This window comes from Maniola hyperantus, chromosome 12, assembly GCF_902806685.2.
Source record: "Maniola hyperantus chromosome 12, iAphHyp1.2, whole genome shotgun sequence".
NCBI lineage: Eukaryota > Metazoa > Arthropoda > Insecta > Lepidoptera > Nymphalidae > Maniola > Maniola hyperantus.
In genome coordinates, this window is record NC_048547.1 from 4,366,748 (window position 1) to 4,478,642 (window position 111,895).

Here is a 111,895-nt window from a genome sequence, read left to right on the forward strand (position 1 = left end):
CAAGAAACCTATAGGGTCTTCCCGTTGACCTAGAATCATAGGTAGGTCCAACCAGGTAGGTAGGTCTTATATGCGACTGTGGTACGGAACCCTCGTTGCGCGAGCCTGACTCGCACTTGGCCGGTTTTTTTTAAGCTGATTTGACTTGTGTCTACCGGGTCTTAAGCTCAAACTCACTGCAAGTGTTATTTTATTATAATTATTAGATTGAACCAGAGCTAACTGTTACGAACTCCTAGATATTATTTTTATTCGGCAGCAAAATCCATCTATGAACTATTTATTGTGTTAAAGTAAGAATATTTTTGGCGTTGTAGTTTTAACCATGCTTTTTTTTTTAAATTATAACGCCAATTACCTACATGGTATTGTTTTTCACAAACATTAGAAACCTAACACATTATTTATACTAAGTAAATAAGTACTTTCTTATCTAAAGTATCTGGGTACGTGTGACTCTTTCGGAAAATGTTGAAAAAGTTATAAGGAAACCTACTAAAGTAACAATAATTATGTTTGCCAAGATAATTAAGATATTGAGGTAGTAACATTTTGTAAATTAAAGCACACATTTATACAATCTATAAATTCCAAAACGTGACAAATATTTATCGTACATTTATCTGTATTAACAATTTAGCCATTTATAGACCACAAGTGACATAAATATTTACCGAACAAATAAGAGACACTGATAAAATTTCGCTCGTGCTACAATTGATAAGGTTTCACTCTGAAACATATCATCACTGAGGGACACTCTTCTGCGAAAGAGTAAAACCTGTCAAGTTCTTGAGAAAAAATAACAGTTTTTCATAGAATACAAAGAGAAAAATCTGAAAGAATTTTTTATACAGTAAAGCTGAAGGTATTTTATAAAGTAAACATTAAACTATAAAGGTGAACTATAAAGGTGCAAAACTTTAAGAAAACAAAAGGCTTTTTTTTGTATAAAGGTTTGAGAAAAGGTTTTTAAAGTGGTCCACGAAAGGACTAAATGCATCGGAGTTTGCGCAGAATATTGGAGCCGCTTATAAAGGGAGCGGGAAAGTCGGCCCATTCACACTTTGTCTGAAGCCGACGTTACAGCTCAGTGAAACCCATTTAACTTATCAGTGAGAAGTTTGTGAAAACTTTTTCAAGATGAGAGTAGTTCTTTATTTGGTCGCGGCTGTACTGGCGTGCAATGGTATTGAAGGTTTACTTCTGCCGGTAAGTTATTTGTAAATTATTTATTTAGTAGTACATAAAAATATTACATATTTATGAATACTTTTTATTTACGCTTTTAGATTTAAAAAGGGATAGAAAATTATATTATAAAAACGTAAAATAAAGTAAAATAAAACAACATTCAATTAAAATAAATTAAAATAAATCTTAAACCTCATCGAAACCACCGCAGCGAGGCATTGTACCCGTTTATGTATAACAATTAAATAGATTCTAACGGAAATCGAACCTAGTACCTTTTATTGGATGATGCCCGTCATTTCGTTCGCGCGGATATTAGTAGATTTTTTAATTTAGTGGAAACTTTTTAATTTTCCGGGATGAAAATTCTTTATGTTAGTTCAGGGTATAAGCCTCCACAACCAAATCGGTTCAGTCATTGTAGCGTAAAGGAGTAACAAACATCCAAACTTTCACATTTCATATTATTGTTATGAGTAATTAGGATAGTTCGTCTCGCAACTTCGTCCGCATGGAGTCAGGATTTTTATGATTCCGTTAAAACTCAAAATCTTTTGTGAAGGTTTACGTTAAAATGCAAAATTTCCAGTTTCTGCACAGTGCGGTTTAATATATACGTTGTTGTTAGTCAGTCAGTCAGTTTCTCTTTTGTATATAGATAAGCGGTCTTTTATAAGTTACATAAAATAATAAAAGTTTACACTACCTCATTTGCCTCGGCTTTGCACGGGTTTCATGCAAACCTTCCTTGTGAAATGTACTAAATGGTGGTGAAAATGGCATTGGAGTCCATTTAGAAACCATAAGCAAATACATAGATTAATACGAATCGCAACTTTAATTTAGAGATGAGATGATGAACTGATATTCTCTATTCTGTTCTAACTGAAAAATGTCAATCACAACTAACATTTTGGCCTGCAAAAATTTCTAGCAACCCGGCAATCACAAAAAATTATAACTGATAATGCTCATCGCAAATCTCGAGAACAGCTGAACCGATTTCACTAATTCTTTTTTTATAATATTCCTTGAAGTACGAGGCCATATGGTTATTACGGACAGAAAAATTTAATTCAACCTCGCCTCAATTTTCTAAACTCCACCCGACCGAAGCCGGGGCAGGTCAGCTAGTATCATTATAAAGTTGCTCTTTTAATGTAAGTAGGAGAAAAATAGAAAATCAGCATTTAAAAAATTTTAATAAAAATCGAGTAAGTACATACCAAGAAAATTTAACTTTTTCTAATTGTTGATTAAAACGTTTTTCCATTAAAAACTTCCGCTCTCTTGTTTCCCAACATATTTCAAAAGAATTTTCGTCCTGTCCCACTAAAACCGGGCAAGAATTTTTTTTACCGCATAACATCGCGGCTTTGACCGTTTTAATTGGAAATTATATACGGTTTTGTTAATATATTGTATGGTTTGGTAAGTAATAAGGCTCTGTATAAAAAAATTGTACACAATCGCTTTGATTTATATTAAATATAACAAATAATTATCATGTAACGCTCCCTAGTGCTAGTGCTTCTATACATAATGTATATATTATTTATGGAAGCACTATACCCAAAATCGATTAATGGACATGGATAAGCAACATACTAAACCTTAGTGGTTTTTTTGTTGTGTTAAAAGTATTTGTAAAATGTTCAATATTTGATAGTTAATTAAAAAAAAAAAAAAAATATATATATATTTTTCTGTTTCCTTTTAATTGTGTCAGCAATTAAAACAGGTAAAGGCGTATTTTTTTTCTAAAACAGAATATTACAAACGAAAACAGTTTTTTAATGAAACAAATCTGTTTTTAAAATAATATTCGTAGCAACCAAAGTTACCAGTACCCGTAGTACAAGATTTTACGTCTCACCAAACCAAACCAAATTCGAGAGTCGAAATACTTTCGCGTTACAGTAAACTGGATCTTAACCGCCTTGTTTTAAAGCTCAAGTTTGTCTACACTTCTACAGCCAGCGCTCCAAGCGGAAACATTGAAATTAAAATCAGTGGCATTGAATATTTGACTTCAATTCAAGGCTGTTTAGGTCCATTTTACTGTAACGCGGAAGTATTTCGACTCTCGAATTTGGTTTCGTTTGGTGAGACGTAAAATCTTGTACTACAGGTACAGTCCGTTATTCTAGGCTTTTGCTTAGAGAGAGATGTAGGCTTTCTTTGCGTTTTTTTTATTCAGATACAAGTTAGCCTATGACTGCAATCTCACCTGGTGGTAAGTGATGGTGCAGTTTTAGTCTAAGAAGCTGGCTATTAAAATCCATACGCCTTTGGTTTCTACACGGCATCGTACCGGAACGCTAAATCCCTATGCGGCACGACTTTGCCGGTAAGGTGGTACCTAGCCACAGCCAAAGCCTCCCACCAGACCAGACCAGAGAAATTATAAAATTACAAATTTGCCCTGCCGAAAATCCAACCCGCGACCTTCCACTAATAAGATCGCAGTGCTCACCACTGCACCAGGGAGGTCTACTACGCACTACACCACTACGTATTTTAACACAACCTTGGTAGTAAGGGAGCCTTATTCAAAGACGTAGTAAAATGTATTAATTAAAAGTGTAGGCCAATATACGCGTGAATTTTACGAGTAAGTCAATATAATGTATACTGCCGTTCAAAGAAAGAGGGGCGTATCTGCCCTGATTTTACAATACATTGAATTTTATATTATACATAATATATTATTCCGGATGAGGAAAAATATACATCTGATACTATTTCTTTAATTGGTTTCCTTCCTAAAAAAACAACTGACATAATAAATATTTTCTAAATGTCCAATCGAAAAGGCACGAAGTAACAATTATTCAACTGAGTCTAAACTTACAATTCGTTTCATCTGTATATAATAATTTACATATAAAACGAAAATATAGACTTAGGTATTTTACTAAATTGATGCGACGGTGTCATTCCTAAGTTATAAGTTTAAGAAAAATTCAACAAACAACCCAAACGATACTTTTCTAGAGAGGTGTATTCCTACAAAACTATCGTAAAGAAATATTTATTAAAACAAACACACTGAATTGAGAACCTCGAAGAAAGAAGAGTTAAAAAGAGCACAAAAGATCACAAAACTTTCTTTTCCGATTTTATGTTTTGGTTAGATACGTCCCTTTTACTTACAGCAGCAGTATAGTTGTGTAAGTATAGTCCTGACCTGCTATGTAGTAATTGATTAAATAATGATAACATTTTATGTGGGGTGGAGTCAATAAACACTGCCTACTCGCAGACATAATATGGTTATCACTTACGTAAATAACCTTACCATACCTATTGTATTGTTATGTTTTTTAGTTATTACACACAAACAAGCTTTAACTACTGTTATAAAATTGTAATTAAATAGGTATTTCTGAATATTTTTTACACGTATACAAAATACAAAATCCACTAGAGAGTCCAATCTGGATAGCAGAGACACAGTTTGCATATAATAATTATGCTCTGTATAATACAGAACTTAAATGGCCATCGATGTATATAAATGGCAAATTAGAACCGAAATCGAATATATTATAATATTACTTATTAATAGTGAAGGAATGCAAACGTCGTAGGTAGGTAGGTATGTATTTTAAGTTATGTCTGCTTATTACTATGCATCTAGTATTTAAACTGATGCAAGTATTTGATAGTACAGTTTCTCTTAAAAAAGCATTGTCGAAATCGATTAAGATTAGATGGAGTCATGGAGTAACATCGACAAAAACTGTCATTCTCCATCCCGAACGATTCAGTATTGTTTTTCGGCATAAAAACTCTTCTATTATGTTGATCCTGAGTATGTCAAGTTTCTTTCAAATACAAAATATAGTACCTAGTGAAGCGCGCACAAACAGACAGACAGACAAAAAATACTTACTGTTTTGGGCTCTATATCGCTAACAATGCTTCCAAATTTAAATTTAATGTAGGTATAGAAATTGTCGAGCCAAGCAAATTGGCCAAAGAACTAATTTTGTATAACCAAAACCTAATTAAAAGATTATTGAATACAATAGGCTTTTATAAGCTTACATTTTTGAAGGCTGAATAGGCCCCTAATCATTTTCATAATATGATTAATAATAATTACTTAATAATGAAAAAGTTTCGGACTGACCGTTTAGGGCGGGGACCTATTTTATTTTAGGAAAATCATATTTGGTTGAAACTTCAAAACTCCAAAGTTCTTGGAAATTAATTTGGTAAAACCCATGAAAAACCGCTTTCCAAAATCAAAGTTGCTAGTGCGTGGTTTTTTAAAAAAAGGTGTCTGGTTCTGAAAGTTTAAAAGTGACACCAATTAGAAAACCTGGATTTACAATATTCTTTTGCTCTGTCTCATTCCTCGTGTACCTATGGCTATTAAAACGTAAACGCATTTAAAACTTTCTTGTGGATTCTTTCTAAAGATAAGTAAAAACTAATAAAAAAGTAGTAAGTACTCATAGCAAAACATTCAATTACTTATTACTAGCATTTTTAGGGTTCCGTACCTCAAAATGAAACAAGGAACCCTTATAGGATCACTTTATTGACTATCTGTCCGTCTGTCTGTCGTGTCTGTCAAGAAAACTTTTAGGGTACTTCCCGTTGAACTAAAATCATGAAATTTGGTAGGTACGTCTTCGGCACAAGTAGGGAAAAATCCGGAAACCGTGAATTTTTGGTTACATCACAAAAAAAATGTGTTCACAAAAAAATTAATTTATGAAACCTAATGTTCTACATAAAAGAGTTGAAGGTAGGTATATCTTGTACGATGGTACGGAACCCTTCTTATGCAAGTCCAACTTGAACTTGACCGATTTTTTATCTCTATAGGAACGTTATCTATTCTTCTTTCAATTTCCACTTACCCTTTCCTATGTTTTTCATCAAACATTTTTATCGCTCAAGCATATTGACTCTGGCTCAAAACGCTTTTCTTATTGTCAATTGAAATTTATACTTCTGCGAATTCTTTTAGAACATCTAGAACATCATAGTCCTCATTTTGAGGGGCATGAACCCTTCCTTTAATCATATAGTGGAAAGTTTTTATCAGGATAATAAAGCTCCCAGGTCGGCTCCCAGATCATCACGTAGAATACGATTTTAACTGAGTTTTAACGATTATTATCAGATATAAGTGCAAACAAGCACTAAACCACTAACTAATAGATTGTTTATTATCTTCCAGAGTCTTCAGTAACACCTAGAATTTAGATAAAATATTGGTTTAAGTAGGCCTATATTGTTTATTTCTCTTGATCGTCCACAATTTTATAAATTAATATGAGTTTCTTGTATATAATATTATGAATTTCGTATATACGCAGATATTACAAGTCAAGGTTTTCTGCATAAAATGGTTTCTTATAAAAACAAATGAATGTCTAAATAAACCCAAATCTTTTATCAGTATTCAATATAGATTCCCAATTCCTAAAATGTTTTGGAGATAAAAATTACATCCACCAGTTTATTGAAATGTCATCCCCTATAAAATTTGTTACAACCCTTATATGCCAATAAGATCAAATAATATTAAATCTTTGTCCACTAAAAGGTTTTTGCTTTAGCTTTATTGAACCATTCAGTTTATGGCCTTGAAATTGTAATGACAGTGTTTTCTAAGCTTATAAAGACCAAAAACGATTTGAAATATCTCGTTAGACTCCCCAAACCTAATCAATCAAAAAATGCCCAACTTTTTTTAGAGCGTTCAATAATTATGAATGTTGGGCATGCTAATGCATGCTGAAGTTGGCGTTGGCATTTATGTCATAATCATTGGCACGTTCATGCTGAACGTTCCTATGATTATGACCTATTCCGTATTCAGTGTCATGTCACTACACAAAAATCAAAATTATCAACAAATCTCAACTGGACATCGATAATAAATGACAAGATATGGTCAAGTGAACAAAATTTTTCACGGTTTTGGAACCAAATAAATCAGCGCCTTACAACTTTAGTCGTAGTAGTAACTTTATAGGCATTGTGATATGCAATAAGCCTACTGAAACAAAATCTAAGTAAACTACATTTTTCATTGGGAGGTCACCGGCACTTCAGCGCCAGGAAGCTAACCTCCATGGGTCTTTTAAACATCATGTTAGACGGACAGGTGGACTGGACGGAACTATGAGGGTTTTGTTAGTTTTCTACGGAACGCTTAAAAGTTAATCTTAACAAACTGGGTTAAAATACGTAAGTTTAATATTTTTCATAGTTCATGCGCCCTGCGGGGCATTTTACAGGTTGTTATTAATTAACTCGCAGAACTAGGTATGTAGCCTTGTGGCCTATTGTGCCCCACGCCCTGGTTCTGTCTCTTATGCAATGTTTTATGCGGCTAAAGCGATTTTCAACATTATTGGGACACGACGAGGATTTACATGTAGTCTTTTTAGGGTTCCGTACCTCAAAAGGAAAAAGGAACCCTTATAGGGAAATACCCTGCAGGGTATTTCCCATTGACCTAGAATCGTGAAATTTGGCAGGTAGGTAGGTCTTATAGCAGGTGTAAGGGGATAAATCCAAAAACCGTGAATTTGTGGTTACATCACATAAAAAAATGTATCATGAACAAATAATTAGTATTTTCGATTTTCAAAGTAAGATAACTATACTAAGTGGGGTATTATAATTATGAAAGGGCTTTACCTGTATGTACATTCTGAAACAGATTTTTTTTATGCATAGTAGTTTTTGATTTATCGTGCAAAATTACAAAAAAATACGACTGTAGTACGGAACCCTCGGTCCGCGAGTCTGATTCGCATTTGGCTGGTTTTTTATTGCAAAATAGCCTTACTTCGCATGATGACTTTAAGAAAAGCAGTGATGAGATCTAGGTTGGAGCACGGTTGCCTATAGAGGTTACATGTGCACTCTTGCCTTGCATTCCAAACCCTAGGCGGTTCGTATCAGAAACGTTGAACAAAAAAGATTTCGTGCGAGTAGATCAGATGTCAACCACATAAGGATCCCAACGCTCACGGTTTCTCGCTGTTTTGTGGTAGAACAGTGAAGAAGGAACAAGATTGTGAAGTTCCTGAGCCCACTCTGCGAAGTTTATCTAATTAAGTAAGAAGACCAGTAGGCAGGCGATATTACGATAAATACGATTAAGTTTATGTTGTTTGAGCAATTTCGCCTGCGTTAGTGATTGATCACCAGTAACGAGTTCTATTTCGTCTACAGTTCACCTGTGTGAATTTAGAATGAGTGTATCTAATAGATACAAATAATTAAAATAATAAAATATTGTTATTCACAGTGTACATACTTATTATGAAACGTGGCGAAAATACGGACTGCGTAGGCTGACTTCATTTCAGCTTTCTGCTCAGTAGATCGAATTTCAATTCTGTATAAAATAACTTAATAAAAATAATATAATGATCATCGCAATGAAAGCGTTGGCGGAATCAAAATAACGAATGTCTGGAAAATTACCGTATCGACATGGTATAGGCACTTTCTTCTCTCTCACACTCTTTGTACAGTAGGTAGGTATAGTACGCAGCCGAAAGTAATGTCCATCGACCTTTAAAAGGAGATAGCAGATTTTGTAGAGCACTGTGTCTGTCGTCGAGACCGACAAAACGTCTTATGTATAGGTATGAGTGACAGAGACTACGCTCTACAAAGCCGAAATAGGTCGATGTTCAATACTTTCGGCATTTTTTGCGCAACGAATCAGCCTAGCTGTCTAGTACGGAAATACAACCAGTATTCTTGGCACCATTCCACGCGGGCATGATTTGTATAGTAGGTATTGTAATATTTTCAATAAAAAAAATGGCAACCCCTGCCAGACACCCTCAAAGTTTTAAAGTTTAAGGGTGTCTGGCAGGGGGTTGCCACAATATTCCTGCATTCCCGAATTTCTGAACAGCTAGCTGTCAGGCCGATCCTTTTATTACATACTAAAAACTATAATCACCATCACTTTTCACGTAGGTGTAAATTGTTGACAAAGGCGACGCTTTGTAGCCCACGTTATATTCTACGTCACAATAGGATATTCCTTCATAGCCATTAGCTATTAAGTAGATGAGAAAAAGCACATTAGCCGCTCGCTCGGAATTTTTCATTAAGTATATTATAATAAAAAGTATTGCCCGTTTCATTAAAGAGTTTTAAAGCTGTGATGCATTTACCTTGAAAGATTTTATTGTGAAACTAGCTGATGCTCGCGACTCCATCCGCGGAGATTTAAATTTTCTATTCGATCTAAGCGACTGAATACTAGTTTCTAGAGTCAAGTCACCTAAGCAGGCTTGGGTTGTAGTTCAATGCCCTGTTGGATGCTCCAGCATTTCACACCCTGGTGGAGTGCGTAGCGTGGGGGCCTCAATTTTTTTTTTTTATTCAGATACAAGTTAGCCCTTGACTGCAATCTCACCTGGTGGTAAGTGATGATGCAGTCTAAGATGATAGCGGGCTAGCCTGGAAGGGGTATGGCAGTTTTTTATTAAACCCATACCCCTTTGGTTTCTACACGGCATCGTACCGGAACGCTAAATCGCTTGGCGGCACGGCTTTGCCGGTAGGGTGGTAACTAGCCACGGCCGAAGCCTCCCACCAGAACTGCTACATCTAATCAGTCCAGTCTAAGAGGAAACCTCTCGCTGCCGAACGTAGTCGATACGCGTTGAGACGCGTTGGAGCGTAATGGCCTCCTTCTGTGAAACTGGCGTACCATTGAATGAGAGCTGGAGTCTGACGCCCACCCGCTCCGTAGAAAAAGACAAGGGAAAAGAAGGAGACGCTATGATTGATTACCTTCTCCTGCCTTAGGAAATAGGTGCAATACACCTGTGCCGGTTCAACGTCGGGACGTCTCAGTCGCATATATTCGGGATCCTGCAACGCCTCATTCCTGACGTGGACTGTGCCCCTGGGTTTTTGAATGGGTATATTGAGCAGTGCGAGTGCGAGTGCGATCAGCGCTACCACATACCCGCTTTTGTGTCCGGAATGCGTAAATGCATTTTCCAAAAAAAAAAAAAATTGATTGACTATCGTGCAAAGAGCTGTGCCTAAAGTCATATAAGATACGACTGACGTGCGGCACAGAACAGACATGAGTTGGCTCAAATCTACAGAACGTATATAGAATATAGATACATTGAGTTTGCTACATGGAAATAGGAAGATTATTCTTTGCTCAGATTCAAGACATGACAGTTAAAACGGGACAGAATTATGTATCTGCTCTGTATTTTGTCTCATTTTCATTTAATATGTCGCTATAATGGGATTGAAGTTGTACACGGGTGCTCTATAAGACGCGTTGCGTGCAGGCGACTGGGAGCGGAAGTCTGGGCCGCCCGAGCGCTTTTTTGCACGCTTTTATAAATAAATATCCCTTAGTGTATTAAACGTTGAACGTAAATCCGAAATTTCATTCATACTGGTTTTGTATCAATCGAATAAAACTGGTTTTTATCCTTATGGTCGTGTAAAAAATGCGTATTTTGGGGAAACTTCGCGATTTTTTTGTATCAAGCCATTTTGTGTTTCGGCTCTCGTAATTCACTAAATAATGTCTTTAATTTTTATAATATTAAATTGTAGTTTTTGAGGACAAAACTTGAAAATGTGTCTCGTCCAGGCGATATGCGTCCAAAAAGGGGCCTTTTTGGACGCATATCGCCTGGACGCAAGGTCAGAACAAAACTCTATAGATCTCAGCCTCAGAGGCCAAGAGGAGGAACTTGCGTTACTGAGCCAGCCAAGTAGCTGTATTAATTTGGATAATAATTATTATCTCCAATATTAACGTTCATAGAAAATTTTGCAACTTCTAGTGTTTAGAATATATTAGATAAGATAGGCTCTGTAAGCAAAAATAACAAGCAACAAGAATTTAAGTTTCGTAAAATTTAAATACGGATTATGTAAGCAAAACTTAGAACTGACTTTAGTTTTAAAGTTTGTTATGTGGATGTTGTTGTTGTTAACAACAACTTAATTATTAGCGCATAAGCTACTTTTCATTCTTTAACTCTTTGATCTCTTTTCTTTACATCTTTGATTTTCCAGACTGAAAATATCCTATGTCCATCCCAAGGATGAAAGTTATTACTGTGCCTCTCGACAAGATCGGTTCAGCGATTAAGCCGGAGAATTGCGGGCATCATCTTGTTAATCAAATAATAGGTATAGCAAAACCAGAGCTTAACAGAAAACATTTTTAGCAACCGAGAACATCGTTCAGACGGTTCATAAATTACTTAGTTTATAAGTTAAGATAAGTTGATACGGTGAATTTTTCAACGAATTCCTCTTGATTGGGCCGCATTGTCATGGAAAATTATATACAATCTCTTGATAAGTAAGTTTACAGTTCCTTACATTACAACAGCCTTTAGATGGAAGCCATGTTGAATAGGTTTTTGTACATCAAAAGGAAAAAAGGAACCCTTATAGGATCACTTTGTTGTGTCTGTCCGTCTGTTGTATCTGACAATAAAACCTATAGGGTACTTCCCGTTGACCTAGAACCATGAAATTTGGCAAGTAGGCAAGTCTTATAGCACAAGTAAAGAAAGAAAAAAAAACCGACTTCGATACACAAACACTAAAAATTGAAAAATAATTTAATTTATTACCGAGTATATTATGTATACAAGAGTTAATATAGTTCCATAATAAGACTTTTTGGTGCCGGTGCCAATTAGCTTTAGCTGCGCGAATCGTCTAGACTTCATATTTTTTATGAGACTCCACAATGGCACCTCATTGGCACCGACCCCAAAAAATATTATTATGGAACTATATTAACTCTTGTATACATAATATATTCGGTAATAAATTAAATTATTTTTCAATTTTTAGTGTTTGTGTATCGAAGTCGGTTTTTATTTTTTTTGTAAAAAAAATTTATTTCACAATTTTTAGTGGTCCCATGGAATTATGCTATGACTGGTTAAAAATCTACTGTTTACTAAGCTATTACACTGATCGCGAGCAATTTACTCTTATCCGTTGAGGAGTTCCAGTATCTATCTTCGAAGATGTTCATCAGATCTTCACCAAATTGAAATGGGACCAACTTTGAAGTATACCCTTTCAAACAAAAAAAGAATTTTCAAAATCGGTCCAGGCGTCTTCGAGTAATCGGGGAACATAAAAAAAAAAGATTCTGACGAATTGAGAACCTCCTCCTTTTTTTGAAGTCGGTTAAAAATCCGAAAACTGTGTGGTTAAATCACCAAAAAAAATATGTGTTTTTAGTATTTTTAACTTTTGAAATAAGATATAACTAAGTATTTCATTTGGGGTATCATATGAAATGACTTTACAAGTAGATTCTAAAACAGATTTTTATTTAATTTTATGCATACTTAATAGTTTTTGATTTATCGTGCAAAATGTCGAATAAATACCAAACAAAGTTAGTTTTGCGGTTCGTTAACAAAAGTTATTCTTACCGTTTTACTTCTTCTGTAGTACCTACGGAACCCTCGGTGCCTGCCGGAGTCTGACTCGCACTTGGTTGGTTTTTTTTAATACTATGACTAGTTAGCTCTTGATTGCTAACTATGCCAATTTGGATGAGGTAAATATACAGTATCAGTGTCTTCCAATAATGCGCTTTACGTAGGTATCAGGCGGATACTCGTAGAAACAGCGTGATATTTGCGTGATGTTACCTCATATCGTAAAACGCTAATCTAAATTCTGTTTTAATAAGCCTCTCTTTTAGGGTCGTCGTACATTTTAAATAGATACGGCAAAGCTTTGGATTAATATTTTATAGTAGGCCAAAGGTGATAATGAGTTTGTACGTAGGTAATCTGTCATATACAACATTAGTTTTAGTACACGCAAAAACCGGAACACGTGTCGAATATTTTTACAAAAAGAATCAATCAATCATGCTTGCGTCCACTGCTGGACATAGGCCTTCCCAAGAGCACGCCACCATATATTATAATCCCTGTAGGTTTCTTGACAGACAGACAGACAGGCAGTCAGACAGACAGACAGACAGACAGACAGACAGACAGACAGACAGACGAGACAGACAGACAGACAGACAGACAGACAGAGAAGTGATCATATAAGGGTTCCGTTTTTTCTTTTGTTAAATATCATAAATAAATTATAAAATAATGTATACAGTTGTAGGTAGGTTCTAAATATTGACTTGACAGTGTGATTTTATCTGTATTTTGTGAATATAGGAATGAATTAGTGTGAATGTAGGTACGGGAACGAAGGTTTACTACATTCACACCGTACATTTCAGTAATAGTTAGTCTTACGACACACCGATTTATTCCTATACCAACATCCAAAGTGGTAACAGTGATTAATAAAACTATGAGAAATTCATCGTTATTCTTTCTGAACATAGAATCCTACCTTAATATTCAAGAATCTCCTCGGCAATCTATTACTTTTAAGGTACGGAACCCTAAAAAAGCAACACCGCTAAGGAAGTTGTATCTCAAGAGTGTCACGATCCTAAAAGCTCAGGAACCAATGCGAGAAGAATGTGTTTTTGTGTGTTTTACAACCAGTTATTGGATATAAGTAACACGCGAACAAATTAAGATATTCCCGAGAACCGTCAAAGAAAATGCTGTGTTAGCAAAATGAGTGATTTATATGAATGACTGGTAATGTCTACATTTGAACATGGTTCGTAAACACCCAAATACAAGATCGCTGAAGCCTACCGCAGTCAACGTAGCTATGCGGTTGAAATGCGTTGAACATGGAAACCTGTCACTTTTGGAAATTCAGAATGGAAAACATTTTGACAAGCTCTATTTTGCAAAACTTAAAGTCCAATGTTTGACTACCCATGAGCGAATGTGGAAGTGCGATGTGCGATTACTCGCGCCAGTCGCTCCAGTCATTAAATAGCCCGTTGACAGACAGACGGATGGCTAGCGGACGGACGGCCAGCGGAGGCTTAGTAATAGGGTCTCACTGGCACCGTTGTGGTACATCATCATCATCAACCGATAGACATCCACTGCTGGACATAGGTCTCTCTCTTGTAGGGACTTCCACATGCCACGGTCTTGCGCCGCCTGAATCAAGCGGCTCCCTGCGACTCGTCTAATGTCGTCTGTCCACCTAGTGGAGGGTCTTCCAACGCTGCTCCTTCCGGTGCGAGGTCGCCATTCCAGCGCCTTGGGACCCCAACGTCTATCGGTTCTACGAACTATCTGCCCTGCTTATTCCAACTTCAGTTTCATAGCCGTAGTACGAAATGGCAATTGCGGTACCTACTTCTAGCAACCCTGAATAGGATTAGTACCTTTTCCTTTTGAAGAAAATAAGGTGCTGAAAATATTTTCTAAAAATAACCTACGTGATAAATGCGACGTATCTGCGGTATTTACACATTCGCCACAGAGTGACGAGCCGCACGCGAGATAGTAAATAAATAAATTAATAAATAAATATTATTTTATTTACTACCACAAACTGCGGATTGGCAAACTTCACACACCTTTGAGAACATTATGGAGAACTCTCATTCATGCAGGTTTCCTCACGATGTTTTCCTTCACCGTTAAAGCAAGTGTTTGATTACTTAAAACGCACATAACTCCGAAAAGTTTGCGTGCCCGGGATCGAACCTAAGACCTCCGATTAGGAGGCGGACATCCAACCACTACGCTTTCAACTACCTACAAATACAAACAAAAATCAGTAGGAATGTATAAATAATACAGGGTTCCAAATGTTATTACTCTATTAATAACTATGACAGGTAAATTGAACGAGGAGGCGTCAAAGCGATTCCAATAAGATAACATGCGTCTCCTCAATAGATGAATAGATGATAAATCGGCCTAATAAGGTCTTTTGAGGTTGGAAGAGTCTTTCAATGGACTTTTTCAGATCCTGAATGATCCTGATTATATTTTCCTTGTTCGTGATAATTAATGAATTGAAAACCCGTAGCGTAGGCTAAAGGAAATTCAGTTTAACATGGAAAATTTAGTTTTACTAGGCAGGTAGGTACTTAATTGCCGTTTTGTTAAAGTTCCGTAGTAAACAAGGAACCCTTATGGTTTCGCCATGTCCGTCCGTCTGTCCGTCCGTCCGTCCGTCCGTCCGTCCTCGGTTAATCTCAGAGACTATCTCCCCTACATGTAAAGTGAAAGTGAAGTGATATCGTTGAATAGGTCTGTTAAGAAGAGTCAAGGCCCCCCCTACCATTTATTAGCCAAATGGTAGTATATAGGAACGTGAAAAAATTCACAGCAGTGGTATATATACATATAATCAATTTTAAAGGAAAACTATCATGGATAAGTAGGGTTCACAGGTTAACCCCAGGTTAGCCACAGGTTTAGATTGATTTATTGCTATACTAGCAGATCCAGCAAACTTTTGACTACTAAACCCTACACTGCGCGTGGCCCGCCACGCTCTTGGCCGGTTTATTTTTGAAAGTTTACTACTTCTTGTCAAGTAGGTACCGTAGGTACCTATGTACGCGACAGATTGAGATGCTAATCGGGGTTGAGACGGGGTGTGTTTTAAATGTGTGTGTGACTTAAAGTTTTGCTTTTTAGAGATGGCGAGAGCATCGTGGTTCAGAAAAACTACTGTCATGGTTTTCAAGAGCACGCCGCTATCCCATTCCTTCACATAAGATAATCGACCCTACTGAAGGTAAATTCATTTAAAAAGCCGAGATGTTGAAATTGCACTGTTACGACTAAATTTAAATCGAATGTTTCAGTGGCAGAACATTTTATATGAAGCTATTTACACTTGTCGGAAACTAATTCTGTATAAACGTACTTAACTGCCACTGGAACACCAAGCGATAAACGACAAGTGGGAACGGGGTTTATTTAAGGTATACTGTGATCGCACAATGAAGACAGTATCTTCATTGTGCGATCACAGTATACCTTAAATACACTATACCTACTATAATAAACAAGTTTCATAGTAACTTCTGGATGCCTGGTATGGTATTCTTTTTCTTATTCCAGAATACTTCGTCCGCGCACAGATTTTTAAAAATTTCGTGAGGACTTTGATTTTCCGGGAAAAAATTCCTTCCCGGGATGCAAGCTACAAAATTTCACCAAAATTTGTAAAAGATTGTACAAAATTTCGCCAAAATCGGTTAAAAGAATGGGCCATAAAAAGCTAGCAGACAGACGGACAGAAAGACAGCCACACTTTCGTATTTATAATATTAGTGTAGATACGGATTTTTCTCGACGAAACCAGGTCAGGACAATCAAGACTACGCACGCTCCGCAACTCCAATGAAGGCCTTATACGATTTTTGTCTTCAGATTGCTTTCTGGTAACCTCAGAAGAAGGCGAACTATTCTTCAAGTCTCCGTCCGACGAGCCAACAGTATGCGGCATCTATATGATAACAGATCCTGACAAAAGGATCCAGGTTATTTTCAACTACCTGGACGTCCCGTGTGAGAATGGCGGTTTGGTTGCGGTGAGTCCTATTAATCCACTTACTAGTACCAAAAGTGAGAGTGACATATTACTTATTTTGATGAAATTCGGTACAGAGTTAACTGACATCCCGGGGACATTCATAGACTACTTTTACTTTTAAATTACTAAAGATTACATATGGGATTGTTGCTCAACACCTAACTTAATTGCAATTTATAGCTTGATCACTAGATGTTTACGAAGTTATTATTAGATTCTATATTAAGAAATCACGTTTAGCTAGCAACGTGGTTTATAAATGTTTAATGAACCTACTCAGAAGAAATTAAACTTTTGAAACTTTTTCTCTTCTTTCCTTTTGAAATCTATTCTCGGTATTTCACTTTTAAGTTTTTTAAATTACTTTTATTGATTTTTCAGGTCATAAAAATATTATTCAATTAGTCTTTACTTGTACACTTACCTAACTGCTTCGTATTCAACTTTTCTTTGAAATTGAGAAACCAGAAATTTTACGCGGACGATGTCGCGGGCAACTGCTAGTCAGATGAATAAAATTAAATCGAATCAAAATCATAGATATAAGTCCCGCTAATTTGTAATGGGCGTGGCCGCCATTTTAGTGACGTCACCACTAGACTGAAGTTTCGAGCTGATGGTATATTTTTATTTCGGCTGACGTCAAAACGACGTCATTTCGATGTTAATGAGACATTTTTCCAGCGCAATAGTAATTTGCTGGACTTATACGTGTTGTAACTTGTAATCCTTTTGATAGTCAGTTGTTGGATTTGTAGGATGATAGTTATAGTGATGATAATCTTACGTAAACTCAAAACTAAAGCTACGAGGGTTCCAAACGCGCTAGGTTTGAATAAGATAGTATTACTTAGCGGTATTAGTAAAATAATTACATTAATATCCAAAAATTACTTTATCAAATGGATCAATTATGCAAAACTCGTCGCAAAACTTGGAAAGTTTTCAGAACTTCTTCTCGCCTATCAAAATTAGATTAAAATGACTCTAATTTCTACGAAAGCTACGTCACAGCCAGGGCGAGGGCAGGACGTGATGATTTAGGTAGGCGTGCGGTGTAGGCGTGGGACAACTTCAGCAGATTTCCGCACGCAGATATATGCCTACGAAATTCGGCTACAATCAGTACCCTTATTATAAATGCGAAAGTGTGTTTGTTTGTTGGTTTGTTGGTTTATTGGTTTGTTGGTTTGTTGGTTTGTCCTTCAATCACGTCGCAACGGTGCAACGGATTGACGTGATTTTTTGCATGGGTATAGATAAAGACCTGCAGAGTGACATATTTTTTATCCCGGAAAATAAAAGAGTTCCCACGGGATTTTTAAAATACTTAATTCCACGCAGACGAAGTCGCGGGCATCAGCTAGTGTAACATATATTGTAACATTAGCTTATGCCTGCCACTTTTTCCACGTGGACTACAGAAATTTCAAACACCAATTTTAATAACTAACTATAATAAACTAACCCCTTAGGGATTAAATTTTCAACGTCATAAGTTTGAGCTAGTTTTTCACGGTCCAACAGTCCAACTGATTTTGATGAAATTTGGTACAGAGTTATCTTACATCCTGGACATACATCAAGGTCATAGGCTACTACTTTTTATCCCGGAAAATTAAAAAGTTCCCACAGGATTTTTAAGCACTTTAATCCATGCGGACGAAGTCACGGGCATTATGTCGTAAATAATAAATATGCTTGATTGTTTTCATTATTGCTAGGTAAGTATATCCCGAAAAATCAAAGAGTTCCCACGGGATTTCAAAAAACCGAAATGAACGCGGACATCATCTAGTAGTGATATATTCGTCTCTCATGTTTTTTCATTGATGCCTCTTTACCTAATTGTGTTTGTTTCTAGTGGGTCGATGGATGGGAGCTGAATGGGCAAGTGTGGCCCGCCGACTCCTGGGACGACGATAGAGTAGTCGAATACTGTGACCAACGTCCACAGCGCAAACTGGTGTCTCGACAAAACGCTGCTCTTATACAGTACAGGGTGCCGGCACGAGGGAAGGGCTTCGCGGTTACCATACGGCATTTGCGAAATGCGAGACGTGAGTATTTTTGTAAGAAAATCTTTAAAATCCTAGAATGGAGGCTGCTTATACATAAGTAAGCATAGAGTTGCTTAGTAGTTTTAAGCAGCCAGCTTGGGAAGCTGTCCAGCAGACGATAAAAGGAGGCTGGCGGGAAGTCGCTGGATGAGGAAGGCTGAGGACTGGGTGTGGTGACTCTTAAATTAAAAAAAACTTTTAGATGATATTTTCGATCTGTAATTTTTATGTTCTAGAATAAGTTTGGTATTTTTGTTTATTGTTTATTATAGCTATTGCATAATTTGAACTCCATTAATAAACAAGATAACCTACCTATACTTAAAATATTCTATACTAATAACTAAATACAATTGAAATGTATGTCTGCAATTTCGAAATAACTAGGTAACTCATATTAAGCTCATATATCATATTACGGTTATTTAAAAAAACTTGCATGAAAGTTATTTATTTAAGGGATCTCACGCAAAAGTGGGTAACTTTTGCGTATGCGTGTATGCGCCGCGTTCAGCCAATATGTACTGCCTAGTCTTTAAAAATAACAAATTTTAAAAACATGAAAATCTACTTATATACCTACTTAATGAACATACACGTCATATAACTCACTAGCAACGGCTTCACTTCCGTGGGAATTTCGAAAAATCTGTCCTGAAAAACTAATAAAACCTGAGAACCTCGGTTGCAAAATTTCAGAATTTAGGTCCGAGAGTTTGGACTGGGCGTTGTTGAGTCAGTCAGTGAGTGAATTAGGACTTTTCTTTTCATTGTATGAGATAACCGTGACAAAAGTTGCGCTTGTAGATAGATTTAATAAAAGGTCTCAGTAAAGGTAAAGAATTTGCGAAGATAATAGGACACTAGGGAAATATGCGGAGTGAGTAGTATCATGCTAAATTGTTAAACTTTGAATAGAAAAATCTAGTTTCAACAACACTCGTTATGGTCCGAAGCAAATGACTAACTATGATACCTAGTAAATACTTCTCTTGAGAGTAGTTTCAAATTTTGGAAGACGTGGGTAGGTGCAGAACGCGCGGCGAGAGTTTGGCTTTGACCGTTATTGCGCAGAAATCAGAAATTGGGTATCAACGGGCAATTAGTGGGGTGCGGGGCGGGTGTGTAGGCGCACGCGGTGCTCTGATTGGCGCTCCACTGCTCCAGTCGTTCCCTGCCTCTGTTTGTACAATCACGTTCACAAGTGAATTGCTATTTTCGTTAATTGTTTATTATATAAGAATCTGAATAGCACTGCTGCTAAGACTTTTTTTTAATGTTAACTTTTGTATTTAATAATTATTTTAAGTTTTCTTTTGTTTGTATGTACCAATTTTACATGTATCTTGGAATAAATAATTTTATTAAAAAACAATTATTTAGAATTTTCATCGCTGTCTCTGTAAACTTTAAAAGGAAATAAACATTTTATATAAGTAAAATAACTATCAATAGTTTTAATAAATGAAGAAGTTTATCTATTTCGTATTATTTTCTAGCATTATTACCACTGTACATGAATTTTGACCCACTCAAATATCCAACCTGGTACATAAAAAAGGAAAAGTATTGTGTGCGTGACAGTACCCATGCGCAGTAATCCCCTCCACCCGAAGGTCAAAGCCAAACTCTCGCCGCGCGATCTGTAACATGTGGCTATTACTATAATAGAGAGAGAGCCAGCTGGTGCCAGACCTTCGTTATTTCATAAAAGCTGAAAATTTATCTGCGTATTGTCCCCAACACATGGAGGAATGATCAGCGACTATGAAGTTTGGATCATGGTGGCTTTGGGAGATAACAGATAATAAAGGTGTAGAAAATCTTACGTCAAATTATAAAGTCTAAATTTATATATTTTCTTCGGAATAGTACCTACCGGAGCGAGACCAATAATTGATCTATGGCCTACCTATTAGAAAACACGTCGTCATGCATTGCCAGACACTCGGTGTCGTGGCAACCCCCTGCCAGATGCCCTTAAAGCACACGAGTAGATATTATATACTCATGTGCTTAAAGTTTAAAAGTTTCACGGCGACTTTATCGATATATTTTATACCGAAAACTATATTGATTACTTGACTTTATATCTCGCGATAGTTCTTAATATGCCCGCAAGAGTGTCGTCAAAATTGGTTTAGCTGTTTTGAAGATTATCCCAGAAAAACAGGCACAAACTTTAATAGGATTTTTCACATTTTATTTTGCTAAAATTAGCAAAATAAAATGTAGTTATTTAAAACCATTTTATTTTCCTTGCCAGCCTGCAACCTGATGTTATTTGGTGCTGAAGGTGTCTACACACTGCGGAATCATGGCGTGACAGGAAACTGTTCGCTGATTGCAGTGTCACCGGCCACAGTGCGTGTACTAGACCTTAACATTGGACAGTCAGTGAAAAAAGGCGCCTTACTTGACGTCGAAACGGGGACTATTCATCACGTAAATATTTATTACGTATTTTTTATTGTGGTAACATATCAGTAATCATCAGTAGATACTATCACCTTTTTTGAGCTTTTCTCAAAAACTAAATCCCTCTAGATATACTTGTATTTAATAAACACAAAACCAATATTTGTATATTCTTGGACGACTAAACCGTTTCTTTGAGGGGAAAATTTAATAACCGTAAACGTTATAAAATTTTGTACAATGATTTTATATAAAAAAATCTAATCCCTGCAAATATTTTATGACTTGCTAACTTGCAGCGACTTTGCCCAGGTGGCATCATATCTGACATCATGATCAACCCATCGCCGGCTCACTACAGAGCACGGATCTCTTCTCAGAATGAGAAGGGTTTTGGCCACCTGTCAATCTGCACTTGGCCAGTGACCTAAGCCCTCCTCACTCTTTAAGGATACCCGTGCTCAGTAGGTATAGTCCGATCCGGTTTATAAAGAATTTTGTTGATTTTTAAACGATTTTTGTCATATATTTTGTCAACCATTTTTCATTTCTGAAAAAAATCTAATGTGATCAGTTCTAAGTTTATTTTTAATATTTCAAATAGTAATCTTGATGCATCCCATATAATAACGAGTAAGATTTTTAATCATTTATGATAACAGATATTACCTTTTTTAAGGCCTATTTGTATTAATATGTTCTAGGCTGTTTTCAAATTTCAGCTCGTTGAATTCTCTCCAATTTGAATTCATCCCCATAATGGTATATTGTACAACATCGAACTTATCGTGGCGATCAAGCTTAAGCTATCCTTTGCACATTCCTTTGCCCGAGTTAATTAAGCCGCGTGTACACTTGTTTGCACAGTGTACAAAGCGGGGCCTGGCGGACTACGCGGATATTGGGGGCGCCGGCGGGCTCGACCACACCAAAATGGAGATATACGACAGCATATGCGGGCTCGACTCCAACGAAGGTAATAGCATAAGCTACTTATAATACTACTTTCCAATGCTAGCATAACGCTGTGGCCTGAAATTTAATTAACGCCTCTCTTTCTATACCACGTAACTTTTGTCTCTCTCTTTCTCTCATAAGAGAGTTACGCGAATGCTGTTGAAGGCCCACCGCACCAGGGTTACGTGCCCAAGTGAGCCCGGTCTGGTATAATGGTAAAATAGTTCGATTCACCTACCTAATAAAAATCTATAAATCGTGTGAGGTCGATGATCTTTGTCAGCCCTAGCACAGACTACGGTCTATTTGGGCTGCAAATTTCAAACACCAGTCTTAGTTTTTGTCTAATGCTTTGGTCTAAAAGGGTAAAAAAATTAAATTAAAATTTCAATCTTTATGGCGATGGCGGCTGAAAAGTGAGTTACTAGAGCGAGTCCACGCAGGTATTATATTACAGAAAGACAGTTCGAAAAATACAATATCAAATTATCCAAAATATTACGTCCATTGTAAGACGCGGCTTGTAAGTTGTGACTATAGATTGCTCCGACATCAATGATTGTGAATGTTTTTTCAGCCGCCAATAATTTGATAATTGCATCTGCTTGTTTTAAAGTGCTAATTAAGTAGGTATCTATTAAAAACTGCTGTATAGATTTTATCCAGATTTCACCTTTGCCTCGTCTTTCCTAATACGTACCTTCCAACATAGGTGTTCCCTGCAACGTATAACTTAAGTACCTTTAAGACAAGAGTCAATACACATCTTCTATGCAAGCGCGCTCCAACCTTGACCTCATCATTGCTTTTTATTTAGCACGATTGTCGTGTACGGGAGCGGTGTGCAGGCTCGACCGTACCAAAGGGGAGATCTCCCACCGAGCGGTTGGTTGTGCTCGGTAGCGCCAGCTGGGCCGACGGTTGTATCTTGAAATTTCTATATATAGTCCAGATTGCCGAACACTCTGTTAGTGCGAGTACTGTCGGCGGTACATTTGTTCGGGACTACGTCATCGATTGAACAGCGCCATCTAGTTTGTACTGTGGCAACCGCCACAGTCGCAATTGTCGTCAAACGCAAGCCTATATAGCAAAGCTTGTAGCAAAGTAATGTTTAAATTAAGTCCTCTGGCCATCGAAATTACTTAGGTATTTATAGCCTCTGACTGAAATCGTTTGAAGCCAAATGAATTATGGATAAGTCTCCTCACCTATTGCCTATGTGTTCTATGAGTGATATAGATACCCCAAAAAAAGTTTTAAATAAAATACTTTTAAAATGTTCTGAGCAATAAAGCCGCCTTTGTTTTTAGTTTCTTTGTTTTTTGTCTTGTTTATCTCATGTTTTCAAGTATTTCTAACTATCTACCATCTTTTGATAATGTTCCTTGAAGTCATTTATGTGTCCAAAATAAACAATCGAGTTAACCAAAAATAAATTAAATTTGAATCTTCCAAAGACTCTTAACCAGCTGAAAACAAAGCTCTTCCAAATGTTGACAAAATCGTATTACTAGCAATGGTATTTTTGGAACAGAAAATGGAATTATTGATTCTTTTTTAGGGTTCCGTGCCCGAAGTGTGTCTACGGAACCCTATTACTAAGACTTCGCCGTCCGCCCGTCTGTCCGTCCACCCGTCCGTGTACCTGTCAGCAGGCTGTATCTCGTGAACCGTAAGAGATAGAGAATTTAAATTTTCACAGAATGTGTATTTCTATTGCCGCTACAACAACTAATAATAACAATTTCAAAATGACCGCTATAAAAAGTAAAAAAATCAAAAACTGATATTTTTGTACGATTTTATGGAACCCTTCGTGTGCGAGTCCAACTCGCATTTTACCGTATTTTTTAAATATTATTTAATACTAGGTATATATAGAACTCGTAACCTTTGCAAGATTGGGGCAACAAGATTAGAACAAAAATAGCTCAGACCTCAGTACTCTATCTAGCATTAGGGAAATAAGATGTCAAAGTAACAAGATTGATTACCGTAAAAAGATGTAAGAAGCAAAGTGAGTCGTGAGGAACCGTAATAATATGTATTGAGAATCTATTATGTATGTAAGATCTATGAGTTGGTGGGTGTGAAACTGTACCTAGGGCATAGTCAAGGCGTATTTCTGTCTATTGAAAACAGCATTTCAATTTCATGATATATCTACCACACGACCTAAAGACCTCTAAGGTATGCAATAATAATAATAACTCTTATTAATAGCACAGTTTTACGAAATAGTAAGAGTATAGTAGCTTATTAGTAGTGTACAAATTAATCATTGAAAATACTTTTTACGCATGACGATATATTATTATAATTCTTTAAATAATATGTCGAATATTCCGAATACTTAAGTGGGCGCAGTTCGGTGCTTTCGGTGCTACACGTAGGAGGGTAATTACTACATAATTTGGTACGCTCAAAACTAAGACGTATTATATCAGTTTGTCTTGCCATTATCTACGTTCACCGATATATAAAATATTGAAAACATAATAATTTTAAAGTTACGAGCCTCGAATCATTCCTCCATATATTCCTATTACAATGATAACTTTGGGCGTAAATAAATAAAATTATAAAATAAATAAAAAAATAAAAAAAAAGCCTTTATTGTCTAATACGTTAATTCCAATTATATCTCCTATTACAATAATTTATTTATTTTTACATCATTTTTGATCATAAATTCATCGTATTCGAAACAATATCAATTCATAAAAATATATCAGTTCATTCATCGTCATAATAAAATTAGTTTCTAATGTCAAAATTTATGTTTATATGTTATATTTAAGTCCCTTATAGTAATATATTCAGTCACGCATTAGTCGCCTCAATGGCGTAGGCCTCCCCCAAATCTCTCCAAAGCTCTATATATTATTAATAAAATTAGGAGTGTGAAAATTCTGAAACAATTTAATTTTAGACATAATTTATTTATTATATTAGTTGAAATATCTTTACTTTGCAAACATTTTCTAAACCCTTTTCGCGCGCTTGATTCGGTGAAAATCATCGTGCCTCTCACCTTTCTCGTACAATGTCAGGTGAAAAGCAAACAGGTTACCCACGTGCGCCGACAATTCCGGTCGAGCGTACTGCGTCACCTTAATTAGAATACTTACATTTTTTCTTTCTACGTTTGCAGAACTTCGGGCTAATAAAGAAAGATTTTTAGAACATTAACTCATATGGACCATCTAATTTTTTATTATTACTTAGTACAGTTCTACTGGAAACCTTCCACACTTGTTAATAAATAATAATTAATTAGTTAACGGTTCAAAAACAAAATCAAAAACTGGAGCACCTAACTACTTTTATTTCGATCTTCAAAATAAACTTTTGGCATATTTACAAATTCAATTTACGAGATTGGGTGCTACAAACATTTTCAAGTTTTCCGATAAAACGGTAAAAGCCTTAATAAGTAAATTGAATAGACTGCAAAATTATGTCAAGGTGCATAAAAGGGTCGAAAAATTGAAAACTTGTCGATAAAATGCCTTTGAATGTTGAAAATATTTTTCCTTTTTAAAGTAATTTTATTAGTGTGACTGGTTCGTGTGTTGTCATCCCGTTGATATTGATAACTGAATAATATTTTATTGCAGAATAATAATATTTTTAGGGTTCCGTACCTCAAAAGGAAAAACGGAATCTAGAAACCTACAGGGTACTTCCCGTTGACATAGAACACAATCATGAAATTTGGCAGGTAGGTAGGTCTTATAGCACACGTAAGGGGAAAATCCGAAAACCGTAAATCACAAAAAACAAATTAATGTGTTCATTAACAAATAATTAGTATTTTAACTTTCAAGGTAACATTAATATATTAAGTGGGTAGGTATTATATGAAAGGGATACCTGTGCATTCAAAAACAGATTTTTATTTATTTATATGTATGTATCATAGTTTTTAAACTACCTATCGTGCAAAATGTAAAAAAATACGACTGTAGTACGAAACCCTCGTTGCGCGAGCCTGGCTCACACTTGGCCGATTTTTTTATAATTAACATAGTTTCGTTTGTGATTGGTTGGTGTCTTAAAATGGTTAACGCTCAGTGAGTTTTTCGTCTTCGTCATTTGTCCCATACAAGTCACGTAACAGAGAGAGTTCCATACTAACTCCACTCCGTGGATAGCTTATATGAATAGCTTACAAAATGTAGGTACCTATTTATATAACACTAGCTGATGCCCGCGACTTCGTCCGCGTGGAATTAGGTTTTTTAAAAATCCCGTGGGGACTCTTTGATTTTCCGAGATAAAAAATAGCCTATGTCACTCTCTAGGTCAATCTATACCCATGCAAAAAATCACGTCGATCCGTTGCTCTATTGCGACGTGATTGAAGGACAAACCAACAAACCAACAAACAAACACACTTTCGCATTTATAATAAGGGTACTGCTGAGATAAAATTAATATTTAGATAACATTAATTAGGGATAAGCCTTTGAAACAAAACAAACAATTCAGTTTCATTTACGCGGGATAGTAATTTGCATATGAATAAGCGCCTAATTTGCAATACCATAATATGCCAAATTGAGAAAATATTGCTACGGAATTGTTTACTATCCTGTGCAATTCAAATACGAGTGTATTTGCGATAAACATTAATTATTATTAACTGTGATAATAGGTATATTACTAATGCCATTTCACCTACCACCTTTACATCATTCTACTGTGCAATGGCGTCACGAGTTGTGTAGTAAGCCATTATGTTTTATATTTGTTTCAGCATATCGTCCAGCTTTCATCGCCTGTGAGGATACGGTGGTCCGACTCGTATCCAGTGGGAAGTACCTAAACTCGATCACTCTAGCATTCGCACCACTACCCCTCGAGCATTACGAGCATGCCGACCTCATCTGCGGCCTGAATGATATCTAAGATCGGCATCAACTTATCTGGACGTCGCTTAGCATCCTAATAATCCTGACTGGCTGGGCGGATTAATGGGTGTTGACTTCATGGTATTATGTTCAATAGGTATAATTTTAACAAAGTAGGTAGTTATTTATTGACAAATAGGTAATCACTTACGTGAATTCAATGGCCCTACTGGAACTTTTCACGTGAATATTTTGGAAAATCTGTCCATCAATATTATACATCATGACTCGTGATCTGATATCTCCTAGATTAATGTAACCCTGGTGTCAGTTTTTTCAATTGTGAACATACATTCTGAGAAGTTAGAATCCAGTAGTTTAGTGAAACTTGAGAGCAAATACAAGAAGATATTTTAATTTATTGATATGATTAATAATTGTATCAGAACTTATTATGATAAAATTTAATGGAAGCTAACATTTTCTTGCAACGAGTGTGAGCAATCTTGAAAAATACACTGATATTAAATAGGTCTTTATTTCTGTCGTTTTTAGTTTTGAGAAGACGGCAATCAGGTGTGAGGTGCGGGCGCCCCGCACATCCGCACGTCAACCGCGCTGTACCACGCCGGGTTAGCGTGAAGGCTGTGCGGGTGTACGGGGCGTCCCACCCTGATTGCCATCTCAACCTGTCGCGTACATAGGTACACTTAGTAGAAATATAATTTATTGTTAAGAAATATTTATATAAGTAAATAAATGTACGATTTATATCTGTGTAACAAATAACGACATTATAATGTATTCTCGTGAAACCTATTAGATTCGTTTGCTAGTACTTAGCCGGGATGATGGAAAAAATGAGTCCTAAGCACTAATTAGGTAGTTTCAATCGTTGCCATTTTATCAATTCAATCTCCAAAAGGTTTATGTCACTGCAGTAAAAACAAAAGTACGACTAATAATAATTAACATTATTTTAGTAGGTATACTAATTATGTTTTTGTTATGGCCTTTGAAAAATCTCTAATTTAGGGCAAATTTTGAGGCAACTTCGTGCGTAAATAAACTATATAAGAAACTAGAAAATTGGAAAATTAACAACTTCATATTACACTTTACTCCATAGTCATTTCAAATGTCTTTAGTTTGTGTAATAAAATGTTTTCTTTTGCCAAGGGCCTAATTCCAAAGACGATTTGAAATTTTCACTTTCCATTTTTGACTAAAAAATCTTGTATCTTAAGGTGACGCAGGACGCTCGACCGAAATTGGCAGCGCACGTGGGTAACATGTTTGCTTTTCACTTGACATTGTATGAGAAAGTTGAGAGGCACGATGATTTTCACCGAAATCAAGCGCGCGAAAAGGGTTCAGGAAAAGTATTTTTGAGAAAAAACTGCTGAATTTATGTTTGCAAAGTAAAATTATTTCAACTAATGAATAAATAAACTACGTCTAATGATAAATTGTTTAAGAATTTTCATATCCCTAATCTTATTTATTTACGCCCAAAGTTGTCATTAATTTAGTGTTAAAAATAGGAATCTTTTGAGCCTCGTAACTTTTAAATCAATACTTTTTTCAATATTTTATATATCAATAAACCTAGATAATGACGAGATAAATCGATATAATTCTTAGTTTTGTGTGTACAATATCGAATATTGTTGTAATTTCCCTCCTACGTTTGTATGAAGAAAGCACCGAACTGAGTCCCCTTAAGCAAAATCCATTCACCTCTCTCGGGGTGAGGTGTGGTTAGAGGGAAAGGGTGACATCTTCTGTCATCTATGGAAACGGCACTATTTTAGGCTCCACCCGCCAACGAGTTGTCGTTTCGATGAAGCGAGTGCTGTACCTAACTGCCATCTATCATGTCATCGAATAAGAAAATATTATTCCCTTAATACGTCGTAAAACATAAACCTACTGTTTCTGTCAGTAATGTAGCATTTCTCCTTGAAGCCAATAAATTAATGTAAATATTGTCTTTTAAATTAAATCCGTGTTTTATTATTCCCGAATGGTGTACGTACCTGTTACTTATTAAAAAAAATTTAAAATATTTATACTAGATAGACAAATAGGTAGTGTGTCTTCTACCTATCTGTCTATCTAATAAATCCAACGCCTTAGTATTTATGGAAGAGCCAGCATCACTAGACAGGCTGTAGAGACACTGGGCGTAGCTGGGCGTAACAGTATACCTACCAATACTCGTAGTATTATTATATATTAGGCTTGTTCTATTCATCCTTAATATAAATAGCCTGATTGGGTTCTCCGGAGCACTGGAGCAAGTTTTCACCACAATTCTCTGTTCCGTCTCTCTTTATCACCGTAATGTGGCTTATAAAGGTTGGGGCGGACCCTTTCAGATTTGCGTAGCCACAGCGGAATAGTGTTCAATTTCTTGAATAGAGTTTAGTAGATTTTTAAAGCATGATGAACATTTTTAATTAATGAAGTATTCGTCAAAAACAATTTCCGCCAGACCAACGTCGTGCTAGCGGCAGGTTTTTTCCCAATGGATGCACAAAAAAATGGTCCAAAAATAAGAGGTAATTTTTTATGCTAAAATTAAATTTGTGTATCATAAGACTTCGAAGGTGCGCCTTCTTTGGAGCATGTGTAAACACATCGTTAGACTGCGATGCAATAAATAATTCAGAAAAACAGTAATGGGTTTAGTTATCCAATTTAGGAATGGTTTGCAACCAAAGACATCGTGACACCTGCAAAGCATCGATGTAGCAAAGCCATTAAGAACGACCGTCATTCCCCAGTTTACCCCTATGGAATAACCACGCATACAAGACAAAATTTTTTAATTGCATCATGATTTCAAGATTCTATTAGGTCTACAAGGATTTCTAAACTATAATTTGCTAGTGAGGAGTTTGTAGACGGCGCAACTGTCTTTTTTTAAATAGAAAAAAAGATTTTTTATTCAAATAAATTTTTAAAAGTAAGTAGGTACTTCTGAATCTTAAAATGCATCTACCACTGGTGCGGAAATATTTAGGCAATAAAACAATTAGTATAGTTAAAATTTATTGAATAATTGTCTGAATAAAGATATGTATGTTATTTATGTAATATTCAAAGCAAAACTATTAAAGTCGAACATAATAATATTTAAAATAATTCATTTTCATCTACCGTGTAATATTTTGTTTTTTGCAAAGTACAGTGAACTACATGTAGATTGGTTCAAAAATATTGAAATATGTAATAAAAATATATCAACTATAATACAATGTATATAAAACAATGTGTAGGTACCTATTAGATTATCTATGTTATTGAAAAAATCTTCTAAACTTCTTAGTGGATTTCAATTTCCAATGGTTCTTACCTTGGTTTACATTTTACGAGAAAGATTTATAATATTATGTGTAAAGGGCGTTGTACGCCAAAGCAACAATATGCGACAATGCGGCATGCTAAAATGGATATAATTATTAACTTTGCGCCGAAGCACGCGGCAATCTATTTTATGCCGAGACAGCGTCGTGCTGTAGTATTCTTGCTGCATTTTTAATTATTGTACCATATCGCCCTGTAGCACTATGTTGCTCTGGTGTAAATGAAGCTTAACACATTTACAATAAACGGGAGCAAGCTCACAGGCAACTACTTAATAGTTGGACATAAACTCTAAATCCCAGTCACTTGACAGCTAGAGCCACGACTGCAGAATAGCCAACTTCAGTAGATTCAAAGGGAAGTTATTTTATTCCTTAGCGTAAATCACTGTACTTTACAAATAAAATAGAATATCTATTTCTTTGATACAATCATAATATTTAGAATTTACGAAGAACAACTAAATAGATGTGAGATAATATTTAATATTAGTTTATTATCAACTAATACAGATCTATAAGCGATACAGCTCACCATATTGAAATCCAAAATAATAAACAGATATTGTCAAAGTCATTTGCATTTCTATTGGTATTTTAATGAGTATGTAATTTTAATGAGAGCCGATATGTATACATTACATAGCACCTAATGTTTAAGCAACACCTAACTCCCGATCATTGCAGAATTATCAGTATTCTAAACATTTCGACATTTCGGTTATTAGACTAATTATTATTAAGTGTAACATTAAACTATTTTTTATTTACTACCAATATCCACAAAAAATTAAAGTTCCATTTAAAAAATGTTAATTTATGTAAGTATGCACATTTTTACGGATTTTATAGAATACATCATTTTTTTAAACTTGATAAATATTGAAAAGCATAGGTAGTTACATAAAATAAACAAAAAATATGTCAGTCTACTAAGAGTGATTTTATATATAATATCAGATATGTCCTGGATACAAAACTATTTTATAGTAGGTAGTATATTATTATTTTCTTTGTAATCTGACAAGTAGGTAGGTATATGAAAATCGAAAACAGGTAAACCACTCCATTGCATAAGTAATTTTTATAAATTAAATTGATTTTTATTAATTTAAATCATTAGGTAGATTTTTTTATAATTTATATAAATTTTATGATAGTGTTTTACCTACACTTCAAGTTTCTAAATTATTATAAAAACATATCAAAAGTGATGAAAGGCCTTCCAGGCGCGATACCCAGGGGAAATCCAGGTTCGAATCCTGCTGGCCCCGCGATTTTTGTTACTGTAAGTATTTAAGTTTATTTAGAAATTTTAATTTCTAAATATTTAGGTAGGTATCATTTTTATTTTTATTCTATTTAAATGATTTCTTATTGAATAAGTATCATTGATAACGCTGATTTATATGCAATAATAAATGCAACTGTTAAAGGTAGGTACTTAAAAAATACGTTTAAAAAATGCAACATCAATATTATTATGATTGTGTGATGACGAATGGCGGCATCAACACATAGAATCCTTAATATTTTGTATTGCCATACATATACCTACTTAATAGACCATACTGGATAGGTATACAACAATGTGCTTTTTTATCCATTACATAAATCGAATCCCAAAAAGCTCTTTCATAACTTCTAAATAATGATCCTCTCCCAACATTTATGGAAAATATTTTAATATGGCTTTAAAATTGAAAAAATAATACTAAAAAAGTCTAGGTCGCAACTGCAGTATTCGTTACTTGTAAGTTGTTCTTATATAGTAACATCAATAACAAATCGCAACGAATTATAAAAAGCTTTATTTTTACACAAATAACATTAAACATTTAATTACTAACAAACAATTAACAGCTCTTTCTAAGAAACTACACATTTATTTGCTGTGTATCGTTAATTTATTATACTTTGATCAGATTATTATAAGGAATCACAATTTTCGGGTAAATAAATAATTTCTTTATTAAAATAAAATTTTATATTTAACAATTATTTATTATTTATTTATTCATAAAGTATGTAAAAGACCCGAATAAATAATTGAATTTCATTTGGCAATAATATAATGACGTATATTATTACTGCTTAAACTATAGGATGACAATAATACTTCGATCACTACTATCTTAAATATAATATTAATTTAATATACTAAAAATAATTCTAATTTATATACAGTGATCACCACATGTGCAAATAATTTGTAATGTGAAATATAAAATAAATATAATATCTACTTTTAAAACTATTTTATTTATTTTAATATAAAAAGAATTGAAACAATGAAGTCATTATAATACCACGTATTAATCGAAATCACATTCAATCTATTAAATTATATTATTACACCTATCAAGAGCTAATACACTAGCTAAAACAGATATTAATTATTAACATTCAGTTAATTTTGCAGTTAGGCCCAGAAAAATTAATGTTATGAAAAATAATAATAATAATATAATATGACGTAAGTATCGTACATACAAATAAGAAAAATGCAAGTTAGCCTAAATATACATTTTTCTACATATTTCATAGTTCTATCTACATAATAACATAGTTAGTGTAATTTTATTCCATATAATGGCTGGTAAAAAGTTGTAATTTTAGTACTTGCTATTGCACTTTTAAATCACATGAGCTCTAAGGTGTATGTTTACAAGAAACATTGCCGTTTGTATAAATCTGTCATTTTATAAACATTCATAAATACATTTTTTTGTACTATACCTATCCACGGAAATAAGTTACTATTAAGTTATCTCCTTCGATAGAGTATAAACAATACATTTTATAAAGCCGGGTACTCATTTGATTGAGATGTCGGCGAGCGGAGTTTAAGCGGAGCCTTTCTGTTTGCGGCATCAAGTGTGGATGTACTATGAAGCTACTACAAACACGGCCATTGATCCTGCCTCAAACGTGGAGTATCCCTTTGTGTTCGTCAAAAAAACGCCTCGCCATATTGCGGAAAATCCGTGGAACTACTTTGTACTTAGTGACCATAGACTATTTACTAGTGGCGCCCCCAGAGCAAGTTTTTTATATATTTTCTTGTCAGGTTTTACAAAGAATATGAGTGAAACGCTCGAAGTGTGTTCTAGAGTGCTCGTTCGAGGCTTCTAAATTCGTCTACGCACCGTGAATTTATTGTTTATTGCATGTTCGGTTTACCAAGTGTAGGTGCAGGTTGTTAGTAGTAATAATCTATACAATGGGAGTGTAAATAAAAAAAAGGTAAAACTATCATTGTCTATAATATAGTAAGTAGGTACGTAGGTGCAAGTCTGCTGCGAGCCGCTCATCATCGGTGAGCGCGTAGCGATCCACCGGGCGACGGTGTTTCTGCGAGCGCTTGCACTGCAGTGGATTTGGAGACTATGGAGAGTTTGTAGTTGGATACGCGGTAACAATACACGAAGCGTATTTATGAACGTCTTGTAAGTTGTTAGAATATCATATAGGTACATTATAATATTATGTTACACCTCTAGCAGCCGAAATTAATAATCAAACTAAGTGTATACAATTATTCATGACAAATAAAAATGTTGCTAAGTAAATTATTTATCGACAGATAGGGTTGATTATAAGTGAGTACCCGGCCTAATGATATTAATGAAATAAGTTCAGACGATTTTGTCAGATTAACTAACTGACGAATATTACTAGAGAGGAGTAGACCCCGTTATTGTTAAACCTTCGCGTTGCCCGTCGGCGGCGCTTGCTGCGGTCCGTCTATTTTATTCTGGCCATTGATATTTATAATAAAAATAACTACACCTTGATTTACTTTACAATTTAAGAACACTTGACAGGGAATAAAGAAGCCGCAGGCGGTCGCTAGTACTTGTGCATTATTTTTCCGACCGTCAGACTACTAGCAACAGCCAAAGTTTAAATTATGGCTATTTTTGACACCTGTGAATGTGACAAGATTTCGGGTCTACCTACTGATGAGTGATGATGACAGTCTGTGTAATACACATATTATAATGTTTTCAAAATATTGCCATCTATTCCGAGATACTAATAAAGAATTGTTATATTTTAATTACATCACTTTACATCTTATTATTAACTAATTAAAGCTATCCCATACAACTTTTCATATTGTGCTTAATTCGACGAAAAAGCGAGATGGTGCATTGTTTTATAGTTTCTTATATAGTTATTTGAAGGATAAACTTCCTTGAATACCTATTCAGATATGGACAGACTCCTGGGGAAAATAACACTACAAAGTGCGTACAAAGGCTTAATTTATTTATTTGTAAATTCTACAAAACTATCTCCAGTAAATTAAAGGCCGCGATTACTCCTGTAAGTTTTACTCGAGTACCTATCTTTCGTAATTAGTTGACAACAAATTTACTATTGTAAATGTTCTTATGAGAGTGTTTACATTTGTAAATTTGTAAGTTAATCATGCAAGCTATACGTGAGTAAAACTTACAAGTGTATCCACGGCCAAAGACTGGTCAATATAAGTATGATTTGACATAAGACAAATTCCAACAAAAGATATTTGGTGAATTATGAATGATTTTTGGCTTTACTCCAGTGAACCTACACATCAATATAAAATAAGCCTACTTATCAAATCGGACTGCCAGAAGTAGTTCTTGCCGATTGCTGAAAACTCCTGTAACTTTGTTAACTTTTTGGGTAATAGATCTATTGAATTGATTTTATAAATTCCACCACTAGTAACTAGTTAAAATATACTTTTAAGATAGTTGTAGATAGATAGATAAAAAAGTCCACATCGTCGACACCATAATATAATATGTTATATTATGACTAATTACAAAAAGTAATAACCAACGAAGTACAGTTTGGAAAAACTAGTGAAACTCTAACCAAATCACGGACAAAATGTTTTACTTTTGGACATGGAAACCATAAGTTAAAAATTAAAATAATGTTACAAAATTGTGAAGTTTTGCCGATTTTCAATCTTTCAACCTGAAAACAACCCCTTTCTGCACTGATTTTGGTTAACTTTTTTGTCAATGAATACACGTCTTAGTACTAAAAACTGTTTTTATTGTTGAAATAAATGTTGGTGGTTAGATAAATTTTTCAAAATTGACTCGTCTATTTAAGACGGGTAAATTTAGCAATTCTATTTTAGATACAAAAAGTATGATGTGTGACACTCGCCACCTGAGAGAGTTCTGAAACTGTACTGTAACTGTACAACTGTACAAGATACTTCATAATGATTTTAAAATACACCTACTTATGCAACGAGGTATAACACGAAGAGGTAAACCTAAATATTTTTTGACTCTCGCTTTTCATGCTCTGAAGGTAGCAATATTTAAATATTCCTCTGTGTAGCGGTAACAGCTGCTAAATTTCATGTTTTTAAAATGTTAAATTTTATGTTTTTAAAATGTACACTATGGTGATATCAAAGCACGCAAAATAAAAGCACGAGCGAGGCGTGTGCGAAATTATTTATTATTTTTACAGATTTTTTAAAAAGTAATTTCGCATCTAGGATTTCGAGAGGGAAGATTTAACTTCCAACCCTACGGTCAAAAGGTAAGGATCCCACAAAATTAATAAAATTATGGCATCACCGAATGGTACAATACATTCTGGTGTTCTGTCTAAAGCCATTTCGGTATCCACGTTATGAATATTTTTAATCTGTTTGAAGATAGTAGGTACATAATTGACATTTATATTATTCACTATCGCTAATGTTTTCATTTCACAAATACCATGTTTTAAATTTTATTAAATTCATAAGACGATTTCCATTTAAAGCATTATTAGATATGCTATAAGTAGATTAAATCAATTCGACGGAACGATTTTACGATTACCGCCTAAGTAGACTCTACTGAGTTTTCCTACTACAAGATTTTCATAGTTTTTAATTTAAAAAAACATATTGAATATCAAATTTAAAGAATTTTTAATAGCTAGGTACAAACAGTTTTTGCGACTGCAAAAATATGAGCTCCGTTATCTTTTTTAATGTTATTTATTTAATATTTCCAACTTATTTTTTGTGAAATATAGAACTTAAAAGTAGATACGCTACCGCACCCGATTATAATAATTATTATCAGATATACTTACACCACTAATTTTTAATTCCCATTAACTAAATAAACTTTCTTCTAAATAAAAATTGAATACATAGTCAAAAAAATTAAATCGAGATTCTTAAAATAATCCATAAAAATAGCAATTATTTTGGTCAATATTGTTAGCGTACCTATAAGTAGGGATATCTACTCGTGTGCTATATAAGCCTACAAGTGCCGCGCAGCGTTGAATTGTCGTACATTTTATTCTTATTTTAAAATCAAAACATACTTTGAAACTTGAACTTTTCCTGTATTCATCCTCAAAAATTTCATGCTAAATGAAAAATAGTGCTGTAGGTATATAATCAGAGAATCTAGTGTAACTTTTAAAGTAACATGACACCGGAGTTATTTTCATATGTCAATTTGTATGAAATTATTAAATTCCTTCCATACTAACTGCCGTACTCAGAGTCACTTAATCGTTACATAAGTTTAGTTAAAACGAGACAGAGCTATATCTCTCACATAAATCTGTCCCGTTTTAACTCAATCTTCAGAAACGATTAGCGACTCTTGAGTACGGCAGTAAATGACACGCCTTGGTAGGTACGCACTATCACGTTAGTTTACTTTAAGTTACGCTAAAGCTTCCCTTATTAGGTAGGTACTTTGGCAGGTAGGTACCTACTTACCGTTTAAAGAAACACTGACTTTTCATTAGTTTTTGTGGATGGCAGTGCTATATAAACATTGATTAAGTATAAAATGCATATCTAAGTATAATATCTTTTACTAGATATATTATTTAATTTATATTATTATTTATTATCCATTAATATTGAATAGTATATCTGTCTCATACATACATAGAAAAGTACATTATATCGGGATGTCGCGCCTAATTGTAAGAAGGGATTACTTACAAAATATATCTATTTATTTGTTTGAAGTCATAAGAATTGGATTTCATAAGATCCTCAAGTGGTACAAGTCAATAGCATCCTAAATAGTAAATATATTAATAAAAATTCGTCTCACAACGTACACTCATCTATACATAATATATAATATTTAATATAAAATTCTAAAATTTCGCTCTAATTAAGATATGTATCAGTTGCTATTCAAGCAGAGGCACACACTGATATGTATAGTGATTTTCAATTTCTTGTAAAAGCTGAGCATCGCATCGCTTCAACAGTCAAAGCCGATGTGTAGACAATTTCTCTAGTTAACCTAAAGGTACGAATCAATAAGAGGCGACGAAAACAAGAGAGTTGCACATTGCACTAGTAGGTATAGGAAAGATTTCTCTTACACTTGGGTAGTCTTTTCTTCAAAAAGTCATGCGAGTTGCGAACGAAATTGATTGCCTATTTCCAAACTACCGAGAAATACTAAACCAATTAGCTGGCGTTAGGTTTGATTATTTACTAATTGCAAGTCTTAGAATTGGAAAAGTCCAATTACAATGGCAATTTTACAATAGCACTTACATTACTTCTGAAACTATGGAAAAGGGGGGTAAGGGGGTGCACTAACATCTTAACACCCCAAATGTCAACCTCACCTGCACGCGGTGCCCCCTGCGAATCAGCGAACGAGGATATGACGACCGAAGAATGGCGGGATAACCATTCCAAATGGCTTGGCTTTAAATAACACAGACCAGAGACGGGCAGCAGCGTCACTGGTGCGAAATAGCCTACAGCCCTGCGCTGACCAACCCGCCTGCCCAGCGTGGTCAGTATGGGCATCACTTCTAATGAGCAGCGTTAACAGACAAAGGCCCCCAGTTCCCGGCAGCCCTGCTATTCCCGATTACGGTAAGGTAGTGGGGAGCGGGTGGATGAGGAAGGCTGAGGCCCGTGTTTGGTGGCGTGCTCTTGGAAAGGCCTATGTCCAGCAGTGGACGCAAACAGGCTGATGGATTGGATTGGATTGGATGAAACGAAAACGAGAGTTCTACACGTTCTGTTCGCAATTTATTTTTAAATTTTCCGTCAGATACCAGCCAGCACATACACATCTCTTTGTTCTTTTATATTTTAGGGATTTCTGTAACAAATGGCAACCTAAGTTCAGAAGATCTAAGTTCTGAACATAACTCTAAAAATACTCTGTCTGCGCCGAGTCTTACCGAAGCGTACCATAAAATACACCTTAACGTAATTTCATCAAGGTTATTATATTAACCTGACCATGATCTAAATTTTGATACACAACAATACCTATTTTTTTCTACTAGGTAGAGGAACATCATGACATCTAATGTACTTAAGCGGCTACATCTTACACAACTAAATACAGAGATTATAAAATATTTTTGTCTTATAATAAACTGTATTATTAATTCCCCTAAATTCATCTGGATAACGCCCAAAATGAATAATCAGTCTATCCGTAACCTGTCGTGTTACTTAGCAGACGTTATTATTGTCCAAAATCAGTCAATTTTTGACAGATGACAACGTTGCTAATGCTTATCGACAGATCACAGATAGGATCGATTATGTTAATTTCGACCGTTAAGCCTTAATATGCAAATCGGCTATTTCCTATGTTAGATGACAGTTATTTTAAAGCGTAAGTATAATTATTATTAAAAATAATATGAAGTATGGTGGTAATTAATCAGAAGAAACAACAAGATTTGATTTTTTTTATATTATTTGCAATACTCATAATATGAAATTCATTATCCGTCTATGGTTAGCTTCGATTCGCAAATTAAGGGACCTGAATATTGTATTGAAATCTCTATAATAATTTTATTATTGTAAGGAAATATTTAATGCCTTCTGGCTTCTACCTATGTCGCTAAACTGAAAAATAAGTAGGGTTTTAAAAATTTTTGCCCCTTCATTGAAGTGTATGAGATTGAAATCGTAACCGAAGTCCCGGATCGACTAGCAAGTCTTAAGCTTGAAGCAAAAATTACGACGGTTTTACTCGTGGGCTTATAGGCTCACAAAACTGCAGTCTTGCGATGATGTACTAGCGATCTATCGGCAAGTCACAAAAACTGTCGTAAAGTTTCCACGTCGCGCCTTAACCAGGTCCATCAAACTGCCTTCAAATTAAAGCGCGTCATGAATTGTATAATTTCATATACGCGCGTTTCGATGTTGAGTTCGATTGACACAAACGCGCATCGAAAGCGCATTGGTGGCACCCACGAGACGCGTAGGTACAACGCTCTTTAAATTGAAGTCAGGTGATTTCGCGATTAGGATTTCAATTTCGTACTAAATGTAGGCTCTATGAGAGATTGCGCTCGTATTTAAAGTTTCAGTGCCATTCCCAATTAGGTACTTACGGTTTATTAATACCTAAGTGATATGTGATTTTCGATCAAAAATATTACTTTAAAACTTGTAATTAACTTTACAGTGGTGTGCTTTCAACGGCTGTATAGTAATATTGTTTATAGTGCCACAGTGATAGCTAGTGTTGTGAGTAGCACTAAAGGAAGGGTAGTGCCTGCGACGCTGCTGTAAGGCCCAGTGACCGCTCCATCACACGGGACGTGTTCTAACTCTGAAAGAATAATGAAACATATACTATAAATCATAATCCTAAGGCCGCGATTTGGTATATCTGTAAGATTGTATAGTACGCGACAGGTCGAGATAGGAATCGGGGTGGGGACGGCCTCGCCCCCCCTTATACCCTACTTTTGCGAACTATAGCTCACGTAAATTATTGACAAAAAAATTACTAAGATAAAAGTATTTATATTAGTAAAGTCGTAAGTTCATCATGTAAGCTACTTACACGAGTAAAACTTACAGGTGTTTCCACGGCCAAAAGCTTCGTATTAGAAACAATCTGGACTTAAAATATAAAAATCCTCAGAACATCTCTTATAAGATGTCAATGTTTATGACAGAAAAAGAATTAGATTCATAGTGCATTTTGCTAAACCCTATTTCACCCCACGACACGCGTGTTACATGATCACACACACTTCCACACATCTTCACACATGAGGAAATCAGGATCAAAATGTTTAATCGACACAAACTAAAAACTTGTAAGAACCATGTACATAATTATTTTATAGCAAAGTCACGACAAAGTCATCCAAAACTTAGAACAAGTCGGGCAAAATTCAAGAGGCAGTCACGCATGGTATGTTTTATTGACATCGCCGGCTCTTGAATCAAGGCAAGAAAAAATTAGACTGGTTTGCTCCAACTGCCATCTCATTAGCGGCATGTTCCATATTGATATACTTTGTCCGTAATTTGGTATCATGAACTTTTATAAAGTCGCAAATTTTATGAAGCTCTATTAACCGATACACGTCTTTAGAGACTTCCACACGTCATGGTCTTGCACCGCCTGAATGCAACGGCTCCCCTGTCCACATAGTTCGGGGTCTTCCAATGCTGTGCTTTCCTGTGCGAGTTTATTATTCTAACACCTTGGGACCCCAACATCTATCGTTTTTTCGAACTACAAGTGTGAACCCCGCCCATTGCCACTTCAGCTTCACATCCTGTTGAGCTATGTCGGTTATGCTGATTCTCCTACGGATCTCCGCAATACTGATTTGATCACGTATAGAAACTCCATACATAGCTTTCTCCATCGCGCACTGAGTGACTCTGAGCTGAGCGACAATAGCTGTTAGCGTTAGCTTATGCCACCAGAGCGGTAAAAGTACAATACAACATGTAGAAATGGGGCAATGAGCATCACAACAGAGGACAGTGCCTTCTATCGAACCGCGAAGCTTCGCCAAGAACCCTACAAAGTCGATATTCCACGAACTCCTACGAAGCGATTTGATTTTTCGTTTCTAATAAGCGCTGCTAGAATGCCCTTCCGGCTGCCGTTTATCTCGTGATCTATAATAATATACCTTTAAAAAAGAGTGAATAGCAACCTACCTGGGTAGCCACGCTCCGCCTTAGGCTGCGTCATCTACTGTTTGGTGTGATTGCAGTCAAACGTAAGCCTATATAGTTGAAAAAAACCTTTTCTTGTAAATAACTTACCATTAAGTTTGTTGAGAAAATCATTCCAGAAAGCGCAGGCCGATGCCCTGGGACCGCGTGGCCCGGCCGGCCCGCTCGGGCCATCCGCGGTATACGTGTAGTAGTGGGGCGACGACCGCGAGTACAGAGGCCACTTCTCGTCCGGTTTGTGCGGTTTCCTGGAACGTTATACGTGTTTTGTTAAGATAAATGCTGTTATTGTTTTGATGAATATTGTATTGTAATTTGTGACGCCCCGTACGTAATCCGCTCTCGCCCACACCGGGTTAGCGTGAAGGCTGTGTAGGTGTGCGGGGCGTTCCCTCTCCGATTGCCATCTTGACCCGTCGCGTACTATAGATACACTCATACAACGAATGTTTTGTTACTCAGTACTTTAAGGGCCAATTAATTTCCAGGCATCAAATACTAAACTAGTAACAGAACTAAAAATAAGCTGTGATAGCCTAGTGGTTAGGACGTCCGCCTTCTAATCGGAGGTCGGGGGTTCGATCCCGGGCACTCACCTCTAACTTTTCGGAGTTATGTGGATTTTATGTAATTAAATATCACTTGCTTTAACGGTGAAGGAAAACATCGTGAGGAAACCTGCATGCCTGAGAGTTCTCCATAATGTTCTCAAAGGTGTGTGAAGTTTACCAATCCGCACATGGCCAGCGTGGTAGACTATGGCCAAAACCCCTCTCAGAGAGGGAGACCCGAACTCTGTAGTGATCCGTAAATGGGTTGATCATGATGATGGTGAAATACTAAACTAAGATGAGATTTATAGACGAAAAAGACGATAAGATAAATATTAGACATTTTGGGGGTTTTAGTATAGTTTTCCTATTTCCTTGAAAGAAAAAAAACAAAATGAATTAATTCGATGGTAGTGTCACGAAATTTTTGATAAAATATTCACAAAAAAATTGGTAAATTGGCAAGAACTATGCAATATCTCCTTGCCTGGCTACAAACATGGTTTTCAGATAAACTAATAACTAGAAAATTTCTCTTGGGTACTTATGGACTAAGTGGATATATTTCAAAATACAACAAGCAATCGGTGTTTCGCATTAGTGAAGCAATTGTAAAGAGGTCATCATAAAACCATTATTTCATTAAAAAGTCATCGTCTACAAAACACAGACAAATTGGCCTTAAAGGACAAAATGATAAAGTGAATTATCTGCTCAGACGACAAAGGTAAAGACAGAATGTACGTCAGGACCTTCGTTATTTTATAAAAGCTGAAAGTTTCTCTGCATATTGAGGGAGACAGGGAGAAACGATCAGTGATTATGAAGTTTGAATCATGGTGGTTTTGGGAGATAGATCTAAATCTTACGTCAAAGTATAAGTCTAATTGTTAGGGTTCCGTACTTCAAAAGGAAAAACGGAACCCTTATAGGATCACTTTGTTGTCTGTCTGTCTGTCTGTCAAGAAACCTACTGACTCGCACTTGGCCGGTTTTTTTAAAGTTTTCCTAGATAATCTTGATACTTCTTTTTAAATTTTCTTCGGAATAGTAGGTATTAGAAATCACGTCATGCATTGCCAGTTGCCAGACACTTAGTGTCATGGCAACCCCCTGCCAGACACCCTTAAACTTTAAACTTTGACCTTAATATAATCGCACTCCCATTTTTGACGACCTCCCTGGCGCATTGATGTCGGTGGTCTTAAATGGGAGGTCCGCGGTTCAATTCCCGGCAGGGGAATTTAAGAATAATTTCTAAATTATCTCTGGTTTGTCCTGGTAGGAGGCTTCGGCCGTGGCTAGTTATGACCCTTCCGGCAAAGCCGTACTGCCAAACGATTAAGCGTTCCGGTACGATGCCGCGTAGAAACCGATCAGGGCCGTACTGGTGTAAAACTGACCACCCTTCCAAATTAACCCAATCCCATCTTAGACTTCATTACATACCTACCGCCAGCGGAGTTCGCACTCAAGGCCTATCTTGTATTGGAATAAATTGATAAATAAAACTCTGCAACTGGTCCTTACCCAGTTAAAGCGAATCTCGTGAAGGATTGCATGATATGCGCGGCGAGATCACGTTCCCGAGTGTGGTACTGGAGAGACATGTTCAAGGGATGTCCGAAGACGTACTCCATCTCGTCGCCATGCATCACGCCCATCCATTCACCCCACAGACTTGTGCTGGTGCGCTGGAATAAGACATAACAGAATGTAAGAATACGGTAAAATTTAACAACTAGTTAAATAAGTAACTTTTTATCAAACGTCAAAACGCGCACTATGTATGCGATATTCTATGAAATACTGGAATGTGACGTCACATCATAATGACATGCCACGTCGTAGGCGGGACATTGACCCAAGTTTTGCACGCTATACATTGCGGGGTTGAAAAATACTAAATCACTAAAACTACAAAATGAGGCAATGACACTTTTTGATTCTCAATTGTGGAATTGGTGAGATATGAAATCCGCTTGTTTTTAGGTTTCCATAACCAAAGGGTAAAACAGAACCCTATTACTAAGACTCCGCTGTCCGTCCGTCTGTCTGTACGTTTTTAGTAGTAGACAAAAGTATAGTTGAAAGCAGGTATAAACTCAAACCCATACTTAAACTCAAGTCATTAATAAATTTTGGTACCATTGTACACTTTTTGATTGTCAATAATTTTATTGTGGAATTTGTGAGATATGAAATCCGCTTATTTTTTATTAAAATGAAACAAAATAATTATTGCTCTCAAAAAATAGACGCATAGTCCGCGACAGGTTGAGACAATCGGGGTATGACGCGGGGGGATGCCCGCACCGGGTTAACGCGGGGGATGTGCGGGAGTGCGGGGAGTTATCTCCCCGATTGCTATTTTAACCTGTCGCGTACTAATAGATGTTGTACTGAAAAGGAAAACAACAAAAATACAACTATGTAAGTGTTAAAACTAAGTAGAGGTAAGTAGTAATTAAAAGGTATTAGAATTTCAAACGCCTTTTCGTTATCTGAAGTGAAATGTCCTACCTAGCCTACCTAAGTATCCCTCAGGAAATGTGAGTGGGTGATTTGTAAGTTCATCTAAATAATATTCTTCCATTTTGATTTTGTATTCAAAATAAACGCCTACGCTACTTTTCAACTGTTTTTGTTTCTTTTTAAAAATAAGGGAATGTTTCCTATAAATTAATATGGATTAGAGGTAGTTCCCTTGGAGGGCCCGTACTTTTCTCCACCCTGTATTGTATATCCGAGTAAATAATATAATGAAACTCCTCCCAGTCAGCTAGGTACGTAAAGGTACCTAGTTCGAAAATAGTCAAACCACTAGAGACGTTTTTATGAAGTAGATAAATTTTTTCATTCATTTGTCTACCATTCGAATATTTATAACTATTTAGTTACCTAAACCACTTCATACCTATATTTTATAATAATTGTCGATTTCTTTATTCTATATTTTACAAATTGTATGTTACCTTGTTATATATTTATTCAAGCATTGTTGTGTACACAATATGTTAACCGCTTAGATCTTAATCTATTGTTTTTTTATTTGGACCATTCATAGCTGAAATCTGTTTTGTGTGCCTTTATAATAAAATAAAATAAATAAAACACCCTGTGTAAGTCCATACTTATTTTAACCTTTCAAGCAGAGGTAGAATTATAAAGCCCCTCATATTATATTCACAAAGACGTACACGTCCATGGAAAGGTTTTGCATTCCCAAATTGGCAAATAAACCTTGAACTTTATCTTCACTGAGACAATATCCGGGAGGCCCAGGTTCAATTCCTAGCAGAATACATAATCTAAATATATAAAAGGAAAAAGTGACTGACTGACTGACTGACTTACCGACTGATCTATCAAAGCACAGCTCAAACTACTGGACGGATCGGACTGAAATTTGGCATGCAGATAGCTATTAGGACGTAGGCATCCGCTACGAAAGGAGGTTTACCCCCTTAGGGGTTGAAAATTCAACCCCTAAGGGGGGGAAATAGGGGTTTGAAATTTGTGTAGTCCACGCGGACGGAGTCGCGAGCATAAGCTACTTTATACATAAAATTGAAAAAAATCAGCAAAAGTAATTTCGAAATTGTGGACTAAACGTCCACAATAGTATACTTGGCATGAAACATTGTACATCGACCTTTAGAAAGAGATACCGGTTTCATAGAGCGTTGTCTCTTTTGTTGAGACCGACAAAACCTCACATAGGTATGGTATGAGTGAAAGAGACAACGCTCTACGAAGCCGAAATCTCTTTCTATAAGGTCGATGTACAATATCCTGCTGGCTACTTTATAATTCCAGTCAGGAAAATTATTACGGGCAGCAAAGAGTCATCATCACCATCATCCCAACCCATTATCGGCCCACTACCGAGCACAAGTCTTCTCTTACAATGAGAAGTGTTAAGGCCATAGTTCACCACACTGGCCAAGTTCGATAGGCAAACTTCACACTGCACACACCTTTGAGAACATTATGGAGAACTCTCATGCATACAGGTTTCTTCATGATGTTTTCCTTCACCGTTAAAGCAAGTGTTGAGACACATATAGTGCCGAAAATTTAGAGGTTTCCAGCCCGATATCGGACTCCGGGCCCCCCGACTAAGAGGCTGACTTCTTAACCACTAGGCCATCACCGCTTTATTTGCTAAATCCATACTAATATTATAAATGCGAAAGTGTGTCTGTCTGTCTGCTAGCTTTTCACGGCTCATCTGTTTAAACGACTTGGATGTTTAGTACAGAGGTAGCTTGCATCCCGGGGAAGGACATAGGCTACTTTTGATCCCGGAAAATCAACGAGTTCCCACAGAATCCACGCCGACGAAGTCGCGGGCATCATCTAGTACCTACGATATAAAACTATAACCCAGTATTAATAATAACCTATATTAGATCACCAACAAGTCCCCCATCACGGAATACCAAGTATCCTGTAGGATACACAGTAATCACCATAACATTTGTATACCTATATAATATACTGATTACTGAATACTCGTACCTACATGTATGATTGTTTGATATCTCAGCCACGCTACACAATCAGTTTTAGTGTTCAGAACACAGAATACAATATTCATAACAGTCCTATTGTAGAAACGAGAGTGAATCACTACCCATATTATAAATGCGAAAGTGTGCTTGTTTGTTGGTTTGTAGGTTTGTCCTTCAATCACGTCGCAACGGAGCAACGGATCGATGTGATTTTTTGCATGGGTATAGTTAAAGACTTCACTTTTTATCCCGGAAAATCAAAGAGTTCCCACGGGAATTTAAAAAACTAAATCCACGCGGATGAAGTCGCGGGCATCGGCTAGTTAAAACCGGCCAAGTGCGAGTCAGACTCGCGCACTGAGGGTTCCGTACTACAATCGTATTTTATCGACATTTTGCACGATAAATCAAAAACTATTATGCCTAAAAATAAATAAAAATCTGTTTTAGAATGTACACGTAAAGCCCTTTTATATGATACCCCACTTAGTATAGTAATCTTAGTTTGAAAGTTGAAAATAGCAATATTTTTTCATGAACACATTTTAATTTTTTTCTTGTAATGTAACCACAAATTCACGGTTTTTAGATTTTTTCCCTCATGTCTGCTATAAAACGTACCTTCCTGCCAAATTTCATTATTCTAGGTCAATGGGAAGTACCCTATAGGTTTCTTGACAGATAGACAACAAAGTGATCTTATAAGGGTTCCGTTTTTTCTTTTGAGGTACGGAACCCTAAAAATAAAACAATATAAGTAGGTAGGTAAAATTAACACCGGAGTCTCGATGCAGTCACAGGCGCATAAATAAAGTAGTGAGAGCACGTAAGAGGTCACCGTCCGAAATAGCCGTCGTTAATCTGTGACCTTTAGCCTACAGATACATAGCGCTCGTACAAAAATTTATTAGGGCCACTCTGCTATATTAAGCTGTTGGTAAGCTTATATCTAATTGTAACTACTTACTACTTACACTATTCTAAGAAGAGTTTTTAAATCTGTACTTTTTTTTAAAGAATATTAGCCATATTAAATGACTAATTCCCCTTTCCTCTCCAACTAAGCGTCAAGCTTGTGCTAGGAGTAGGTACGACAATAGTGCAACGGGCGGGGTTTGAACCGTCGACCTTTCAGTTTTCAGTCCACTCCTTTACCCGTTGAACTATTGAGGCTCCAATGATGAGGCTAAATACCAAAATACCTACCTAATATTATAAAGAAAGAGAGCAATTTTTTTTGTGTTTGTGTGGAAGGTGATTTCCGATACTACTCATCTATTTGAGATTTCTCTTTCTTTCACCGTTTGAAAGGTACTACATTATTCCAAATTGACATAAGATAAGATAAGATAAGAATTACTTATTTGCTTTCATGTACATTAATAGGCTATATTATGTTGGGCGAAGTCGGGGCGGGCCGCTAGTTACAAATATTTCGCCTACGCCCGAGTGGGTTCAGTCTTCAATGGACAAAATATACTTATGATGTATCTACCACCCAATATTTCCCTGTTTTTTAACTCAAAGTCTATCAGACTTTCAATTCCAATTAGTAATATGTTTTGAGTGTAGAGTAAAAGATTTCGTAATAATATGAGTTAGCAAAATTATTATACGACAAAACTTCGAAAGTAGGTATATACTTTGAGTACGTGAATATAGTTACTTACCTAGATACCTGGTTGTTATGATTTAGAATGGAAATCAAAATTCGCTATACGTATTTTATTATTTTTAACTTCTTACTAATAAAATTCTTCTAATAGAAGGCATAAAATCGACGCATTTATAAATTAATTGACCCGCCTGGGCTTCGCCCGAGTGGTCTCACAGTATTCCATAGATGAACATCATGTAGGTACCCATTGTACCTACTTATTACAATAATTCATAGACGTAAACCTTTCTCGATAATGAAATCCATAATGAACTGTACGAAGAAATGTTTCTTAATGAAGAGACGGAAAATGTACCTAAGTACCTACCTAATATAATATTTCATGTGTTATGGTTACAAAATCTTCTTTTTATCTTCTTTTTACTAAGCTATACACTGATTGCCATCGATTTTCTGTTATTCGTTAAGGCGATTCGTCCTTCAGCTCCGAAGTTATTCATCAGATATTTACTAAGCTTACATGAAATGTACCCGATAGTAAGTACAGCCTTTGTAAAAAAAGAATTGGTCAAAATTTATAATTTTCATAATGAAACAATCGCTTATGGCCATCTTCGAAAAGCCAGCAAACAGACAGATAGACTATCAGACACGCTTTCGTATTTATAATATGAGTATGGATCAATTAATCAAAGGAACTGACGCGGACGATAGGTTCTTAGTATTCTAATATTGTATAGAAAAGAATGGAAACTTTTCGGCACAAAGTTTCAAATATGAGTAAATTGGATAAATGGTTTGCTATAAATCAGCCAGTTAGGAAGGACGAAACGATTTGTTAGCAACTTTGAGAAAGGGACGCTCACTGAATTTTATAGTCTAGGTTTTTTGGTTAAAAATATAAAGGGCGCTGTTTGAAGACCGTCGCGTCGGTGCAGTGTTAGTGAATTCAATCTCCATGAGCAGGGTCAATTTGGGATTTCATAACTGGCTCAAATTCAACTCAGCGAGGCAGTGTTCGAGAACCTTTCAGATGTCTACTCGTCCAAACGTTCCTCAGAGCCACACAACACACCATCACAGTGTTCGAGCAGTGTGTGTTGCCAGCTATAACAAATATTATGTACTTAGGTGATTCGGAATGTGTTTTAATTAATTTTTACTAACAATAGGCCTCAAACGAAAGCTAAGGGCCGGTTGTTTCAACAAATTTTGACGGACACGTAACCTTTAAATATGGCGCTAACGAACGTAAGAAATGAAAAAGCGTTGATTCAGCATCTATTAGCGCTAACGTTCGTTAAAAAGTTACGTTTACGTTAACCAGTGCTGACACTATTGGTGATCGTCAAATCAGTTCGTAACTTCATACTTCCTACAAACGGAATATTTTATTTACAAATTATAATGAAATCAATTGAATTCAATGCTTTTAATGGTAGTTTTTTTGAAGATGAAAGAGAATTTTTAGAAAAAAAAAAGTGTTTAAAATGCGAAGTAGCAATATCAATAACTATATAATTTAATATAAAATGAAATAAAAAAGGATACGGAAAAGCAAGTTAATTTTTAGGGTTAGTTTCGTAACCAGAATAACAATGACGAACAGTTTTTTGTACAATGAAGCAACGCTCTTAAATTAACAAATGTTAAAATTCGTCTACGTCTGTTAAATTTTAACGAACGTATCTTACGAAGACGAATGGTTTGAAACAACCGGCCCTAAGAGTCCGTGTATAACGACTCCAAGACTGAAAAAGAATCCATATGAACTGGATAGTCTTTTATTTAGCGTTTTAAAAAGTACCAGTGACCCAAATCTTGTACCAAGTTGACAAGATTAGCATATGCGTCCTATGTAGTTGATTACCTACTCAGCTCGAAACAGTGCAGGAAGACCCAGAGGCAAAGTAAACGGAAGCAAACGCTTGAGGAAGGAAACTCTGATTGCGAACTCTTTATTGCTTGACGTGAACATCGTACCTACGTAAACTACATAGTACTTAATAGTTAGTATTCAGTGGGTATACAATGCAAGATGTTTTGCAAGAAAGCTTCGTTTTTTCGTTTCCGGGTGTGACAGTATGTTGAATGATTTCTTCGTAATTATAAGTTCAAGTCAGGCTTACGATTATTGTATGACGATTTAGTGTTACGAAATACTGAATCTTCTTATTCTTATAAAATGACAAAATAATAAGTGATTAAAAAATCCGCAGCGTCCTGCATTACTCACTAGTTAGATAGGTACCTACCCTTTATCAATTACTTTTTATTAAAAAGTAGTCTGACATTCGATCAGTTAATTAAAAATTGCGCCATCCTATACAAAAATTCCTTCTGGAAACTGCATGCAAAGCCGGTTTTCAAAAACACGTTAATTTACCTAACGAACCAAAAGCAAGGGCTCTTACAGAGAGGCTGAGAAAGAAACGAGCTAACTTTTGACCTGGCGTTACAGCTCTTACCGTGCAAACAATTTTGCCTATAAAATGGTTTTAGCATGGCCAAGTGCGAGTCAGGTTCGCGCAATGAGGGTTCCGTATTACAATCGTATTTTATCGACATTTGACACGATAAATCAGAAATTATTATGCCTAAAAATAAATAAAAGCCTGTTTTAGAATGTACAAGTAAAGCCCTTTCATATGATACCCGACTTGGTACATTAATCTTACTTTGAAAGTTGAAAATAGCAATATTTGTTCATGAACACATTTTAATTTTTTTCATATGATGTAACTTTAAATTCACGGTTTTTAGATTTTTCCCCTCATGTCTGCTATAAGACCTACCTACCTGCCAAATTTCATGATTCTAGGTCAACGGGAAGTACCCTGTAGGTTTCTTGACAGACAGATAGATAGACAGACAGACAGACAGAAAGACAAGACTCTGTCTCGTTTTAACTAAACTTAAGTAACGATTAAGCGACTCTGAGTACGGCTGTAAGTAGATAATTTTAATGTTTAGTTAGATTATAATAATACAGAACAACTTTTACTAATATAGGTACTATAGCATATGTAAATTGTTTTAATTAAACATTGTAGATAATGAAAAATAAATAGGCCTCTGCCTAAAATAAACGATTACAAATGAAAGATCTCATATAAATTTCGAGAAAATGATGATATTATAAATACGAGACAATTCTAGAGCATTCGTTCGTGTACCTTCTTACTACCTAGTGTTTAAAATTTATCTTGCATTTACATAGGTGGCAACATAACTGAATGAGATAATAAAGAAACAGTAGGTAGTTCACTAAGAAAACCAATTTATACAAACAAAATTAAGGCCAAGGAGTTCCCAAAAGAAATTTATGAGAACTTGAGCTCTCACTAATTTAATTGAAATTCCTCTTTGTTGCCGTCACGCTGTGTCAGGTAAAAGACTCCGGAAAAATGTCCTCGTAACTTTATCTGAGGAGGACTCTTATATGTAATTATATAACGAATAGGTACATTAAGTTACGAACTAGTTTTAACCCGACTTTGTGTGTGTGTGTGTGTGTGTGTGTATGCGTGTGTGGAAAGTACAGGAAATAATAATAATATAATCCAAATATATAAAAGGAAAAGGTCAAACTACTGGACGGATGGGGCTGAAATTTGGCATGCAGATAGCTATTATAATGTAGGCATCCACTAAGAAAGGATCTTTGAAATTTCAACCACTAAGAAGGGAGAAACAGGGGGTTGAAAATTGTGTGGTCCACGCGGACGAAGTCGCGAGCATAAGCTAGTTATATTAGTATAACTTTAATCGTGAATGTCAAAGAAGGTAGGTGTACTTAGGTATAAGTTTTAATTCTAGTCAGTTAAGTACTCAATTTCAGTTCCAAAATTGTTTTAAAAAATAGTGGCAGAATACTTAATAGTAAATGCAAACAACCACTCGAAACTGTGGGCAACCAGATGGTGTAAGCAAAAAGCCACTGACAATTTATAAGATTTATATGTCACTTAAAAAAAACTGGCCAAGTGCGAGCGAGTCAGGCTCGCGCAATGAGGGTTCCGTACTACAGTCGTATTCTTTCGACATTTTGCACGATAATTCAAAAACTATGATGCATAAAAATAAATTAAAATCTGTTTTAGAATGTACAGGTGAAGACCTTTCATATGATACCCCACTTGATATAGTCACTCACTTCGAAAGTTGAAAATACTAATTATTAGTTCATGACCACAATTTAACTTTTTTTGTGTGATCTAACCCTAAATTCACGGTTTTCCAATTTTTCCCCAAATGTCAGCTATAAGATCTATCTACCTGCCAAATTTCATGATTCTTAGTCAACGGGAAGTACCCTGTAGGTTTCTTGACAGCCAAACAGACAGACAGACAACAAAGTGATCCTATAAGGGTTCCGTTTTTCCTTTCGAGGTACGGAACCCTAAAAATAACCACCACGCTCACATGCTCACCTTAACAAAAGGTAAAGCCTCTAGAGTAAACGACGTTAACGCTCTTTGTAAGAATGCTTCTTTCAACTGAACAAGTAGGCCATGTGCCGTACATAACTGTAAATATTTGAACGCTGAGCATATATTGTCAACACCTTCAGTGTTCAAAAGACATAAAATTAAAAAGAATAATAATATGACAATGCTAAAAGAAGCAAAGTGTATTTACTATTTTTTGTTCTCAATATCACGAAGAAGATCGATGAAGTAAAATGACATGGATTCGTAAATACTGATTGTGATGGTTCGCCATTTTCCGGGATACACTACTATGGACTTTACAAAGTATGGGGTAGGAAACATTCTGTTTGTGATACTGATAATATATAAGTCTCGAAATCTAAATCTAGACTAAGCGATCTATGAACGCACTGAACGCACAGCTCAAATTGGATGGATCGGGCTGGGCATGCAGATAGCTGTTATGACTTATGACATCCGTTAAGATAGGATTTTTGAAAATTCAACCTCTGAGGACGTTTGTGTATAGTCCACGATGCGCACAAATAAGCGGCCATGAGCTAGTAATATATGTACCTATAAAAGGAAAAGCTGACTGACTGATATATCAACGCATAGCTCAAGAGTCAAGCCTCGAACTACTGGACGGATCGGGCTGAAATTTGGCATGCAGATACTTAGCTATTATGATGTAGGTAGACATAATAATTCTAAGACATATTTTTAATGAGGTGCTCTAAATAATAAACTGGTGGTCTGGCGGGACTGTTGATGTTCACTAAGGCCAAAAGTTGAACGTTAAAGGAGGTTTTTCTTTTACTTTTAAACACAAAGATTTTCCTCGAGGCATTTTTATAATTAACAGTTAACGCTAACAGGAGTGCAGATGAATCTACCAGCGTCAGTTTTGCCCCGGATTGCTTGTCGTCTTATTTAATGCAAGCACCGCTTCAGGCGAAGTAGCTAAGCGCGAGTCAAATACTTCATTAAGCTCTAATGGAGTTATGTTGTATTGTTACTTCTTGGAAGTGCTAACAACAAGCTTTCAACAAGGTGCCTACCAGGTGAACTGCTTTCAACTTTGTTAACTCAATACTAGTTTTTAGTTTTTGAGAAACTTATAGTTTTTTTTTTTTTTTTTTTTTTAATAGATATAGCGAGCAAGCGAGCAGGCGGGTCACCTGATGTTAAGTGATTACCGCCGCCCATGAACATTTGCAGCACCAGAGGAGCCGCCGATGCGTTGCCGGCCTTTTAGGAATTTGTTGGTCCGCCCCTTGAATAACCCCATGTTATAATCTAGTGGGAACACCGCCGATGGGAGTTGGTTCCACAGTTTGCACGTGCGTGGAAAGAAGGATCTGGCGCAGCGGACGGTCGAAGTGCACCAGACACCCAGATGGTGAGGGTGAAATTCCTTACGGTGGCGCGCGGTGCGGTTGTAGAAAAAAGAGGGTGGAATGAGGTCAAAAAGCTGTTCAGAGCACTCCCCATTATACAGGCGATAGAACACGCTTTCCAACGAGCCGGTTAGTTTGGGATCGTCCACAAGTCGAACAGCCCGCCTTTGGATCCGATCAAATGGAAGGAGTTGGTACTGGGGTGCTCCAGCCCAAAGGTGGGAGCAGTACTCCATGTGAGGGCGGACTTGTGCCTTATAGAGTAGGAGCCTATGCTCGGGCGCGAAGTACCGCTTTGCTCTGTTGAGCACCCCAAGCTTTTTGGAGGCTAATTTGGCCTTGCTTTCCAAATGATCGCGGAATTGAACCTCGCTCGAAATGTGGACTCCAAGGATCCCAATGCTGTTGGAAGGTGTGAGGGGAGTGCTCTGAAAGAGAAGAGGCAGTGTAAAAGGGGACTTCTTGGCTAGTATAACGTATAGTATTATAATTAGTAAAAATTTGCAAATCGGTCCATAAACATACATACATAAAAATATTAAAAAACGGGCCGAATTGAGGACCATCTCCTTTTTAGAAGTCGGTTAAAAATAGGACATCAGAACGATGACAAGAGATAAAATTGATGGCAATGAATATGAATACATTCCTACTCCACTGGCAGTACTCTTTGTTTGACAAATCTCTAGCTGAAACTATTGACTTGGGTATATATTACTTCATAAGGACAGGGCCATTGAACAAGCAAAATCATTGGTCCTAAAATGTTTATGTAGCACCAAAGCAACCTCAGTGACGTCTGGATTTCAAACGGGTCGTTCATTAGTATCTTAGAGGTGGCGCTGATTTATTTGGTTCCAAAACCGTGAAAAATTTTGTTCGCTTGGGCATCTTGTCATTTATATCGAAGGCTGAAACTGAAGTTTTTTTTTCGAATAACTACCTAGGGCTAATATTATTAGCCTGTGTAATATTATTAGCGCATAGTTGCATCACACTAATTATTATTCCTAAAGTGAAGTGAATATGCAGGCTGTGGAGTGCGCTTCTGTTCATATTTCGTACCTAATTTGGGAAAAAACGGAAACGGGACGAGCATTCCAAATCTGAATATATTTATATTATTAATCGTGTAACTTATTGAATTCTTACCACGTGGCACGCCACGAGGAATTCAAGTCCAGTAAACAGATCACGTGCCATTGCTATTTTCATAGACTTGTGCGTCACACAATTGCAACGATTATTGCGTACCTTCATTGTTCGCAAATCGTTACCCTCGGGTATTCCATCCTCCTTTGTACTCCAATCAAAGTATTCTTAAGATGTACTACCTATATTCGCTGGGGATCTCATTTATACCCGACTGCGGCGAAGCCCAAACGGAAGGTTATGTGTTTGACTTGTAACACAAAGTACCTACTTACCTATAGCTAACGAATTATTATTATTTTGTTCATATTTTAATTTAGAAAACGGGCTTACGACGATTAATTTGTTGGTTTTATTTGTCGATATTTCAACACAATTGTACCGTATTTTATGTTCATTTTGTAAAAGGGCTATGTATCTATAGGCTTTATAAAACGTTCAGTTAAAATGTGTGTACACATCAATTAACCAGGACCAAATTTATAATTATTCATGAGTGCGAGAAATCGTACCTACAATAAAAACCCGTGTCGTCGACTTTCCAGTTTGGACATCCGCAAGGATCGAGAGTTCAGCCATAAAGGATCATTGTAAGGATAATGTTAAAGGTTGTCATTTTTGTCTATCTACTAAACTTGTACCTAACAATGATACTGAACTGAATGATAATGAGACTGAAAAGGGACGCCAGCTTAGGCCGGTGGGTGAACATGAAATTTTGCATAGAAGACTTATTTATCATTTAACGAAAATGATAAGAAATAGATTTTGAAAAATTATGAACTTCTACTTAAGGATATTTCAAATTATTGGGCTACATCTTGTAGGTACACATCCTTAAAAAATGGAGAAAATTTCTTAATTCCAGGAAAAGTTCAAATGTATAGTTTGGTGATACAAAAATAATTTTAAATCTATAATTTCATGGACATTCAAATATTCCCTATAAGTACTTTAGCACTACTTTACTGACCATATAAAAAAAATCACAACAATTTCATAACAGACAATTTGTTATTCAGCACTTAGCAGTAGGTTCAAAGAATAAAATCATTCTCTATTTTATCCAACCCTACAAACATTTCCCAATAACGACCTTTTCGACAATTGATCCTATCGTAAAGGTGAGGAAATAAATATCACGTAGAGCAATACACAATAAACTTGGACAAATCCTTTCGAACGAAAAACAAGGGTTGGAGACAAATATCTACCAATATTATATCTACCCACCCACCTAACGGGGTGTCCAGATAACAATATGAAATCATGTACCTACTTACCTAATCAAACATTGGTTTCTATCTATACATCATCATCATCATCATCAAGCCATAGCTGGCTCACTACAGAGCACGGGTCTCCTCTCAGTATGAGAATAGTGGCCATAGTCCACCACGCTGGCCAAGTGCGGATTGGCAGATTTCACACACCTTATGTGTTCATGAACAAATAATCAGTATAACATTTCAAAGTAAGATTACTGCACCAAGTGGGTATCATATGAAAGGGCTTTACCCTTTGCATTGCAAACAGATTTTCCTTTGATTTTTATTTATTTTTATACATAATAGTTTTTTATTTATAGTGCAAAATGTCAAAAAATACGATTGTAGTACGGAACCCTCGGTGCGCGAGTGTGACTCGCACTTGGCTGGTTTTTAATTTTGTCTGTCTGTCTTTGCATGCTTCACGCTGAAACGTGCGAACGAAAGACATTTATCGGGCCTGCAGGGCTCTACTTCGCTCATTATATGCCTTGTTTTAATGTTATTAAAATTACTTAATAAATGTTATTAAACCTTACTTAATATTTCCTTAAAATTTCCATGAAAAACAAAGTCTTTTTAATTTGGATCCATTAATAAGACATGCGAATATCCGCCGCGCTTAATGGATCTATTAACTCACATTTAAAAAGATATTAATATAGGTACCTACTTAGTCATTTTTTTGGGGTTCCGTACCTCAAAAGGAAAAACGGAACCCTTATAGGATCACTTTGATGTCTGTCTGTCTGTCGGTCTGTCAAGAAACCTACAGGGTACTTCCAATTGATCTAGAATCATGAGGCAGGTAGGTAGGTCTTATAGCAGGCATTAGGGGAAAAATCTGAAAACCGTGAATTGTGGTTACTTGTGGTGCTTGGGGCCTATATGGTAGTCTGCGGCGAGACGCGACGTAACATTGCATCGCATTACGTCGCCGTCGCAAGTTAAATAGGAATTATATTATAGACAATAATGTTACTGTGTTTAGGCTGAAAGGCGGGCACATGGCAAACAGGGCGACAGAAGGGGTTTTAGCCGGTAAGAGTCCGGCTTTACCTTCGGGTGTCCATGAGGATTTTCCCCTTCTGTATTTAAAAAAAAAAACTTTACAAAAAAAATAAAAACCGACTTCGTTACACAAACACTAAAAATTGAAAAATAATTTAATTTATTACCGAATATATTATGTATGCAAGAGTTATAGTTCCATAATAATATTTTTTGGTGCCGGTGCCAATTAGCTTTAGCTGCGCGAATCGTCTAGACTTCATATTTTTATGGGACTCCACCATGGCACCTCATTGGCACCGACCCCAAAAATTTTTATTATGGAACTATATTAACTCTTGTATACATAATATATTATACATAATATATTCGGTAATCAATTAAATTATTTTTAAATTTTTAGTGTTTGTGTAACGAAGTCGGTTTTTATTTTTTTTGTAAAAAAATTTTATTTCACAATTTTTAGTGGCCCCATGGAATTATGCTATGACTGGTTAAGTCTACTGTTTACTAAGCTATTACACTGATCGCGAGCAATTTACTCTTATCCGTTGAGGAGTTCCAGTATCTATCTTCGAAGATGTTCATCAGATCTTCACCAAATTGAAATGGGACCAACTTTGAAGTATACCCTTTCAAACAAAAAAAGAATTTTCAAAATCGGTCTAGGCGTTTTCGAGTAATCGGGGAACATACATTAAAAAAAAAAATTGAAAAAAAAAAAAAAAAAAAAGATTCCGACGAATTGAGAACCTCCTCCTTTTTTTGAAGTCGGTTAAAAAAAAAAAAACGTCGCCGTCGTGTCGCGTCGTATTCGTCGCTCACGCAGGACACCGCGTAAAGGGTATAGGTATTAGGTAGGTACTTACATGAGTAAAATAGTAATAGTAGACATCGACCCCGGAGTCCGCCAAGATTTCTGCGAAGTAATTCGTTGGGCACACGAAGAAGTAGTCACCAACGACGTCAGCAATCATCTTCTGGTTCAGATACCCATCGGTGATCTCTTCCCAGTCGGTGTACTAAAACAATAAGCGATAATAATTATATCCACATTTATATTACATAGCATATACATACATACATAACATTTTAACATAGCCAGGACATTTAAACATAGCTTCAAAATAGTGTCAGAAAAATAGCTCAACGGGTAAAGGAGTGGACTGAAAACCGAAAGGCCGACGGATCAAACCCCGCCCGTTGCACTATTGTCGTACCTACTCCTAGCACAATCTTCACGCTTAGTTGGTGAGGAAAGGGGAATATTAGTCATTTAACATGGCTATAATATTCTTTATAAAAAAAATAGCAGTGTTAATAGACCCCCCTCCCCTGATATAGTGGTGATAATTAATTACGTAAACTTAAAATTAAAGCTACGAGGGTTCCGAACGCGCCCAGGTCTGAGAAGCGCCCATAACAAACTCCAATCACGATTAATAATACATATGATGATTTTGAATTATCGATATTTCAACCCAGTTGCATGAGGAAACCTGCCTAGTACCCACCTGAGAATTCTCCATAATGTTCTCAAAGGTGTGTGAAGTCTGCCAATCCACACTTGGCCAGTGTAGTAGACTATTGGACAAACTCTTCTCTTTCTGAGAGGAGACCCGTGCTTAGTAGTGAGCTGGTGATGGGTGGATGATGATGGTGATGATGATATTAATTATGGTACGTGTTCGTGTTGTTAAACCTAACGAAATTAGCCTTAAAGACACGAATTAACTTCTAATAATAATATGATCACTCGACTGGCTTTATTATCTTGAAATAATAATAAAACAAAAGTGTAAAAATATTTCGTCTGAAAACTCAGAAAATCTAGGTCACAGATCAAACATAGGTATTACGAAAGCCTAAGCGAATCGGTAGACTTCACACAAGGTGTGTGTCTCAAAGGTTGAGAACATTATGGAGAACTCTCAGGCATGCAGGTTTCCTCACGATGTTTTCCTTCACCGTTAAAGCAAGTGATATTTAATTAATTAAAACACACATAACTCCGAAAAGTTTTAGGTGCGTGCCCGGGATCAAACCCCCGCCCTCCGATTAGAAGGGGGACGTCCTAACCACTAGGCTATTACTGATTCTACTACAATCTGATTGATATTGAGTTTGTTGTGGGCTCTTCTCAGACCTGGGCGCGTTTGGAACCCTCGCAGCTTTAGTTTTAAGTTTACGTAATTAAAAACTATCACCACTACATCATTGTATTACAAATTTAGCAATTGACCATCAGAAAGTGTACCTATACAATAGTACCTACCCAACCTCACTAAATGATTTGAGTTTGACTTTGATACTATCCGACTGCTCGCATTACGCGCTCACACTCGAAGATCCTGTACGCTTAGTACAAGATTTTATGTCTCACCAAAACGTTGACAGTATTCGAGTGTCGAAACATTTCTGCGTTATAGTAAACTGGATTTTAACGGCCTTGTTGTTGTTGTTGTAAAGCTCAAGTTTGTCTACACATCTACAGCCAGCGTTCAAAGCGGAAACGTTGCGAAATTAAAATCAGTGGCATTGAATTTTTGACTTCAATTCAAGGCTCTTTAGGTCCATTTTATTTTGACGTTAGTGTGTTCCGACTCTCGAATTCTAGCAACGTCGATGAGACGTAAAATCTTATACTAAGCGTACTGCTTACAAGCGCGTTTTCCATCAAACGAGGCAATTTCGAATGGGAAATACTTATTAGTAGATTCCGGGATGCTGACGATGTTCCCGGTACATCAGTATAAAGTAGGTATACCTACTAATGTTAAACACAAATAACACGTGCAAAGGATTATAGTGCTGAAGACCATTTCTATGGAGTATTAAATTTTGTTCATCGTGTTTCTGAACAAAAGAGACTTTTACTCGATATAAACTTTTCCCTGTGTGAAATTTTCGCAAGTCACAGCTGCTGTCGTCATAATACTTTTGGTTTATTTGTTTCAATCAACAGTTTTGTTTGCAATTTATTATGTGCCTGCCTCTGGGGTTAAATAGGGGATGATATTTGTAATGAAAATCCGTAATTTTTCAAGTCAGATATGACTGTATACTGTGTATACCTATAGAGCTTTCTATTAAAAAAAGATATTCGGACTTTTGGTCTAAATTGAAAATGTACTTCATGTGTTTACTATTATTTTAATAGGTACACTTTCTACAAATGTGTGTTTCAGGATTTTTGTAAATTGACCGATTTTCAAAAATTCCCCTCGTGTGAAGTCGGCCGTCAGCAAGTTAATTAAATAAGGGGGGTTTCTAGGATTACTATCCCAGATCCCAGACAATCCCTCGAATGCGAAGGTTTGAGGATTGCTAGATCCTTCTGCGTAATTTACCCACTCCGAAATTCAATAAATACCTAATTAGTTAACATGTTTGCATTAAAACTTTCAAAGACTTATTTCTTAGAGCTAAGAGCGAGGATAAGTCTCGTAACTTGTAGCTTCACTTACCTGGAACACGATAGCTTCTCTTTTGATTTTAGAGAATTCCTTGAATATTGTATCGATAATCTCCAGGAACTTTTCTCTCTGCAGGAAACTCGGGCCGTCCTTCTCAAAGTAGTCGAGGAAGTCATAAAGCAGAAAGTAAGTTCCTGAAAATAAACTACATGTTAACATTACCTGTAGTGAAGATGGTATTATAAGTACGTTTCATTCGAAAATCCCAGTTATCCCAATCCATACCTACTAATATTATAAATGCTTAACTAAAGTGTATCTGTCTGTCTGTCTGTTTGCTAGCTTTTCACGGCCCTTCCGTTCAACAGATTTGAACGAAATTTGGAACACAGATCGCTTGCATTCCAGGGACGGATACAGAGTATGTAGCCTATGGGCTACTTTGTATCCCGGAAAACTAAAGAATTCTCCTGAGATTTTAAAACTCCGTTTGTTTCGAATAGATAATTCGAGTTTAACCTGAAAAAAATGCGTCTTAAACATCTAGCATAGCTCTACCAACGAACGAACAGTGGGCTATTGGTCAAACCGCTTTCTTTTTGGAAACTTAAATCTCGCAAACAAACATCGTGGACACACTCAGTGAACAAGGTTGATCATGACGAATTGTAAACGATAGAAGCGAATCCAACTCGAACTATCGCAAAGTCAGCATCGACTTTTGATGCTAGTTTCAAAACAATATCGGACCATTTGTGGAAAATCGGCTAAATAAAGAAGCTCGACAAACGGTACCCCACAAACTGAGCGATACCTAAAACTACATTCGCATATTTTAATCTAGAAGCCGGTGCCAGAAAATTACCTAGTAGAAAACTAATCAATATTTTTGTTGTTACTAAAATGCCGGTTCAAAAGTTAATTCATTAACAGCTAAGAAAATAAATTCGTTGATTCGGAAACTTTACTTCGTTAAATGGAGCAGATGTTTGTGAAAATTTGACCTACATTAATCACAAAAGTTTCGTCCATAAAGTTGGCCCGTGGAATAAAGTCGATAACAAGTCTTGTTAGCAAGTAATAAAATTGTAGTGGTACTAGTATTCAACAAGACTATAACAGTCAACAGGCATTTTGGAGAATTTCGTCGGATTCTTTTACTTTTATTCGACGTAAAAATAGCCCTTAACTGTGAAGTGATCAGTGGTATTATTTGGGACAATGCAATCGAAGATAGGTCTACGCGACATCGTATCGGAACGCTAACTCGCTTGACATTACGACGTCTTTGCTGATAGGTTAGGTGGTAACTAACCACGCCTGAAGTCTCCCACTAGATTCCTTCGACATCAATGCCTATGACCTATTTGATTTATAAGACTACCATCAACCATGCATACAGAACGAGTGGAGTAGTCAATCATTTATTTGTCATTTTGGTTACCTATAAACTCAGATTTATGAACCTTTAAATATAGGACAATTTGAGTTGTTCTGAAGAAATTAGCCCCGCTTTGGCTCTCCCGGTGTGTGTTGGGTCTCTATAGGTACAATAATAAATGATTATAATCTAGGTGACCAGATTTTTCGGAAATAGACATAAGTATAAACGTCACTCAGAAAAAACAGGTATTATTTAGACCATTTTAACGAATTATTGGAATGTCCTCCCAAAATTAATGACATTTTATTATTTACATTTACAACGCGTATATCAGAGAATCTAAAAGAAACTAATAACAAAATAAATAATTTAATAAGAGCGTGATTTCTATCACAACATCTAAGTATCCAGTTCACGATCTAAACACCGAAAATATGCAATAATAATCGTTCCAAATCTCAGAAGGAGGTTAAAATAAAAACCTTACGTTACTTGATTAACAGCCGTAGTTTATGCAAATTCACCCCACATACCAGCAACCGATTGTATGACATCGAATGAATTAAATATCGATTTTATTAAACTACCTTCTTTAGATAAATTAATAATTTCATACCATTTCTGACATTTCAAATTAGTTTTTAGGGTTCCGTACCTCAAAAAGAAAAACGTAACCCTTATAGGATCACTTTTTTGTCTGTCTGTCTGTCTGTCTGTCAAGAAACCTACAGGGAACTTCCCGTTGACCTTGAATCATGAAATTGGCAGGTAGGTAGATCTTATAGCTGACACTAGGGGAAAAATCTGAAAACCGCGAATTTAGGGTTAGATCAAAAAAAAAATTAAATTGTGGTCATGAACTAATAATTAGTATTTTCAATTTTCTAAGTAAGATAACTATTCAAGTGGGGTATCATATGAAAGGTCTTCACCTGTGCATTCTAAAACAGATTTTTATTTATTTTTATGTACCATAATTTTTGAATTAAATTTTTTTTTATTTAAAAATAACCTTACAGACAGTATCTATACTATTCAAATGAAAGTTTTCTTTTTTATAGTCTGGTATGTCACGTCATACGAGTACGATAAAATATTATGTGGAATGTGAAATAAAGTTCAAATATTATTTTGAACCATTTTGTGTCGTGAAGCTATCTATGCACTTTGCACCTAATTGAAAAACCATTTTTGTAGCATTATCGTAGTTCTAAAAATTAGTCTTAATTATTTACAGGTAGGTAGGTACATTTTAAACTGCTTACATTTTTGCAAATAAACCAAGTAAGTAGGTAGGTAACCTTCACTTTGATAATTACTTATTTCTTTGAATGCGATATCGCATGTCTTTACTTACTACCGACATAAATGAAATTACAGAATGGTATTTAGTTGAAAATATTTTAGGTCACATGAAAAGTTTCAATAATGTGCAAGATAAAATATAAAATAGGTAGGTAGGTATACAAAGAGCAGCCTTGCAAGTATCTTCATTAAAATGTAACTTGTATCTGACTGTATACTAGGCAAGCTTGACTAGTGTATTATGAAAAAATCTATTATGCTGGAAGTCGGTTGTTATATAATATATTAATTTCATGTTTTTATTATTCACTCTTATTTACTGCTGTAACCGTACAGAAATCAGAATGTGGTGGATTTCGGATCATCTTTCGGTATAAAGAAGAAGAAAAGCGACCGACATAGCTCAAAGGATTAGCGGGCTGAAGTGGCAATGGGCAGGCCATGTCTGTCGCAGAACCGATGACCGATGGGGCAGACGTGTTCTGGAGTGGAGACCGCGTACCGGTAAGCGCAGTGTGGGACGACCCCCCGCCCGCTGGACCGATGACCTGAAGAAGGTGGTGGGGAGCGGTTGGATGAGGAAGGCGGAGGACCGTGTTTGGTGGCGCGCTCTTGGAAAGGCCTATGTCCAGCAGTGGACGCAAACAGGCTGATGGATTGGATTGGATTGGATTTCGGTATAAAGTTCCAACCACTAGGCTATCACAGCTTATCCATCCAGTCAGCTGTGATAGCGTAGTGGTTGGGATATCCGCCTCCAAATCGGAGGTCGAGGGTTCGATCCCGGGCACGCACCTCTAACTTTTCGGAGTTATGTGCGTTTTAAGAAATTAAATATCACCCGCTTTAACAGTGAAGGAAAACATCGTGAGGGAGATTTCTCCATAATGTTCTCAAATGTGTGTGAAGTCTGCTAATCAATATAGTTAGTTAGTAACAGCAATAATTTTACTCTATCGACGGAAACCATTATTGCCTGACTGCCATAAATGGCCGAAGCTGACGTACACCGGACGTTCGTATTAGACCGTGCCGTAATAACGACCTAATCCGAAAATCGGCGTCGGAATTTCTAACACGTAATATTCTTTCATTTATTGCAATCACCTATATATAAAAACCGGCCAAGTGCGAGTCAGGCTCGAGCAATGAGGGTTCCGTACTACAGTCGTATTTTTTCGACATTTTGCACAATAATTCAAAAACTATGATGCATAAAAATAAATAAAAATCTGTTTTAGAATGTACAGGTAAAGACCTTTCATATGATATCCCACTTGATATAGTCACTCACTTCGAAAGTTGAAAATACGAATTATTAGTTCATGACCATAATTTAATTTTTTTTGTGTGATCTAACCCTAAAATAACGGTTTTCGGTTTTTTCCCCAAATGTCAGCTATAAGATCTACCTACCTGCCAAATTTCATGATTCTAGGTCAACGGGAAGTACCCTGTAGGTTTCTTGACAGACAGACAGACAGACAGTGATCCTATAAGGGTTCCGTTTTTCCTTTTGAGGTACGGAACCCTAATAAAAGGAAAAGGTGACTGACTGACTGACTGACTGACTGATCTATCAACGCACAGCTCAAACTACTGGACAGATCGCGCTGAAATTCGGCATGCAGATATCAATTATGACGTAACAATCCGCTAAGAAAGGATTTTCCAAAATTCAACCCCTCCCACCTACCAGGGACCTCCCACTAATAAGACCACAGCGCTTACTACTGCGCCAGGGAGGTTGATAAAGTTCAATTTTGCCAAAAGATTGCTCTACAAATCCAAAAGTTTCTGACGTAAAGGCCCGAAAGTTTACAATCAACTTACGATCATTTACAAGCTACAAGCGGGTCAGTTTTCCACTAATCGTTTTACCCTTCTCAGGTTAGGTAATTGAGTTTCAATCCTACCCATTATTCATAGAAATAGCTAGTAGAGCGCATGCCAACAGACTAAAGCGATAGGCGTTGAATTACCGTACAAGTTAAATCAATCGTTAATTATTTTGCCATTTAAACCATTTATCAATTAACTCGATGAAGTTTGAAGCTACGCATGCGTGGATTTAGATTTTTAAAACCGTGGGAAATTTTAATTTTCCGGGACAAAAACTGTCACTTACCACCAGGTAAGATTGCAGACAAGGGCTAACTTGTATCTGAATTTTTAAAAAAATACCATCTACGATGATATCGGGAGTATCTAAGCTATTGACGGCTAGGCTGCACAGATAAAGATGAGTGCCTATGCCGCTTTATGCTCTTTTATCCATTCTACTGTATAGATAACTCTTTGACCAGTCAAAAGAACTTAAGAGCTTTTGAAAACGGAACGCTTTGAATTGGAGTTTTTCTACTTTGCTAATGGCCAACATCACAGTTCACGACTGCTAGGGAACATCGAGGCTTCGTTCAACCGTCACTGGCAGGCGTTAAATGTTAGTACATTAATTACATACTTTTTAAATAGCCAATTGGCACAGATTCCATTGTCTTTCTCTAAACTAAATTTAGACTATCTGCATCCTTTTCTTTTCAACAATCCTAAAAAGGGACAGAACATGAACTTTACATTCAAAGACTCTAAATTTTAGTGCACGCTACAAATTTAAATAGTACCTAGGCTCGCGACTGTGCGCTAAAATCACGGGTTTTACCATATAAAAATTAAATTTAAAACTGTCAAACTGCGTCTGTCCTTTTCATATTACATTAGTAAGAAGAGGATGCGAATGCTCTAAAATTAAGTTATGCTCTGAATCAAACCATATCCGCTTAGCTCCGGGAGGCAAGTGCAAAATTGATGAAGCCCACGAATTCATCTATTTGGGTTTAGGTTTTTTGAAAATCCCGTGGAAAATGTCTCATTTTCTCGGAACAAAAAGTGGCCTATGTCCGTCCCCGGGACCTGGGATGCAAGCTCCAAATTTCGTTAAAAGCTAACAAACAAACAGACACACTTTCGTATTTTAAATCCCCAAGGATGAAATGGTTCACCGTCCACCATTTTCAGATTCCCTTAACCTAGGGGAGGTGCGTGGCAACAGGGGGTCTGGGCGAGCGCGGGGCCCGCCTGCTGCGTGGGCGAGTCTGTAGTACCTTGTAGTAGTACCTGGCCACGGCGTGGTATTGTTGTGTTTACCAGCTACTGCGCACGCGTGCCTCCCTGCTCCAGGTGTTAGCACCCAGACGACCTCGAACTCTATGCCCGATATTGATAAGTCACGCTTTTACGACAAAAACAATGTAAGGTCATATTATCATAATCTTTGACATATCATAAGTATATTTTATTGTTGACTAGCTCATGCTCGAGACTTCATCCGCGTGGACTACACAAATTTCACACCCCTATTTCACCCCCTTAGGGGTAAAATTTTCAAAAATCCTTTCATAGCGGATGCCTACGTCATAATAGCTATCTGCATGCCAAATTTCAGCCCGATCTGTCTAGCAGTTTGAGCTGTGCGTTGATAGATCAGTCAGTCAGTCAGTCAGTCGCCTTTCCTTTTATAAATTTAGACATCTCTAGGCTAGTTCTTAAAAAAATTGAGTGGGAAAAATTTCCCGATTTTTTGTTATTTTCATAAACAGTTTTCAATTTTAATATGAACTACAGTAACCTATGTATCTACGTATCTAACGTAACGCAGGTTATTTTCCATTTCTCGTATGTAAGAAACTTTTTTTTTTTCAGATACAAGTTAACCCTTGACTGCAATCTCACCTGATGGTAAGTGATGATGCAGTCTAAGATGATAGCGGGCTAACCTGGAAGGGGTATGGCAGTTTTTATTAAACCCGTACCCCTTTGGTTTCTACACGGCATCATACCGGAACGCTAAATTGCTTGGCGGCACGGCTTTGCCGGTAGGGTGGTAACTAGCCACGGCCGAGGCCTCCCACCAGACAGACAGACTACATTACACCATTGAGTTTGTATATAAAGCATTATACATCTTTTTGAAAAACGAATACGCATTTATTATGCAGTTATGATTATTAAATAAAATTACGAAAACCGACGAGGCCGTATGAGCTTGATGCACAGTTTTCTTCAAATAGGTACATAAACGTTAAGTTTATTTTAATTTATTTTTATAAATAAGTTAATGTTCTAAAGATACGTTTAATAAATCTCATATTAGTATTGTGTTAATTTTTGTTAAGTTTTAAATAAAGTAGTTTATTTAAGTTTAAGTCAGTTAGTTGTATATAGAAAAAAAATGTAATAATAGCTAGATATAAATAATTTAAGTTAACTTAGCTATCGCATTAGGTTTTAGCCTGTAATGATAGTTTTAAGTTGTCAAATAAATAAATAAATTCACAGATATGGAAATTTGTAGGTAGGTACGTCTGAACTAAATTTTTGCGGGTAGGGAATTCAAGTAGTGCAAACTTGATAGCGGTCCAAGTAGCACTCTGTATTAATGAGTTTCGCGAGTCAGGAACAACATAATGATATATTATACTATTACCTACCTACTATATCTCTACGTAGTATTAAACAAAGGCGCTTCCCGTCTGTCCTCTGTACGCTTAGATCTTTTAAACTACGCAACACATTTTAATGCGGACATCAAATAGATAGAGTGAAGAGGAAGGATTAGATATATTTACTTACGTATAGTTTATACAGTAATTAATAATATTTTATTGTGATTATCTGTATATATAAAAAAGAAGAGCTGACTGACAGACTGACTGACTTACAGATCTATCAACGCACAGCTCAAACTACTATACGGATCAGTACCCGTAGTATAAGATTTTACGTCTCACCAAACGTTACTAGAATTCGAGAGTCGAAACACTTCTGCGTTATAGTAAACTGGATCTTAAGTGCCTTGTTTTAAAGCTCAAGTTTGTCTACACATCTACAGCCAGCGCTCCAAGCGGAAACCTTGCGAAATTAAAATCAGTGGCATTGAATTTTCTCTCCGACATCTCCGCGCGCGATAATGCGAACGCCGCCGCCCGCGCGCAGAGAACAAACAAACACAGAACAAGTCCCCTAGGGCCATAAGCCAAGATTGGCAGGCCCAAGTCGGTGTAATTCCGACTTAAAAACAGTCACCAGGGCACAAAGTTGCCCTGCGCCCCACCCGGGTAAGGAGGCCATGCCTCGAGGCCCGTACCCCCGCTTGGCCGTTCCGGCCAAACGGAGAAGACCCGCAATGAATTTTTGGCTTCAATTCAAGGCTCTTTAGGTCCATTTTACTATGATGTTATTTTGTTTCGATTCTCGAATTCTAGCAACGTTTGGTGAGACGTAAAATCTTATACTACGGGTACGGGCTGAAATTTGGCATGCAGATAGCTAATTTTGACGTAGACATCCGCTAAGAAAGGATTTTTGAAAATTCAAACTCTGAAGGGGTAAAACAGGGATTTGAAATTCGTGTGATCCACGCAGACGAGTAGTCGCGGACGAGGTAGTAGGTATTCGATATAATATAATGCTCAATATGAATCACTATATTCATGATCAATTCTAACACCTGCATATTAAACTCTGAATGGAAATTGCCTCGTATTTTTCCACTGTAGTAATATTCCATTCTATCAGTTAAAAAGTTTAAGGGTGTGTGGCAATGCGTGACGTGATTTCTAATATTATTCCGAAGTAAATATAAAAACATTAGACTTTATACTTTGACGTAAGATTTTTTACACCTTTATTTCCTGTTTATCTCCCAAAGCCACCATGATCCAAATAAACATCCAAACAAACGTTGGGGACAATACACAGAGAAACGTTCAGCTTTTATAAAATAACGAGGGTCTGGCACGCACTGGCTCTCTCTCTAAATAATATTATGTGTGTACATAAAAAAGTTACAATGATTTAACTTTAATCTTATTTCAACAAAGCGGTCAAAAACTGGAAAGAAGAAAAGGAATTTTAATATAATAAAACGCCATGTTGTTAAATGCAAATATTTGCGGCAAGCCTTCTAGTATAGAGCAAACGTTGTAGCGGTGCACTTTAGATTAATGAGTTCTTACAAAGAAACAGAATTATTACCCTAGAACCATTGAAAGTTGTTGCTATTGAATAAATCTATGCAGTAGGTATGCAAAACTCTAAAAGGAAATCCGTGCTCTGTAGTGAGCCGGCGATCTGTTGATCATGATGATGATGACGCAGTATATGCAATCATTTTAGATGTTTTTTGTTCAAAATAGAAATGTGAGATTTCAATAATGAGGTTACGTAAAATCTGCTTGTTAAAATATGCATTTGAATTAAAAACAAAGAGAATTTTGCGTAAGTAAATAAGCTCCTTACTGTATTTTGATGTTCGAATCACTTACAATTATAATTTATAACTGAGAAAACAGTTGGCAGACATTTGATGTAAACCTCAAACCGCAAAAACCTGTTGATGATATTCATGACTGGAAATGTTCATAGATTTGCATTTACAACAGAACTTAAGTGCCAATATGACGATTGAATAGAACCATCGTAATATTATACAACGGTGATACCTATTTAATTCGACTTACCTACTAGATCTAACTAAGTGGGTAATTAGTACCTATTTAGTTATTTCTTAACTGTACCTACCTAATAAAAAAACCTCTCACCTTCGTCTTGGTTGCTTCCAAGGAGAACTTCAGTATTGTGGAAATGCCCTTCTTTCATCATCGTGTCAGGATCCTTAGGCAAAAATATCCCGTCCACTGTTGGTGCTGATGGGAAACCCAATATCCCAGTGTATGAATTCCATTGTTGCACCGATATAGTTTTAGCGTCCACTCCACGCATGCAATCCATGACTAAGCTGGGATCAGCAGCTAAGAGACTGCTATTACAACTACAGTCATCTATCAGCACTTTTCCGATTTCCTGTGCTCTTTCTCCAGTCATCCAACTCCAAGGTGCATTCAGTGTCCCAGATTGTAATATTCCTCTTTTAAATAATCCTTTCATTTCAGGTGACAGCATATGCAGGCTTACACTTCCACCGCCAGCTGACTCACCGAACAAAGTTATTAAATCAGGATCACCGCCAAAGGCACGCGCATTGTCCTTTATCCAGCGAATAGCCAATTGCTGATCCCACAACCCCATGTTCCCCGGAGCCTCCTCACTTCCAGGAGAAAAATATTTGTTCAAATATAAAAATCCAAATGCACCCACCCTGTACTGCATAGACGCTACTATGACATCACTCGATGAGGCCATTATGTCGGCTTTATACAGGTCAAGTGTTGCCGTTCCACTCATATACCCTCCACCGTAAATCCATACTAGTATAGGCACTTTTGGCCTTTCTGTAAGAGGCTTGTCTTGGTGGTGTCGAACCCTTAGATGCTGTGGCACCCATATGTTCAAATAGAGACAGTCTTCTGATATGTTAGTGTTCGGATTCCACATCTCTTCACCCTCGAAGCCAGGAAAATATTCATATCTTTCTTGATAACAACTATTTGGCATTGCAGTGGCCTCGAGAACTCCATGCCAAGGATCAATCGGGACAGGCTTACGAAACCTTAGTGGGCCTAAAGGTGCTTTTGCAAATGGAATTCCTGTGAAGATGTGTACTTCACGCCCCATCACGGTCTTGGCATAACCTTTGACGAGGCCACTTTTAGTTTCAACAATAAGAGGATCATTGTGAATATTCTTTGGCATGGAACTAGTTGTAGGTGTTGTTTGGGTGGTTGATGTAGTCGTATCGTGATGATTCGCCCAAGATCTGCTCCATACTCCTGACGTACAAAAACATAGAAGAAAACTCGTGATCACAATTTTCTTTATGTGACTCATCTCGAATTATTTTTCTTCTTAGTACATTTAACAAGACGTGCTTAATCGGAAGTAGTCTGCCAGATTAATTAAGTATTTACTAAAACACATTTCTATTCTGCTTGAATTCTATACCACTGTTTCACATTCCTGCAACAAAAGAAAAATTAATTAAATAATTGTCTATATTCTATATTTCTTATATAAAAGGAAAAGCTAACTGACTGACTGACTGATCTATCAAGGCACAGCGCAAACATCTTGACTAATGGGGCTGAAATTTGGCATGCAGATAGCTATTCAGACGTATACATCCGCTAAGAAAGTATTTTTGAAATTCAAATAAAGAGGTAAATTAGTAAAGTATAGTATTAGTTAGAGTAAACTCCCTAAGGGTCTAAAAGACATAGTCCGCTACGCTGGCCAAGTGCGAGGTAGTTACTGGAAGGCTTTACACACAACTATGAAGTTTTTAAGTTTATAGACAGGGCTTGGCTGCAATCGGACCTAATGCAGCCTAAATTTCTAAGCAGTAGATTTCCATGTGGTGCTTCCAAATGGTAGAGTAGGTATCTATCTACACTTCAAAAAAAATTAAAGAAAAATAGGTAAACTTATAAATTCAATCACTGAGGTATCTGCTAAATAGGATTTCATCAAATAAAGATAAATGGTCAGAACTGCACGTAGAACCATTAGGTCGGTAGGAACGTTGGAAGTTTTATAACCGATCAAATGGTAAATCAATCACAATGAAATCGTTTGGCTTCAAGTCGCTTCGAGTACTTTCGAGTTCTTTAATGGCCATCGTTGAAATTGGAATTTGTGCCTTTACGACAGTCGGACTTAGATTTGCAATCTCTGAAATTAAATACCAACGTGAGTAAGCTTTGTTAAAATATTTCTATTAATCTTTAAAAAAAAATTAAAACGTAGTAACGTTTTCTGCCTAATTACGCAAAATTTACTTTTTCTTATTCCAAAAGCCTAATTTAAATTAGCATTTCTCTCATGAACTCATTTGAATTTGTTAAATACTTTTGTTGCAGTCCTATCTTTAAATTGAATTTTGTCTTGGAGATAACAGAATTTTATTATGGTAGTGACTTTTATTTGAATAAAAATGTTCAAAAGATTTTCCACTGTCTCCGTATTCCTCAGAAATGAAAACATCGCAGTAATTGGACAAAAGATCATCCTTTTCCAAATACTATTCTAAACTAAACAACAATTCAACTTGGCACAAAAGATTTTCTTGAAATCGTGATTGTGAACTAGCACAACTTAGTTTGAAAACACATATTTCCATCGTTTCTTGTAAAATTTTCTACAGAACATAATCGACGTAAAAGAATTCCCTCGGATTCAACAGATAGCAGATTGGAATCTATTAATATATATTGATTTGAAAAAACCTTCGAAACCAAAGCTCGTCGGAAATCTAAATCAATTGCTAGGAGGACATTTTGTTGTCCCAAAATTAGCTGCGCACTTTATTTTTAATGAAAATATTACAATAACACTTAAAGCTAGTCTTATCTTATAAATACTAGCTTTTAGTTTTGGAATGGTGCCAAGAATACTGGCTGTATTTCCACGATGGATAGCCAGGCTGATCCGTTGTTTATCCGTTGCGCACTTTTGGATTCATATATTTTTATTGCTGTGATCTATGACCTAGTAAATAAATGTATAAGAGATTTAAAGGTAAGTAGTATTTATCCTTTATTTTTGAAAAATACTTTGGATAGTATAATATTTATCATATCAAGAGAAGTAGGTACTACTGAGCTTCCTATGGTTTGTCTGTAGTAAAAAAGGGTTAACTTTAGAGAAGTTATTACTTTAACATTTAGCATATTCATTGGTCTATTCAACTGAACTGACCATTCAAATTGGTTCCTGGTTGGACTATGTGGATTAGTCAAAAAAGTCAAATGTCAAATCATTTACTTTTTGATGGTATTTTGGATTGTTGAATTTGTTACATGTAATGGTGATAATTAATTACTTAAACTTAAAACTAAAGCTACGTGGGTTCCAAACGGGCATATTAAATTGATGCATAGCTTTAGTTTTTAAGTTCGCGTAAAAATTATCACCACTGTATCATCTTACAAATGCAACAACTGACTTTCAAAAAGTGCAATTTATTACCTATTTTGAATAAACCATTTGATTTGATTTGATGTCTGATTTTTATCACCCAATAACTTTTTGCCAGCGATATTCTAAAAAAAGATATTTCCAATACCAATAAATATATCTCACATTCAACAGATTGCGGAACGGAGCCGATAAATATGCACGTCCCAAAGAACCTTCGGACCCAAAGCCACTGGGTAATCATTATTTCATCGGACATCCGAATCGTTCGCCGGGGAGGCATTACATTGTTTCCACATTGGACGCGGAGTTGAGGATGAATTTTGAATTTAGTGCAACGTTGTATGGCCTAGATAACAAGACAGAAACGCGTTAATAATATATAGAGAGAGAGCCAGCGCTTGCCAGACCTTCGTTATTTTATAAAAGCTGAAAGTTTCTCTGCGTATTGTTCCCAACACAGAGAGGAACGATCAGCGACTATGAAGTTTGGATCATGGTGTGGTGGTCACACTCAGTTTAAGAAGTATGGCAGGGGGTTACCACGATATACCTAATAGGCTACTTGACAATTTTTTTAAGTTGGTCTTAAATGGTTAATATTTGTCCTATTATATCAAAAAAATTAACACTATATTTTTTTGCGCCCTAAAAACCGTAAAACTTTAATTTAAAAAAATATTTTTCTTAGACAGGTGAAAACACTGTCGGCCATGTTTGGCCGATAGATTATCTGTGCTCTGACGTCATGCATTTGTAAACAACAGTATAACCCTGTGGTTATACTGTTGTTTACAAATGCATGACCCTGTGGTTATACTGTTGTTTACAAATGCATGACGTCAGAGCACAGATAATCTATCGGCCAAACATGGCCGACAGTGTTTTCACCTGTCTAAGAAAAATATTTTTTTAAATTAAAGTTTTACGGTTTTTAGGGCGCAAAAAAATATAGTGTTAATTTTTTTGATATAATAGGACAAATATTAACCATTTAAGACCAACTTAAAAAAATTGTCAAGTAGCCTATTGTCTGGCAATGCATGACGTGATTTTTAATAGGCACTATTTCGAAGGAAATGTAAAAAAATAGACTTTATACTTTGACGTAAGATTTTTTACACCTTTATTACCTGTTATCTCCCAAAGCCACCATGCTCCGAACTTCATAGTCGCTGACCGTTCCTCCCTGTTTTGGGGACAATACGCAGTGAAATTTTCAGCTTTTATAAAATAGCGAAGGTCTGGCACGCGCTGGCTCTTAGTCCAATGGAAGCAACAAATCCTAGTGATAAAATTATAAATAAGAAAACAGCTGATTTTCGACGTGTGCCTTCCTCCTTCTTGGTTCTTAAAGAAAATCATAAGACCTTATTTTGATGATGACGATGTAATTTTTTAATGCCTCTTATGCCTCTTAAAGCGCTACCACACTGGACGACATGGCGATGTCGTCGGCTATGTATCCAAAGTCCAAACAATTCGTATTGAAATGTATGACAGTTAAAGTCGCCAATTTGGAAACTTAGCCACGGCCCACGACCGATCGGTCCTGTAGTTTCTACCGTACATTTTATCTACGTTATGGTACTATTACACCTAACGAGTACAGGAGTACAGTGGCGCGTCAGTGTCCTCGGCCGAGTACTCGGTTGGTATAAACACTTTAACGAGTGCAATTTCGCCGCAATTTCTCAGCCACAGCACTGTCTCGGCCGAGTGACATTTTACTGTGTCGCTTCACTACTCGGTATTTGTAATCGTACCATTAGTATATTAATTATTATCATAGTCCAGCTTAAAAGAAAAGCTCTTAGCTCATGCGAATCTATTATTAGGGAGATATTGTTTTAATGTATTTTATTTTCTATTTTATCTGTATTTTATATGTAATTTAATATGTAATAATATCCAATAAATTTAATTTAATTTAATTTAATTTAATTTAATGTTAGATGCGGACTGTGGAGTCGAGAATACGGGATATCCATATCCATACTAATATATAAATGCGAAAGTGTGTCTGTCTGTCTGTCTGCTAGCATTTCACGACCCAACCGTTCAACCGATTTTGATGAAATTTGGTACAGAGTTAGCTTATATCCCGGGGAAGGACAAAGGCTACTTTTTATCCCGGAAAGTTGAAGAGTTCCCACGGGATTTCAAAAAATCTAAATCCACGCGGACGAAGTCGCGGGTGTCATCTAGTTGTTTATAAATTGCTACGTCTTTACAAGTCCAAACATATCAAGTAGTGAGTAGCTTATTTAGATTCATGGACGTTGGATGTGATAAAAGCATTAAAACAGATCTAAAGTAAAAAACCGGTCAAGTGCGAGTCAGATTCGCACACCGAAGGTTCCGTATACCAGTCGTATTTTTTCACCTATGCAAAAAATAAATACAAACCTGTTTTAGAATGTAAAGCCCTTTCATATGAAACCCTTTTGGTACCTATAGTTATCTTAATTTGTAAATAGAAAATACTAATATTTGTCCATGAACACATTTTAATTATTTTTTTCTGTGATGTAACTACAAATTCACGGTTTTCGGATTTATTCCTTTACTTGTGCTATTAACCTCCTTACTCATGATTCTAGGTCAACGGGAAGTAGGTACCCTTTAAGTTTTCTTGACAGACACGTCGGACAGACAGACAAGAAAGTGATCCTATAAGGTCTCCTTTTTTCCTTCTGAGGTACGGAACCCTAAAAACATTACATGTAAATAGCTAATATTCAAAAAGTATAAGTCTTATTTTTCGACGACATTTGTGTCGCAATGGGAATACGAAACCAATAAATAATTAGAGATCGGGGTTTAACAAAATGTATCTACCTATACCTTCAAGGTAACTAACCTTGAACCCTTCTATCGATTGTATCGTCCATCGTCTAAGATGGTAAGGACAAGTCGCGGGTACAGTCAAGAGCTACTTAACTTGTAAAAAAATTAAAGACAGGTATGAAAAACATACCAGAGCCAAAAACACCTGAGGACCAAAGTGTTCGAACCGTGCGATGTTGCTTGGAATGTTGGATGAATCGGTTCAGTACTTTCAGAGTTTATCGATTATAAACACCAAAAATCTTTCCTCTTTATTAGTATAAACGCCCACAGTAAGACAGGATTTTCTAAAATTCCGACCATGCAAAACCGGGGCGGATCAGATAATCAATAGAAAAGAAAGTAGCCTTGGAAAGACAGTAAAAAAACCAATAATAACGATGATTTTTTCAATTTCACAAACCAGGTTAGTACCTACGGCTATCTAATTTAATATAATGGATGTCCCAAAAAAGGAAAAAGCAATTACGCCGATGTAATTGCAACTTAGGCATTCCTTGTCGTACAAATAAATTCAGATCATGTATGGAATAGGAAAGCATATCAAAGCACCGTTTTCCGAGATCAAGGAGAAATCCCTCGGGAAGTGAGTTCTGTAAATTAACTTAAGGTTACTCTGTATGCAGACGATCGCCTTGAATAACGAGATTCAGACCCTACGGAACCCTCCTACAGCTTATGAAACAGCTCAAACTCTGTGCTAACAAGCTATTAAATATTCGCTTCATAAATACAAGATAATCGCAAAGCAGAAAGGTCTGTTGAATTTAAAGTGTCATTTCTTCTAGATTGTTTCAATGGCTGAAATAGATTGAAGACAAAAATGGCATTACCCAAAATTGGCTGCAGTTCTGACTATAGAGTGAGGAGTTTGTTTCGAATCTTGTTCCTTATTTTTATAAGACATATTTTAAATTATCCATCCCGTTTTAGTTGCTGAGGCTGGTGATTCCTTCTATTAAACAGTAATAATGTAGGCGTTATCTTCGGCTAATAGGTACTTTTAATGCGGCGGGGCGGACGCCGCCGGGCACCCAAATCATTCCGCATATTTACGACTATATTAAGAGTAGGTACAGTTCAGATTTTTATATAACGTACCTACTCTCCGAGCTTGCCAAATTTGGATCTCCAAAGTCGGTCACCCACCCAGTTATCAACGAGTGCCAAAGTTGCTTAACCACAATATAAAGATAAGTATTTAGAGCCTCGATAGCTCAACGGTTAAAGGAGTGGACTGAAAACCGAAAGATCGCCGGTTCAAATCCCACCCGTTGCACTATGGTCGTACCTGCTCCTAGCACAAGCTTTACGCTTAATTGGAGAGGGGAAAGGGGAATATTAGTCAGCAATGAACTTGGCTAATATTTTTTTATTTTTTTTTAAGATAAGTATAGTACGCGACAGGTCGAGATGGTAATCGGGGAGGGAACGCACCGCACACCCGCACAGCCCGGTGCGGGCGAGCGCGGATAACGTGTGGGTGTGCGAGGCGTCCCCCCGCCTCATACCCCGACTGCCATCTCGAGTTGACGTGGACTATACATTTTCGTTTAGGTAGGTACTACTGGAAGTAATAGAACCTTCCGTAGCGGAGAGAGAGGAAAGTCGCTTCACTCCGCGAGTCGCGACTTACGGGGCTCGAGGTAGGGGTGGGGGAGAGTGGGGCAGCGCGCGCCGTTCGATAAATCGATGTACGAGGTAATACAATGCTATGCGGCGCGACGGCCTCGAAGCCTGCCAGCCAAGACACACCTCCGCGTCCTACTCTCAAGTTCAATGCCAAACCGTTTATCCTGACACATAAATTACTATAAATTACTAGCTCGTTAGCTGATACCCGCGACTTATCCGCGAGGATTTGTTTTTAGCTCCAGGTCTGCACCTATCATCATCATCATCATGATCAACCCATCACCGGCTCACTACAGAGCACGGATCTCCTCTCAGAGTGAGAAGGGTTTTGGCTATAGTCTACCACGCTGGCCATGTGCAGATTGGTAGACAGGCATGCAGGTTTCGTCACGATGTTTTCCTTCACCGTTAAAGCCGTTTAACACATAGGCTACTTACTTTTTATCCCGGAAAATCAATGAGTTCCCGCGGGATTTTGAAAAATCTAAGTTCAAGCGGACGAAGTCGCGGGCATCAGCTAGTATGTTATAACTTAAAAAACCACGGACTTTCATACTAATTTTCACAGGGTGATGGAATTTCTAAAAATGCTTTCTTAGTGAACTCTTACGTTATGCCTACCTACTCTCCAAATTTCAAATACCAATCTCCAGCGGTTTAGGCTAATCAACAAACAAATACACTTTCGCATTTATAATATGCGTAGGGATTTTATTCTTTCCGAGAACAAACTTTCGGCGAATATATTAGTATTCGCCGAAATCTTCCTCGAAATTTTCCACTTGCTCTCGGTCCATGATCGAGCGATATAATAATACTATAGCTGACCCGCCCCAGCTACGCTCGAGTGGAATATTGAAAATCGAGGTGGGAGTTGAATTTCCAAAAATCCTGAAACACGTACCTACCTATTTCTTCATTCGTGACAGAAAACCCAAATACTAATTTTCATGCAATTAACTTGAAAAATGACGGACTTTCATACAAACTTTCATCCCCCATTTAACTCATTTAGGGCGGAATTTCGATAAATCGTTTCTTAGTGGATACCTACTTTATACAAAGAACACACCCTCAAAATTTCATGTCTTTAGGACCAGCGGTTTGGGATGTGCGTTGATATAAGTCAGTCAGGACTTTAAAATATAAAGAAGACTAGCTTATGCTCGCGACTTCGTCCGCGTGGACTACACAAATTTCAAACCCCTATTTCACTCTCGTAGGGGTTGACTTTTCAAAAATCCTTTCTTAGCGGATGCCTACGCCTTAGTGCATGCCAAATTTCAGCCCGATCCGTCCAGTAGTTTAAGCTGTGCTTTGATAGATCAGTCAGTCAGTCAGTCACCTTTTCCTGTTATATATTTAGATAAAGATTATGCTGTCGGCACTATGCCACCCTACTGTCATGAACATACGATAACGTTGCCATAAACACAATACATGTGGAAAGTTATACCATCAAAGACGTTCAGTGTCCTCCAAAGAGACATTGCTTTGCATCAGAGGAACTATACACTTTATAAAATGTATCTAATAGTGAGCAAGGGACTCGTTTTGCCGGCACCGAAGCTTGGGCTTTGAAGCAACCGGAAAATATCTGAATTCCGATCGACTGAAGTGCGAGTCGGACTCGCAGACGAAGGGTTACGCTACCATCGTACAAGACGTAACAATTTTATTTTAATTTTCCTGGCAGCCATTTTGAATTTCTTACAATTTGTTGCTATAGCTGGATAGTAGCTATACCTAACAACAAATAAATAATAATTTAAAGAAAGAAAGAATATATAATTGAAATATAAATAATTTTATCATAAATTTCCAATAAAGAAAATTTTGATTAGACCTGAGAATGTTTATTATTAACGCTGACCGGCACAGAAGCCTACCGTTATCACAAAAGCCTTTATATAATCTGGAAATAACGTGTTTGCATTTAGATTAGGTATTTTAAGCGAAACCTGTCCTTTACAGCTGACTGAAATAGTAACAAGGCCAACCTTACCTATGAGGTTGCCATGTAATATATATTTCATACCATCAAGCTACCCTATATATCTAAGCCTACATTGTAAAAGTCACCTACTAGCTTAGCTATTGAAGATCAAGTCTATAAAGCTCTTGAAAAGTAAACTTCGTACTACTAACTACTTCAGTAAATCTAAATATATAAAAGGAAAAGGTGACTGACTGACTGACTAATTTATCAACGCACAGCTCAAACTACTGGACGGATCAAGCTGAAATTTGGCATGCAGATAGCTATTTTGACGTAGGCATCCGCTAAGGAAGGATCTTTGAAAATTCAACCCCTAAGGGGTGAAATAGGGGTTCGAAATTTGTATAGTTCACGCGGATGAAGTCGCGAGCATAAGCTAGTGTGTAAGCCTCAAGAGAAAGATTCTTAGAAAATATTAAGCATCTTGAATCATTTTGGCTAATTATTTATTATACTATTGCATAATGGATTTCAGTACAACATTACAACCCGGTTATAACAAGTTAAGTCATAGGAATGTTATGACGTACTTTACCCTTAGTTAACAGGTCTGTAATAAGGCATTCTAGAGCGAGTGGTGTGAAAAAAATATTACATCCTCCCTGAACGTAACGAGAAATTATAAAGCGAAACGAATCCTCCGTTTCATATCGATTTATGTAAATTTATGCAATTTGTTCTGCGTTTCCCGATAAAAAGCAATTCGCATTATTTGTGCGAGGATACAAAGACAAATAGGAAATGGAAAAGACAAGAGAACAATTTACTCATTGTTCACATAATATAGGTTTTCTCGTGTAAGTATGTGTTACGATAAATGTAATTAGTAATAATGGTAAGTACTTACGTATTAATAATAATAACCGGTGTTATAAACTTTGAAGTTTCTACCAGTTTCTAGGGTTTCGTACGCCAAGGGTGCCAACGGGAACCTATTACTAAGCCTTCGCTGTCCGTCCATCTGTCTGTCAGCCGGCTGTATCTCTTCAACCATAATAAGGTAGAGAGTTGAAATTACAGAGAATAAGTATTTCTATTGCCCCTATAATAACAATTAATAATAAAAACTTCAAAATGGCCGCCATTAAAAACAAAAAAATAAAAATGTTATTTCTTGTACGATGGTACGGAACTCTTCGTGTGCGAGTAGAACTCGCACTTGCAATAACCATAAAAATCATTCGTACTTATTTTACGTTTAGACACTCAATTTAGGCATGGGTGCCGTATGCATAACATAGAGAAAGTATGACTTAATTCACTACAAAAAAAACTTAGGTCAGTTAAGTTTGTTTAACATACGCAAACATTAATTTTTATTTATTCTTTAAGTGAACTAATTAAGCAACCTAGGTTTTTAGATTCCTACACAATTAATCCACTTTTTAATTTTACGACGAACATAATTTTTAAAAGTAGACGCCATTAAAAAAGCAACTGTTGAAACACGCAACAAAGGAAACTCATGTTCTTAATTATTTATTAAACCTCAATGTTTTGCTTTATGTCCTTTTGTAAAAGTTTTACATTCTACTAGAGGATGCCCGCGACTTTGTCCTGGTGGATTTAGGAAAATCCCTTGGGAACTCTTTGATTTTCCGGGATAAAAAGTAGCCTATGTCCTTCCCCGGGATGCAAGCTATTGCTGTACCAAGTTTCGTCAAAATCGGTTGAACGGATGGGCTGTGAAAGGCTAGCAGACAGACAGACAGACACACTTTCGCATTTATAATATTAGTATGGACTAGATGATGTCTGCGGCTTCATCCGCGTTTCAGGTTTTCAAAATCTCGCGGAAACTTTGATTTTCCGGGATATAAAGTAGTCTAAGACACTTTTTCTCTTTCTCCTTAGCTGACATAAAAGGTCGATAGTAATCAAATATTAAAAGAACTTCTGTGGAGAACGTATTAGCAACGCGTTTTATCTTCTACTCTTCTATGCATTCTAAAGATTGTCTTTATGGTTCTGGACCCGAAGGGTGCCAACCGGGGACCCTATTACTAAGCCTCCGCTGTCTTTCCGTCCGTCTGTCTGTCTGTTTCCGTTGACCTAGAATCATGAAAGGCAGGTAAGCAATGTCTTATATAATATTAATAGTGGTGATGATTAATACGTACTTAAAACTAAAGCTACGAGGGTTCTGAATAACTAAGGCTACTGAACCGATTTTAATAATTCTTTCTCCATTAGAAAGCTACTTTATCTAGGAGTAACATAATAGGCTATATAATTTACACAATAGGTATGTACCTCAGACATTGTCGCGGAAAAGGCTAATAAATGAAATAAAAATAACCCTTTTGTAACAAGGTCAAGATGAGAGCTTAAAAATAGTGCTTTCATGCTAGAAAAGCACACGTCGGGGAATATTATAGTGTTCTTTGTATTCACAGGCTCATTTGGAAATTTTACAAGCGCCAAACTGGGTCAATAAAAGAGAACAGAGGTTTATATGGGCAGTTATTTGGAAAATAAATTGAATTTGCATAGCTCGTAAGGCTCGTTGAAAACTACCTATTTGGCTATTTAGGAGTAGGTATTTCATTGAATTTAATTTTATACGACAGTATATGCATTAAAAAATGTAATATTTTATTTAAAATTATAAATGTTAAATCAGAAATTCGTATTTACATTTCGATTCCCTGCAGGGGCTTGAAATTTTATAATTTCTAAATTTCTGGTCGGGTCTCGTGGGAGGCTTTGGCCGTGACTAGTTACCACCCTACCGGCAAAGCCAACAAAGAAATCAACAAGCAAACACACTTTCGCATTTATAATATGGGTAGTGATTGATTGTATATTAAAAACGGACTTAATCCGACAAATTGCCATAAAGCGCTATTTGTCTAGCAACATCGGGCGGGCGGGCGGCGCGGCGCCACGTATCAGAACCATAATTAGAATTTATTTATTCCAAATTACACGAAATACAAATAGGTGGAACAATAGTTTCAAGTCGGACCCATACATTACCCATAGCGTGACCGAACGTCGCTACTCATTGCTATCCACAGTGTTTCCACTCGCGCAAATCAACTCGCGCGAGTCGTTAAAACAAGGCCGTGAAAAATGACACAGGGTCACATTATAGAATAGAATAGAAATATATTTATTTGTTGATCCAACACATGTTAAACACAAATTAACTACAAAAATCATGCCTTAAAATCGAACCTAACAAAGCCGTTCAGCGAGGTTATTAGCGCCAGTGTTTTGGGCACAATGCCCATAAATGACCATTTGGACGGCGTATATTTTTTGTAAATATAATTTTTTTAGTGATAAGTTTTTCTGTATGTTTTATTGTTTTAAAATTTTTATCATTTTGCCAACTAATTTTGATGTAGTTAATACCAATAAAAAAGGACCTAACAAATATTGTTAAAAATGTGTCGTGCCAACGATATTAAGGTCCGAACTCAGCTAAATGTTGTGGATACAATAATTGTAACCACAACGCTGTTATTCTGTTATTATGACTATCTAATATTCAATCTATTCAATCATGTTCCCGGTATTAAAACAGGAACTTATTAATGAAAATTATTTAGGTAGGAACACATGCTATAAGATGACTAAGGTAGATACTTAAATATTATTCGCCTTTTTCCTACAAGTAAGAGAAATACTGTGCAAGGACTTATCTAAGTGTTATTTGTTTAAGAATATTCGCGCCCGACATACACCGCGACGCGACGAATGGCGGGGCTTCAATATTCGCCGTAGCCCGCTAATGAAGCCCCGCCATTATAACACCAACGTACGTGAATAACTCCACGGGTTCACATCATAATTATTCATAAGTTTTCAGCAAACCTTTAAGCATGTCCTTAGTATTTAAATTTTAAACGGAAAATAAAAAAAATACCATAATGTTTTTCGTATGTGTGTTGAGACCTTGTAGTTGACGACCTGATAACTAAACTAAACAAAAGTGGGTTTTACACCATTGGTTATGCAGATGATCTTACCATCCTAATCAATGGTAAACTAGAAAACACACTATATGAAGTCATACAATGAGCTTGCGAGCGAGATGGTGCAGTGAAAACGAACTTACTGTAAATCCAAAGAAAACAGAGATGATTCTGTTTACCAACAAAAGGAAATTTGAACTTACCAAACCACCAATTTTGTTCAACACAAGCCTCAAACTGTTCACCGTACCATCGTTCAAGAAAAAACACTTTTTCAATTCACGCATTTTGGATTTTTCATTTTACTTGTGAGTCCGTTTCTACACAGTAAAGCAGTGTAACGGAGAGCTGTTCTAACTCTCCGTATATCTGTATATCTGCGATGCGAATTCATAATAATAATATCATCTTACAATTAATTAAAATTTTGACCACCACTAAGCGTAAAATTTTACCTATTCTGAATAAACAATTTGAGTTTGATGTAAGAAATCATCCAGTTTCAGTTTTATTTAGATGACCCGCCTAATACACACATAATACAACATAAAGATCGTTGCTTTTAAAGGATTTTACTCCGCCAAAGCAAAAGATTTACCACAGGAGGTTTATTTACTAAGTAGGCACAATCTATTGATCTCGTTATCCGCTGTATCAAAGCGGATCAGCGGCCTCCGATAAACGTTTGTATCCTCTTTGAAGCCTAGATAGCTTTAACGGTTTCACGCTTTTCAGAAGGATGAAAGGCAATATGCCAACTTGTTTTCGAATGAGGAAGTTTCAGGGCAACGTTCGATAAAATTTTCATAGATGGCGCTTAAATACTAACACCACTAAAAACGAAAAATAATACCTTTAGGTATCTAGGTAGGATCTATCAACGCACAGCTCAAACTAATGGACGGATCGGGCTGAAATTTGGCATGCAGATAGCTATTATGACGTAGGCATCCGCTAAGAAAGTATTTTTGAAAATTCAACCCTGAAGGGGGTGAATTAGGGGTTTGAAATTTGTGAAGTCGCAAGCATAAGCTAGTAGCATTATATAACCTCAATAGCTTAACGGAACGGTTAACCCTTTCGCTTTTCAGCCTGCACCAAAACCTTTGCGCAGTTGCCATTGTGGCTTTAGTCAAATAATTGTCACCTTGGACTTTAATACCCCCAAGGGTGTCGTAATAGCAGTTTAATTTTTACATGACTCTAGGGCGATAAAGTAAAAAGTTAATGTAATGCGAAATCATCAAAAAGCTTGCCCGGAGTTGACATTATCCCTATCTACCAGATCGTGTGGGCGGAAAGGACCCACCCAAATGTTAGGGTTGAACTCAATGTAACTTAGAATTTTTAATCAAAGGAGTTGTTGATATTTGGTGAGTTTGAACTTTCACCTTCGAAGTTTTTTGGGTGACAATAGGTTTTACGCTTGACCCCTGCCCTCTATATTCCACTTGTTAGGTAGGGTATTAAGATAGAGAATCGACGATTGCGTGAAACACAAAACAATTCTTAAGTAATATCCCAAAAAACACTTATTATACGAAGACTGAATATTATAATGATAATTATTATTGTCGCCACAAAGCTACGCCTCAATAGGGTCTTGGACTGTAGTAATAAAATGACGTGTTTTTGTATAGCGGTAGTTTATGGGGCTAGAATTCATTAATAATTTACCGCGCACTTTGGCTGCGCTCAACGCGCTGCTGAAGGAGTCCCCTCGCTGTGACATACTTGCTGACAAATGGGCTGACCTCATGGGTCGGGTCTGCACTTTTGTGAAAATTTATAATTTTGCTTTTTTAAATTTATAATTTTAACAATTTTTGTAAGTATGTTTATGTTAGTGTGTACTCGTAGTTTAATTAGTGTAATTGGCTTTATGACCGTTCTAATTAAATAATAAATAAATAAATAATAATAATAATAATTAAAGAGAATAATTATTTAAAAAAGCGTGATTTTTATTTATTTTTAAAATAATTAATTATTAACGTCACGCTGCACTGTACGGAAACCGATTAATGACGTCACATGGCGTAAACGACAAATATTTTTTTTATTTTTTAACATAAAAATATTTTCCTGCAGAAATTACTCTTTTTATGTTAAAAAATTGAAAAAAAAATTTCTTTTACGTATTGTGACGTCATTATTCACCTTCCGTGCAGCGTGACGTTCATGTTAAAAATGAATTAAAATCATGATTTTTTTAAATTATTCTCTTTAATAATGAATTCTAGCCCCATAAACTACTACAAAAAATCACTTCATTTTATTACAACAGTGCAAGACCCTATTCAAATATGGACAACCCTAAATCACACTATACTTCAAACTTGGTTTAGAAGTTTTTAGCTTCGTGTTTTCACGCTATTCAGTCGTGATTTGAAGACTTCAAAAACAAAAGCTAAGGTGAGAGGCTAACGTAAATAATAAAATAGGCGCTCAAGTTGCCGCTGACTAAATAAACCAACGGCTGAAGGAAATAAATAAATTGGACAAGTGCGTGTCGGGCACGCATTAGGGACCGTACCGTCTACTAATGTTGGAAATCTTTTTTAGGCTTTTTTGTAGAACTATGTTCATTTAAAGAGCGACAGACAGAGGTGGATTGAATGTAGAGAGCGCCCTAGACAAGCCCCTCATATAGGCGCCCCTCTAACAGCCATATTAAAAAAACAGGCCAAGTGGGAGTCAGACTCGCGCGACGAGGGTTCCGTACTACAGTCGTATTTTTTTCGACATTTTGCACGATAATTCAAAAACTATGATGCATAAAAATAAATAAAAATATGTTTTGAAATGCACAGGTGAAGCCCTTTCATATGATATTCCACTTGATATAGTTATCTTACTTCGAAATGGAAAATACTAATTTTTAGTTCACGACCACAATTTAATTTTTGTGTGATGTAACCACAAATTCACGTTTTTCAGATTTTTCCCCTAATGTCTGCTATAAGACCTACCAACCTGCCAAATTTCATGATTCTAGGTCAACGGGAAGTACCCTGTAGGTTTCTTGACAGACAGACAGACAGACAACAAAGTGATCCTATAAGGGTTCCGTTTTTCCTTTTGAGGTACGGAACCCTAAAAATACTAACTTCGAAAGAACGAGGAATAGTCTCATGGCATAGCTGTTAATTGGTGATTATACTACTTTTTTTTAATAGATATAGCGAGCAAACGAGCAGGCGGGTCATCTGATGTTACGTGATTACCGCCGCCCATGAACATTTGCAGCACCAGAGGAGCCGCCGATGCGTTGCCGGCCTTTTAGGTATTTGTTGGTCCGCCCCTTGAATAACCCCATGTTATAATCTAGTGGGAACACCGCCGATGGGAGTTGGTTCCACAGTTTGCACGTGCGTGGAAAGAAGGTACTTATGTGAACGAGTGAAGAACATCACATCATGACACTTTGCTATAATTAAGAAGAGGCAGTTTCGGTCACTCCAAGATAATACTAGAAGGGATAATCAGGTAGACCAGGTAATGGAACTCTACATGATCGCGCGCGCCCCTTTGTAATCCCGCGCCCCTAGGCACGTGCCTAGTTTCTTCTTCTTCTTCGTCGTAGCACTCTTTGCAGAGTGGTCGTAGTCATCACGAAGCAACGTCTTTGAGGGAGTGCCTAGTTTGCCTTAGCGATAATCTGCCTCTGGCGACAGATAAAAGTAACTCTGTATGAATGTGGTGTTTAAAATATTAATCTGATCTAATGTTTCGTAATTATGAATAGCAAGTATCTTACGTTATTGGAATGGTCAACTCACTCCGGAAAGCGCAGCGTTGGACGACCCCCCCACTAATCCTACATAGCCCGATGTCTTTCGCAGGACGTTGGGTATCTTCAGAAGAACGTATAACGAAAATAGGTGGCGTCGGTACAAGTCGCATTGCACCTCATGTCGGATATATGCTTGTTTACTATTAGAGTATCTAAGTATAGCTATTCTTATAGTTGCCATCTCAACCAGTCACGGACCACCGCGTCCGGTTGAGATAGCAATCGGGGTATGAGGCCGGGGGACGCCCAGGGAAGGGATGGTAACCCGTATATCTGAAGCAATAAAAAATCTGACAAGTGCGAGTCGGACTCCCACACGAAGGGTTCCGTTCCATCGTACAAGAAATTTTCATAGTAGTTATTTTGGGGGGTTTTTTTATTATAGCTGCAATAAAAATACACATTCTGTGAAAACTTCAACTATCTAGCTACTGACCCTGTTGGAACTGGCTGTAAACTAAATTGTTTATATTTAAATATGTTCTTATTCTTATTTTTTCTAAGAGTTTTTTGTTTTACATTCGATGACATATTCACTTACTTCAAATATATATCTCAAACAGGACGTCCAAGTTTTTCTTTTTACTGATATTTTTCCTATAAATTCTAAATATCCCAACAAGCCCTGTTCACAAGACCCTTCGGGTTGGAACCCTGAAAATACACCTTGAATTCCGTGTTATTCTTTTGTCCGTATTATTATTTTGTCTGCGGCCTTGACCTGACCCTTAACAGCTTTCCTTCTGAATATGCTAAAAGGCCTCATTTAAAATACTAACCCGGTTTCACAAAGTACATAAATAAACAAATGCAGAGTAATAATTCAGGCGGGCCTAGTAAAAAAAATTATTGTTACGAATTTGTTAATGTGTACAGTATTTTCCGCTCTGAATTTTTAATCAAAGCAATTTTTCGGAGGAGCACATGACGGAAGATTATAAAATTCCAAAAATTCTTAAATATTTAATGTGAGCCAATTTTTGTATCATGATATAAGTCCCGCAAATTGCTATGCGCGTGGCCACTATTTTAGTGACGTCAGCACTAGACTGAAGTTTCGAGCTGATTGTATATTTTTATGTCGGCTGAGGTCAAAATGACGTCAATTCAATGTTCATGAGCCATGGTTCCAGCGCAATAGCAATTTGCGGGACTTGCAAGTTATATGGGAAGAGCCAGTGAGAAACTCAGCCATAGCCTATTCTTTTCAAAAAGCAAAATAACTGCAAAAAATCATTGTAGGTAGGTACCTATAATCCGCGACCGGTCGAGATGGCAATTGGGGTATGAGGCGGGGGACGCGCCGTACACCCGCATGTCACCCGCGATCGCTCGCACCGGGTTGGCGCAGGGGCTGTGCGGATGTGCGGGGCGTTCCCTCCCCGATTGCCATTTCGACCTGTCGCGTATTTATCATGAGGGTCGTTCTATGCAAAATCGATTGCATGCAATAAGCATGATCCATGCCACACAAAATGATTAAAAGCAAAATAATAAACTACTACTAAAATATACTTAGGTACTTACCAAAATACTTTTAAATATTTTACCACAAAACTTTGTTTTCGACACGAATAACCCTATTTAATTCCATATCGTATCCATAATTCTGCGACAGAACATACTCAACAAATCCCTTTGAAATCACAAATCTGCTTTGTAGATTTATCCCCAAATGTATTCTTGTGAAATGTATTAATGTATTCGTGAATTAATGTTCCATTATGTTGACATAACAAAATAATAGTTGTTCAAATAGAACTTGCCTGTGGATTTAAGTTCTCATTTTTAGTTCTTTCTCCACTGTTAGGTATACTTACTGGCAGTTGTTTGCGATTTGTGCCAGAGCGGTTTGAGATTTATAGAGCGCACGTAATTAATTTTGATTCAGATGCTCAAGATGTTACTAAAATAGTAAGTACCTATGCTGTGGCATCCCACACTCGATACTTTTACGTTTAAAATCAACGCTAATGAAAGTCTCCGCGATCACACAAAACGATTAATTCTTTCTATTATAAGTCCCGCAAATTGCTATTGCGCTGGAACCATGTCTCATTAACATCGAAATGACGTCATTCTGACGTCAGCCGAAATAAAAATATACCATCAGCTCGAAACTTCAGTCTAGTGCTGACGTCACTAAAATGGCGGTCACGCGCATTAGCAATTTGCGGGACTTGCGCGCGCCTATTCGATCCTGTAGGTCTAATAGGCCCTGTTGCCGCTATTATGAAACATCTCGTACAAGAATGTTGGAAGTTAAATCTTGCCTTGGATAGACCAGTATCCAGCTCAATCGCTCAACGATTTAAACAATTCTGTAAAGAACTACCATATTTAGAACAAATTAAAATCCATTTTTTTTGTTCTGGTCAGCTTTGCTCAGAGTTGAGACACTGTTGAAACGAGACAGCGGTATATCGCTGGGATAAATCTGTCTCGTTTTAACTGAAACTTAAGTCTGAGCAAATTCAAAGTAGGTACGCTCTATAGATGTCAGACTTAGAGCCAGCACAGATCAAGTGCGGCGAGTGGAGTGGAGGCGAGACAAAGGCGGCGATGACAGAATCGTAGCGCGGAGAGTGGTGTAACTAAGTAGTTGGCGGCTCCTATAATAAATTAAGTTAAGTTTAGAGAACTATTCAGGTAGGTCTAAACATATTGCCTTTTTATAATGCTCCCTGCGGAAAAGGATATTAGCCACAATCTGTGGCCACAATGCATGCCGCCATGCATGGGCGTTGCGCGGCGCGTGTATGTAGTTGACAAGAAAAAAAAGCCACACCACTCCACTGCCTCTGTGGGCATTACGCTTTAGATTTAGCTTTTGATTAATTTAACTGTGACAAAATAACAAAAATGAAATACATATTTGTGTAGAAAAGTGCTTTGATTTCCATTTAAGCAGCAGTAGCTTAGAAAAACCGTCCAGTCATATTAGACTCACGCAAATAAGACCAACGCTGAAGGGGCTCATGAAAGCCGTAAATCATACTTAATTCTCTGTCAGAGACATACTCGCTACCCCTCGTCCGTGAGCAGAATACCTATTTGCTCTATAAGGCCAGGGACACATCTAGAGGAATATCGCAACGAAAAAAACTGGCGTGGTAATTTGTTGAATAGGCTATCAGTCTGCTGTCCAGGTAGGAGCGGGTGCGACGCTAGTCGGCCAGCGGGTAGAACAAACTTAAAATTATAAGAAAATAATTGAAGGAAGACGCGCGGACGCATCCTAATCGAGAGTGGGTCAGATAGTATGGCATCGCGCCCGCTGGCCACCTCACAGGACGCACCCGTTACCAGCTGAGCCGCAGACTCACTGCTTAGTGATTAGGACTTTGGCCACCCATTCGAAGGTTCCAAGATTCTATTCTGGGTACGCACTTCTATCTTTTCGGACATGTGCGTTACATAGGTATCACTAGATTTTACGACGACGCGGAAAATATCGGAAGGAAACCTACATGCCTGAGAATACTCCATAATGGTGCTTAAAGGTGTGTGGAGTTTACCAATTCGCACTTGGCCAGCGTGCTGGGCGTGCCTTCCTATTCTGACAGGAGACGTGTAATTAGTAGTAGTCTGGCGATAGGTGTAGGTGATGATGGTGTCGTATAATGCCATTTAAACAAGGACAAAACGTTCTTTGCGCACGTTGTCCTGCACCTCCACAAAAGTGCCTTGTTGACGTGCAATTTCAGCAATCACTACCCATATGATAATTGTGAAAGTGTTTTTTTTTTATTCAGATACAAGTTAGCCCTTGACTGCAATCTCACCTGGTGGTAAGTGATGATGCAGTCTAAGATGATAGCGGGCTAACCTGGAAGGGGTATGGCAGTTTTTACTTTTTATTAAACCCATACCCCTTTGGTTTCTACACGGCATCGTACCGGAACGCTAAATCGCTTGGCGGCACGGCTTTGCCGGTAGGGTGGTAACTAGCCACGGCCGAAGCCTCCCACCACACCCGACCAGAAACTTAGAAATTATAAAATTCCAAACCCCTGCCAGGAATCCGGGACCTCCCACTATTAAGACCACAGCGCTCACCACTGCGCCAGGGAGGTCGTCAAAGTTTGTTTGTTGGTTTATTGGTTTGTTGGTTTTTCCTTCAATCACGTCACAACGGAGCAATGGATCGATGTGATTTTTGCATGGGTATAGTTTAAGACCTATATTGACCTATGCCACAGAGGCCCTAGAGAGTTGGAAGGTCAGATGTCCCAATGTCGACATCCCGAAGGAACGTACTACACAAAAACTTTGGGATTTGCCATTGGTTCAACTGACACATACGAATTTGGTTCAAAATCTTACAAGTGACAGAGATCGTGCCAGGCTTCTAGCATTATCCGAAAAGGAATCTGGGTATTGGCTGCATGCCTTGCCATCAAAAAATCTCGGCACACTTTTAGATAACGAAAGTTTTCGTGTGGCTCTAGGTCTCAGATTGGGAACACCACTGTGCCATCAGCACAGATGTCCGTGTGGAAAAGAGGTTGATAAATTTGGAATCCACGGACTCTCTTGCCAAAGGAGCTCCGGTAGGCTGTTTAGGCATGGCTCTCTTAACGATACAATTAAAAGAGCTCTTGCCACCATAAATATTCCTGCGCTCATTGAGCCGGCAGGGATTAGTCGGGATGATGGCAAGAGACCTGATGGATTGACGCTGGTTCCCTGGGAACGGGGACGGGCGCTAATGTGGGACGCAACTTGCGTTGACACATTGGCCCCGTGTCATATCAGGAAGACAGCATCAAGACCGGGAGCCGCAGCAGAAACAGCTGAAAACGGCAAGCGGCGCAAGTATGCCTCTCTTATAGAGAGTTACATTTTTGTGCCATTTGCCGTGGAGACCCTGGGGCCATGGAGTCTTAGTGCTAAAATTTTTTTACGAGACATTTCACCGCGATTAATAGCCTCAACTGGTGACAGAAGGGCTGGCTCATTTTTTGCGCAGCGGATCAGCCTGGCTGTCCAGCGCGGAAATGCAGCCAGTATTCTTGGCACCATTCCACGCGGTCATGATTTATATAGTAATTAGATAAGGCTAGCTTTAAGTTTTATTGTATTAAAAAAAAAAAAAAAAAAAAAAAAAAAAAAAAAAAAAAAAAAAAAAAAAAATTAAATTGGTCTCGGAAAAAAAAAAAAAAAAAAAAAAAAAGTTTAAGACCTGGAGAGTGACATAGGCTTTTGACTTTTATCCCGCAAAATCAGAGTTCCTACTTGATTTTTAAAAACCTAAATCCACGCGTACGAAGTCGCGGGCATCAGCTATCTTTTTCATAATATACAACTGTCACCCCTGACAAACATTGCAGAATCAAAGCAGAATTTCTGTTTAGATTTGTCGCGTCGTGGTTGCAATATCTACGACGCGCAGATTTCTGCTAGATCTGTCCCTAGCCTAACTCATGAAAAATACGTTTTCATGTCATCAAAGATTTTATCAGCGTAATAATTCACTGACTTCTACGGTGGGATGTAATAAAATTATTGAGAGCGCGTGCCGTTGGTTTTTTTAATAACTTGCTATTAAAAACATGCAGCAAGCAGCCCGTGCTTATTAATTTACTTACTTACTACTTGTAACCTGCGGCAAATAATAATGTTATAAAATAACAGGGTCATGGGCGACGGCAGGGAAATTTTTCATTGCAGATTATATTAGGGTCATCCCATCAGACTAAACTAATGCCATGTCACTTATTTTTTAATTTATATACTAGAGCTTTGCTGCAAGACCTGCTGGCAAGTGATGATGCAGCCTAAAGATGCCTATTCACTCTTACCTGTATTAAAAGTGGAGGGAAAAATTGATTACAGAAGGGCATTCCATATCCAGCTGTTTTAATTTCCGTGGAATTTCGACTAGGTACGTACCCATGGGTGCAGTTGCCTTATGTTACGATAATAAGTAGAATAGTGAAGAAAACCAGGTCAAAACGTTCTTGGGCACACTCTCCGTAGATCGTATATAATGATAGATTTTTCACTAAGCGCAAGCCTATCTTGCAATACATCGCTCCTCGCAAAAAAATCTAATCATGACAAGAGTTCAATTCTGCATACCTACATATATTCTGAACTGATAATAATTCAGCCCACTGAGAAGAGTTAAGACGTGGAGTTGGTTGACAGCAGGTGACGAGCGACTCACCACGATTACGTTATCGCCTATCGAATAGGCACATTAATTAATTTATTCGAGTTGTGTAAATTCATTCTAGGGGTAAATATGAGTCTGTACACAGGCCAATACGACGCAATGTTAAACAAACAACAGGTTAACATGCAAATTCATCGGCCCGCTCATTAACGCCTATTTATTTCGCAAAGCTAGTTCATTAATCATAGTAAATGAAGCGCAATATTAATGGTCCACTTTGTTCGAAGCGTGAAATCAAAAGATAATAGTATTATAGAACTAAAATGAAAACAATACTTATTACCTAAGTAGGTATACCTACTTACTTAAAGATTTTTGTTTTAATTAAGATTTAACAATTTAAAGTAAAACAAAAACCGCTCAAGTGCGAGTCGAACTCGCATACGAAGGGTTCCGTACCATCATATAAGAAATTGATGGTTTTCGGATTGTTCCCTTTACTTCTTCTCTACATAGTATAAAATAAAGTCGCTTCCCGCGTCTGTATGTATGTATGAACGCGTAGATCTTTTAAACTACGCAACGGATTTTAATGCGGTTTTCATTAATAGATAGAGTGATTCAAGAGGAAGGTTTATAGCTATAGTAAAATTCAAGATCCATAGAGAAATTGAAATAATGTGAATTAGGTCGGAAAAAAATCCTCTCATTTGAGAGTTTCCGAGGCAATGACACCTCTCAATGACACCACATTAGTATCTACGTTGCACCCATGCGCATCCGGGGCGGGTCGCTAGTGTGCTATAAAACATTGTTATACCTGGCAACTATCATGGAAAGATAGACAGACAACGAAGTGATCCTTTTAGGATTATCCAAAATTGGTTCACTAAGAACTGCATCACCTAACGCACACGATGGATAGTGCAGTGAAGCACTGTAGTAAGAGATGAGGAACTTTTGTCCTTGGCGGTATGGTAACTACCTAGATAGTACCTACGCACACCATACCTATTCGGTTGTAAAACAGGAATTCATTTGCTATGTGCTATGACTGGCGTCTGGCAATTGGCAAAGTGAATTTTGACCCTCCTTAAATAAAATCGATGTGTTATTGGGTCATCTATAATTGGAGTGCACGGGCCGGGCGGCATTCTGCGAAACTTGTAACCTAATAAAAGATGGTTTAGGTATGCTAAATCTGTTAATTGATTGACCTTTAACATGGTGTCAGTATGTACCTGATATTGACAGAATAGAAAATAAAAGACAGACACCATAAACTACATTATTTGTTAATTTACTCCACTGACGGGACGTGCTGCTTCGTCGGAGGTCTGGCCAGGTCTGGCAATGACTGCCTTCTGTAAATTGACTTTTTTCACCTAGGTACCCTCTTGTAAATTACAGATAGAAAATCCATATTAATATTATTAATGCAAAAGTGTGTCTGTCAGTCTGCTAGTTTTGATTACAACCAACCCGATTTCGTTTGACAATAATATTCTAAATAGAAAGGTCCATGCTAAAAGTCATGCCTGCCTCTTCAACACTCAACTGATGGTTTGCCCTCTGGGAAATACAGACTACTAATGGGTTCCTACTTGAACTTTTCTACGTAGCCATTTTGATCCTTTCAAATCTTTTGAAGACTGTTTCATTTGATGTGCGATTATTGTGATTAATGTTCACATCAGAACCCTATTATAATTTATAAATGCGAAAGTGTGTTTGTTTGTTGGTTTGTCGTCCAATCAAGTCGCAACGGATTGAGGTGATTTTTTGGATGGGTATCACAGAGTACTTTTAACATTGATGGGTATAGATAAAGACCTGGAGAGTGACTAGTATTATGAATAAATCCATATCCATACTAATATTATTAACGCATAAGCGGGTCTGTCTATCTGTTACCTTTTTACAGCCCATCCACTTAGGCAATATCAACCAAAGGAACATATACAAAGATAGCTCGAACCGCGGAGACGAAGATATTGCTACTTTTTATTCTGAAAAATCAAAGAGTTCCAGTGGGGTCTTAAACTATCGTGAGTGATTTCCATTATAATATAATATCTGTCCCGGCTTTACTCACGTGTTTAGTCGACGTTAGCCCCACTAGTTTCAAACCCATCCGGGGTCCTTTTTCAAGCGACGCGTGCGCGAACTGACTCCCTTGAAAAAGGACCCGGATGGGTTCGAAACTAGTCGGGCTAACGTCAACTAAACACGTGAGTAAAGCCGGGATAGATATTATATATAATCTTGTAACTAATAAATAAATATTTAATGAACATAATTATCAAAGCAAAAGTTCAGCTAGAAGTTTCAAAATTAATGGGCAGGAAAAATGATCAATAGATAGAGATTTCTTAGTATGAATTTCCCAGAGGTGGATATAACCAATCACGTTTTGTTATTACCTATAATTGCTTGTGGTATCATAAACTTTTAAATATCGTCTGATTCTTCGCGATTGGCTTCCATCGAAATAAATTATATCGAAGGACGATAAAATATTCATTTCATTTAATAGGTTTGCACTTGACTGCATATTCTAATGATGCAGCGTAAGATAAAGCGTGAATGAGTAGAAGATGGCTATTTTATAATCAATCTTCTTTTGAAAATAACAATTTCATAGTGTATACTCGTGTCTAGTCTTGTGGAAGACTTTGGCCATTGCTAATAAGTAATAACTATCATAATTCGTACTGGCAAAGAGGCGTCGCCGCCAAGCTTCCCTGTTTAGCTTTTTAGTACACTGTACTATAGATTTTGTATGCCAAAAAAAACGTTTACAACTACCTACATTTAAATCGTCAAATGCATCTACCACTGCCCACTGGTTCGGCAATTGGAATGCTTTTCGTTCCGAGAAGAACCACCAAGAAACTCGGCGGTTGTATTTTGAAGGAAAAATGCCTTTTCAATGCCGCGTGTGTGTTTGTTTATTGGTTTGTCCTTCAATCACGTCGCAACGGTGCAACGGATTGACGTGATTTTGCATGGATAATTCCACGCGGATGAAGTCGCGGGCATCAGCTAGTTAAAAAATAAAAATAAACAGAATCCGGAAGGTCATTTATCGATAAGCGGTGTATGATGTTAAAGCGCATCTCTATTACGATTTGCAGCTGTGAAACTGGGCTGCCCTCTGCTCGGCGTGAGATTTAATTAAATTATTTGAATGAATCCGACGCTTCCGCCGCCCCGCAGTCGACTCTGCAGGATATACCAATTGCCGCTTCAAAACAATAATAATATGTATTTCTGTTTGTTGAAAACGTAGGAATTTTTTTTTTTTCTCACTGAGGATCTTTAAATCGTATTTCGAGTTCCGTACCCGAATGGCACTGCCAACGGGACCCCTCTGTGCTAAGACTCCGCTGTCCGTCCGTCCATCCGTGTCGGTCCGTCAGCTGGTCGTACCTACTTATCTCCTGAACCGTAATAGGTACCTACCTATAGAGTGGACATTTTCACGGAATGTGTATTTCTATTGCCGCTATAACAACAAATAATAATAATTTCAAAATGACTGCCATGAAAATTAAAAAAAATTAAAAGCGTTATTTCTTGTACGATGGTTCGGAACCATTCATGTGCGAGTCCGACTTACACCGATTGTTCATTGCGATGTTAGGTTGTACGATGCAATTAGTAGGTAACACAATTAAAGAGGTTTTCTTGTGAAAGTATCTAAATGCATTGGGTGTCCGGATCTTTTCGCAGATACCTTCCTACGGCTCTTCTATTTCCACTATAGAGGTATTAAATGACAGTCTATCAGAATTCATAAAATCTTACTTTAAGTAGAGTCATTTAAGAGTTATTTTTTTCTATAACTAGGTAGGTATAACCTATGGTTAAAAATAATAATGCTAGAACAATAATAAAGTGCATAGGTAAGTATATACAAATGCTAGGAAATAAACAAATGCTAATTTATGGACGTCTCTACATACCTACCTAATTAATAAAATAAAAATAAAGAAATAAATACATACCTAATTACCTAAGTGCAAAAATAAAGAAATAAAATAGATTTACTAAAAACTACCAACTAAAAGAATAACTTGCCTAAAGCAGATATCGTAAGGCTTAGTTTACACATACTTGTCTATTTATTGAATAATGTTATGCACTAAAATTAAATCTAGCACCCTTGAACTACAAACAAATTATTGTGGACTATAATAATACGTCCGCCGACAGCATGCATAATGTAATTACATGCAACCAACGATATCACATTACATACATACATAATATGAGAGTATAACAGGTGTCGAAGTCCTTGATAATGACCTAAATAATTGTTTTTTCAACAGGCAACACAAAAGTTGATATGAAGTTCACATACACTCACTCGCGTTTCATGTGAAATGGAATGTAAAGAGCTTTTGGAGAAAGCTTTAACGCGATGTGAAGCAGTTTGTACGTTCCCGAGTAGACTGAACGAGTCGACGGCTAGTTTGAAATTGGGGCTGCCAGGCGAGAGATTTTAATTCCCCGTTTAAATAAAGAATTTTTTACCCTGGTTTAAAATGCTAACATTTTTATTAAGATGCTCCGCGGAATTTCCATCAATTGATTCAATTCAACGTAGAAAATACTCTAGTCAGGTCGACTCAGGCCCAGTTACTAACTCGTACAGTGGTAAGGCCTCTTTACATACTTTTTGACTAAATTGTAAATTACCTGTGTTGTTAGATTTCGTTAATGAAGTGTTTTGTATTTAATAAAGAGTAAACTTCTTATTCGCAAGGAACATTGTGAAAAGCTTCGTACTAAACTAGCGGCACGCTATGATGGCCGGTTTGACGTTTGTCCGCTCATGAAGTTCCGTATTAATTGATAACGACTTTGAAGGAAATAATTGTATTACTTTATTGACGATAGTGATGTGCAGAGATTCATAAATTTTATCGAATGTAGTTTTAGGTTTAGGACTCAAAATTTATTTATTAAATTGATTTCTTAAATGTATACAAGTGTAGAAAAATCAGTTTGCACCATTTAAGGGGTGAATGTACTTGTGAATATGAACAATTTTCACTATGTGGACAAACCTCTGAAATCGCAAAAAAATATCAATAAATTTTTAAAAATGGAATCTAATACGATCGTCACATAGGATCGCTGGCTAGCACAACTACTACCTCCGGCAAACTCGCGTCAATGCTCAATGCAAAACAAAGCAGTTTCGAATTGACGTTGCTTCGAAAAGTATAAACTGTCAGTGCAATGCGATTGTGATATAGTTTTGACCTGGCTTTGGATTTCAAATATTGATACTGCATTACTGTTGACCCTTGCTCGTTAATTTGGACTCTGTTCAAGCCCTTTGTTGTGGATTTCGTCGATATGACCGAACGTACGCAGAGAACTGTTCTAAATAGTCAGACACGTGAGTTCCTAATACGCCTTCGTAACTATTTCGATCGTGAAGCTCAAAATGGAGGGCCAATTTTACCTATAACGTCAGTGGTTGAACGCGTAGCTGATGCGCTTAATATTGGACAACGAACTGTTAGACGGATAACTAAAAAAAAATATGGCGAGACTGGCACAGAAGAAAATAAACTTCACACACCAAAAAAGAGAAAACGAGCAAAACCAGTCGTAGGCATCGATAGCTTTGATGCCGATGCTATCCGAAGACATGTTTACGGCTACTATTTACAGAAGGAGTATCCAACAAGAAAAAAGTTGGTGCATTCACTGAAGGAAGCTGGATTATTCTTCGGTGGGGAAAGTTCTTTAACGAAGATTTTGAAGACCATTGGATTTCGATACAAAAAATGTAACAAACGCAAAATATTGATGGAAAGATTTGATATAGCGATGGCAAGGTATACTTTTTTACGGCAAGTGAAAGAAATCAAAAATTGGCAAAATGTTGTGTTCTTGGATGAAACATGGCTTAATGCTAACCATACTGTAGGCCGTTCTTGGAACGATGACACAGCAGCATCTACTTCCAAAGTTCCTGTAGGAAAAGGATCGCGACTTATAATTTGTCACGCCGGAACCATCAACGGGTTTGTCGAAGGTTCTCTCATGGCTTTTGCGTCAAAAACCACTGGAGACTATCATGAAGACATGAATGGAGAAAAGTTTACTGAATGGTTTACCTCAATGTTGTGTAGCCTCCCTGAACCATCTATTATAATTATGGACAACGCCCCATACCACTCGATGCAAATTGACAAGCCACCTGCCCAATCCCAAAAGAAAGCTGATATCGTCGCATGGCTTCGTAAAAATGGCGTAGATGCAAACATGAATATGTTAAAAGCGGAATTAGTACGTCTTTTAAAAGAAAACAAACCAACCAAGATCCGATACGTCATTGACGAAATAGCATTAGAACATGGGCACAGAGTTATACGGTTACCGCCTTACCATTGTGAGTATAATGCGATTGAGTTGGTGTGGGCTCAAATTAAGGGATATGCTGCAAGACACAATACAGAACCCCCATTTACCACAAAAAAAATGCTAAAATTATTAGAAGAAGCTTGTGAACATGTGACTAAAGGAGACTGGGAAAAGGTTGTGAATAGAACTGTTAAATTAATAAGGGAAGATTATGAAAGAGATGTGAAAATAGATAATATTATAGAAAACGAACATATAATTATTAATGTATGTGATGATAGCAGTGACGACAGTGAAAATAGTAGTATGGACGAATCTGATTAATTATGGCCTTTTGTGGCACCTTTTTCGGTATCTTTTGTATTCATATGTTTCTTGTGTGCATATAAAGTATGTATATTCATTTTCGTTCAAATATTCAGTTCGTTCAAATAAATTAAATAAACATATACATTTTTGTTTTATTAAACCTATTTAATCAGGTACAAAAACAAAACTTAATTGTTTTTTGTTCGAGAATAAATTGACATTCCACATCACTATTGTAATGTGTCAAACCGGCCATCATAGCGTGCCGCTAGTGTAAGTACTTGTACATACGTTAAAACCCTTTAAATTACTTATTATATTTTTGAACACTATTTAAGTTAAAATCAAAGTAGGTATTGTGGTCTAGTATTGTACCTACCTAGTAGGTATATGCTAGTTGCTAGACCCTGCTACACCATTACCACGTCTGAGCACAATTTACATATTATAACCGGCAACGGCACGGCTGAGACATTGCATAGGCTGTGTAGTGTGTACGCTAAGATTATTAAGATTTATTTATTTATTTGTTGTGACCACAGCATGCATTCAACCATTTCTGGCATACAACTAAGGTCTGAGAGCAGAACAAACTAAACCACTAATATTTTCCCCAAATTCCGGCTAATTTCATTCAATCGGTATCACAAAGTGTAGATGATCAAACTCTTCCAGACTGCCGTGCCCCGGGCGCCCTATACTATATGACCCGTTACCAATGTTTTATATCGTAGTCGTTGAACGTTTAGATTTACACATTATCCAATGCTTGTTTTATAAGCTTCCAATACAACATTAAAAAACAAAAAGCACAACGGTAACGACATTGTTGCAATAGACGACGATTGATCCACACATTACCCAGGTCTACAGTTTCCGTAGAGGAAGGAACACCTCGAAAACGATTAAATAAGTGCAAATTCACGGATGTTGTAGGTTGTAGGTATTATAGGTTTGTGCGTGAATTTTCAACAGAACTAGAGCTTTCGGGGGAACTTTTGATTGTACCTACTGTAAACGGCAATTAAGGGGACTCACTTTAGTGCTTTCTTCATACAAACGTAGGAGGGAAAATACAACAATATTCGATATTGTACGCACAAAACTAACAATTATATCGATTTATCTCGTATTTATCTAGGTTCATTGATATATAGAACATTGAAAAAAAGATTTAAAAGTTACGAGCCTCAAAAGATTCCTTTTTTTACACTTAATTTATGACAACTTTGGGCGTAAATAAATAAGATTAGGGATATGAAAATTTAAAAAATAGTTATCATTAGACATAGTTTATTTAGTCATTAGTTAAAATAACTTTACTTTGCAAACATAAATTCAGTAGTTTTTTCTCAAAAATACTTTTCCTAAACCCTTGATTTCGGTGAAAATCATCGTGCCTCTCACCTTTCTCATACAATGTCAAGTGAAAAGCAGATAGGTACGGTCGAGCGTACTGCGTCACCTTAAGTGACTTTGTAGATGGGAAAAGTTATAAAGTGGAAATTAAAATTTCTCTCTTTATTAGTATATTTTGATATTAAATGCTGGGCAGAGATTTAGGTATTTCTTTATTCCTTTTTATATGTTATTGTTTACATTTTATGTACTTATTAATTATTTTTATGTATATTATTTCATAATACCTAACTATATATTTATTAGTAGGTAAGTAGGTAGATACATACATTACCTACTATCTAATAACGTAGGTAGGTAAAAAATAGGCTCAGTAGTGAAATCTTCGAGATAACGCTGTTTGCGACGAGTGGAATGGAGTCGAGTCTTTTTGATAATAATATAAACTCAGCTTTATGTACTTCGACATACGGTTGAAACTGGTGAAGAACTGAAAATGCAAGTGTGAATTAAAAATTTAAATCACCCCCAACAGGTCAAGGTTATCATAATATTGCATTACAATATTGCGATGCATCATGCAGTCCATAAGTAGGTAGGTACTAAAAATATCTCTTGGATAAAATATTAATATGAATTCAATAATTGAGAGCCACACTCGAGTCGAGTTGAGAAAACAGCTGACAATCTTCAAGTCGTGAGTGATTTCCATTACACATGTAGGAGGACGATAGACGTCGACTAAAAACGTGAGTAAACCCAGCCGGTTTCTCCTACATGTATAATCTTCAAACAGTTGAACAGATTTTCATCAAACTTACTCGTAGCCAAGAAGGATCTCGATATAAACAGGCTTTCGAATAAAAGAAACCGCATTCAAATCGGTCCATGCCACAGACAGACACATAGATACACAGGTAGGTACTCACGTTAAACTTATAGCACCACTCTGTTTACGTCGGGGGTTAAAAAGGCGAAGGAGACTGAAAAAAAACGCGACTGAATGTACCGTCGCCGCTATGCCAAAGTAGATTGAGCTATTCTTTATTATTAGGAAAAACGCTACGCCCCGGCTCCACTTCACTCTTTGGATATGCGTTGCGCCTTAGTAGGTAGGTAAGCCTTTAGCTCACAACAAACTGCACTTGGTCTGACTTAGCTAGGTGCAAAAAATAATTCCACGGACTGAAAAAAGAAATCTGTTGTTGAGGCGTACATTTTTCTAAGCAATGGTTCCAAAGGAGATAAGGGACAAACATCACGATCAAGTTTTTAGATCGGCAAATGATTTTTATACAGAGCTACCTTGCATCGTTGGGACGGGCATTGGTTAATTTTTATCCCGGAAAATCAAAGTTCCCATACTTAGGTAGGTAGGCAACTAGGTATATCCACGCGACAAACCCGCCCGCGACTTCGTTAGGGATATCTACTCGTGACTTCGCCCGTCCGTACGTATCTACTTACTTGTTATATTACTATTATAGGTAGGTACATAATATTATGATACCCGCATTATCTAGTAAAGTACCAACCTAGAAGACAAATCTTGTTAGTATTCAAGCTAGAAAGTTTAAGATCACGTCTGAGACACGAGACAGTAGCGAAATAGGTAACTATCTGGTATGAATTTATAACACGACTCTACAATTTACGAGTAGGTACCAACGCAGTACGTTTTCAGCGCCCGTTTACTCGTGTATTAACTAAAGACCTAAAAGTTCATAAACTACAACGATCCCATCCAGTCAAAGTCATTTCGACACCTGCTAGGAAATACATCGTAGGTATCTCATTTTAAAACCGACTTCAAAAAAAGGACTTCAATTCGACTGTAGGTAGGTATGTTTTTTTTTGTATGTTTGTTACGCGATAACTCCGTCAATTATGAACCGATTTCGATAATTCTTTTTTTTGGTAAAGATCTGATGAATATCTTCGGAGATGGAAAACGGAACTCCTCAAATTATTAATAAGAGTAAATTGCTCGCGATTAGTGTAATAGCTTTGTAAAGTAGGGTCTTAACCAGACATAGCATATTTTTAACCGACTTGAAAAAAGGAGGAGGTTCTCAATTCGAATGTGTGTCTTTTTGTATGTTTGTTACGCGATTTCTTCGCCAAAATATGAACCGATTTTATTAATTCTTTTTTTGTTTGGTAGGTCGTACCTACTTGAGAGGTGGTCTTTTTTACTTTGGTGAAGATCTGATGAACATCTTCGGAGATGGAGAACAGAACTCCTCAATAGATAAGAGTAGGTACACTGTATACTTGTTGATACCTACTTACGTACCTAATCAATTTGTTGAATTTATTTAACAACTAAATCACGTAATGGTGATAATAGATGTAAATAAACTTAAAACTAAAGAAAACTCGTCTTTTCTCTGTAACGTACCTAGGTAGGTACCTAGACCCCCTATAGGAAAGTCAAAGTCAAATGATTTATTCAAAATCCATACTTAATATTATAAATGCGAAAGTGTGTCTGTCTGTCTGCTAGCTTTTCACGGCTCAACCGTTCAACCGATTTTGATGAAATTTGGTACAGAGGTAGCTCGCAACCCGGGGAAGGACATAGGCTACTTTTTATCCCGGAAAATTTAGGAGTTCCCCCAAGATTTAAAAAACCTAAATCCACGCGTATGAAGTCGCGGGCATCAGCTAGTAGGTAATAAATTACTCTTTTTGATAGTCAGATGTTGGATTTGTAAGATATACCTATTGTAGGCAACACAGAAAACCTGCCATCTGTCACCCGTGAGTGGAGGTGTGACAGTGGTAGCGGCGTCGGACGGACGGAGCGAGAAAAAAAAGATGGACGATATAAAAGTAATTAAGCGAGATATAAGTACTAGGTGATTAATTAAGCTAGATATAAACTAAGTGGATGTTACAAGTGTACCTGAATATAAGACTGTGGACATCGGAACTGCGTTTGATTCATATTAGGGTCATCCCAAGACTAATAAACCCGGATTGGAGGTTAAGTTGTTTATATCAGAAGATTGGATGTGATTCATGCCCAAAAATGCGGGTCTATCCTGGAAGATGTTAAAAGTGCCTGTACAAGACGCATAGCAACATATTTATTAGGTACTTATATCGGAAATTATATGAAGAAACCTACCTGAACGAATAACAAAGTGAATATGAAATATATACAAACTGCAATGGTGCTACACTATTACTTTGGGAGTACTTGAGTAGACCTGTATCGAGTTGGAGGGCTTGTCTCCAACGCAACTACTCAAGAGATTGGTTTGAGGAAGGCACCTTGCACTGTCTGGAACAAGCAGAAGTACGTAGGTCGATGGGTCCAATGCATCCATAGGTTGTATTGAAACGGTGAATCTGTGTACTTACCTTCTTACAGTGGATGTTCATTAAAGCATGGGTGAATATTAAGAGTGCCTAATGTTAGATTACTGCATCAAAATACCTAAGTAGGTATTTGATAAGTTACAATATTACCAATTGATACTTTTAGAACAGAGTAAGTGAAGGCTATAATTATTAATAGTAAGTAGATATCAGCATTATGACTTATTTGAGAGTTCAAAGTAAGGGATTATAGTTTTGTTCTGACCGCTTTAATGGATTATTATGTAGGGACATACCTAGCCCAAGATTTGATCTATGAAGTTATAAGTAGTTTAATTTCAAGACTGGATGCAACGCACCGTAGTACTAACACCTTGTATTTTAAAATCGAAATAAGGTAATAAGTGATATGAAATACTTTAAACCAAATAGGCACCTACCTATATTAAAGTAGAATCAAGAAAACAATTAGATTATTATGTAGGTAAGTACTTGATACATGAGCTAGTGTAGAAATATAAAAAATAGAGTTTATTTGCTAGAATGTGGTACAATTTGGTCTTAAATCTGTTTTGATCTAACACATTCAACCAATAACTGAGTGTGCAAATTATTACCTATAGTACATTATCATAGCATAATAAAATGTGAAAATTTAGAATGAATATCTACTTAACTTTATCTATCTAGGAAGTAATGTTAACAGTATAATTTTATTCAAGTCTTAATTTAAATCATTCAACAATCATTTTAAAAAAAGAAATATGTACATGTGCTTTAGTTAAAAATAGAAATAATAATCTTACAATAACAACGGTCATATCTACATCAATGGGTCAATCAATGGTTTTAGTGCAAAATTTGGGTTATATACAGGGGTCTGATATAATCAAGTAGGTATGTACTTGATACTGGTGTCACTTAAATGAAATATTTCCGAGATTATTCAACTGTTACCATTTTTTTCATGTTTTGACAACTTTTCTGATGATGTCCACGACCCTGTGACCCCGACTTGACGATGAGGTCGACGAATGTGAGATGAACAAGTGGTTTTGGCCTGCATCTGTGGTGGAGAAGTGCACATAACCTTCAAGTTGTGATTGGAAGCAGTCATGTACCTGCATGGATCGGATAAGAACACAGTAACTCTTGGTGTGAGGCCTGTTGTAATGATACAAAAGAAAAAAAAGCCATCCCGGCCTGCCTCATTATGATGGAGGCTGTAACCTCAAGGTATTGTTATGTAATACAGTAATAAGAAGGTAAGAAACATCTGAATACTACTATGGTTAATTGAGGCAAATCTAGTTTACCTAGTAACTAAAATAAAGTCTTAAAACTTTGAATTGAATAGTCTCAATATGAGTAGTTATTCTTCTTTAATTAAATAATTACATACTTAACTATACACATAGTAATATTTTAGTACAATTTAAGGATAGAATGCCTGAAATATGTGTCAGGTGCATGTGTTTTCATTACCTACCATTTAATGTAAGATTTTTGGATTTGGGTCTATGGTAGGCATGGTATGGTTGTGAGAATGATAGACAGTGATAGGGAGACTAATAGAGTCGATTGCCAGATGCACCCATTGAATACCTATCTACCGACTGAATAGTCTGTATTATGTACTGACAGACATAGATCAACCCGCAGGCCCTGCATAATCAAATATGATTTGAGTTCTCTACTAAGCTACTACTGGACATAAAGAAAAGATTTTGGAAAATTAGACCTGGGGTGGATCAGCTAATAAATAATTAATTGGTCCACTAGATAAAGTAGGTAACATTGAACCTATTTTGAATCTGTAGGTTTACTTATTCGACCAAATTAGAGTTATTAGATTACTTTGAATACCTAGTAAGTATAGGGTATGAAATATCAGGTTTGAATTAATCTAACTATGTACATACCAGAAACAGAAAGACATACAACACTCATGCTCACGAAAGTAGCCATGTGGATGTTGGAATTTTATTTGATTCTTATACCAATAAAATTTATATTAAGTGCTAGTATGTACTTTTGTTCCGTTTGCTCACCCTTGTGGAAATTATAAATTACATTTGCTGCAACCACCATTTAAGGAGAGGTGAGGTTATGAAAGGAAAATGAATTGAATCATTATTATATTAACCTAAAGTGAATTTAACTGATCAGATCAGATGAAAATAAATAAATGGACTTGAATTAAAATATTTATTTATCAGCATAACAGTGGTTCTTTCAAATGTTCTTAGAGTTTTATAATTAAAAAAGGTAAAATTATGTGAGCTATCACATTCATATAAAGTCACTAGTAGCTGACATCCTCTTATACTAATAGATGACATGCATTCGTGATTTTTAGAATTTGGAAAATAAAAATAATAATAAAATAAAAACACGTTTCCACTTCTCATGCTCGTAAGGTTCTATTTTACGCAGGCTATAAGAGGACTAAAGTGCGTTTCATGCTGTTATACACAAGGTATTTAGAGGTAAACAACAGTCTCTCTGAATGACATATGGATGAGAAAGAATTTATGTAATTTCTATGGTGCCAGTGAACTTTTGCACTTGTATTGAGGTTGCGACCTATACCTACCTACAAACTCATTACAGCACCCTCATTTAATCCCTACTCTTTTCGGTCAATCTATAGATATGTACTTATAGTAATATTATATTGTTACATTTCCTCGCAATCGAAGTGAAAATCAGTGTTTATAACTCGGCTCAAGTGGCTTGTTTGGTGCCCTTGTTGTACAATCTGCTTTCATAAATCAAAGCCTTTAGGTACTTACTACCTCGGAAAAAACACACACTGAACAACAGGTTAACTACCAAGTACATCATATTTACTGTTGTTATTATTGGATTGGCTTACCAACTTAATAGATGATACTATCTGCTGTAATAATAGAAATTAGAAAGAAATACTAAGTTACGAAGTTCAATTTTTATGTACGAGTAAAGGAAACTTTAAAAGATGTGTCTCTAATAACAAAAGAGAGTTACGAAGGTGTTATTAAATGAAGCGGCAATGACTGTGGCAATGTTATGTATAACAGGGTCTGGATTGTTGTATTTCTTTATATAGCCTACTAACACATAATTTTATCATATCGTTGTTTCTCGGGTATAAATAATGCACGAATAATTCGATCTCTGACTTAGGTTTAGATCTGAAATAAGAAATGAAATTGTCAGTATACAGAGAAGTGTAAATCTTAACCTTGCAAGCCCCATCGGATAAATAGTGGAGAAACGGATTCCCTACCTTTACTGCCCAAATTTTGACTAGCTATTTGACTTTGGAAAAAGGAGCTTATGAGATGCATATTTTTACTAAATAAATAAATTATTAATATAATTATTATAAACAAAAGACGGATTTGTCTCTTGTGTGTGTGCCCTTAAATTATATTAAAATTTCAAACGAGTTGCACAATTATTATCACCTGCAGACATTACACGTAGGGCGATTGTCTAAAACCTGCATCAATCATTATTGTTCTGATTGGCTGAATTTGTGCGATTCTTGTTGCAACAATGCATTGTGGCCAATAGTGAGCGAGCATTAACCAATCAGAGATGATTGCGATCGTGACATTGTAGCTGTCAAACAACCGCGGTAGAGCCCACGGTGAACTAAAGATGTTTACTACTGTAGATACTCCACAAATAGTTGAGAATATCGATTTGAGTGTTGAGTTCAATAGTCTCGATAACTAGTCTTTCAAATCATTAATCAAATTACTGAAAGCCATAAAGCAAATTAAGAAGAAGATTAATCAAATGAGATATTAAGGGAGCAAACACTTAGCGGGTTTGCCATAAACGTTGACACTATAATATTCATTCTATTGACTGTACACAAATAATCGCTTCTGGTGGCTGTCTTGGGGAAGCTAATATAAAAAAAAATGGTGTTTAATATTGTTATGATATAACGTGTCATTGTTATGAATGTGATTATTATTTTTAGACTCTAAACGAACTGACAACCAGTGAATAAGAGAAAAGGATACCGACTTATGTATGGACTTACTCCTGGTGCGATAAGCGGTGATTCCTGAGAATATCTGAAAAGAATACCGACTTATGTATGGACTTATTCCTAGTGTGATAAGCGGTGATTCTTGAGAGTATTTTATGATAACCTAACGAGCAAATAAGAGAGAAGAATACCGACTTATGTATGGACTTATTCCTGGTGTGATAAGCGGTGATTCTTGAGAGTATTTTATGATAACCTAACAAGCAAATAAGGGAAACGAATACCGACTTATGTATGGACTTATTCCTGGTGCGATAAGCGGTGATTCCTGAGAATAGTTGAAAAGAATACCGACTTATGTATGGATTTATTCCTGGTGTGATAAGCGGTGATTCTTGAGAGTATTTTATGATAACCTAACGAGCAAATAAGAGAGAAGAATACCGACTTATGTATGGACTTATTCCTGGTGTGATAAGCGGCGATTCTTGAGAGTATTTTATGATAACCTAACAAGCAAATAAGGGAAACGAATACCGACTTATGTATGGACTTATTCCTGGTGCGATAAGCGGTGATTCCTGAGAATAGTTGAAAAGAATACCGACTTATGTATGGATTTATTCCTGGTGTGATAAGCGGTGATTCCTGAGAATATTTTATGATGAACCAACCGGCAAATGAGAGAAAAGAATACCGACTTATGTATGGACTTATTCCTGGTGAGATAAGCGGTGATTCTTGAGAATAGTTTATGATAAGCCAACAAGCAAATAGGGGAAACGAATACCGACTTATGTATGGACTTATTCCTCGTGTGATAAGCGGTGATTCCTGAGAATATTTTATGATGAACCAAGTGGCAAATGGGAGAAAAGAATACCGACTTATGTATGGACTTATTCCTGGTGTGATAAGCGGTAATTACTGAGAATAGTTTATGTAATATAACTTGTCCCAATTGTGTCAAAGCAATCGTGCCAAAGGAGGGCAGCATTGACTATAATATAGACCTAAGAATAAGGAATCAAGAATGACAAATGGAAGGTGGCAATACTGACGTAAACAATGGATCGTATTCCGGTGACAAAAGCTGGTCCTAGTAAGAACCAACAAACGAATTGGAAAACGGCTGACGAAGCGTCTGAAAAATGACGAACAATAATAGTCTGGTAAAACCTGATTCGATAATCCCGATGCGAGTGGACGGTGATCTTCAGTATGAACTTCAGCAACTGATCGGGTCGCGATGGTGACAAGAGGGAGTCTAGTTAATTTGATGGAAAACAAGCAGACTAATTCGGGGTCGGCAAGTGGAAAGGGTGTATCCTTTTTATTAATAATAATAGATTTATCTACAGAATAGAGGTACAGAAGTAGATATCATGGTTGGAAATCACTTTACCTGTTCTAGCAGATACTCACTAATGTTCAAGGGTTACTTAAATTCAAATTAAAGTTCTTATAATTGACGTATTCCGTAATGATATATTAATTATGTCTTGCTGAATTCGGTACGTAGTAGCTAGAAGTTGTATAGACCCTTTAAAGTAGATCTAAAATGACATGCTGATTGTAAATGCTAAATATCGGTTCATGTTAATGTACATCTTCGCAGTCACTCATTGTATTACGTTGATGTTTGGTGGAAACAGCACAGTAAAGAGCAAATTCTTAAATACTATTTCAAGTAACATCTATTCCAATAGACTATATAAGCAGTTCGCGCACGAAGGCTTGCTTACTTCACTCGCTAGGTATTAATGTATGGATCGCTGATATGTTATTAAAGCGTATAAGTACACCAATGTATCACGAAATAATTTCCTACATCTTTGTCATTCATTTGTTACACACTGACACGAGACAAGCAACGGTGACCGATGCGGCAATTCACGGCTCAGCATGACGCTGGGTTGGTGCAGCGTTTGGTGCTGTTTGTCCTCAATCACCGTGTTCAAGTTAACCATATTATCATAAGAGGACGAGGGTCTCTGGCATCGTTCGTCCTTACGCGCTCAAGAATGTACAAGAATGGAAGTTTCCAGAAATCAGATTTTATTGTATGTTACATCAATTAAGTCTATAGTGCCATGAAGGACTCGTTGCTTGCGAGACAATAAAATGGGGCAACAAAACGCCGTCTGTTGCGCTCTCTATCGCACTTACGGGGCTTATGGTAGACACAGTTATGCATGCATCTGCCCCTAGTGCAAGGATGATATGGGGCATCACAGGTAACGAGTTTATAATAATACAATAATACCTTGGCTAACATCATTGTGACTTATTTTGTTATATTAATAATAGTATTTGTTGTGCTACAATCGAGATACAGTCAGAGGCAGTCGTCTCAGTTATTTGAAAATATAGGATTACATTTTACACATTGTAGATCTCATAGTGATCTGTACTGTGTGTATCATTATCAATTAGTGGATTCATGTTTCTTTAAATTTCTGGAATAATATGATTATTGGGGTCTCCTTAGAATACATTGTGGTTTGTTTCGATCTTAGTACTTATTAATAATAACAACTACATTTAACCATATTATTTATCTTGACTTCGTAGACATAGGTTCAATATTCAATAACTCAATTTGATAGGTAATTATCTTTTATTGTTATTCAAGTAGAGTACAAAATATGGTCACATAATATCTGTGCCGACATCTCTGCCTTTCTGGTCTGCAAAATTATTTTACAATCATTATTCATATACTTACCGATATTGCTTAGTATAATACTACATATATGCAATTAAAGATTGGCATATTGTTTTCTTATTATTTGTTTTACGTTACATACTTATATTGTAATATATATATATATTTTTTTTATTTTATTTTTTTTCAACGGTGTCAATCAGTAGGTACCACTTGAGAATAATTAAATGTCAATTCACGATAATCAAATTGGTAATGCATGAAACACTACAAAGACATTATAATCAAGGTCAA

General features: G+C 36.7%; 2 protein-coding genes across 3 annotated transcripts; one reads left to right on the plus strand and one right to left on the minus strand.

The window, feature by feature from the left end:
• Positions 1-782: 782 nt before the first annotated feature.
• On the plus strand, positions 783-29,170 carry LOC117987021 (corticotropin-releasing factor-binding protein). Its single transcript, XM_034973984.2, has 8 exons — positions 783-1,212; positions 15,762-15,861; positions 16,503-16,663; positions 18,530-18,725; positions 20,992-21,170; positions 22,011-22,119; positions 26,866-28,206; positions 28,686-29,170. The coding sequence occupies exons 1-7, from the start codon at positions 1,144-1,146 to the stop codon at positions 27,015-27,017; spliced, it is 966 nt and encodes a 321-aa protein (XP_034829875.1). The 5' UTR covers positions 783-1,143; the 3' UTR covers positions 27,018-28,206; positions 28,686-29,170.
• Positions 29,171-38,144: 8,974 nt separating this feature from the next.
• Positions 38,145-98,017, minus strand: LOC117987074 (acetylcholinesterase-like). Of its 2 annotated transcripts, none has more exons than XM_069502168.1 (7): positions 97,829-98,017; positions 69,966-71,280; positions 60,726-60,868; positions 58,128-58,280; positions 43,390-43,553; positions 41,399-41,556; positions 38,145-39,932 (listed from the first exon to the last, which is right to left on the minus strand). In XM_069502168.1, the coding sequence occupies exons 2-7, from the start codon at positions 71,149-71,151 to the stop codon at positions 39,820-39,822; spliced, it is 1,917 nt and encodes a 638-aa protein (XP_069358269.1). In that variant the 5' UTR covers positions 71,152-71,280; positions 97,829-98,017; the 3' UTR covers positions 38,145-39,819. The 2 variants fall into 2 exon arrangements, with proteins under 2 accessions (XP_069358269.1, XP_034829916.1); XM_034974025.2 differs by having other exon boundaries at positions 97,825-98,017.
• Between the last annotated feature and the right edge of the window lie 13,878 nt (positions 98,018-111,895).

Coding starts and splice junctions, on each gene's coding strand:
- LOC117987074 (XM_069502168.1), bottom strand. CDS start 71,151: ATGAGTCACATAAAGAAAATTGTGATCACGAGTTTTCTTCTATGTTTT. Junction 58,281..60,725: donor GAGAAGCTATCGTGTTCCAG/GTAAGTGAAGCT, acceptor TTATTGTTTTAG/TACACCGACTGGGAAGAGAT. Junction 39,933..41,398: donor TTTTCTCAACAAACTTAATG/GTAAGTTATTTA, acceptor TTATTCTTTCAG/AGTTAGAACACGTCCCGTGT.
- LOC117987021 (XM_034973984.2), top strand. CDS start 1,144: ATGAGAGTAGTTCTTTATTTGGTCGCGGCTGTACTGGCGTGCAATGGT. Junction 15,862..16,502: donor GATAATCGACCCTACTGAAG/GTAAATTCATTT, acceptor TTTTGTCTTCAG/ATTGCTTTCTGGTAACCTCA. Junction 21,171..22,010: donor AAACGGGGACTATTCATCAC/GTAAATATTTAT, acceptor TTGTTTGCACAG/TGTACAAAGCGGGGCCTGGC.